This window comes from Paroedura picta, chromosome 10 (assembly GCF_049243985.1).
Source record: "Paroedura picta isolate Pp20150507F chromosome 10, Ppicta_v3.0, whole genome shotgun sequence".
Taxonomy (NCBI): domain Eukaryota; kingdom Metazoa; phylum Chordata; class Lepidosauria; order Squamata; family Gekkonidae; genus Paroedura; species Paroedura picta.
Genome location: NC_135378.1, coordinates 66,976,004 through 67,080,371, shown reverse-complemented (window position 1 = coordinate 67,080,371; position 104,368 = coordinate 66,976,004). Strand labels below are relative to the sequence as shown.

At 42.8% G+C, this 104,368-nt stretch overlaps 4 protein-coding genes across 9 annotated transcripts; all 4 read left to right on the top strand.

The window, feature by feature from the left end:
* The first annotated feature begins 365 nt into the window (after positions 1–365).
* On the top strand, positions 366–7,628 carry GAR1 (GAR1 ribonucleoprotein). Of its 4 annotated transcripts, XM_077300624.1 has the most exons (8): positions 449–582; positions 866–974; positions 3,008–3,167; positions 3,251–3,405; positions 5,056–5,115; positions 5,856–5,994; positions 6,182–6,253; positions 7,327–7,628. In XM_077300624.1, exons 3-8 carry the CDS (start codon positions 3,011–3,013, stop codon positions 7,338–7,340), a joined length of 597 nt encoding a protein of 198 aa, XP_077156739.1. In that variant the 5' UTR covers positions 449–582; positions 866–974; positions 3,008–3,010; the 3' UTR covers positions 7,341–7,628. The 4 variants fall into 4 exon arrangements, with proteins under 4 accessions (XP_077156738.1, XP_077156739.1, XP_077156741.1 ...); XM_077300623.1 differs by lacking the exon at positions 866–974 and having other exon boundaries at positions 366–582; XM_077300626.1 differs by lacking the exons at positions 449–582; positions 866–974 and adding an exon at positions 621–744.
* A 227-nt stretch (positions 7,629–7,855) lies between these two features.
* On the top strand, positions 7,856–20,807 carry RRH (retinal pigment epithelium-derived rhodopsin homolog). The gene is made up of 7 exons (XM_077300622.1): positions 7,856–9,647; positions 11,556–11,746; positions 12,859–12,958; positions 15,015–15,168; positions 17,087–17,255; positions 18,898–19,076; positions 19,982–20,807. The coding sequence occupies exons 1-7, from the start codon at positions 9,542–9,544 to the stop codon at positions 20,082–20,084; spliced, it is 1,002 nt and encodes a 333-aa protein (XP_077156737.1). The 5' UTR covers positions 7,856–9,541; the 3' UTR covers positions 20,085–20,807.
* Positions 20,808–20,846: 39 nt separating this feature from the next.
* Positions 20,847–30,549, top strand: LRIT3 (leucine rich repeat, Ig-like and transmembrane domains 3). Its single transcript, XM_077300620.1, has 4 exons — positions 20,847–22,117; positions 24,438–24,913; positions 27,272–27,577; positions 29,330–30,549. Exons 1-4 carry the CDS (start codon positions 22,002–22,004, stop codon positions 30,394–30,396), a joined length of 1,965 nt encoding a protein of 654 aa, XP_077156735.1. The 5' UTR covers positions 20,847–22,001; the 3' UTR covers positions 30,397–30,549.
* Positions 30,550–37,508: 6,959 nt separating this feature from the next.
* On the top strand, positions 37,509–84,254 carry EGF (epidermal growth factor). Of its 3 annotated transcripts, none has more exons than XM_077300619.1 (21): positions 37,513–38,284; positions 45,654–45,853; positions 47,295–47,476; positions 48,180–48,407; positions 48,898–49,097; positions 49,808–49,915; positions 51,087–51,209; positions 54,376–54,498; positions 54,894–55,033; positions 56,063–56,211; positions 57,817–57,921; positions 60,650–60,873; positions 63,615–63,782; positions 64,026–64,166; positions 64,896–65,012; positions 65,738–65,863; positions 69,402–69,543; positions 71,241–71,405; positions 75,162–75,273; positions 79,457–79,559; positions 80,060–84,254. In XM_077300619.1, exons 1-21 carry the CDS (start codon positions 38,164–38,166, stop codon positions 80,062–80,064), a joined length of 2,982 nt encoding a protein of 993 aa, XP_077156734.1. In that variant the 5' UTR covers positions 37,513–38,163; the 3' UTR covers positions 80,065–84,254. The 3 variants fall into 3 exon arrangements, 2 of the variants coding, with proteins under 2 accessions (XP_077156734.1, XP_077156733.1); XM_077300618.1 differs by having other exon boundaries at positions 37,515–38,284; positions 49,805–49,915; XR_013224870.1 differs by lacking the exons at positions 75,162–75,273; positions 79,457–79,559; positions 80,060–84,254 and having other exon boundaries at positions 37,509–38,284; positions 49,805–49,915; positions 65,738–65,871; positions 71,241–71,388.
* Positions 84,255–104,368: the final 20,114 nt, after the last annotated feature.

Here is a 104,368-nt window from a genome sequence, read left to right as displayed (position 1 = left end):
ATTTAAACTTGAGCCGTTAGAGCTCAGTATTTTAACCACCAAGCCCCATGGATACGTGGAGGCCGTCCTCATTCATATTTAAATTGCCCTGGACGAGCCGGCAGTCGTCATGAGGGCCAATATGGGGCACAGAAACGCAAAGCTAGAGCGGCCGCACCCCGTCCTCCCGTAAAACCAAGGCCAACAACAGCTTCCGGAGTAATACCGGAAGTTCAGCTGCATGCCCTCATAAAATCAGAGGAAATAATAAGCCCCAACGTGCGGCAATAATTTAAAACCGCTATTGGAATCTCTGTGACTTGGCGTCGGACACAAGAGCCAAAAACCAATTCGGTGCGACGCCTTTCTTTTACCACATAGCTTGATTTTTATGATCCCTCTCAAACTGTCGTGAAACCGGAGCCGCGCACTTTACGGCACGCTCCTGACCGCTGAGTTTGGGCTTCCCAGAATTTCGAGGGAAGTTGTCCGCGTGGCGCATGCGCCAGGCAGAGAGCGGGTGCGGCGCCGGTGGTTGACGTCATCAGAGGTTGCCGGCTTGGGCTCCTTCGGAGAGCCACGTGGGGAGGAGGGTTGTTTTCGGTGAGTGCAGTTGTTGGGGGGGATTTTGATTTCTTTCTTTGGGGGGGGGGTGCGGATGTGATGGGCTTCTTTGGCGTCAGGCTGGCGGCTTTCTTCTGCCGAGCCTGCTTATGAATGGCGTGGACGCTCAGATGAAACACAGACATCTGGGCGAAGGATGGAGTTGAGTAGAGTTTATTTCTGAGTTTAAAATACAGGGCTATTACTTTGAGATCAGTAAGGTTTCGTGGGTCCCACTTTCAATTAAGTGGGCGCATGATCGTTGTTTTTTCTATTTTTGCAGCCCTTGGGTGACGACGCCTCTCTCTAGGGAAAAGAAGCCGTAGTTGAATCTGACAGGGTCATTTTGAGAAATCAGCTGAGACAAAACACTGGATCTTTCTAATCTGCCCGTACGTTTAGGACTTTTATTACGGGTGGCTTTCTGTGCATGATTTAAACTTGTTTGTGTTAGATGTACAAACCACGTACCAGATAGTTTCAGGTGAGTGGTCGTGTCGTTGGGAAGCAATAGAACAGAGTTTGAGTCCTAAGTCACCTTTAAAACTGACAAAAGTTTAATTTTCAGTGTAAGCTTTGGTTTGTGTGTGGTATCTGAAGAAGTGTGCATGTACATGAAAGCTAATACCCAGAATTAAACTTAGTTGGCTTGAAAGGTGCCCCTGTACTCAAACTTCGTTCTACATGTTTGTGTTAGAGTAATACCCTAGGCCTAAGGATAGGAAAAGGACAGGAGGAGATGTTTATTTCCAACCTTTAAAAGAAATTGCCCAATATGTACTGCTATTAGAGCCTCTCATAAGAAGAAGAGTTGGTTTTCTATACCAGGAGTCTGAAAGCAGCTTACAATCGCCTTCCCTTTCTTCTCCCAATGACCCATTATGCACAGGGGTTTTAGCGCACATTCGGGGTGGAATGGCAGCGACTAAAATCACCGATAACACACGGTGCCGGCTGCAACCGGCCGCAGCTTCGGTGCATGCCGCCAAAAAAGCCGCGTTAGCGAAATGCGGAAGAAAGCGCAGCTTCCGGGTGACCGGGGCGCAACCAGAAGCGCCCCCCGGATCGCCGAGTGCATAATGGGTTACTCTGGGTTTTGCCGCCGTCGCGCCCCGCCCCGTGCATAACCGGTGTGCGTCGCGTCTTCCCCCTCCGCGTTTTCCATGTGACCCGAAATTGCCGTTTCGGCGGCCGTGCATAATGGGCCATAAACAGACACCCTGTGAGGTAGGTGAGGCTGAGAGATCCCTGATATTATTGCTCACTCAGAACAGCTTTTTCACTGCTGTGGTGAGCCCAAGGTCACCCAGCTGGCTGCATGTGGGAGAGCAGGGAATCAAACTTGGCTTGCCAGATTAGAAGTCTGCGCTCCAAACCACTACACCGAGCCTGACATTTCAGGCACTATGGATGATATTAAATGTTTTAAAGTACTCTTGGGGATAAGGTTTTAATCTCTGTATTGTCAGCTGTTTTTGATACTCTGCTTTTCTCTACCTGAAGGAATATCAAAGTGGCTTACAGACAAATTTCCATTCTTTTCCCAAAGCACACCCTGTGGTGTTGGTGGACGTGAGAGAGCACTGAGATAATGGCTCTGTGAGAACAATTGTAAGAGAACTGTGACTAGTCAAAGGTGACCCAGCTGGCTGTATGTGGAGGAATGCGGAATCAAACCCAGTTCTCCGAATTAAAGTCTGCTGCTCTTAACCACTATACCACGCTCTCTCTTAGACAGTGTTATGCTCTATAATTGAATAGAAAAGCAGGAAGATTTTTTTTCTTGCATTCTTTGTCTCATGGTAGCCTTTGTAAGTAGACAGTATTATTTATTTGTTAGAATAGTATGCTGCTTTTCCAGGAAATCTGCCCGAGGTGGTTTAGAAAAAAATAATAACATTTAAATCTATGCAATACTCTAAAAATGTTTTTCTGTGTTTGAAATTGTATTGATGGACATCTTGATGGAATTTTAAAGGATAAATACCTTTTTGACAAGCCAAATTTTAAATTTGCCCAATATTAAAGGGAATGGAAAATGAAGTGCAGATTTCTACTTTTTATGCTGTTTTAATCCATTTTACACATTGTGGGACAGGCAGGTTTCTAGGATATTATTTTTTTCAGCACTCCCCAAATGGTTTTGTCCTGGAGGGGTGGGTAGAACCATTCAGATCTCTCAATGCTGTACGTTTTGTATGAATAAAACCATGCATTAAAAACTATTTCACTTATAGGCAGTTTTTTCAGTGCTGCCTAGAACTTCTCACTTTTTCCATGAAAAAAAGGATATCAACTGGCTTTCACATCTCTCTATTTAATAACTGTGTCACTCGTTTAATGTATTGACTGTCACTAATATATGGGGTGATGCAATCTGGACAGTTGCTGAGAAGGCCTGTTAATTCCAATTTGTGTTGAACAGGAGATGTCATTTCGGGGAAGAGGCGGTGGTAATCGGGGCAGAGGCTTCAATCGTGGTGGTGGTGGTGGCTTCAACAGAGGAGGACGTGGTGGTGGAAGAGGTGGATTTGGCCGAGGAGGCTTCAATAGATATGATCAAGGACCCCCAGAAAGTGTTGTCAGTAAGTTACATTAATTCTGGATTTTTAAAACTCATATTCTGTTTGAATGCATGATATCAATACATTTTTCTACTTATTTACAGTCCTGGGAGAGTTTATGCACCCGTGCGAAGATGACCTTGTTTGCAAATGTACAACTCAGGAAAACAAAGTACCGTATTTCAATGCACCAGTCTACTTAGAAAATAAAGAGCAGATTGGGAAAGTGGATGAAATATTTGGGCAGCTCAGAGACTTTGTATCCTTTAATAGTGTACTTTTGATTTTTTACCGATGAACATCCTTTACGGTGTCTATATCTATGTTCTGCATTTGCTTTTAAAAAAGGAAAATCCAGAGTGGTTAACACTATAGTAACATCTAAAAGGAGCCGAGCTCTGTAGATGTTAAACAGACCTTGCAGTTTCTCTCTTCTTCTATAGTTTATAAAAGGATAAGCTAATTGGTGGTTGATATTTCACCCTACCAAGGCTGGACCCTACTAATGTTTTGAATTTCTAAGCTTTACTTGGTGTGAAAGAATTGCACTGATTGTCCTTACTTGAACAGTGATGTAGATGAGATGAAGGGTATCTTGGGCCTTTCCTGAAAGTTATAAGATTCTTACCCCAGGGGATGCATATTTAGGGACCAATATTCAGTACTTGCCCTACAGAAGCTGAGCTGGTACCTGGGCATATGGAGAATAGGAAAGAGGATTTTCGATTCCAAAGGTCATACTCTGGTGACAATGTTAGGGAAAAGAAAAGGTGAACTGTGTAAGTAGAGGTTGAGACCACAGCATTTAATTCTGATAATCACATTTGGTTGTGACTTCAGTACACTGTGATACTATCTCACCCTTTCTAAGCTAATGCAGTCACACAAGCAGTTATTGTCATCAATGGCAGGTAGAGTAACTTATCAGCTGAAATGTGAGATTGGATCCTCCTGTTTTTTGTAATGGTGGAGACCAAAATATCATTTCTGATTCCTTGCTCCTGCAACCCCCTGCTGTGTGGCTTTTGACCACTGCATAGTTAGCCCTTTCAGAAGACCAAAGGGTCTTCTCTCACATCAGCAGGAAAAACCTGTATGAGACAGTCCTGGATCAGTGCAGGTCATTCTCAGTGCAGTAAAAGTCAAGGTTGATCAGAAGCAAACAAACAGACGTCTAATAACAAAATCTTTCCTATGTTCAAGTTTTAAAGTGATGTCCTGTTTGAATGGCTGCAGCTCAGTTTTCTGACAGTACTTCTAGGACATTTAGTGCAGGAACTCCTTAATCTTATTGTCGGTGAGGATTTTGGCTTAAAGCCTTTGTAGGTTTTCTGGGAACCTTCATGAAAGGGCAGCTTAACATGGTCTCTTGACTGCAGTCTAGCTCTTCCTCTCCGAGCTGCGAGGGATTTTGTTTGAATGACTTTGCAGAGAAATCGATTGGCTCCAGTTGGATTTGGAAAGTCTCTTAAGGATTAGGTGAGAAGTATTTCCAACCTAGTGGAATATAATTACCAAATAAAAATCCAAGTTAAGTGGGTTCTGAGGCTTAGTGTTTTCGTAGATAGGGTTTCTCAAGTACAACTGTGTTTTGTTACACTAAATGCTTCTAAAGGGCAGCTGTTCCCAGGGTAGTGATTTTTACCATCATATTTTATGATACAGCTGCACCTTTTTTGTATTAATCTTTAAGAACAGGGACTACTGGCTGAGGATACTAATCCTGCCTGAAATGTAAACTGGAAAAGGATTATGGAATACACATCGCTCTACAGAAACACTGGGATTTTCTAACATAAATACTAAAAAGACAATCACGTGACTCACACATTGCCTTAACAAAGCTACTGTTATTGTTTAACAAAGGGAGTTATAAATGTTTATCATATGATCCTTAAATTTCTAACAGTATTTTTCAGTCAAATTGTCAGAAAATATGAAAGCGTCATCCTTCAAAAAGCTACAAAAGGTGAGCGCAGTTCATCCTGTGAGAAATTTAGCAAGCAAAATAATCTGCACTAAATACACGTGTATAGCATTAAATACATTGCGCTGCAGCACGGTCCGGTTGAAATCGGGCCCAGACTATGTGCTACAAGGAGATTTGTGATTGAATTTTCCCATGTGCCATTAAATCTTGCAATAGGGTTGGTTTGGGTCATGGCTGTGAAGCAAGACAGGGTGTGAGACTCCCCACTCCCCAACACACAAAAATAGTTTACTTAATAGAAATATCCCCCATTCCCCTAAATAGAGGGAAAAGACAAATACAGAGTAGATGCTAATCTTTTTATTTTTTTTCTAAGAAATGTCCCCATCCAGGGTAAATAGCAACTGGAAAGGGAAGTACGGAGATGACATCTGCCAAGGACCCAGCAAGGGTGTTTGTGTGTGAGAAAGGAAATAGTTAACCTTTTCCCTTAGCCCCTCTGTTGTGCACATATGCATTCTACCTATGTTGCTGTTTTGTTTAAGTCACATGTTGGCAAACCTTGTGGAGGATCTGCAATATAAATTGAGTTTATCGCCTCAGTTTGTTCCACCGGAACTTCATTGTCCTTTCAGTTTGAGCAAGGCAATTGTAGCATTGTGGTGGGCACCTTCATTCCAGACGTGGCTCTGAAATGTGGAGGATGTTGGCAATGTAAGAAAGGGGGAAGGATTAACAAAGCTAAACTCTGGTTTTTTTCCTCGATCTCCCCCCTGCAGTTCTTTATTGATCCAGCAAAATTGCTCCCGTTGCAAAGGTTTTTGCCAAGGCCTCCTGGTGAGAAAGGACCTCCAAGAGGAAGAGGCAGAGGCGGGCGTGGTGGAGGGAGAGGTGGCGGCAGAGGTGGCAGAGGTGGAGGTATGATGTGTTTTTTAATCCGGTGTGTTCAGAGATATATTGTGAAGCAAGGGAAATTCTTTCCAGGAAGGTGAAAGAGCCAGTTCGGAAAGCAAGATACTTTTGGAGGTTGTGAATAGTTCTCTGCATAGTTTTCTTATCTATTTGATGCCCATAAAATCTGTCTACACTGTTTCTGTATCTGCAGGTGGTTTCCGTGGTGCTCGAGGTGGTGGGTTCAGAGGTGGACGAGGTGGAGGTGGCGGCCGTGGATTTAGAGGTAAGGATATTTGTAGCAGATGTTCAAATGACTGATGCCGATTCCAAGGCCAAATTGACTAATGTCACCCTTTAAAATGTTTGGGGCACTGTCCCCTCTGCGGCAGGCCTTCTAAGCAGCCTTTTGGTTTTTGATGCTGTAGAGAAATGGCTTTCTGACTGTGATTGAGGAAGCTTAAGATAGTCTTCTTTAAAGCACCACTTACCAGCTAGCTCTGATCTCGTGCAGACTGCAGCCACAGAACAGGGTTGGGTGCTTTGGCATGTGCTGAGTTCCAGGGGAACAGCAGTGAGCATCAGAGCCTAGCTGGTGCCCTATGCATGAATTTGTACTGGAGAACATTCTTGAGTCCTTTTTTGGCATATATATCAGTATTCCTCAGGTGTCATGTCTATGGAAAAGGTTCCTTGATAGGAGGTGATTTGAAAAACACTTTAGTAGAGCACCCAGCTCAATTCTTTTACAGTTTCAGCATCTCCAGTGGACATAGTAGAAAGACACAGCCTGACCTGGAGATCCCAGGCAAGGCCCCTCCCATCAGCACTTAGAAGCTAAGAAGGGTCTGGTGTTGACTAGTGCTTGGAAGGGTGACCTCCAAGGAATACTGAGACCATGATGCTGGGGTGAGCAATGGCAAACCACCTCCAAGCATCTCTAGCCTGGCAGCCAGACAATCATAGGGTCTTCTGGCTACATTACATACATACGACATGAGTAGTAAATAAGTTGTCTGAAGAGATGGCTGCTGCAGCTCTTTATTATAAGAGCCACTACATTTGATGTGGTCATACATGAGTTACTGGCCCACTGCTTTGCTGGGGCAGGGATTCGTGGAACAGCCCTTTGGTGTCTGTGTTCTTGGCAGTGCGGGAAACATTATTGCACCTTGTGGGCTACCACATGTGGCGGTACTATCTCCCATGCTATTTAGCATCTTCATGGGCAGAATGCAGCCACTAGGGTCCTCACTGGCTCATCTTGGAAGACCCACATCTTCTTAAATAATAATAATACATTGCTTCCAAACTGTGGCTGTAAAATAATTTAATCTGTTCTTTTGTCTTTCCAATCAGGTAGAGGGCGTTAAATGACATCTGGAAAACTCTACACTTCTAGCTTCATTTACTGGATGCTCTGAGATGATCTCTTGTAAATTTGAACATTGTAAGAGATGTGCTTTGCCTGTGGACTAAAGGGACAAAGTGTGGCCTTGCCTCTGGCTCCTGAATAACTATTAAGAGAGGACAGTTTCTGAAGAGCTGTAATGATCTTTCCATTCTTACCGTGAAATATATTCGGACTTCTTGTTTGCATCAGATGTGAAATGGAATGCTATTTTTGTAATAAACAAAAAGATGTTTGTTTTTGATGAAAACCTCAGAAGAGGCAAACGTAATGAAATACCTTGCAGGTTTGAAATATCACGCACAATGCTTTGCCCTTCTGTCCCCCTTTCCCCAAAACTCAGTGTCTTGGTTTTTGGTTTTGACAAGCTTAAAAGAGTAGTTGTCAAGACAACTTGAATGCTATTTTACAATTATATTTCTAACATTCACAAGTGTCATAAGTGAGGTTCCTTTTATACCCATATTATATTTTTAGGGATGTTGTGTACGTTTCTTGGAGGGGCAGTTTTGTAGCCTCCTATGGTGGTATGCAGTCAAGGGACAGAATCTCAATCCTGCACCGATGTTGTAAGAGAGTGTGGACCAAGAAATCATGCTGTGCCTATGTTACGCAGAAACAATTGCAGACTAGATGAGTGCAACATTTTCACTTCTGCATGAGTTCTTGCATAAGTGAATCACAGAAATAGCTGTGAACTGCTTTGGGCTTCACACCTGGGCCCACTTCACACAACTGAAAGTGATTGAACTTTTGTGGCACTCACTTGAGTAAATCTGCTCAAGGTGAGATGGCTGATGTGCTAACATTTCTCTACGTAGTCATCTTCACATTCCTGGGTGTAGAATATAAGATAGGGTTGCATAAGTGGAGCAGACCAGTAGCTAATGAAAATAATACACAATGCATTTGTGTATTTGTCTCTGTGCAAAGTCTGGTAGGCTGCAAACTGCCTGAGAATGGAGGGGGGGATTGTGGTTTGTGTGGAACTTCCTGCATTACATTTTTGGCCCTCCTCCAGTGCAATGGTATGATGACAAACGTGAGAGGTTTCTGATTATCCTCGAGAATGCTCAATAGTACTTCTCAAACAGGTACTTTAAAGATATTTCCAGTTGGATTTCAGATTATGATGCGGATCTGCAAAGCTTTCTGTATAAATAACATTAAGGGGATGACATTTTTAATGAAGCTACATGTAAAACTGAAGATCTGTGATCAACATTGGGACCACTCTATTGATGACTACAATCTTTCCCACTTACCTGATATCTAGTACAAATCCCCCTACCCTCAGGGGGCGGGAATGGATAGGTAGTGTATAGAAGCAGCCTTTCTCAATTTTTTTTTACCAGTGAGAAACCACCGAAACTTTCTTCAGGCTTCGAAAAATCTCAGAAATGATGCAGTCATGCCAAATATGGTTGGGAAGCATAGCTGTGTACAGGGCCCTTCCCTTCCCACCCTCTCCAGCCCCATCATTGGCCATGGGACCGGGGCAACTTGGCCATATATAGTCATATCTCCCAATAAGTGTTTAACATTAAAAATATATTAAAATTCAATTAACACCTATCCATTCAGGAAACCCTGGTTGTGAAAGCCTGGTATAGAGTATGAGTACTTCTTATTCCTTTGCAAGAGAAATACCAGCATCTGTGATCAAGAACTTGTGTCTGAGGGGGAGAGATTGTTTTCTACCCTTTACGCCTGTGTCCTATTTTTTAAAAGAGGGGAGGGGGTTGACCTGATATTGTAAGCATCTTGGGTCATTTTTTACTATTTTGAACCAAGCCCCAATCCATTCCCCTGCCCTTTGCAATATTTTAAGGAAAACAATCGGTAGCAGTAGGAATGGTGGGGACTCAGCAACTGCTAATCTCTTCAGTCATAATGCCATAGCTCATAAGCGTCTTGTTAAAAAACAACAACACAAGGCTGTGTGTTGGTCTTTGTTGAGCTAACGAGCCCTTGCCTTTCATGGGCTGAGAATGTAAACCCCTTTGCACTTTAGCCTAAATCCCGTTGGGAGCCTTTCAGTGTGTAAGATCTGCTCCAGTTTTAACAGGGGAAGGACTTTGTCAGAAAAGCCTTGCGGTGTTCTTTGAATGGCCTCTTGCAAGCTTGGCCTGCAGGGGGATTCCCAACCTGCTTTTCCCTGCAATGGTTCTGAATGGTTCTGCGAACACTTCAGAGAGCGAACACGAACCTCGATCAGTTTTTACTCAGACTGAGCACAACATAGTTGCGGCGTATTTGATAACAGCAGGTATGAACTTCTTAATGGGATTTAGGACTTGGGTTGAGGCATTCTGTGTTAATAACGCGGGGGGGGGGGGAGGGCTCAAAACATCCTCTGTTTTTAATAAGATTTAAGAGAGGTACCAAAATGCAAAATATAAAGCCGTAAACTTTATCATGAATTTGTTAACTGCAGAAAAATCTTGCTTGACATTCAGAAAAATCAAAGGGATTTGTTGGGGATTGTGACACCGTATGAATGGTTGGAACTGGCTTCGGCCCACCTTCTAAAGTTGGGGTTTGTTGGATGAACAAAGATCTCAGCCAGACTCCTTAAAGATCCCTGCTCCCAGACCATTTAGGAATTTAAACACAATAACCAGGATTTTGAGGTTTCCACAATAACAGGTGTATCTCTTGGCAATCTAGTTACAATGTTATGAAGTTCCAGAACAGTCTTTAAAAGAGTGCCCTGTAAAGTGCATCGCAGTAGCTCAGTCTAAATATAACCAAAGCCTTGGGAAATGGATCAAATTATGTTCCAGTTAGAAGAGTTGAAGAAAAATTGGTTCTTATATGCTGCTTTTCTCTACTTGAAGGAGTCTCAAAGCAGCTTACAGTCTCCTTCCCTTTCCTCTCCCCACAACAGACACCCTGTGAGGGAGGTGAGGCTGAGAGAGCCCTGATATTACTGCTCGGTCACAACAGCTTTATCAGAGCCGTGGCGAGCCCAAGGTCACCCAGCTGGCTGCATGTGGGGGAGCGCAGAATCAAACCCGGCTCGCCAGATTAGAAGTCCACACTCCTAACCACTACACCAAACTGGTTACAGTTGCAGCTGCACATATACACACCCGGAGCTGGCCAAAGATGCTATGTATCACAGAAGATGTGAAATTCCATTTATTGGTGTGCTTGGGTTATAAACCACCTTTTAGCTATTAACCCTTTTCAGAACAGCCTGCCTTATTTGGTATAGAATCAGACCCTCTGTTGGATACATACTTATAATTTGAACAATTTGTAAGAAAAAAGAGAGCCAGCAATGTGAAATATAAAGCTTTCAGCTAACTTTGCTTCAATCTTTATTGCAATAGGTATGAAAGCTTCAAAGAAAGTAATGTTTCCCTATGAAAGTGTAGGGCAAGACCCTGCTTGATGTCAACGTACATCAATGATGTGTTTGGTTTCTAATTGCCCGCATATTATCATTGGCCTGTGATACCAATTTCCCAATATTAACTTATAAGGTGTGACATTTTGTTGACTTCTGCAGCTGTTATGTGAGGCTTAGTGATCAAGTAGTTAAGCCATTTGATTTTGTTCATGGAGGTTGGGAGCCCAAGAGATGTTTGGCCTCATGGCGTCCAGATCTTGCTCATCCAGGGCTCTGTTCTCAGAACATTTGCATGTTTATAATTGAAGAAGTTGAGGGAAATCTGGATCCATAAGGAAAACAAAAGGATGCTGTAGAAAATATATGCATATGAATGCTAAATCAGCCTCAGGATAAAACCAAGATTGTGAGTATATGTGGTGTAAACTTCTAATTATACATAGCTTTTTATGAAAAAAGAAAAAGAATGGTCTTTGAGAGCTCGCAGATGGGACTAGGCTTGGAAAGACCAAAGTTCAAGTTTACATGTGCCATGGAATGTAAAGGATGGCCCTAAGCCAATCATTCTGTTTCACCCCAACCTTCTTCATAGGGTGGTTGTGAAGATGAAAGGAAGGGACAGCTGAGCTGCTTAGAAGCCTGGGGGAATAGTAATGCACTAAGTTTGTACTTAAGAGTATTGGTCAATGAATTTGACCACTGTACGAGGGACATCTTCATAAATGGCATGAGACTTCAGACCAGATGGGCACAGTCTTATTTTCTAAATAAAAGTATTCTGTATTAAATGTTCCTCTGCCTTTTGCTTTCTCTTGGCAGGAGTCATAAGCCTCCTCAGCAACATTATCGTATTGGGAATCTTTGTTAAATACAGGGAACTTCGGACAGCAACCAATGCCATCATTATCAACCTGGCTTTTACTGACATTGGAGTGAGTGGGATTGGGTATCCCATGTCAGCAGCTTCAGATTTGCATGGTAGCTGGAAATTTGGCTATGTGGGCTGCCAGGTACTGGAGCTTTAGTCATCCTGGGTCAAAATGTTTTCCTGTTAAGCTGTGCCACTTAGAGGAGACTTTAAGCCGGTTAGTCACTTTCAGTTTGGGCTTCTTCATAGGACTGTGATGAAAATCAAATAAGGTAGGGGAGGGCCATATATACCCTTCTTGGGGGACTGGCAAGAGAAAAATATGAATCATGGTGGGAGGTACACATCAAACCCTTTGAATGATTGTGTAATGTGCCTATTAGCAGCATTACCTTCCTAGAAGCATGCTGTGAAATCACACTGATTAAACCTTTTGCTTCTCTCTGGAAATTGAAAGGTACAGTTAATAATGCCTGGGTCAACATTCTTCCAGAGCATAAGGAATAACACACAAGGGTTTTTCCCCCCCGGTCTGCATTTAGGTATGTTGATTTTGGCACATTTGATTGCTGCAAGGTGTACCATGGACCACATGAGTCTATAGTTTTGGGCACATCTCCATTTTTGTGCTGTGGAGCCCCATGAAGCAGCCGTGAGAAAGTATGTGCCTAAACAGAGTAATTGTCTCTCAGTAAATTAGTTCTCAGAAAGCTAGTCTTGCCACTAGATGGCTGCCTAGGGTAGCATTCTTGCTGCGGGAAACTGCAGAAAGGATCTTTGCTTCTTGCACTAACTTGTACATCCAGCGGTGAGGGTTATTAGGGGTTAAACATTGTCAAAGGCCCCGAGGTGCCAGAAAAGGGGTTAGATGGGAGCTTTTGGATAAGGGGGAGCGGGTGAATCACAAAGAAATCGGGTTTGATGAGAAGTACAGAGTAGGAGGGATACAGAGGTGAAGGGCAAAGATGGGTCTGGGACATTGGAACATTTGACATAGGATGGTAATAGAAGTACCCTGATTATTAATATAATACGGCATTTTGGCAGCTATACTCTTGATGAAATTTGCCTCCTAAGCTCAGGGATGGTAAAGGATTATAGACTAGTTGGAAATATAAACATTCTGATCTTGGAATGCACATCTGGAGACAGCAGTATTTTCTTCATAACAAAAGGTAGCAGGATTCAAAATCTTCAGAAATAATAAATACCACTGATGGCTTAAAATCATATTACTGTCTTATTAATTTTCAGATCTATGCTGCTTTAAATATCTTTTTTGGAATGGCAAGTATCGGTTTGCTTACTGTGGTAGCAGTTGATCGCTACCTGACAATCTGCAAGCCCCATATAGGTACTGTATTCTTTTTCCTTGCACAAAAATGCATTTGTTCTGTTTACAAAATCTAATAGAAATTGAGAAGAAATCATCTAAACTTCAGTCATTACTTGCTTTTGCATATCCTCTGACTTTGCATCTTGCTTATATATGACAGTCATACAAGAATTTGTCTTGTTGATTGCCTTTGTAGTTTGGGATAAATTATACAGCCCGACTCACTGCAGTTAGTGGTTGTCACCAAACAGAATGAATAGCAACATATTGGGATGGGAAGAGATAGGTAACCAGTCAGAGGTCAGATCTGAGAGATGAATGCTATACCGCAATAGCACCTTAGACTTCATTAGGGAGGAAGGAGGGCAGGCTAGGGATCAGATTTGGTGGCTAGCAACAAAATAATAAATAATGCACAATTAAAAAATGCAGTGAAACAAGGCAGCTAAATCTGCGAGAATAGTTTACCCTCTACCAAATGCTCCCTGGCACAAAACTGGAGAAATGGACCTTTGGCAGGAAAATAATATGTAATTTTGGAGATGGGAAGACATAATGTCAGAGTTGTTCACCAAAACATAGCACAGGGGTCTTCAGCTTTTCAGACCAAGGACCCGGCAGGCAGCAAGTAGTATGGGACACACTGTGCTTGTGAATACATGACAGTCGTGTAACATATTAATGTGATATCCTATGATGGGAGAAGAAGCCAGAGTTATGGTCTCATGGAAAGAACTGTGGAAAACAACGTGGAACAGGAAATGTAAGGAGGACCAAGTAGGGTTTCCAGGTCTCCCCGACCACTGGTGAGGGATTGTGAGTAGGGTAGGGTTGCTGAATCCAGGTTGGGAAGCTCCTGGAGATTTGGGGATAGAGCCCGGGGAGCATCCATTGATCTCTGTGGTCTTGAGATGATTATAATTCCAGGGGATGCCCATGTCCCATCTGGAGGCTTGCATCCCTAGGTGTTACTATAGTGAGGAAGAAGCCAGTAAGATTCAGAGAAACCCTCTCCAATCCCTCCCCCCAGATTAACCTCCATGCTGTTACCAGACCAGTACTGCTCACCTGTGCTTAAAGTGTAAAACGCCCACCCACCTATGAAAGGTCACCTATCCTGGGCAGATGGGCTCTGCTGAGAGCATGGGCAGGGGTGTGAGATGACTGGATCAGGTGGGGAGAGGCAGTGAAGGAAAGAGTTTCTGTCATGGCAGAGTTCTCTGAGCCTGCCTGTTCTAAAAAGAATTTTTCCTCCACTGAGTAACTTTAGGCTGGAGGCGGGGTTGCATTTCTCATTAATGGAAGGGGAGGTCTAATTTCTGCCCTTTCCTGCTGCAGACCTCCCTTTTGTCCCTCATGTGATTCCTCAGGATCTTCCAGCTTCCAGGAGCAGCATTGCAGTCTTATCAAGGAGTGTTACATTCCACTGAGGGAAATGTGGTCTAGATCCAGAGCCCTTTGCCTTACTGCCCTTCCGTTCCTCTCAGTCAAGGTCACACACAAGGGGTTTTTGTGGGGGCTTAGCCCCCCCCCGAAAGATTAAATGAAATAATACAAAAAGCTACTCGTTGAATCAACGAAAACCTAATTACAATGGTGCAATATAGAGAAATAATAGAAAACGTTTTAAAATCCACAAAATGGTGAGGAAGAACTAGTTAAGAAGTTTCACAAAAGTTCTTTTAAAAATCCTGCACATGGACCTGTTTTTAGTGGACATGAAAAAAGTCAAATGGGTGGACCCTGCATTCTCAACACATGTGGCTGGGCCTCCTGTTCAGCCCACTGGTGCTCAGGCCTGGAGATCTCTCAGAATTGCAGCTGATTTCTAGGCTACAGAGGTCAGTTCACCTGGAGAAAAAGGCCGCTATGAAGGTGGAATCTATATGGCATTATTCCCAAGCCCCACGTACCCTAGGCTCCTCCAGGAATTCCCCAACCCGTAGAAGGCAACTGTAGGTGGGGGGGGGGGGGGCTGAAGAACACAGGCTTAAGGGAAGACAACCATGTTGATTGCTCTGAAATTTTTTAAAGTATAAAGTTACACATGAATAAATTGTGTATTTCACAATAGGTAGAAACCTCTCGGCTCGCAACTACACCACCCTGATTCTTGCTGCCTGGATTAATGCTGTCTTTTGGGCCTCCATGCCTGTGGTGGGCTGGGCAAGCTATGCCCCTGATCCGACTGGCGCCACCTGTACTGTAAACTGGAGAAAAAATGACACGTATGTTTTGAAGTGTGGGATATTGTCTCCTGAGGACAGCCCTTCATCATTCTTGAAAAGTGCATTGTCTTGGGGAATATCACATTAGTACGGGATGGAAAGGAAGAGATGGGGAAGCAAATGCAAGAAACCTCTGCTTTCCCCTCCAAGAATGTATGGGCCGGTTTCTCAAGCAGATGCTCATGAGATTTCTCTGTCCAAAAGGAATCAGAAAATAACTTAAGTCATCCCTCTGACTTTATCTGTTTGGGAGAGAAGAAAAAGAGTTGGGTTTTATACCCTACTTTTCACTACCTGAAGGAGTCTCAAAGTGGATTACAATTGCCTTCTCTTCCTCTCCCCACAACAGACACCCTGTGAGGTAGGTGGGCTGAAAGAGTTCTGATAGAGCTGTTCTTACAAAGCTCTCTCTTCTAAGAGAACTATGACTGGCTCAAGGTCACCCAGCTGGCTGCATGTGGAGGACTGGAGAATTAAACCCACCTCTCCAGATTAGACGTCACTGCTCTTAACTACTCTACCAAGCTTACCAATAAGACAATGGGAAGGATAGCCATGAATCTATCTCATGTTGCCTCTCCCAAGGTCAAGCTGAAATCAAGTTCAATTAAAGGCCTGCATAGGTTATTTCTATTATCTGTATTCCATTTGGATCAATAATGGTAACTGGAAAGGGAATATGGATAGGGTTGCCACCTCTTGGTTGGGAAAGACCTGGAAATTTGGGGCATGGAACCAGGGAAGGACATGACTTAAGAAGGAGAGGGACCTCGGCATAATGTCATAGTCTACTCTCTAAAGCATCCACTTTCTCCAGGTGAACTGATCTTGGTCATCTGGAGTTCAATTGTAATGATGGGAGATCTCTACGTGTTACCTGGAGGTTGGTAACTCTAAAATGGGTAAGAATGCAATTTTGAAAAGGATGGAAGATAATGTTACTTGTTAGCTGTATTCCCCCTTTCTTGTAGAGGTTCAAGACAGATTCCAGAATTAGAAAATAATGCAGTAAGAACAAGGTAACATAATGTAAACAGGTGCAATAAACCAGGGGTCATCAATCCCTGGTCCGCGGCCCGGTGGCGGGCCGCAAAGGCCACGGTATCGGGCCGCCGCCAGCCACACCTGCCTTCCACCGCCGGCAGCAAGAAGGAAGGGAAGAGGCAGGCGCAGCCGCTGGCATGGCGGTGATGCAAACGCGCATGTGCGCTGTTGCCGTGCATGCGCGTTGGCGCCACCTAGTGGCGAAAACATGCACGCTCAGTTGCTGCACATGCACGTTAGCGCCACCTGGTGGCGAAAACATGCATGCGCGGCAATTGCACGTGCGCGTTTTCGCAGCACCCGGGCCGTTGGCTCTTCCCTCACTCCGGAGGCGGTCCCTGACCTGAGAAAGGTTGGGGACCGCTACAATAAACGACACCCTTATATCTTTTATTTAAAAGGCCCATTCTGTGAAATGCTAGGAGCTTTGGAGCTCTCCTGGCCTCCTCAGACTGCTTATTCTTCCATTTGGGATTCACAACAGAAAATGCTCATCTTAAGAGCAGCTGTCCATCTTACCCATATGTGGTGGCATGCCTTTAAAAGGTATTATTCTGATGGTTGCAGTGGTCACAATGCAGCTGGGCACATAATTCTGACACAAGTGTTAGAGGTCCCCTACATGGAGCCACTGGGTCACAGTTGATCCCTGGATGTGACCTCACATGGGCTGCATAATATCTGATGATTAAATGGAGCTGAATGATTGTCTGAATGAGGCCTTTTAAAAATGTTCGTTCAGTTGCACAATGTGATATTAAAAGGTCAAAATTCTGTCAGAACCTCATTCTCATTGGTTCTAAAGTTACTGTAAAGCCGGATTGGACGGCATTTTCTAGTTATTTCCATCTTGTTTCTATTTTTTAACCTTCAGATCCTTTGTTTCCTTCACAATGTCTGTAATTGCTGTAAATTTTGTCGTCCCCTTATCGGTCATGTTTTACTGCTACTACAATGTTTCACAAACTATGAAGCAGTATGCCAGAAGCAATTCTGTGGAAAGCATCGGCACAGACTGGTCTGATCAAGCTGATGTAACCAAGGTATGGCTATAATTTTGATGGTTCCTTTTTAGAGATGTGGCCCAATTATGATCTTCCTGTATGGATGCACATAGTGGGGATCTCCCTGGCCTTTCCCCTACACCCTGCCTTAATGGACTCAGCCACAAACTACTCCCAGCATTGCCAAGAAAGCAGGGAACTGGCTGCTTCCATTGACCCCCGGGGTTGGCATTCTTGCCTGGGGAAAGGGGGCAAAGCCTGAATGTCTACTCCTGCCTCAAACTGCCTCCTTTCTTCTACCCTCTCAGTCCTCCTTGGGTGTGGCAGGGGAGCATGACCTGCTGACCTAACTTCTGGCTAGGTTCCGGGGTTCCTCAAAGCCTGAAAAATATTTCAGGGGCTCCTCCATGGACAAAAGCTTGAAAAAGGCTGGTATGGAGATCTGTGGTCACCTGACTCATTTTGATCTTCCTCTGGATCTTTCTCCAATCACCCCCTCTTTCAGCTCAATGGTATTTTTGATGAGGTTTACAATCACCTGCCCACTCACAGTGACCCCAATTCCATGTCCAGATGATGCCCCCCCCCAAAAAAAACCCCAGAATCCTTGGACAGTTTTGACTGGAGGAAATTCACCTTCTGACCCCACAGTCCACACAGCAGTCACACTTACATAGCAACAAATGAACTATGTTTAAATATGAATGAAGTCTTTTAAAATATTTCCAGAAAAATTCAAGTAATAAATACATGTACATTCAAGTGTACAAAATAGTATTAATTATAAAACCATTATTTTCATGCTTAACTTTGTAACTATGATTCTATAAGCCCTCCAGGAATGTGACATTTCTGTGATATGTACCATTCCAAGCTGACTAGGTACCATGAGGGACCAGCTTGTTCCATCTTTGGTCCCAAGGTTGCTGCTGACCCTGATGCACCTTAAATAGTCCTTTTTATCTTGACCAAGCTATGTTGTTGTTGTTGTTGTTAGTTGCGAAGTCGTGTCCGACCCATCGCGACCCCATGGACAATGATCCTCCAGGCCTTCCTGTCCTCTATCATTCCCCGGAGTCCATTTAAGTTTGCACCTACTGCTTCCAGCCACCTCATTCTCTGTCGTCCCCTTCTTCTTTTGCCCTCAATTGCTCCCAGCATTAGGCTCTTCTCCAGGGAGTCCTTCCTTCTCATGAGGTGGCCAAAGTACTTGAGTTTCATCTTCATGACCAAGCTATATTCTACATCAAATATATGACTGTTTCTTGTCAACTATATCAATGAGTACAATGCAAAACAGCAAATTTTATATATGTGTTAGAAGATTTTGTCAGCCTTCTAGTCCTTTATAAAAATTCTGAAAGGCTGTTGAAGAGGATAAAATATTAAATGTAATAATGGCCTGTTTGAGCACAGGACCTGGAACTGCCGGGCCTCTTAAATGCATGGCAGAACTTAATAGTGTGACTAATCCCATTGTCTTTTTTAAGCTCAAAGGCTTAAGTGCTTCTATTTCCCAAAATTCTCAAAATACTCCATTTCTAAGTCAGCTTCACTGAAATTTACTAGTTTAAGAGCAAAAAAGGGAATTAGATATAAATGGAATGAGGAACTGATTTAATGAATACAGGTTTAAACAGAAATACTGATATCTGACAAGACAACATTTTCTCTTCTACAGATGTCTGTGGTCATGATTTTAATGTTTCTGCTGGCTTGGTCTCCATATTCTATCGTGTGCTTATGGGCATCTTTTGGAGATCCAAAGAAAATTTCCCCAGCGATGGCGATCATAGCACCACTCTTTGCCAAGTCCTCCACATTCTACAATCCCTGTATTTATGTCATTGCAAACAAAAAGTAAGTGGTCCCTTTGGCCTGGTTGGGAGTATGTGACAGCTGGTGGGAATCCTTCCCCAAAGCCAACATTTATGTGTATTCCTGGTACGTTTGCGAACTCTGGGTTGGGATATTCCTAGAGATTTGAGTAGAACCTGGGGAGGGGAGGCAGCTTAGCTGGGAGGTAATGCTGTAGAGTCTACCCTCTGACCTTGCCATTTTCTTCAGGGAAACTGATATCTATAGTCTGGTGGTCAATTGCAATTCTGAGAGGTTCCCAGGCCCCACACAGAGGTTGGCAACCCTGATTCTAGGGAGAATGATCTGGAATTGGGAATAAGCAGTGTAGTGGCCTTGTTTGCAGATGACACTAAATTAATCATTATGGTGAAAACCACGGCTGACTGTAAACAACTTCAGGAGGACCTCCACAAATTGCACGAGAACTTTAGGTAGGTGTTACTAATGGAGTTTGGACTTCCTGAGACCTTGGGTCATAATGGACAGCTTCATGAAAGTGCCAAACCACTGTGCTGCAGCAGTGAAAATAAAACAGCCAATGCTCCTGTGACAATTTTTAAGGAATTGTTTGGAGATGGTAAGAATGTACATTACATTCTTCTGAACATGTGAAGCGGCTTTATTCAGAGACACAGCATTGTCTCCTGTGATCATCAGTAGCTCTACAGCGTCTCAGGTAGAAGTCTTTCACATCACCTACTCTTGGAGATGCTGGTGACTGAGCTTAATAGCATCTGCATGTCAAGCAGATGTTCTACCACTGAGCCATGGTCCTTCCCTTAAACCTTTGAATGGATTTCTCTTGGTGAAGATCAAAAACATTTCTCCTTGTTGTTGGTTTTGAAGAGCTATCCTTACTAAGGGTTTCCCTTGTCCAACATCAAAAACATTTCTCCTTGCTGTAGGTTTCGAAGGGCCATCCTTGCTATGGTTCGATGTCAGCCTCAACCAGAGATGGCCATCACCAATGCCTTACCAATGAACATGTCTCAAAGTACTGTCGCATGAAGAAACTGCTGGAAAACACTTCCATCACCTTTACTTGCTCATATCTTTCGCATGTAGACTCCCTGAAAAGAAAAGTAGAACCTGTTTCACAGATTGCTTTGCCTCCTGTCAAATGGATGGACTTCTCAACCTGATCAGATTACTGTATGAATGTCTGTCTTATATGGAGTCAGACCACTAGTCCATCTTGCTTCGTGCTCTCACCCCACCACCTCTTCGGCATCTCTGGTGATACAGGCATCCCTCTTCCTATAAAAAGTGGGAGGTCTTGTTGGCATTGTGCCAGCTGCTACCAGCAGTAGCATAACACCAACAAAGGGATCGTTCTTCTTGACCCTTTGTGCAACTGTTTAGAATTAAGCCTTTAGGGGTCACTTCTACTAGGAATAATCCATTAGAACACCATCTTTAAGTGGCTTTAAAAAGTGTTTAGACAAATCTATGGAGGATAAGTTCATTGATGACTATTGGCCATAATGGCTAATAATGAAACCTCCATGTTCGAAGACAGTATGCCTTTGAATATCAGTTTCTGTGGGGCAGTCACTAGTGAAGCTTTGGCCTCTGCATCCTGCTTTTAAGTCTTTTTCTTGGCTACTATAAGAAACAAGATGCTGAACTAGATGGACACTTGGTCTGATTCAGCCCAGCTGCTGTCATGTTACTAGCATCTATAATAAAGCAAAATCTATATTGGTTAGCGCTATTGTTTTACTTTTGTGTCCTCCTTGTAAAAAGGTAAAGGTAAAGGTATCCCCTGTGCAAGCACCGAGTCATGTCTGACCCTTGGGGTGACGCCCTCTAGCGTTTTCTTGGCAGACTCAATACGGGGTGGTTTGCCAGTGCCTTCCCCAGTCATTACCATTTTACCCCCCAGCAAGCTGGGTACTCATTTTACCGACCTCGGAAGGATGGAAGGCTGAGTCCTCCTTGTAGTTATTAATATATAATGGAGTTTGTATCTCTTAGATGCAAGGAATTATGATCCAGGTAGGGAAGAAAAAAATATTGACGTAAGCATGTAAGCTGCACTATGGTAACATAATTTACATTTTTTGATTGCTTTGAATATTCATGTCTCCTTTCTCCAAAGGCGACCAAATTAACAGCATTGATTATTCCGTCTGTTACGAGGTCTTGTTGGTTTCACTGTTACTAACACACTGGTCTTCAATGAAAACAATGCTCAGCAGTTATGTAATTAAATAGCTGGTAGGTAATCTGTCCTCCAAAGCATATGTCTGGTTGTTTTGAAAGAAGAGGTAAGGATGGTCTGTTTAAGATTTCCAACCAATCAAAGGCAGTTTTTCAAGACTATGGTGCTCAGTTGCTTAATGGTGCCATCTGTTGCTAATTTTTGGTGCACTTCATTAAATGCTTATCTCTCCTATTTCATGTGCTAGCATCTGCATATTCATAATGCTAGTTTTGGTCAGCCATTATTTTGAAATAAATAAAAGTGTTTTTTTTTTAATCATGCATGTAAAAATCCTGCAGGTATTTCTATATCCAGGCTGCTGATCTTGGGTTTCTGCAGCTAAATATATGTGGTTTAGCATTTTATAGTTATTCAGCCTACAACCTGTAGAAGAGATGCTCCAAAGATAAAAGGGTTCTGCTTTCACCATCTTACCTGTTGCACACCACACTTGTAAAATACTTTTTCTTTTGGTACTTTGCTGTTTCAAAAATATAAAGGTACAATATTCCCCCTTGGACCGAGTATAGAAGAAACTATGTCAACTGAACCGATGCAGCATACATTCGAAGGTTAAGTAACTGTAGGGCTTGGCTAATCTGGTCTAATCTTCTCTTGCTGAATGGCTGTCTACATTCACCATCATAACCCGCAGTGAGGGTGTTTAGGAACGAAAGATTTCAGAATTTTGGGAATATCCACTGTGCTGGAAGGAAGTCATGTATCTGATTGCTGCTGTCTGCATCATGATGAGTTTTTGGGAAGAAGTGGATAGTTTCTGTCCCTCTCAATGCACTTGCATCTACCACGGCAGAAGTGACGGCACTGGGACAAGGTAGGTTGTTTTTCATGGCAAATGTTAGGGCACTGTCTAACTGATAAGAGTGGAAGAGCAAACTCTGACACTTCATTTGGTTAGCAAATGATTACAATACTGCACTGATTTACCAGGGGAAGCATTTGTATTTTTGCCTTAGCCTTCTTGTGCATGGCATGCATGGACCAGGGTAGGTTGCCATGAAATCTTAATTTACAGTATACACAGTTAGGTGTTTGAAATGACAGGGAGAAGAAATGTGCCTGCAATTGTAGCTGTTGTACGGCATGCGGGCGGTGGATGGGATGGACACTGATGGCCCTCAGCACCTCTTGGCACAGCTCTGGGCAAAAAATAAATGAAAATGATGCCAAAGGAATCCCACTATCTAGCCAATTTTGACACTTTTTCCTGGCTAAATCATCAGTAGGGAAACTTCGCTTGGCAATGGAAACATTTAATACATTCTGAACTCTGTGAAAGTAGTTGTGTGCACGAACTTTGCTGTTTTCCCCTTGGAAACGCATAACTGGCAGGAGGAAGCCTGACATAGCACTAAGTCCCCCGCTGTCAACAAATGAATGGGCCGTTTTTTTTTCAGTTTCTAGGTCAGAGCCAGTTTTTCTAAATTGCTGCCAGGCAAACTGGGAGGTGGGTTTTTTTTGTCCAAACAAGAGTTAGCTGAAGTTGCGATATGGACAGTATGCAGAAACCTGTTTCAGCTTGTGGATTTTCCCGCACCACAGTCAGGCCAAGGACTTCAGATCTTGAAGCAGTTGCATCAAAATGTTGCTGTCATCATTTTTTTATTGCACATTTTACGCTCAGTTGATTGTACCCAGTTTGTGATTGAAAGCATGGCTGGGAGCGGTTGAGGTATAAAACCCCCAAACAGGTTTTCCCACTGTCAAAAAGAGTGCTTTAAAATTGACAATTCGACTCTTGAAGTAAAACTTCCCAGCTTCCGGGAAAATAATGAGAACATTGTCATTTCTAGAGCATGTGAAAACTGTCGCTCTATGGCTTGGCAACATTTCCCCTTTCCCACCCTGTCCAGCTCTAAAACATTATGAAAATTTCGTTATTGCATACTGGGTCTCATCTTTCCAAATGCACTGGCTGGAAAGAGCAAAATATGCATTCCATTCAAAACAGAAGTCTGGCAATCTCCCCTTCATAAAATGTTTGCAAATTCATATGCTGTTGCTCCTCCGGTACATTTTTATAGCATGCATTCACACGGCCATCGTTTTTATAGTGGCTCTTGAGTTTGCCCAGAATGACTGTTAAGGTTTTGTTTTCACCATTTCTTTAAATAATCCGACGGTGACCTCATTAGGATTTCTCTGGAGCAAGTCGGTTGAGGCTCGTGGAATTAGTCGTTGTACCCTGAACCCGCCGTGCATGCAGCTTCCACTGGAAGCCACAATAGCCTCCTAACCTTACAGCCCTGTGTGGAGGCGGACCGCATAATCCTCAACAATATGCTGAGAAGATAAAATTTAATGCCTAGCTCTTGTTTGAATGTGTGCTTTAATGCCCTGACAATAACAGATGTCCTGAGAGTGTGGCATGCCCACAGAAACATTTGTATGAAAACTGGATTTAACTGAGCTGTCTGCTGCCTGTACTCTTAAATTCCATGCTGGAATAGCAATCTCAGAACAGAGTAGCAAAGGAAAGGAACAAGCAGATATGAATACTGTGAGTTGTGTAGATGGACTTGTCCAATTATATGTTTTCTATTCTGCATTTCCTCTAGGAATTTTGGAATGACACATGTATTTCCTTTTGTTCAACCTAAATATACTGCCCACTGACTTAGTTGGGTGCTCCCAAATTCTAGTACTTTCTCCATCCCATGCATACTTTTATAAACCTATGCCACGTTTCCGCTCTTCTGTCTTTTTTCTAAACTAAGAACTCCCAGATTCTTCAGCATGACCTCATAGGAAAGGTGCTACAGCCCCTAATCTTCCTGGTCGCCCTCCTCTGCGCATTTTCCCTCACCGCAGTCAGGCCAAGGACTGTTAGTGCCTTGATCCAAGTGCAAGTCATGAACAAGCATGGGAGGGAACCACAATGGGCCACAAAACACTGTTTGCTGATCATAATAGTTGCCACTGCTGAAGAGAGAAGCCAGTTTTAAAGACTTTAAGGTCCTGTATCACAAACTGTAAACAGCTGTACAACAACTGTATATGTAGCTTTGGTAGATTGATCTGGTTCCTCAGCCACAGAGTGACTTTGCCTACTTAAGGGACAGTGCTAGCTTTGGAATTAGGATTGATGCGGTGGGCAAAATCAACAGATTAACAGTTCTCTTGTTTGTTATTAGGTCTGTTCTGTGTAATGATCCTGATATGTTTGAGATCCCTGTAAATGTTCCCGTGGACACCGTAAAACTACGGATAGAAAAGACAGTGATACGTAAGATTCCAACAGAAGCCTTTTACTACCTGGTGGATCTTAAATACTTGTGGCTCACCTACAACAGTGTGGCCAGCATTGATACCAGCAGTTTTTATAATTTAAAGCTGTTGCACGAGTTGCGTCTTGATGGGAATTTGCTGTCAAGTTTCCCTTGGGAATCTTTGGCTGAAATGCCCAATTTACGAACCCTTGATTTGCACAACAATAAAGTGACCAGCATTCCAGCTGAGGCTGGAAAATATCTGAGAAACCTCACTTACCTAGATGTATCCAGCAACAAATTAACCACCCTGCCATCAGACCTCATGGATATTTGGCCTCCTTTTTCTGAAGCAGCATCACTCAGATATATTGACTCAACAACCCAGAGGGTCATCTTAGGTAAGCCTGTGACTGCTTTGCGTTTCTTCCTTTGAATTTTGTCAGCTGATGAATCCCCAGGGGAATCCCTGGCCTATGGGATGATACAATTGGCCATTTCTTCCTCAGTTGAAAAAAAGTACTGTCCATACTTTTACTATGGTTGCTTAGTTTTATTTTTATGGTTGAGAAACCCCTGAAACATTCTTTAGGCTTTGAGAAACCCTAGAAGTGGTGGATCGTGAAGAATATGGCTGGGAAGCAGCTGGGTACATACTCACCCAGGGCCCCTCCCCCCCATTCAGACCCATCACTGGCCATTTTGGGAGGGTGTGGGTGGCTCAGTGTGAGCATATATGATATAGGTAAAGGTATCCCTTGTGCAAGCACCGAGTCATGTCTGACCCTTGGGGTGACGCCCTCTAGCATTTTCTTGGCAGAGTCAATACAGGGTAGTTTGCCATTCCCTTCCCCAGCCATTATCGTTTTACCCCCCAGCAAGCTGGGTACTCATTTTACCAACCCCAGAAGGATGGAAGGCTGAGTCAACCTTGAGCTGGCTGCTGGGATCGAACTCCCAGCCTCATGGTCAGAGGCTGGGAGCCTCAGGGAGCCTCTTGTGGCTCAGGGTGGTAAGGCAGCCAACATGTTGTCTGAAGCTCTGACCATGAGGCTGGGAGTTCGATCCCAGCAGCCAGCTCAAGGTTGACTCAGCCTTCCATCCTTCCGGGGTTGGTAAAATGAGTACCCAGCTTCTCATTCACTTAGTTTGCTTATTTTGGATTCCTTGAGTTAAACTCAACAAATAAAAATTTCCTCATCACTGATGTTAATACAGAATCAATACTAAGTGCGATCCTTGTACATTTATGGGGCTTTGCATTCACCTTTAGAAATGGTCTTTCCTAGAAAGTTCATTCATTTCTACTTCTCAACTAAAGATCAACAGTAGGGACATAGCCCATTTCCCATGCAGCGTTTCACATCCGAAAGAACCCAGTCATTCCCTTAATTGGAAAAAGCAGGAATTCATGACTAGAGTAGCTTTCCTTATTTATTGCTTTTCTCACTGAGACTCCAGGCAGGTTACAGAATAAAAGCAATGTACTTATACAGCAAGAGATGTCCAAAGAACAATGCAATAACCAGGGGTGGAGAAACTGTGGCTCTCCAGATGTCCATGGACTACATGTTGTTGGCAGGGGCTCATGGGAATTGTAGTCCATGGACATCTGGAGAGCCACAGTTTGGCCACCCCTTCAATAAACAGTGAGGTTGGTGGAATTAAAATGTGCCGAATAATACCTAGAATATCAGTTGCAGTTTTTGTAATCCTATTGCATTAGAATGGCAACCTCCTGAACTCTTTCATTCTGCTCAAATTCTAATTTCCTCTTAAAAATCGCCTTCCCAAGCGCTACTCTTTTGCACATTGCTATGGGTGGCAGGGGTGTGGGAGCCTTCCCTGACCTTGTTAAGTATGGTGGGATCCACCAGTGATAATGTGTGAGAATGGGCAGCGGCCAGTCATGCCCATAGGCAGGTTGGCAGCTTCAGATGGCAGTGCTCAGGTGAGTGTAGACATTACAGGTGTATTTTGCCTTTATCTTCTGATGTAATTCCTGCCTGTGTCAAGTGGATATGCTTAAGATGGATACATGTTGGAAGAAAAGTTATTTTTAGACTCTCCAGTCCAAGCTCCTCAGAATGTTACTAGGTCAGAAGAGAGCATGAGGATGATTAGTAGCAGGCTGCTAACAAAGATCAAAGTCAGATAGACCCACAGTGCATAGAAAATGTAGAATAAAACAGCCCAGTAAAATTACTTCAAATAAGACATAATAAGGATAAACCTTATTCCAAACAACATTGTTGTCAAACAGTTTCAGAATAATAACCAGCAATGGCTAAAGAACACATCAATAAAAGTTATAAATAACTATGATTGAAAAAGCCACTGGGTAGAGCTTGTTTTAGGGCTAAATGCCTTCTTCAAAGAATCATTTATTGAAACCAAAACAGGACAGAGCTCACACTGGCTGCCAAGGCTCAAAACTGGCTCGCAGATGGAGCAAGGTGACCAAATTTAGTGTGCCAATATCAGAACTGCTTTCTTGCGCCTTTCCCAATCATAATTATTTATGACATTATAATTTTGCCATGCACAGTTCCTGCTGGGCTGCTAACAAATGTCAGCAGCATACTCTTTGGCCCTAAAGATTCCGGTAGGAAACCAATTACTGGGCAATTGTTTGCTTCCCCTATCCCAATTATTTCTGACAAGTTGGATCCCAAAAGGTGAAAATATTCTGCTACTGTACTCTAACTGCATATTGGAAGTGTTGGCAAGTCTACAAGTGTGCTATTTTTCTGTTGAAGGTTTGCAGGACAATCCGTGGTACTGTGACTGTCGGATTTCAAAGCTCATTGAGTTTTCCAAAATTATGGATGCCACCGTTGTGCTTTTGGATCCTCTGGTGGCTTGTAATGGACCTGAGAGCCTGGCTGGGATCTTGTTTCAAAGAGCAGAACTGGAACAATGTTTGAAACCATCCGTAATGACTTCAGCCACAACAATCACCTCAACGCTGGGAAGCAACGTCCTGCTACGCTGTGATGCCACAGGATATCCCACTCCTCAGCTTACCTGGGTTAGATCAGACAACGCGCCGGTAAACTACACAGGTATTTAACCGTTCTTAAGGAAAAACTGGGGGTGGATAGAAGTGGTTCAGCTTCATGTATAGAGAAGAGCTGTTGAATAATCAGACCAGCATTGGTAAATCCGAAAGGCCATATCCTCTTAGAATCATATAGTCATAGAGTTGGAAGGGACCTCCAGGGCCATCTAGTCCAGCCCCCTGCACAATGCAGGAACTCACAACTACCTTCCTACCACAGTGACCCCAATTGCATGCCCAAGTGATTCCCCCCCTCTCAAAAAAATCTCCAGAATCTAGCCTGGCCTGGAGGGAATTCATCTATCATTCCTCAGTGGCAATTAGCAATTCCCTGGGTCTGTGAGGAAGGGCCACAAGAGACAAACACTGGTACACCCCTTCCTGCCCACCCACTCATAATAAAATCAGCATTTCTGTCAGATGACTATCTAACTTCTGCTTAAAAACGTCCAAAGAAGGAGAACTCACCACCTCCCAAGGATGCCTGTTCCACTGAGGAACCGCTCTGTCAGGAACTTCTGGATGTTTAGCTGAAAACTCTTTTGAATTAATTTCAACCCTTTGGTTCTGGTCTGACCCTCTGGGGCAACAGAAAACAACTCTGCTCCATCTTCTCTATGACAGCCCTTCAAGCCCTTCTTGCCAGAGATGTTCCAAGTTTAGTCCAAATTTTATATAAACAGATTTATTGCTCTATTCTTCCACCATACAACATAGTTAATTGAATATCCTCTCCCTTTTAAATCAATCGAATGGATTAATTAACTAAATGTTACAATTCTCTTTATTCTAAAGAGTGTCATAACAAAAAAAACATCATCCAAGCAAGTGCACCTCCATACAGATTTGATTTATTTTGCAGATAGTTATTTTGGTGGCAGCTGTCACTGCAATGTTATTATTCCGTCTTTCACTCCTCTTTCCCAAAGTATGTTTATAAACGACTCCTTTTGTCTCCTGTACTTTGGGTTCCTTTATGGATGTAAGTTTTCTTCATGGCCAGTTTGTGGTGGGAAAATGGGGGTGCCAATCCCTGCAAATGGGCAGAGTTCCAACAAAGAACATATAAAGCTTTATGTGTGTGTTCTTTCTTTGCAAGCCCAGCAGCAGTGAGGCTGATTTTGGGGGAAACTGATTTCTTGCCCACGGTGAGGTGAGTCTGGTAGTTGTGTCAGGGAGCTTTGCTGATTTCTGGCAGACTGTGAGTTTTGCCCTGTATTAATTCTGCCCTATTCTCATGATTTTTCGCCTCTTTACTTACTATAACATTTGCTTAATAAACCAAGTCTTGTTCACTTTGCTGGTTTCTTCATGCCTCAAATTTGGCCATGCATCAGGACAAACCCTGACTAAAAAGGAGGCTGCTTGGGAACAGGAAGAGCTCTCTGAACCCTCTCTATTAAAGCTTAGAAATAGAGTAAGGACAGATAGTAAAAGCCCTTACCTTGTTGCAGGCCTGAAGGGAGTAGAGGGCAAAGAGGATGTATGTGAGGAGGTATAGACGTGTGGAAGGGATGTCCTGCCTGCAGCAGCTCACATGGCCCCACATCATTGTTCTACACATTTTACTTTGTCTCTACCAAATGGAGAGTTGGATGCCAAAGTCATAGTTGACTTTGGGTGCCCAAAATCCTTGGGTCAACCTTGCCTAAGAAAACAATGCTTCCTGTCTGATATATTTGTTCAGAGTGCAACACACATGGTTGCTTCTTTGTGTTCAGTTTTTCATTCTGTCATGCATGTCTTTCTTCTCCAGTTATTCAAGAAAGTCCAGGAGAGGGTGTTCGTTGGTCCATTATTAGTCTGACAGCCATTTCCTACAGGGATGCTGGTGACTACAGGTGTAAGGCCAAAAATTTGGCTGGACAGTCGGAAGCTTCTGTTACTGTCACTGTTGTCGGTGTTGTCACTACAACACTGATTCCACAAAAGTATGGGAAGAAGACCGAGACAGAGATTCAAGACACAACACAGGAAGATATCCAAGTAGAATCCTTCAACACAACCACTTTTTGTTCTACAACATCGACGCTTCCTGCAGGGACCACAGCAATGGTTACAACTGAAGGCTTTACCACAGAAAGCACCACTGACCAAAAAATGCCCAAATCTATCCCTGAGGGAAGAAAGAATTCCAAGGCAACTGGAATCAATGGAAACAACAAGCAGGCAGGCGATGTTGATAAGAAAGATGATGGTGCCGTAACAGCCGCTGAGCAAACGATTGCAGTAAAAAACCTAAGAGTGATCCCTGAAACTGATGAAAGAGTAACCTTAATGTGGAAAACGGTCAATGCCACGAGCAGCTCTGCTTTGACTGTATTATACTCCAAATACGGGGAGAAAGACATGCTGCCACTGAGCATCGATCCCAGCAAAAACAAAATCACCATAGATGGCTTGGAGCCCAGTATACAATATATGGCCTGTGTCTGCCCCAAAGGAATTCCACCCACAAAAGACCAATGCATCATTTTCTCCACTAATGGAACTGGCCTTGAAGATGAATCGCAGGTTTCCATTTTGCTGGTGGCTGGTGGTGTGGCCTGTGTGATTATTTTACCATTGATATTTTTCTTACTATATAAAGTCTTAAAGCTTCACAGGAAGCCAAAAACCACCAGGGAAGCTGACCTTGCTAAAGAGACATATGTCAAATTTGAAACCCTTTCCCTTAAACCGCGGTCTGTGGGGGCAGGTGGGGAGCTTTGGGCTCGCAGGAACACTGGGGAATCAGAAAGGCTCCTTCTTTGCTCTCGGGCAAGTATGGACTCTCAGATGACCTTCAAAAGTGAAGGTTCAAGGTCTGAGTACTTCTGCTGACTCTGGATATTCAGTGAACACTCTGAAGGTCCCTGTGGGGGGAAATGTAACTTCAGTTGTGTATGACACAGGACCAGTGTCAGTTGCAGGGGAAACATAAATACTCTTTTGGTGGGACATGGCAAAAGAGAAGAAAAAGATGCCTCTTTCAAAAATGAACATTTTGTGACACTTTGTGATTTCAAAAGAAGTCTGCCTGATTTATATTGTAATGTCTTTTTATTAATTTGCTTTTTTTAAAAAAAAAATTGTGAACTAAATGTACCTTGTACCCGTCCACTACTTCATGTTTCTTTGTATTTTTTAAAATGTAATTAACTTTAGGTAACTTTAGGTAAGGTAGATCTTAACATCCAGTTTTTGTTAAGATTGCTAGACTGCTGTTCTTGAATATATTAAATCACAAATACAGCAATCCTGCATAGTATATTAAAATCCATCATCCCCTCCAATTGCATAGTATATTAAAATCCATTATAACAGATGCAGTTTCATTCATTAATTTTGTTTTGAATGGCGATGTCACATGTTTCATGACTCTTATGATATGTAGTTAACCGAGTCTCAACGTTCTTACCTTAAATTCTTGGATTTTTCAATTGTTTGTGGAAAATGAAATATAAGCAGTGAATTTGGAAGCGGCTTTATTTGCAGCATGGCTTTAAGATAAGCATAGGCTTTAAGAGGTTTTTTTTTTTTTTAACAAATGAGTGTCATTGTGTAGATGTACAAGGCAGCCAAAGCAGGTTTTGCCTTCCACACAATGTTTAGAAATCCAGGATAGAAAAAAGTATATGTAAGAAGAGGGCATGCCTGATCTAAGCCCAGAGTCAATATACAACTTTGGAGTCATCTTAGATAATATTTACACAGATTAAGTTTTTACACGGGATCTAGTCTTTCCTTTTGTTTAGTGCTGTTGAAGGTTTACATGGCTGAGCTGACAACTTTACAGTTCAAAACGATACAACATTGAAATTGTTCTGCTCAGCCATTCTAGAATAGATCACAGCTCTGCAGCCCTGAACGTCCAGTCATAAACTGATGCTTAGTATTGAGTAAATTTCAGCTTTCATAGCTTACATAGGAACCTATTGTTTAAAAAAAGCAATACATCCAGTGAACAAGTGAGCTTGACATAGATAAGATTGCTTGCCTGATGAATGAGAACAATCAAGAACCAGTGCAATATCTACGCTTCCTTTGCTGGCTTCATAAGGTGGGACAGAGGCTAGCATCCTTAACAGTGCCTTCCAGGGCCCATTAGTCCCAACTTTATCCGTTCGGTTATAACACCCGACCTAATTTTATTTTTCTAATATAACTGGCTGGGATTCACCACTTCTGTAAACGAAGCAAGTCCCCAGAAGTTATTTTTGCTGTCTCCCCTTCATCCAGCATACCAGCACTTGAAATGGCACAGCTGAAAATCAATGGGATTCTCCTGACCAATATTAGGCAAGAAGAGGGATACAGAATATATCTTCATCCCTGGAGTGAAGCTTGATTCTGCTTGTGCAAGAATGAAATCCCATGATTTTGGAAGATTTCCCTCATGCTGCAGCCCTCAGTTCCACATGGGCATACCATTCTGTAGAGCCGTTCTCTCTCCAGCTTTTTAGAGAGCTGCTGTTGGAAGAAAAAGCCAGTAAATACAGTTTATAGAAGCATTAGACCCAACAAGACCCATAATCAGGTCTAGGACCTGATTATGTGTGCAGTGAGTATGAGTAATGCATGTGCAATGATTGAGTAATACATTCTGCATCTTATGTGTTTATACCTTAGGAGGAGCATAAAACCTCTGAAGAAAGTAGCATGCACTTGAATGTTACTGACATAGGGCATGCCACTGGATGTGGCACTAAGCTGACTGAAGTCCTATAAAGGCTTACTGGCTCAAGAATTGGCACAGAATATTTTCTTGGGTTGTAGCAGTAGACATGAATATAATACTTTGGTTAGGTTAAATAATGGGTAAAGGCATTATTAAGGCTATTTCTGCATGAGGAAAATGTTCCTGGACGGCCTTGGCATATTGGCGGCATATATAGCCCCCTCCACATGATGTCACTAACATCCTGAGGCTGTCCAGTAGCCAGGTTGTGATTTGGCCATTTTTAAATTGTGATTTGGAGATGAGGAAAACTGGGTTTTCCACCCTAGCAGCTTTGTCCCGCCCTCACTCACACCCTCCCTCCTTCCTGCTTTGAGTAATTTTTTAAGAAAATGGCGCAGTCCGTGTTGCAGCAGGACCACATTATCCAAGGTGAAATAAAATCATCTTTCAAGTGTTCACAGTCCTCTTGGGATCAGGCAGGCAAAACACAGCCCCGTTTCTGTTTTCTGGAGGTGGGAAATGACCTGGGGAAAGGGGGGGGGGTAATCCAGCAGTTTACTCCCGATCATTCAGTCATGTGTGCGCTCTGTTTTTAGCCTACTATTAGCACAAAATGTATTTTAGGGCTTCACTTACCTGTCCAGCCTTCTCACAACTTGGGTAGACAAAAACAGTCCCATTTGCAACTTCTGGAGGTGGGGAATGAGCTGGGAAAGGGGGGGGGGTGATCTTGTTGCCGTCTACTGATCCTACAGCTTGTTTTATAGCTAACCATTAGCACAAAATGTCTTCTTTGGCTCTAGGAACAATGTGCAGCATCTCAGAAATCTACCCAGACAGAAAGTGCAAAACAAATAATCCCCCCCCCCCAAAAAAAGGGGGGGAGGAGATACTGTATAATTCTGGCGTTTCTCCATAGCAATGAGGCAGTGTTGATTTTATTGAAGATGTATCTGCGTTCTGGTAGGCTTGGGTAAACACACAACCCTCTCCATTGACTACTCATTTCTTTTGCTGATTGTCCTAGGAGAAAGTACTTAAAGTTTGAGGCAAATTGTAGAAATCTGTTTAGTACATGTTTCCGAGAGAGGGAAGTGATGAATGGGAAGTAGTCAGCTACTGACTGTCAGTGAAAGGGTTAACTGTTTTATTGACATCAGTTGCTAGTGGAGACAGGCAGAATGTGTCATGTGATTTTATTTATTGGTATGTAAGTGTTGTTTTCTCCATTGACTACATGTCTGCTTACACCTAAGCAATATCCACTGGAAAAGAAGCAATTCCCTTCCTGCCTTTTTCTCTGAACTGCCTTGGAGCAGAGAGGGGAGATCCATTTTGCACTTTCCCCATGACTGATTCTGGATGTTATTCAGGTGAACCTTTCCCCCCCTCCCCAAGTCTCTCAGCCAAGTCCAACCCCCTGCCCCCCACTTCCCATTGAATTCTCCTGGTAGAATTCCTTTTGTTGGTGGAGGAGCTGCCCGGATCACCCATTGAGTATGAGGCACACAAAGATCTGCAGCCCAGTTTTAAAGTGTTTTATTAAAAGACTGCACTCAAATTATCAGAAGTAAAAAGGAACTGCTAATAATTCTTCTTATGAAAAGAAAAGCATTCCAACTGGGAGGTTTTGGACAAAAAGCAAACAAGCAAATAAGTGCTCTCCAAAGTTGCCAGGCAAAGAAAATCAATACATGTTTCCCTAACTCATCAGAATTAAACTTATTTTCTAAAACAGCTTACATGCCCCTTAGGGAAGGCTATACAATACATTTTGTTGGGGGATCCCCAATCTTGCCAGGGCACTGGCATCCCTACTTCCCATGGTTTTGCATTACAGTTATCAAGGCTTGACAATTTTGTTACAGTTGTCTTCCAAAATGGTCCTTGAGATGTCAGAATAGGGTATTGGCCAGGGCATTGTCCAATACCATGCTCCATGGAAAATCCATCACGTGCTCACCTGGGCTATATCACATAGCCCCCACCCCCAAAACATATATAAACAGTGGCTGAACACAGCCACCCTGAGTGCTTCCAACTCAGGACCCATTGGAACCTCCCTTCATGCTGGCTCATGTTGCTGATCTCTGACTTTCTACTCTACAGGAATGGTAATTATATTGAACCCTCTTTTTCCCACCCTGTTCTCTATACGACTGCTTGCTAAGCATGTTAGATACATTTACACTTTTATTATTTTCTTTCTAATAAAAACTGTTACTGTTTTTACAATATGCCTACTGTCTGCCTTGAGTTCTTAAGGGTGCAATTACCTCGTAAAACTTTGGCAAATGATTCATCACATTATCTTACTGACCTCTTGCTAAGTTTATTCCCCACTGCTGAATATACACATGTCACAGGACATGTGTGTAAGTGCATTTCTGTTAGCACTTGGCAATCCTATGGCTCCACTGTCACCATGATTTTTGATCTTGCACTGTTTCTTTTAGTTGTATAATGTTCTGTCCAGTGTCAATTTTGTCATATCTAACCACCGCTTTCTTTGTTGGCCTGGTTTCTCCTTACCTTCTATTATAAAGATGAGTTTTAATCCTCCTATGTACTTTTTGTCATTTTCAGATTTTTCTGCAAACCTGGGACTTTCTTCGGGTAGTTAAAGGAATCCAATTTGTTTTCCCTTGATTCCATTTAGCAGATTTTTGTTGTCCACACACTAAGACCTGATTCTTAATTAGATATATGACATGCAATCATTGTTGGGTGACATTAGAAAGGCAACAGGGTCTAGATCAGTGGTCCCCAACCTTTTTGAGGCTGGGGACTGGCAGGGCAACTGCCCGTCCGCGCATGCCATGCATGCGCGGCAGGGCCAAAATCATGCATGCATGAAAGTGCCGTGCATGCGCGATTTCGGCAGCACATGTGCAATGCGCTGGCGCCGCCCTGATTCCCTCTCCCCCCCTTCCACAGTAAGAAGCTTCCCGGGCAGCAAGCTTGCGGCCTGGGAAGTTTTCTACTGCGGGGAGAGGGAGCCGCAGCCCGGCGCCAAGGCCTTCACGGCCCGGCACCGGGCCACGGCCTGCGGTTTGGGGACCACTGGTCTAGATTAAAGAATCTGGGGAGAGCTGTGCCCAAACCCATGAATTCACAGGTTCTCATCATATATGTAATGAGAAAACTATCTTGCCAGGGGTGCTGCAATTAATTTCTTTTACTGCACTTGCAGTAATGGAACAATCAGATTACGCAAACAGGAGGTTACTATGCATAAATGTAAACAATTTCGTGCCAGTGCTTTTCCAAACCAGGATGATGCACTTAATCAACATTTCATGCTGTTTGTTTTTAAAAGTTCAAGTCTCCTTGCTTTTGTCAGTTTATGTGAATAGAGCCAACATTCTCAGGAATGGCTTCATGTCCAGCTGTGGCATCTTGTGGGTGCTGCCAGGGTCACCAGCTGCCATGAGATTCCAATCTAATTTTCTTAAGGTTAATAATAAACAACATTTGTGGGAAGAATCCTAACTAACAAATACATTAAAACACCTATCTAGGTATATACAATTCAAGCCTGCAGAGACATATAGTGGCGTAATGGTTAAGAGCGGCAGCCTCTAATCTGGAGAACTGGATTCCCCACTTCTCTCCATGCAGCCAGCTAGGTGACCTTGGGCCAGTCACAGTTGTCTCAGAGCTCTCTCAGTTTCACCTACCTCACAGGGTGTCTGTTGTGAGGAGAGCAAGGATAGGCAATTGTAAACCAGTCTGAAACTCCTTCAGGTATTAAAAAGTGGGGTAACGAAAAACAGCTCTTCTCTTCTGGTTTCTAATGTAGAAAGGTGGAAGATATTTCTGGATACTTTTCATGGTAATGATGTTACCGTGCGGTTTTATTTGTGAGCCAGCTCAAGTGAGTCTCTGGAGTGGCAGCATATGTTTCTTCTGAAGAAATACAAGAAGAAGCAGGTGTCAGTCAGGATAAATTTGTGTTAGTAAAGGCACTGATTGGAAATCCATGTTCCAGAACTTCTGAAACTACTTATATGTTCTTCTCTTTTGGATGTGGTATGATCTAACACTTTGGGCTACACTCTCTTCCCACTGTTTTTAATGTGACCTGTAGTCTCAACACACATGTTATATCGCTGCGAATCAATACACCACAGCAAAGCTGCAAGTGAAAAGGGAGGAGATCATAGAATCATAGAGTTGGAAGGGACCTCATGGGTCATCTAGTCCAACCCCCTGCACTATGCAGGACACTCACATCCCAATTGCTCATCTACTATAACCTGCCACCCCTTTGCCTTCACAGAATCAGCCTCTCCGTCAGATAGCCATCTAGCCTCTGTTTAAAAATTTCCAAAGATGGAGAACCCACCACCTCCCGAGGAAGCCTGTTCCACTGAGAAACTGCTCGTACTGTCAGGAATTTCTTCTGGGTGTTTAGATGGAATTTCTTTTGAATTAATTTCATCTCATTCATTCTGGTCTGTCCCTCTGGGGCAAGAGAGAACAATTCTGGTCCATCCTCCATATGGCAGCCTTTTAAATACTTGAAGATGGTTATCAGATCCCCTCTCAGTCTTCTCCTCTCTAGGCACATTATTTAGCATTATGGACAACAAATTTAGCATTTATGCATTGACCTCCACAACCCAGAACTATTGCTTGCTTCAGTGGGGAAATGCACATATTTTCCCCATCCTTTCCAAGGTGTACTTGTGGTCGGGAAAATGGTATGGGGAAGAAAATTTACCTTGCCCAGTAAACCCAGTAAACTGATGGTTGATCAGCTGATATATACAAATAAAATATGCTTTGGGCCACATAGTCACAGATCTTCTGGTGTTTCACCTTATTTAACCTTGTAAATGCTTCAATGTAGCTGGAATACTCCCCCCCCCCCATTCCCTCCCCTCCTAAATCCTTAGTTCTGTATCTGTCATCAAATTCTTTTTCTTGCAACATGTATTTGGGAGTTCAGGTAATGCAGGGCTCACAGGTTTCAATCCCAGCTCATCCAGAGAACTCACTGGGTGGCCATGGATCTATCCGTTATCCTACTGTCTAGCCTACCCCACGTGGTTGATAGGGACTAAAATGCGGCTTTGCATTCATGTGCAGTGTTTCTCCAGTCTTAAGCTGCTAACGCCACCTAACGCCATTGTAAAGTTGCCTGGAAAAAATACAGGATTCCTACAAGACAAATAATAAATTATGCTGCAAAACACAGAACTTAAATGTAGCTTCAGGTGCTCAGAGGTGTCAGAATACATCATGCAGAATACTTATAGATATGAGGATTATTTTTTAAAAGAGCAGGAAATTAACTAGAAGAAGAGCTGCACTCTGGCTGCCTTCCCTGGGAGCCGATAACATTTCTGTCTGCAAACACAAGCTCTGCTCAAGCAGCACTAAAGAGGGGCTGAAGAGGTGGGGCGAGGCAAGCTGGGGAATAGGAAGGAACCCTTCTAATATGTACATAAGGACTCTGTGTTTGGGGGTGAGGAAAGTCCCCACTGCTGAATGCCGAGCATTATTTTCAAATGTTTCCCGAAGGATTATTATTTTATTTAAAACTGGCACTCTCTTGTTTTAAGCATTTAATCTACCACTTTGTTTACTGCATAGGAATTTTGCAGTGAGGCATATGAACTTTGGTTTTAAGCCATGTTAAAATTGTAACAAGAGGGTCAGGCATTTCATACTTGGCTTCCAAAAAAAAAAAACCCACCTTAAAAAGAGGTGTGTAAATGAGCACAGAGGAGACCCTCCTGGAATTTCTTCAGAGGTCAGAGGTGTAGCCATTGATCACCTTGGTGTTTTAGTGGGAAGCAAGAGTGTGCATCATTTGGCTGTTACAGACATACCTTGGAAATTATGTGCACTTGTTTGGATCTGACGATGACTGAAAGCAGGAAAGCCTCTTGGTGACATTGAGAAGAACCATCAAGACAATGTTTTGCTTACTTGTAGCTCTTGTGGTTTTCAAAACCACTTTTGTCAATGTCTCAGCTCAGCAGCATTGGAATTGTCCCAGGGGATCTCAAATGCAGCATGAAAATTCCACTTGTACAGGTAAGGGAATTGGTTTTTCAACGTCGGATCAAATGTTTGACTAGTTAGAACTTCTTAATCTGTATTGCTTTCCCTGAACTGTGCCTTTGTTATATGGATAATGTATTTGTCACTATATGGATAATGTATTTGTCACAATTGATATACATGTTTTCAGAAGTTAAATATGTATGTTTAGCTGTGAACCATTCTTGGTAAGTTTCCAGTGAAATAAAAACAGGTGTTTCAAGCTCTTATCCAAGCATTTTCAACTGGTAAATGGAGAACAACTGTAAATACAATATGTGACTTCTCATTATAACTATAACTATATATATAACTATATATATATAACTATATATATATATATATAACTTATATAACTATAACTTCTCAATATAACTATTACTTGAGAAATTGTTCAGACTTCTGAGGCTATAGCTATGATACAAATTTATGTGGGTTACATATCACTTTAACAGTCATAGTTTCCCCTCCTCCAAGGATCCTGGGAACTACAAAGGAGAACTCTAATCCGGACTCACAGAAACAGTTCCCAGGGACTGCTGTGGTGAAGAAATGCCTGTTAAACTGGTTTAAGTCTTTAAAGCAAATATAGCAGGTGCAGTGCCTGAACTCTCCCTGGAGGCTGAAATGACCAAATGATCGTGTTTTGTTTTATTACATTTTGGTCATACTGTGAGAAGACAAGAGTGGCTGAAAAAGACAATAAAGCTAGGAAATGTTGAAGACAGCAGGAAAAGAAGAAGACCCAACCTTAGATGGATTCATTCAATCAGGGAAGCCACGATCCATAGTTTGCAAGATCTGGCAAGGCTATCAATGAAAGGATGTTTTGGAGGTCATTGATTCATAAGGTTGCTGTAAGTGAAAGTGACTTGATTGCACTTCAGACGTACATGCTGTGCCACCAAGAGTAAGTACATGGACATAAATCAGAGTAGTAAATAATTTGGGGGTAGATTGTTCATTCTTACTTGACACAATTAAGGAGAACAGTTGGTTATGCTAGACTGAGGGGCTTTTTGCACGGCTTCAAAATAGCACAATGGTTGCTAATTGAAAACGCTACTAATTTGCCTTAACGCACGACATCGTAGACAATCTGCAACACTCCTGAAACCAATCAGCAAAAAGCGCTTCGTTGTAGCGCTTTTAGGGGAATCCCAAAAAGTGGATTCACCCTCCGGAAAGCGATACACTCCTGCAACCAATCTGCAACAGTAGCGAAAAAGACCTGTGCGTTCCCATTGTTGCGGTTTCTTCAAAGTCCCTCCTCCTGAGCCTGTCCTCCAAACTTCCGGCGAAGCGATCGCCATTTTTTTCCCCCCGAGCGAGTGGAGATCAACGCACCGGCGAGCCTCCGTTTAGCCAGTGAGGCTTCCCAGGCTGCAGTCCCTCCTCAGAGCTGTTTACAGTCACTAAGCACAAGAAGCCCGCAGAAGCCCGTTTGCTGATGTATTTTCCCTTTATTTTTCACACTGTTTCGGCTGAAAATCGCGCCCGTGAGGGGGGGGAGGGGGGATTTTTTTCCCACTCGGAGGCAGCGTGGCCACGATCAAATGACAGCTCAAACAGAGGCTTCCCGGCTTCAGTCCCTCCCCTTCAGTCACTAAGCACACACATTTCACACATTCCATTCAGCCGAAAATCGGGCCCGTGAAAGGGGGGGGGGGATTTTTTTTTTCACTCTGAGGCAGCGTGTTAACGATCAACCGATCAAACGACAGCTCAAACACCCCAGGCAGCTGGATGGGTCTCTCCGTTGCAACGAATCTACCCAGATTCGTTACAATGGGTCTGTTTTTTTTTTTTTTAAACCTTCCTTAAAGGGAAAGGGGCTGTTTGGGAGCATGCTAACGGCTGCCCATTGGCTGCTTGACGGCCAGGGGCGGGACGAGCTTGGCAATAGCGCTTCCTTTCTAGCGATTTCTGCCGAGACCGGAAGCCTGTGGGAAACGCTAAAAAACGCAACTGATTCCACTACAAAGGCAGGTATGCATAACGACGAATTCCACTATTTTAAATGGCGATTTTTCATTCAGTGACCAATTTGCAACAAAGATCCCCGTGCAAAAAGGCCTTGGGTATCAGGCAGAGCTTTCCTTTGTAGCTGAACAGGAAAAGATTCATCTGCTCCAATTCCACAGTGAAGGACCCTGGACCCTGCAGTTACTGAGGGGTAACTGCAGGGTCCAGGGCCCTGTCTCCACCATGTTACAGAAGCTCTTTTGGCTGTGACATGTTTTATGTACTTGCCTGAGTAAAAAGGTAAAGGTATCCCCTGTGCAAGTACCGGGTCATGTCTGACCCTTGGGGTGACATCCTCTAGTGTTTTCATGGCAGACTCAATACGGGGTGGTTTGCCAGTGCCTTCCCCAGTCATTACCGTTTACCCCCCAGCAAGCTGGGTCCTCATTTTACCGACCTCGGAAGGATGGAAGGCTGAGTCAACCTTGAGCTGGCTGCTGGGATTGAACTCCCAGCCTCATGGGCAGACAGCTTCAGATAGCATGTCACTGCCTTACCACTCTGCACCACAAGAGGTACTTGGCTGAGTGCAACACTCAAAAACTGGATGGTTCTCTGATTCTGATGTAGAAAATGGAGTCTAATATATAAGAGCGAGAAGTTGCTTTATCGTATGAGTTAATGATGGAATTTCCTGCTTCCAACCTGTCTTCCTCTTCCCCCATCTCCATGGTGCTATTTCTGCTGATCACTTTAGTCAACTGATGGCCACCAAGCACTTCTTGATGGAGAAAGCCGTGTTTCCCTTAGGGATTTTGTGTTTGGCCAATGTGACAGAATTAACAAATAAGGAGACACAACAAGAAGAAATAACATTAGATCACAAGTAAGCTAGTTATTTCTAATGTTATTTCTTGCTTGTACCTACCTGGTGTTTTTTTTGGGGGGAGGTCTTTGTTACCAGAAGTCCTTTTGGATTGTCAGTTGAAAGAATTTCCATTTCTACTTTTCTCTGCTGCAATGTTGGCAGCCCAGCTTCATCCGAACACCAGTCTGGGGAACAACACATTCAGTCCGATCCCAGGCCTTTCCTCCAAGTCCTCCCTTTCTACATTTGATGAGCATAATCTTTAAAGAGACAACAAATTGCCATTGGTTTCTTTTAACTCAGATTTGTTTTATGATACTGCCCAATAATGGAACTGTTTTATCCTCACCCTAACCAAAAAATTCCAAGGAACTTCAGTGAGGTGGGAAATATATGAAGGCAGACTCTGGTTCCACAATACACTGCCTTAGTCTCTGCTTGGCTGCCATGCATGCTAATGCTGTGCTTCCTTTAATCAGGACTTTTTTTTTTTCAGACTCTCGGTAAAGGAATCTACTTGTGAGTAATGGCAGTGAGAACTCACTGCCAGCATAGCAATGACATGATTCATCGTTTTACTCACTCTCAAGACAGTCTCTTCTGTGAGGGCATAAAGACGTCTTTGAGCCTTCAGCAGGGCCTCATTCTTCTATTCAGTGCAGCCTGTCAGGGCATTGTAAACAGTCTTTGTGTTCCTTAAGAGGATTTGTTTAATACACGGAAAGTTCTTTCTCATTACAGGGACATAGTTGCCAGGGTATGCAGAACAGCTGCAGCAAGATGGCAGATACCCTTTACTTTAGGTTTAAAGAAGGATGATGACTTAAGACTTGGTTGCACCTGACAAACTACTTGTTTTTTTCAATTATGTTAGGTATTAAGAACATCTTTAATTTCTATGCAAAAAGAAAATATATATATTTAAGTATACTTAAGCAGGTCTACTCTGAAATAAATCCCACAAGGCTAACTCCCAGGGAAATGTCTTTAGGTTTGAGATCTAAAAGGTGCAGTCTTCTTCTGTTGTTTTAAATTTGTTTCTTAAGTTTTGAAATATTTCTGCAGGTGTTGGTAGCTTGAAGAATTACCAGGAGCCCTCTAGGCTGTTTAGCATGGGAAGATGATAAATCAATCCCTATGTTAGATGTTTATTTTTTATTTTATTTATTGGCTTCTATACTGCTCCCCCCAACTGTTGGATTGGGGGAGGAAGGAGAGTCATGTGTCAATAAGGTGAGATTCCTCCCATATCCAAAATGAAGATATCAGACAACTACAAGGATCAAACTATGGTTAATCTCTAATGAAGTTCACTCCTCCCATTGTATGGTTCCCTAAAAGCCTGACCCACTGGATTCCCAAATGTCTGGGTAACCTTGCCATGGCTCCACGCTCAACATGGCCACAGATCACCTTTGCTGTTCCTTGCCTGCAAGAAACATGTGCAAGAAATGCTGTACAACTCCCCCACCATACAGGGTAAAGGTCACTATACAATTGATAATGATAATGTGCTGGGCCAAGGGATTAACTCCAAGTCTCTGGAACCATTCAGCCATAAGTTGCTTGTTTGGGTGCCTCCTTCCATGTGCCAATGCCTCAGGGAGCTCACCCATCTAATTAAATAGCAAGCTCCCAACCTTGACAAATCCTGCCAACCTCAATTACAGCCTCATCAATCTCTCTGGTCTTATTTATATAATTCAATATATATGAAACAGAAGAAAAAGTGTTCCTTTTCCACATCTGGGATACAAGCAATGTCTGAAGGAATGACAAGAAAGCTGGAGGAATAAGGCAGCAGGGAATGGCTCTGTGAGGAGGCCTGAGATGGTCTGAAGCATCAGAGGACAGGTGACTGCATCAAGGCCTGAGAAATACTGGGAGTCTGCAATGACTATAGGTGACTCTAGAGCCCAGACATTGTCAGACATGGTGGTAGAAGAAGAAGAGTTGGTTCTTATATGCCGCTTTTCCCTACCCGAAGGAGGCTCAAAGCGGCTTACAGTCGCCTTCCCTTTCCTCTCCCCACAACAGACACCCTGTGAGGTGGGTGAGGCTGAGAGAGCGCTGATATCACTGCCCAGTCAGAACAGTTTTATCAGTGCCGTGGCGAGCCCAAGGTCACCCAGCTGGCTGCATGTGGGGGAGCGCAGAATCGAACCTGGCATGCCAGATTAGAAGTCCGCACTCCTAACCACTACACCAAACTGGCTCTCAGTATACTCCTCTGTTGTAGGTGGCAGACAAGAGTTGGGGATGCAGGATCCTCTGCATCCCAGCCCTGAGCCACCTCCTGTCCTGCTAGCAAACCTACATTCCTTCATGCACTGGCTTGGAAAGCTCCCTGCCACCCACCATGGGGTAGGTGTGGGGGACAGGCTCAGGTTCTGGGCAAACTCATCAATAGAGGTAAAACCCAGAATGGGAAAAAAAGTGTTCCTGGAGGAGGGAGTATTTCTTCTATACTTGCTGTTCCTACTTCCATATTTATCAACCACATGAAAGGCTTCTCTAGTGTTTCAACATTACCGAACAAGTCATATCACTAGACATAAGCTGCACTTGTAAAAGGCAAGGAAATCTTTAAATGCCCAAGTTTATACACTGATGAAGAGATTAGGATAATGTGGAGTGGGAGGAACAGCATCAGTGTGGGTGGTGGAAGAGTGGCCTCTAAGACGTCAAAAAGGGCAGGAAGAAGGAAATCCAAGAGAATCATTATGCTTTTGAATTGCCTTTGATTTGGGGAGTGAAACAAGGGGAAAAACTGCTACAAAACAACTCTCAGAAAATCCGAGGAAACAGTTGCCAGAAAGTACTGAGTACTGAAGGAAAGGAAATCAATGCAGAACAAAACACTAAAACCTGATAAGGTTTTTCTGTTCTTTTTACATTATAGATCCTCAATAATGAGAGAGATTTCCATTAAATAATTACATGATGGTGTTGAATCAGGCAAAATTAAAGTAGAAACTCAGTGCCTGGGAGTAATTTTCTCAATTGAAGATTGTGTTGGTCTTTGTTGGCAGTGTTTCAATATGCAGTGAGAGTAAAGCACCAGGCTGCTGTTGTGCAGTTCCCTGGTCTGTTGTGCAGCTCACTGGACTTGGTCTTGGACTGGTCAGCCTCACACAGCCTAAATTAACTGGCAGGTCTGTTGTTGAGGGAAAGAGAGATCCCTACCTCCTCAGCTTCTTAGAAGACATGGTAGGATAAAAATGAAACAGATGAAAGAGACAATTAGCACAACCTTTTAAAATACATTTATCCCACTTGTCAAAAAAAAGTCTTCAAAGTGTCTCACCAATCACACATTAAAACACACACATACACCACAAGAGAAAAGCAATAGAATTTTAAAAACACAAACACCACCAGTTCCCTTCTCCCCCAACAACTTACCAGATTTGATTGACCTTGGATCAGACACACACACTCAGTCTAACTGTACTATTATGAGGATGAAATGGAAGAGAGGAGAAAAATGATGCCACTTTTGCTCCTCATGGGGGAGAAAGGCAAGAAGCCCTGATTTCCTACTTGTTATACTAAGGAGGATCCTACCCTCTCTCTGGAGCAGGTGGGAGAACTTGACCAAAGATCAGTACCTCTCATTCAGGCCTTAGAGTAGGTTATCCTAGTGGGAAATTTCTTGCCTGGACATCCTGGTAGGAAAATGTATGCAAGTGTTTGAAGTAACTGGAGGAGGGTGAAACAGCAAGTGGTGCAGCTGTCAGATTCCTGGGACAAACAAACTTTGTTGTAGCTCTTTAATTTTAAAGTACCAAGCCCACATATTTTAAATATTTTCTCATGCAAACAGTGGGAAACAGCTTCTTTATTAATCAGAAGTTGCTCTTATAAACTGAACTTTCTGAATATTTTTCAATGCAATGTAAATCAAAGTAGTAACCATCCTTTCCCCTGTGCTGTAGTGAATCAAGTATTAGTCACAATTTAAACACTGGAAAACACAGAATTTAAACACTGGCATTGATTTACCAGATAAATTAAAACATAAATTAGTCAAGGGTATCGAACTGGGGGCAGAAACACATATGTACAGGTACACCACAAGAATTGCATGCTTTGAGTTCACATATCTTTAGAAAATGGGTCAATACCAATCTGACTTGTGAGACCAAGTTTATCTCCAAATCCCTTAATATTTCATTGTGTACCACTAAAATAATTCCAGGGTTGGATCCAAACAATAGACTTTTATTGGTAGTCTAAGGTGACTAGATTGTCCCACTTTTGGAGGGACATCTGTGGGTCACCTGGCAAATTGTACTTATGAAATTAAAAAATATATATATTACAATACTATTTTTGCGTTCTATGCATTCTATGAAACTTTTTGTTGCTCCATAGACCAATTTTTTAATCAAGAGCCAATGGTGTCCCGCTTTACCAATGTTAAAATCTGGTCACCTTATGGTAGTCAATAACTTGTGCATCTGACAAACTGGATTCTGTCTTATCTGTGAACTCAGTCATGTCTCTCCATCTCTCTCTGTCTTTTAGATCCTGCACCAATCCTAGTTTTCAGCAAAGGAAATGCAGTCTTTAGAATAGATACAGAGGGAACCAATCATAAGAGAGTGGCAACTCACACTGGCTTATCAACACTGATAGATTTCCATTATGAAGATGGACAAGTTTATTGGATAGACACTCAAGAAGGTCTTCTCCAGCGAATACACCTGAATGGCTCAAATCGGGAGGTAATGAAATTCTCAGATTTCTCTGTGGCAAGTAACATTCACAAAACTGGATAAAGATCCACTCTCTCCCTATTGTTCAAAGACGAGAGATTTGTTTTTATCTGTTTTCTTTTGCATCCTTGAGAATGATGTTGAAAGAAGTTTTGGGTTATGACTGCTCACTCTGAAAACACAAACAAGCAGGCAGAGAGCCAGTTTGGTGTAGTGGTTAGGAGTGCGGACTTCTAATCTGGCATGCCAGGTTCGATTCTGCACTCCCCCACATGCAGCCAGCTGGGTGACCTTGGGCTCGCCACGGCACTGATAAAACTGTTCTGACCGGGCAGTGATATCAGGGCTCTCTCAGCCTCACCCACCCCACAGGGTATCTGTTGTGGGGAGAGGAATGGGAAGGCAACTGTAAGCCGCTTTGAGCCTCCTTCGGGTAGGGAAAAGCGGCATATAAGAACCAACTCTTCTTCTTCTTCTTCTTCTTCTTCTTATCAGGACATGGCAAAAGGTCAAAATATTGCTGAAGTTCAGCTTAATAAACACTGCTACCACATGCATAGTTACTAGGAAAAGCCTTAATCAAATGAGCTTACTTATGAAAAAACATTTATATTTTATAGTGTGTGTGTTTCATAGTGCCTGTCAAGGATGGGGACCTATAAGTACTTATATTTAACTGTAAAAGGGAGGAACCAGGGCACATACTTTGTGTGCAGTTAAAGGATATCAGGTACAGGATGATAGGAAAGATGCTTCTCTGTATGAAAGCTTGGTGGTTGTTAAACTACAGTTTGGTACAGTTTCATGTCCTTATAGGTCGTACTCTAAAGAATGAACAAGGCAGCTCAAAAATTAATACTCAGATAAATAAATGGTGTTTTCTAACATGGCAACATAAACTACTGGATTGGATACTATGGATCTGCTTGTCATGTATCCCCCAACCCTGAGCTACATGTCTTTTTCTTCTGGGGACCCTTACTTCAGTTTTTCAGTGGCTGTTAGTCACTCTTTCCTCCCTGTCCCTCGTCTTTTGTTCCCAGGAGGTTTTGCTTTTTTATAGTGTTATCTGCATCCACTTATCTGCTTTGTCTGAAGGCCAAGTGGCCATACCAGCTTATCAGCATTGGGGTGTCAACTTTCTGCTTTGGATTTACATTGAAGATAAGGAACTGTGTTCGGTGGAGAAAGGTTTTTTGATCATAGTCCTTAGACTTCTGAAACTAACTGTGAAGTTGATATGCAAATCAATTTGTGTTTTATGTAGTGACCATTTATATGATTTCTTTTTGTTTCACTGAACATGTAAAGATATGGAGCTCAGAATGTTCCATTATGAGCCATTTGGCTTATGATTTAGTTGAGTACATGTGTTCCAATGCCCTAAAGAGTGATGCAACCTGCAATGCAATATTTTCTTGATATTTTAGTTTATCTTTTTTTGTTGTAGACAATTTGCTATACAGGAAAAGATATCTCTGGATTTGCTGTAGACTGGATAAATCGAGGCATTTATTTGGCTCACTACCAGAAGACCACCATTGAGGCAATCAGCTTGGATGGAAGCGATTCGCAAATCCTTTTCAAAGATGAATATCATCCCACAAGCATTGCAGTTGATCCAGGCAAAAGGTAACTGAGATGGCTCTCAGAGAGATTGCTGTTCAGTGAATGAAGTGTTTCAAGGTAATATTGGAGCGGTTGTGAGACAGTAAAGCAGAATTAATCTTTCCAGATTACAATTTTAGAAGTATCACAGTTTTGCATCAAATTATGACAATGAAATGCACAAGCTGTTTAGAAGGCCTTGAGTAAACTGAGAAAAACATTTAAAGGACTATTAAAAATTACTGTTATTTTTAAAGTTTGGTGGCTGTTGTCTTTTGGCAGTTTCTTTTCAACAGTCCAATCTCAAAGTGACACCCTTTGAGATCTTTGACCTCAGTGAACTTAGAAAATGTGACTGATTAGGACTGTATTGTAAATAGCCTTTAAAAACTGTGCATCATCCAAGTGACAGGCGCAGTTTTTATTTTTGGGGGGGAAGGGGGAGAACCAGTAATTTTTTTAAAAGGTGACTCAACAGAAAAATGTTCCAGAACAAAATAATGACCAATCAATTATATATTTTAAAAGTATTTATTGTGTTATGTATAGCCTGCCTTTGTCATTGAGATTCAAGACAAGTTACCTAATGTAAATCAGTGCTAGGTACCAGGATCTAACATGAGTGTTGCAAATAGATATTTCCATATACTTTATAGACGGCTTATGTGACCTGCTAAATTGCCGTTGAAATTTTCAATAACAAAATTTGATTTTTTCCCTCCTACAGTTTTTTATTTTGGTCTTCCGTTGGTGATGTTGGGTGCATCTACAGAGCAATCTTGAATGGAAAAGAAGTACGGAATATTTTGAGGAGTGTGGGGAATATCAAAGCTGTTGCACTGGATTTTAGTGACGAGAGGGTCTTCTGGATTCAGCAAGTTGATGATGACACTTCCCACATTGGAACCTGTGACTATGATGGCGGCTCTGTCCATTTGCTCAAACAGGCTGTGCGGTATGTTTTAGAAAGCAGGCGTCAAAATTGAAAATCCCATAGTCTAACGGTGTCAAACTGGAAAACTCCATGTAAAAACATGGATGTAAAAACAGATGTGTAAACTGGATAAACTACATGAGAGTAACTCCACTTACTGTTGTGTAAAACACAGTAGCTGAAGCACCTTATATAATTTATTTGCACCCTTATTGGCTTTGGTATTGAAGAGGGGAAAATGTTCCTTGCTCAGGCTGAAGAGATAAGCACAGACCAGACCAGAGTAAGAGAAAGAGGTGTACATTTTTAAGATAGCATGATTTTGTATAAAGTGAATGCAAAACCATTTTCAGAGTATTTGGGTAAGCTGTAAAGTTACATTGACCTGTTTATTCTAATGGATGGAACTGTGAACTGTCTCTGGAGAGAGAGAAATAAAAATAAACAAGTTGTGTGCTTTCATGAACTTAAGTAAATAATGGAGTCATCTATTTGATTTATGTCTCTTTAGAAAACAGCTCTATGACATATATATCTTTGTGGATGATATGTACTATTCAGAATCAAGCGGTACTATCTGGAGAGCCAATAAATACACAGGAAAAGATATCGTTGCGATTAGCCTGCAGCCATCATTCCCCTCACCTACTGAGATCCTGGTATTGCACCCGTTAAAACAGCCCACCTTTAGAACAGACCTGAAAGCGTTTGGTAAGTTTGCTGCCAATGGCAATGTTCCAAATGGATTGTTTATTTCTGCAGTAACAAAACCTCTTCGCTATACACAGTATGTATAAAATCTGTATGATTCAACGGACATATTTAATATCTACTTCCTGGGGGCTACTTCTCCAGGAATTTCTCAGGCCAGAATCGGCACTGGAGTTACAGCAGTGCTAACTGTGGCTTTTTCTGTGGTCCTGACAGGAACTGAGAGGAAGAGATGTGGTGGCAGCAGCACTGCTCACAGTGCTGTATGTTTCTTTGCCTAACATAAACCTGTTCCTGGCAACCTGCTTCCACTTCCCATTGCCACAGACAGCAGTTCTTCCCCACTGCACCTAAGGATGGTGAATAACCTTGATCCAGCCCTAGTAGACTGTTCTTTCAGGACTGCCCTTGGCTACAGTTAAAGCCATAGGAAACAGCACAATTCATATGGGCTTGATAAAGGGGAGATGCAAGTTCTGATGAAGGATTTTTATAAGGGAGAAAGATGCCAGTTGTTGCTCCAGCCCAGATGCGGAGCATGCGGGCTGCTGGGTCTACCATGGCCAGTCCGCAGCACCTGCCGGCAGTCTCCTCTGATGCTTCCAGGCCCAGAGCCTTAGCCAGCATCCTCCAGAGGGAATTGGCAGCAGTGGGGAGGAGGGGGAGAAGTCAGTTCCCACTTGTCCTGACATAATCTTCTTTTCCAGCAGTAAGACCTTGTAGTGCAAACAGAAGACGTTGCAAGCATGGCTCCCGGATCCACCAGTGCAAATGTAGCACAGGATTTACCTTAAGTAAGAACAGGCAACATTGTGAAGGTAATGGAGAACTGACTGGAGGCAGAAGTGAAATAACAGGAGCCAACACTATTGGTTGGGATAATAAGAGCACCTTTATTAATTTTACATGGGATCAATATCTGTAATGGCCAAAGGGCAAAGAACACAGGCCATAGCTGTTTTGCAGGGTGGGTGTTCAAAAGGATGCAGAAGAGTAGTACCATCTCTGTCTGCCTAGTCCAGGCTCCTCCTTGCCAAGCACTGCTAGTACTTGAGGGAGGGGTGGCATATACTTTCCTCCAAGCTGTGAGATCTTTGGAGGAAGGGAAAAAATGGCACCTCTCAAGGAGTTCCTGTTCCACCCCCATGAAGGCTCTATAGTTCCATGTTTGAGGTTTGAGATTTGTCACGTTGCCGCATTGGTGGATGCTACAGGATGCTCACCTAAACTTCATACCTACACATCAACCAGCCTTACCTATACTGCTCCTGCCGTAGGGGCAGATTAATTCACTGCTGGGTCAGCAGGGCAGCTGGATACTTAAGAAGCAGGCTTCTGTCTACTGCCAACAGACCAGGCACATTCTCCATCTTAGAGGCCACCTGGAAACCTTCCTCCTCCCAGAAAAAACTGAAGCACTTTTAAGTTCCATTGGTTTCAACAGCAGGCAAAAGTGAAAATTCAAACATGATGTCTTTAAGCATATGAAAGAGGAGATTCTAGTCTAGGGTCCCCAAGTTTTCTGAGCCTGCAGACACCTCTGGAATTCTGACCAAGGGCCAATGACATATTTAGGATATGGTGATTGGGGATCATGCCTTGGGTGCCATACTCGATGGGCCCCATGAAGCCCCCTTGGGTGGTAGGAACCATGCACCCCAACCAGCCCATGCCCAGTGACACCAACCCTGGCAGGTGGAAAATGGCTTGGCACCATGCAAGCCAATGCTGGCAGGGGCTCATGAAAATGTAGTCCATGGACATCTGGAGGGCCACAGTGTGCCTACCCCTGCTTTAAAGTGTTACACAACTCCTGGCTGTTTGCAATAATAAGAAATAAGCATGTGTTCAGTTATTACATTTCATTAAGTATCTTTAATAGTCAGTATCAGCGATGTCCCTTACTCAAGGCATCCAAGCATAATATATTTAAATGGTTGCTGTTCCTAATAATTTTAGTATGCATGCTATAATTGTTTCTTTCATCAGATGTCAATGAATGTGCATTGCGGAACCATGGATGTACTTTGGGCTGTGTCAACATCCCAGGCTCTTATTATTGTACCTGTCCAAGGAATTTTATTCTATTATCTGACAAGAAAACCTGCCATGGTATGTAGTGGGCAAAAACACTTGAATGCTTGTTTCTACTCTCCGGTGTCCCATACTAGTATTTGGGAGTTTTCCTGCAATATCTCACTTTTCCTACTCCCTTGTTAAGTTTGTACATTCAATGACTGTTATTACATTTTGCACCTTTAGAGTTGCACCATTAGCACTTGACATAGCTGATTTCTGCTGTACCTGGGAAGAACTGGTTGTTCCTCAACTTTGGAAGCTTGTACATCTTGGTTATGTATGATTTTATTTATCTTGGCAGATTGTTGCTCCACAAAGAATAAGAATAAGAGTTGGTTCTTATATGCCACTTTACTCTACTCAAAGGAGGCTCAAAGTGGCTTACAGTCGCCTTCCCTATCCTCTCCCCACAACAGACACCCTGTGAGGTGGGTGAGGCTGAGAGAGCCCTGATACTACTGCTCAGTCACAGCAGTTTTAGCAGCAGCGTGGCAAGCCCAAGGTCACCCAGGCTGCATGTGCGGGAGTGCAGAATTGAACCCGGCATGCCAGATTAGAGGTCCGCACTCCTAACCACTACACCAAACTGGCTCTCAATATCTGTCCATCCATCCATCCATGTATTGTTTCGACTTATTGCTCACCACTCTCATAACTGGCTCGTAGTGGGTTACAGCAGTCTGAGTTAAAAGCCCCATTAAAAGCCCATCGAAACACTTCTGGACATTCATCCAAATGCAGAGCAGACTCCTAGTTTCTGGGAAAAAATACAATTAAAAACATGAAAGGGTACAATGAGGATTGTAAGGACAATAGCAGATTACAATAGACTTCTTGCAGGATTATATGAAAAAAAGAGGGAGAAAAGACCCACTGTGATCTCAAATACATACAGCTGTCTCCCAATCACACAAAAAATGTACATGTCCACTTTAAGAGTTTATTAGTACCGTAATTATGATGCAAATCTCTTTCACCCCAAGTCATAAAGATATCAGCGCAAGCTGATTTTAGATATTTTTATAGGACCCTGAAGTGAACAGACCTGTTGCCTTGGATTAGCAATATTTACCAATTCTTTATGCATTGAGGAAGAAATACCATTCATGGATTCCAGGGAGCATCTGTAGTCAATTCTAATTAGTTCTACATTTATTCCATCAGAGCAGATGTTTCCATGTGGCACTTTGGGTATGGAAGAAAACAGGTGGCAGCATAGAATACAAAGTAGAAGGAGGCCCTCTAAAGCTGCTGGTCTTCCTGACTGCTGAGAAGGAATCCAAATAGATAGTTGTTGTAATATTGAACCAGAAGATAAGAAGTGCAAAACAGGTACAGTGAAATCCATTACCAGAGAACTTCTGCCAATAGAGCACCATGAAAACCTTATAAAATCAGAGGCATCAGGGTCTGACAAAGAATTCTGCACATCCTGAAAGTGGTATTTAATAGAGGTGATTTCACTTGTTAGTTGCTATAATCTCTTTTTAGCATCATTATTAATAAGCACGTGAGCCGTGAAACTTCTCTGTGCAGGTAAAAACCTGAAACGTGATGTGCTAATATACTCATGCCAGAAATCTGATGCTGTCATAGCAACTAGTCGGTGCATCCATTATTCCTATATGTACAAAATTCACAGTTTTTAACAATTTCTCTTTTGTTCTGATTAGGGAGTATAGATATATATTTAGAAAACTTGTGGACTTAAATAAGGCAAGAAATAATCACAATACTCAAAGTTGAAGGTTCTTCTGAAATGTCTGGATTTTGTGGTGTAAAGCAATTGGCTGTTCTTTCTTGAAGTTTTTTTGAATTCCCTTAATCAGCTCCTATATAGCAACTTGGACCGTTTATGCACTGGAGGTTTCATGCCAGGCTGCAGGCTGGAGTTTAAGTCGTGGCAGGTTGCCCCACCTCTTCCTGCACCCACATGGGGGAGCATTTGGCCTGGTACACCTCATCCGCTCCTGATTTGTGCTCCTGCATGGGAACTGGGGAAGTGAATTTTCCAGTGCATAAACGGTCCTGGTTTCCACTCTTCATTCCGGAAGGATGTTGGCCATGCAATTCACACTATAATGCCATCAATGTAATTAATCTTCCTTCAGAAAATCAGTTTTGTTTTTGGTTTTACTATTTACAAAGTATACAATTTGTAGATTAAAAAGTTATAAAATTCACTAACAGAAGAAACTTAGATGTAACAGCTAAGTTATCTGAATCAATAGATAAAAAGGTGAGGCTTCTCCCCCCTTCCCTAACCAGTTTGCTCATTTCTTTCCAGATGGAAGCTGCTTCCATGGTCACATGTAATAATCAGGAAGCAAATCAATCTTTTAGTTTGTACATATTGTTGGCTTTATGTGGAGTTATTTCATTTTGCATGACCAAGAACATTTGTTGCTGGCATGTAAATCAGCACTCCATGGAGAACCATGTGACAAAATGTGCTTATCTGAGATTTGTTTGAGAAGACTTCTATCATGTTTCAAGTACCCTTCATGTGGCTGAATTAACATGGAAATATGTAAATTTCCCATAATTCCTCCCATAATGAATCTAGGGTTATCAAGAGAGCAGTCTTCAGGGCCTTCCCCATATTTTGATCTGGCAAACATATTCCTTCCCAGGTATCCAAGAGACCAGACCAGATTATAGACTGATATTGCAGACATTTCTACCTTGCCTGTAGTCCATCATCCTTAATCTTTTTCAACTTCAGTTCTTGCTCCAGAGACTCAAAGGCAAGATGTGAATCTTGGACCTATAATGGAGTATGAGAAGCTGGTGTGATTTCCTTGATTCCCTGGATGGCCAGTCTGACCCCCTCCAACAAACACTTGTCAAGGCTGTTTTAGGACGATCTTGCACTGAACAGGGGGTTGTACTAGATGGCCTTTGACCCTTCCAACTCTATGATCCTATAATTGTTATGATAGAAATGGCACCAAGATGGTGGTTCCTATTTAAAATCAGAGACGGTAGATATTAGTGGGATCTGGGAACACATTTGCTTATTAATGGGTGAGATTCTATATATGCAAGGAAGGAAGAACTCTCATAATATATGAAGGGGCTATTTGGAATTAATGTGCTCCAATTTTCCTCTTTCTTTGAGTCCCTGTAAGCCATTATTTCTGCTTTTTTTTAAAAAAAATCTTAATCCCTTTTCTACTCATTTTAAAATTTAATTTAGAACTAATTTCCTGTTCAAGCAATTCCCATCACTGCAGTCATGGCTGTGCTGAGACCCCTGATGGACCTGTCTGCACTTGTCCACGAGGATCATTTCTCCAACAAAATGGAAAAACGTGCACAGGTAAGCAAATAAATACTTTAAAATATTTTAACTCTGGGGAAAACATTTCAGTTTGTATCATTGCTAATGGTAAAAGAGGAAAGGAATGATACATAATAATAGCATTTATGTAATGTTTTAAAGTCTTCCAAATTACTTCCCATACGTTATTATTAAAGGATACCAGTTTTACGTGTAACACATAATTGGTAGATCAAAAACCACCTCCTTTATCTTAAGCTATTAGAACTTTTTGGAAATTAATTTAGTGATTCTTAATAATGTTAATTCAAGAGCTAAAGAGTGCAGAAAGGGGAAGAGCCACAGACTGAAAGCTGCCTTTTCCCATGTGGAGCTTTTAAACTTCAGATCAATATGGGGACAGGAAGCACTAACATCCCATGTCTTGCTAACAGGGCCACAGCCATTTCTGTTGTTTGCAAACAGCCGAGACATTCGGTGCATTGATTTTGATGGAACCGATTACTCAAGTTTGCTCAGCTGGCAGCAGATGGGAGTAGTCTTAGCTCTGGACTTTGACCCTGTTGAAAATAAGGTAAGACATTAAAAGAGGATTTTAAAGCACTGCAAGGACACACACAGTTTTTGCTCCTTCGCAATTTGTGGTTCACCATAATATGAATGAGATGTTACCTTTTGCCAAGTGCCCTCAGTACAAGTTGTTTGTTATTTGTAGAATGGTAATGATTCAACCAAATACAGCTCTGTTTTTGTTGTAGCTATTAACATAGTAAGAGCCTCTTGTGGTGCAGGGTGGTAAGGCAGCAGAAATGCTGTCTGAAGCTGTCTGCCCATGAGGCTGGGAGTTCAATCCCAGCAGCCGGCTCAAGGTTGACTCAGCCTTCCATCCTTCCGAGGTCGGTAAAATGAGTACCCAGCTTACTGGGGGGTAAACGGTAATGACTAGGGAAGGCACTGGCAAACCACCCCATATTGAGTCTGCCAAGAAAACGCTAGAGGGCGTCACCCCAAGGGTCAGGCATGACCCGGTGCTTGCACAGGGGATACCTTTACCTTTATTAACATAGTATATATGTCAGCCTTAACGTGTACCAAATTTCTGGTCAACTCTGGTCAGTATTTGGCCATCATAAGTCAGCTGTGACTTGAGGGCAAAAAGAAAAAGCCATGCTTATAGGTTACTTCTCTCAAAAATGCTCCCCCCCCTCCATTTCTCATTAATCAATCGCAGTCTTGTAAAGACAAGATTCAGAGCCAAAATATGTAAATGTGGCCTACCTCATCCTCTTTTTCTTACTGCCCAACCTGTGTTCCATAAGACCATCTGTTCAGCTGACAGGGAGGGAGGATGCTGAGGAGATGGAATATAAGGCACCTGGAATTTACTTGCTACAATTTATTTGCCGAAGACATCAGTCTCCTTGAAAGAAAAGGGCCTGCTTATTTTATCTATAACCTTAGACAACAATTTTAAAAATAAATCCATTATGTTTCTCTGAAAGAAATGTCCTTGCTAGAGGTAAAGCCGACTAGGTAAGGAAATCCTACCCCCAAAATAAGAACTGTAGTAATCACCTACAAACCTTCTGTTTCCTCACCACAGATTTATTTTGCCCACACAACACTGAAGCGGATAGAAAGAGCTAATCTGGATGGCTCAGACTGCGAAAAAGTTATCCATGAGGCCATGGAGAGGCCTGAGGGGCTTGCTGTGGACTGGATTAACCGAAAATTGTATTGGACTGACAAGGGGTATGCATCTCCTGCAGATCCTACTGATGCTTAATGCTGGCATAAGACAGTTTGAGACATAAACAACCCGCAAGAAAGAAGCAATTGAGAAGTTGTTCGATAATGCCAGCATGTTTTGTATGCTTGTGGCCAGTCATCGTTGGGATTCAACAGCTGGATAACCAGTTGCCAAATGTCAAAGTGTCAGAGAGACCTTTCACTTAATAATGTATCGGATGGGTCCCAGAAAGCTAGGCTGAACTGTAAAGCTGCTTCTTTTTGGGAAAATAATAATGGAAATGGAATTAGAAGAATTATTTTGCAACTGCTGCTGTGTTTTGCCGATGTGTTATTCCTGTCCTCCTCAGTCTCTTTATGCTTCTGTTCTCCTCAGCACCTCCTCTGGCACTGTCTGTACCCTTGCTCCCAACTGCCCAGTCAGTAAGAAAGGACTTGTGGATAGTCACAGTGGTGGTGCTCCCTGCTGCATCTAGGACAAATGCACGCCTGCTGTCACAGCATGAGGAAGAAGAAGAGCTGGGGGTTTTGTATTCTGCTTTTTGCTATCCAAAGGAGTCCATTAAATAAAAACTATTAAAAGAAAATAAATATATAGAAACAATACATTTAGAATTAAACAGGAAACACTGAAGTAAGGAAGTTTGGTTTTCTTGGGCCAGAAACAATCCAGTACAACTGGCAGATAACAACTGCAAGAGGGGAAATGTGGACAGGTCATAGGAATTATGCCCACTGGGAAACCACGGCCACTGAAAATTGGCTTGGCGTCCTACACAATAGGTAAAGTCTTACCCAGACATCTTGAAACGTTATAGCAGGGTTCCCCAACATGATGCCTGCCAGTACTTCACTTTCCCTTTTCAGAAAGTAGGAGGGGCCATTCTTAGACAGGGCTTGTTACTGGATGCCTTCATAGAAATGAGAGGAAAAAGAGCTGGGTTTTATACTCCACTTTTCACTACCCAAAGGAGTCTCAGACCAGCCTTCCCTTCCTCTCCTCACAACAAACGTCTTGTGAGGTAGGTAGAGCTGAGAGAACTAAAGAGAACTGTGATTGATCCAAGGTCATGTGCTGTTTTCATATGGAGGAGTATGGAATCAAACCTTTTTTTCCCCAGTTTATAATCCACCTCTTTTAACCACTGGGCTGGGTTTCAAAAAGGGTTTCCACTGGAGGATGGAGAGGACTGGTAAGCAGCTGGGCTTTCCATTTGGCCAACAGCTGGCTCCATTTCCCCTTCAAGTTTTGCTTCTTCCCAGGAGATATGAGGAAGGAGATATTCCAAACAACTCTATCTCCTGTGGCAGCCATTTTGGGTTTGGCTGTGCCTCCTGTGGTAGCCATTTTGGTGCAGGGCTTACTACACCCTCTGAACATTCTAAATGTGATCACAGGCTAAAAAAGTTGGGGACCCCTGTGCTAGAGATATAAGATGGGAACAGGAAGAAAAGGTCAAAAAGACGCTAGTAATAGGGACAGGGCAAGGTAGAAACTAGTAGGAAGGGAGCAGTTAAAATGGACCTGGTTACAATCACTACCTAAAAGACGAGCCATGCATTTGACCGAAGTAAAGGATTGTACCAACTGATCCATTTGTATTGCAGGATGTCCCACATTGAAATGAGTGATCTAAATGGAATGCGGAGGAGAATAATCATCCGAGAGGGTGTGTCCCAGCCTCAAGGGATTGCTGTTCATCCATTTGCCGAGTAAGTATACTTTTGAACGTAATAATAGGTGGTACACATTTTCCAAAGAGTAGCAACTCTTTTTGTAAAAAGTTAGGACCAAGCTAGTTTAGAAGGTTTATTCATTTATTTAGACTATTTTTAGGCAGCCTTTCCAGGGGATCTTCCCCAGGAGGCTTACAAAGTAAATATAATAAAGCATAAAATATTCAATAAAACATAAAACTGTCACAGTTCTACAGGGCCTGCAAGATGGAGCTCTTCCACCAAGTGTTTCATTGGGGCTGGGGCTTGGAGGAGTCCCCCCCCTTCCTTCATTCTTTTGGAGGTCCATCTTTGCTATTATCCTCTTCCTAACTGCAATACAGAGCCTGTCAGAACATCTATTTGGCAACTGCTGAAGTTTTGTCAACTTTTTTGGAGATTATACTGTGGGTTTTTTATGGCCATTATTGTATTTTTATCATGATGTAAGCTGCCACAAATTGGTTCGCCAAGAGTGGCAGCAAATAAATCTTTTTTATTAATTAAAAAATTAATTAAAAATTAAAAAAAAAACCCAGCTGGATCAGAAAACAGGTAAACCAGGACCTTTAAAAAATGGTTTTCAGTCAGAGTATAGAAACAGATGATGGAGTAGCTCAAAATAATGAAAAGGTGAGAAGAAATGTTTTGGCCTGGTGCCTACAAGACAGTAACCTAGGCACCAGCCAAGCTTGTAGGGAAAAGGCATCCCATAAGTGAGGTGCTATTACTGAAAAAGCCCTCTCTCTGGTTGCTCCCTGCCATAGGTTGGGGCATGGAAAGCAGTATTCGAATGGCAGATCTTAACCAGCAGACTGGAGAATCTGGGAGGAGTAGTGCTTCAAATATGCTGGCTCCTAGGCAGGGGTAGTCAAGCTGTGGTCCTCCAGATGTTCATGGACTACAGTTCCCATGGGATCACTAGATCATTAGCAGGAACAAGTAGGAAGTAGGACTGGAGAATTGTACATGGGAATTGTAGTCCATGGACATCTGGAGGACCACAGCTTGACTACCCCTGAGTTAGGGTAAGAACCAACATTTTTGGATTGTGCCCAGAAACAAAAGGGGAACAGTGCAGGTCTTTCAGCACCCAGGTGTTGCAGTCCCTGGATCCTACCATCAACGACAGCCTGATTTTAAGACCAGCTCAGATTCCTAGATCATTTTGAAAGGCTTGCACTGAACTCATTGCCATTAAATTTCTCCAGTCAATCAGCTGGCACTTCCTACTTGTTCCTGCTAATGATCTAGTGAAAGCCAGCATGGGATAGGGAAACTTGGTCCAAATCCCCACTTTGCTATGTGCGGTGACACTCAGCCAGCTGCTTTCCTTTCAGCCTAATTTATCTCACAAAATTGTTGTTAGGGAGAAAATGGAGGAGAGGAGGACCATGTGTGCTTCCTTGAGCAATGTGTATTTCACTGGTTATCACTGCTTGTGAATAGCAGATGACATTGTCTGCTGATGACACCCTGTCCTGTAGGTCGTTATCCAGATAGCCTGTTGATGCTGTAGAGATCCTGAATCAGTATCCCCTCCTGCCGTGGTTAAATGGCTAAGGAGAACAAGTTTAAATGGAATCCTGTTAAGAATGTTGGCTAGAAAGACTGAAGGTAAAGGTCTGGGAGGACATTTGAGGGGGTCCATCTGATACCTGTTGGTTGAGTGAAGAGCCTTGGGACCCAGAATTATTGCTGGGGAGGAAAGTTAATGCAACCCTCATTTAACCCTGCATGATAGCCCCTTACCTTGACTTAACTGATCTGGCCATATTGGTCCATGCAGAATCTGGGGCTAGATTATTGCAATACACTCTAAACAGGTTTACCTTCAAGAAAGCTTGGAAACTCCAGCTCATACAGAATTCCATGCCTGTCAAGTGCTGGGCAGAGTATGCATGCCACACCCACTTTGCAGACTCTTCATTGATTACTAATCAGTTCTTGGGTTCCGTTTAAAGTTCTGGTTATGATCCTTAATGGATTCTTGGATCTACCCACTTGCAGGCCTGCATCTCTTGCTACGCTCTACTGTGACAGATTTGCTGTGTGAGAAAAAACCTTCTGAAGGTGCCAGTAAATGGGTGAGACTGGCAACAGTCTATTCACACACTTTCTCTGCGGCAGCTCCCACCTTGTGGAATGACTTTGCCTGGGGTGATCAGAAAGGTCCCCACCCTATTAACATTTTTCAGAATGTGCAAACAGAAATATTCAGGAGGGCATTTTTATAATGAGAGGCTGTAGTCTAATGGAGCATTGACGGAGGTTGCTTTTATGAAGGATAGTTTTCATAGACTATTGCAATCACCCTCCTTCTACGGCACCATCTCTACTTTTGTTACTCACTTTCTGATTTATAGTATGTCATGCCTGAAACGGTTTTTGTTGTTTGCCTTGTTGTAACCCTGTTCCTACGGCACTTTCCTTTGGAATTCTCTGCTATCTGGTTGCTTTATATTCTATATAATCCATCTTGAGTGTCAGCAAAAAAGTTGAGCCATAAATGAAGGCAATAATCTATACACATATCTATCTATTTAAAATAATTGTCCTGTGATGGTTAGGGCTAGATTTTTATCAGATGCAAAATAGCAATCTGCCTATATTATTCATAGGCACTCTCCCAACTCAGTCCTGCTATCTTTTGTGCATTCCGCTTTGTATTCCAAGGGAACAAAAACCGTAGGCAATTATTTTATCTGTTTTTCTTCACCACCAGGAGACTCTTTTGGACAGAAATAGGGATCCATCCTCAGATTGAAAGTTCTTCCTTGCATGGCCGCAGTCGTCTCATTATAGCCAATTCAGGGTTAGTCTGGCCCAGTGGAATAACAATTGACTACCTGGCTGACAAGTTGTATTGGTGTGATGCAAAACAGTCTGTTATTGAAATGGCAAACCTGGATGGATCGAACCGCCGAATCCTCTCACGGAATGATGTAGGTGAGGCGTTGGGATTGATAGCTTTATGACAGTAGATCAGGGGTAGTCAAACTGCGGCCCTCCAGATGTCCATGGACCACAATTCCCAGAAGCCCCTGCCAGCGAATGCTGGCAGGGGCTTCTGGGAATTGTAGTCCATGGACATCTGGAGGGCTGCAGTTTGACTATCCCTGCTGTAGATGAAAAGGTTTCAATACTCCGTATGTGAGCCAGCTTGCGTGTCAATAACTGCACTGCGAACTCTACAAAGAGACCGAGTAAACTGCAATGAAGTCACAAGGAAAGCAAAAGGAATCTTGCTGTAAAGGCTAAGCGGAATAGTTTTATTCTCTCATATTGCTGTTTCGCTGAGAACGGGGAAGGTTTTATTGGTTTCTGAATTGGAATTTTGAGCCGCCTTGCAAAACTGGGATGAGGCATATAAACAAATATAAAAGGAAGCTGAAATGTAATGAAGAAACTTGAAGGAAAACGGAATGGAATAGGGGTTTCCTCCCCCCCCCCGTTTTTTTAAAGGAGAACCATTTACTAACTTTTATATGAGAGAATGATGAGTGCAAATAGTTTCCGAAAAATAGAAATATTTGTAATGAACTTAAACTATCAATGCAATCCTAAGCAGAGTTAGATCCTTCGAAGAGCATTTACTTCAGAGGATTTAGAAAGGTGTCATGCTGCTTAGGACAGCACTGTATTTGGTTAGTTTTCTTGTCCTGATGTTTGAGTACAACCATTATAAAATGAATGTAATAATATGGTGCCACACAGCAAAGCAGAGTTGGCTCTGTGTTGATGCCACAAAGACTTCTTCTTGTGTTGACTTGGAAGAGTGGGACAGAGATGGTGGAATGCACCCCCAATAGCCACAGGACTGGCACTCTCTGTTTTGCAATACTGTGAGGGTAGACTCAAAGCTTGCCAGTCCTGTTCAAAAGAGTTTTTATCTTAATTTAGATTTAGTTGAGGCATGGTAGAAGGAGAAGAAGAAGGAGAAGAGTTGGTTATTATATGCTGCTTTTCCCTACCTGAAGGAGGCTCAAAGCGTCTTACAGTCGCCTTCCCTTTCCTCTCCCCAGAACAGACACCCTGTGAGGTGGGTGAGGCTGAGAGAGCCCTGATATCCTTGCTCGGTCAGAACAGCTTTATCAGTGTCGTGGCGAGCCCAAGGTCACCCAGCTGGCTGCATGTGGGGGAGCGCAGAATCGAACCCCGCATGCCAGATTAGAAGTCCGCACTCCTAACCTCTACAAGAAACTGGTAGATTAATATATATTTACATCATCTTTATATCATCTTCAGAGAAGAAGATGCTGGGAAGATACCTCCATGCTTGAGAGGAGATGGATGTAGTGTAAGGGCAAGGTCTCTGTTAATTACTCTCACTATTCCACAATTAGGGACAGATCTGGCCATGAAGCTCCAGTTTTGACATATTTATATCCTTTATTATGTCCCCCTCCCTGCCAGGGTTGAAGCCAACCAAATGATAACCTTCAACATTTAGCTTGTAATTCCTGTATGGTCCTTGTATTTGTTAAACATCTTCATTATGCTGTGTGCTGATTTACTGTTTGGCCTCTACCTATATGTGTGGATTAGAAGTTCTCATTTCATTGTGTCCAAAGAAGTGTGCATGCACACAAATGCTGACACCTTGGATAAAACTATGTTGGTCTTAAAGGTGCCCCTGGACTTGGAATTTTTAAAAGTTGAAGGTAGTTACGATTCAACGAGGTAGCAGGTAGATTCCAGTTTATAGAATGCTGTGTGAACAAGATCTTCATAATTGGCATGGATGCAACCTATACTGCATTGTTTAAAGTGGAATATTATTATAATTATTAATTTGATTTATATGTTTTTATATACATATAGATGCACATCCAAATGCACCCACAGTCTGCCCCAGTTAATAAAATAACATGCCTGAAACACTGAAGCAATGCTAATCCATCCCCTTTGTCCCCCAGATGCTCCTCCTCTGTGTACCGTTTTGCACCTTTTTTGAAATGGATGCAAAATCCCTCTAAAGAGGAGATTAAAAGGTTAATTTCAATACCTGCATTTTTGTTCAGGGATAAGACTGTGAATGTGAGCAAAATTTCTTGTTGCACTATTGCTGCCCCCTGGTGTTCCTCTTGCTGCTGATAATCATTTAAGAAAAAGGATTCTCCCGCATCAATTACAAGAAGCAGAACTAAAATACTGCACAGCATGAGAAGCCCAGGATCAAATGAGGACTCTTCAATATCAGTTTGAAATTTGCCTGTAGAACAAGAGTGCAAATACCAGTGCTGATAATTACAGAGGGATAGCCTTGTTAGTCTGTTTTGGGAAAATTGAACCTGAGATTAGTAACTCTTTAAAAATTAGCAAACTTTATTCCAGTATAAATTGTTTTTCATAGGAAAGCTGTTTGGATCCGAGCCATTGCATAAGATATGTTAGGAACAGATGGTTATGTGCATAAACTTGTTTACTTAGTGTGTTCCAAAATGATAGATTCAAATGGGTAGCCGTGTTGGTTTGAAGTAGCACAATAAAGTATCACCAACAAAGATTTATTCAAGGCGTGAGCTTTCGAGTGCAAGCTTAGTCTGATGAAGAGTGCTTGCACTCGAAAGCTCACACCTTGTATAAATCTTTGTTGGTCTTAAAGGTGCTACTGGACTCTGATTTTATTGGGTTCCAAAATATATTTGTGTAAATATATGTCTATGAGAATATATGTATATTTTTAGGACATCCATTTGATATAACAGTATTTGAGGACGACATCTGGTTCTCTGATTGGGCTAAGCATTCATTAATGAGAATGGATAAGAAGACTGGGCAACCCAAGGTGCGTCTTGGAGGCAGCATCCTGAGGCCCTCCTCACTGGTGGTTATCCATCCTTTAGCAAAACCAGGTATGTTTCAAAAGTCATGCCACTTCTTTCTTATTAGATCTCTTTTTTCATTGCTCGTCTGTAAGCTGGTTTTATTTGAACATCTCAAAACCAGAATCACGGGCCAAGCAGCCTGTGGTGGAAACAGAAGGAAACTTGGTGGTATCAGCTCAGGTGAGATAGGAGCTTGATTGCTGCACAGACATTCATTGAACTAAACACTGCAAATGTTATGAGTGTTACGGACATTCCTGATTATTTCAGGCCATATGTTTTCCACTGAGGAGAGAGTGTCAGTGAACAAGACATCAGCATTCCCACACCAGCATCGTTTAAGGAGCAATGTGCATGGAGACAGAAGTGGAAAAGATCTTCAGATGTTGACTGCAGAGATTGTGGTGTCTGGTAAAGACTGCAGGCTCCTATTTCCTGTGGCAGGGGAAGCAGAGAGAAGTGGTGCTGTGTCCCGTAGTACTATTCTCTAGACAAATAACTCTGTTGAGGAGGTAGAGTCTCTTCCTCAGATCACAGAGATCAAAGGCAAAATACATTTTCAAATCCATTAGTATTCCTCCTTCAATGGAGTTTTGCCTTTCTTTGGAAACCCAGATATTAATTCCAAACCTGGACTTTCAAATGAAATATTGTTAGTTCTTTGCTCATAACACAATCCAGCCTGCTTAGACAGTCCAACCCATTGTTTTGGTCCCGGCCATTTTCACATGGGTTCAATGCTGTTGGAGAAATTCCCCCTTCCTTCTTCCCCGCAGAATTGCAGTACATGTCCTGGGGTGTCCCTGGCTTTCCCCCAATCTTTCTCAAACCCGCTTCTTTGCAAAGCCTTGAGAAAGAACATGCTCAAATCTGGATGGCTACTATGTGGGTGGGGAATTAAAAAACAAACCTGAAACAGATGTAGAGAATAGTTCTCAGAAATACCAAAGGCATACACCTGATTTGGGGGCGTGTTCATCTGTTGCAAGAAAGTGAGTGGGTGAACACCATATGCATGTTGACAGCATGTCTAGTGGGGTTTTCTTTGGAACAGTTGACTCTACTTAATTTGCCTGAAGCTATTAACCTGAATGTATGTGTTATGAGACTGGAACAATGTTTCCTTATTTTGCGCCACAGGCCAGGATGATTGTACAGCGCTGCTCTGCGACGTCAATGCTGAGTGCGTTTCAAATGAAGAAGGCACCACTTGTGTGTGTCGGACGGGGTTCAGCAAGGAAGGCAAAATGTGCTATGGTGAATTCCACTGGCCAACTCTCAGAAATGCCATGTCCAGAGCTGCCAGCCCCCACTCCCTCCCCACCACCACCCCAAGAGCCCTGTGCAGTCCTTGGTGGGGCTTTAGGGGGCAGGTGAAGGTGGTGGGCAGTCTCCCATCCCTCCCTGCCACCTGCAAGAACCCTCTGTCCACCCTCCCCCCGAGAGCGCAAAGGCCTGGAGCAGCCTGCTGAAACCTCGGCAGCTGTTTTCGTGCCCTGCTGAGGCTTTGTGAGGCTGCACCAGGCAGCCCCCTGCCACTCTTTCCCCAGGTCGGCAAAGGCTTGGTGCAGCCTGTGGCATAGGCAGGAGGGTGGGTGGGAACTCTTCCCCCCCTGGGAGCCACACCTCCTCTCCTGATGGCAGTCAGGGGCAGACTGGCAGCAGTTGCAGCCAGATTGTCCCTGGCTGGGTTGTTGGTGGTGCTCGCGTTCTGATTGGCCTGGTGGCAGGAAATAACGTCCAGACAGTCTCCGCCCACTAGGGCTTTGCTCAAATATTTTAACAACAAAAGGTGTCACAGATGGCCTGTAAGGGAGGCAAGGCTAATAGAGAATGATGGGAATTTGTTTCTAGTCCAACAGGCTAACCACTACACCACACTGGCTCTCATGGTGCTTTTCCCTCCTGGGTTTCCCCCCATCCACCTTCCCTCCCTCCTTGCCCACCCCTTTCCCCAGTTTTCAACAAAGTTTCTCTTGCAGATATTGATGAGTGTGCCTTTCACCTGGACCAGTGTGATCGAATCGTGTCAAGATGTGTCAATACTGAAGGCAGCTACATTTGCCAGTGTTTTGTGGGCTATCCTGAAAATGGGCTTCATTGTTCTGGTGAGCCAGTGAGTTGGAGGCGGCTCCTGTTTATCTCTTGAAATGATTTCACCCCGTAACATGGAAGGATTCTTTTTTAAATATCCAGTTTCTGCATCATAGGCATACAATTCAGAGGTCCTGTTTTTGCCAGTGCTGTTCTATTCTTCTAGTTGGCCTGCTCGTTACCAGTCTGTTGTTAAAGGATCTTCGAGACCACTGTAGAAAAAGAAAGCAATGGATTTTGCATCTGCAGGACCAATAATCCATTCTGGGTATAGCCTAGGGTTCTAGTGGTAGTGTATCATAGGTCTTTAACATTTGTTTGATGTCTTTGGACCCTGGAAAGATATTGCTGCAATGAGGTGCACCCCAGCATCATCATCTGAGACTTTTGTGTGCCAGGCAACAATTAGAAAACGAATGATGTTTGCAAACCAGTCGTGTTAAAAATGATGATGCAGTTGATTTGCATTTGTTAATAATGGGTTATAAACTGGTCTGAAAGGCCTTGGCTGCTTATACTAAATCCATAAGCTCCAAAAGGCAGTTGACAGCTATCATCATCCCTTCCCTTGTGGCCCTTTTGCACCACTGGCATCTCATCACTATGCAAAGCCTGTAGTTGCCAGTGCATGTATCCCCCCTCCTCCTCTGCTTTGCAGCCCTAACAGGGGCAGGGAGGGATAGATGACCCAACAGAGAGGTATTGGGAATCATTACCATGCATATAAATGAAAGCGAGGACTGAGTCACTTGCGAGACTCACAAAATCATTTTCATTGTTAGTTTAAGAGTCAGGAGATTCAGAGTGCTGACATCAATTAATGAATTAATGAATTGCATTTACATACCACCCTCCCCTAAGGCTCAGGGCGGTTCATATGGAATGAAACCAAACAACAGCATATTGAATTCCATGACTATATCGAATAAAGGTAACAGTCATAATAATAGCAATAAACAGTGAAAATAACAGTCTAAAGTAAACAGTAAACAATCTAACTAACAGACCCCTGGTTGGTCAGCATATGGGTTCGAGGGAGGGAGGTTCAGGGGCCCAGTCGGCGTTGTTTAGCTTCCGTCGACCTCAATCCAAGCGCATTTTAAAGCCATTCTCTAAACCGGATTCTCTGATTCTCATGGACAGGGCTTGAGAGCTGATGTCAAACTAGAAGTATGCTGTGCCGTCCCCCCCCCTCCCCAGAGCCAAGTATTGTCATAGTCACGAAGACCGCTATTTTAAAAGTAATTTCCTATTTTAAGCACTGGTACCAGGTATAGCAGTATTGTTTTGAAAAGTGGAGCTGGCCTTGAGGAGGTTTGCTACGTATCTCTGTCCCTCCTCCACTCTCCCACAAGTGGAACCTCCCCCTTCTCTAGACTTAAGTCCTCCGGCACACTCACAATCTTACAGCCCCCAAAACTGTTGGTGTCTAAGGTGCTACTGGACTCACGGACAGCCTTCATGTAGCGGCTGGATAGATTCTTAACACGGATGCCTTAGGCTGATCCTCCACTGAGCAGGAGGTGGGACTAGACGGCATGGAGGGCCCCTTCCCACTCTACGTTTTTATGAAGCTGGTTGTTGTAAGGCAGACCAACATGGCTACCCTCTGAAACAGTCTGCAGATTACCAATTTAGACGAGCTTACTAGCTGCAGCCCATTCGTTGGAAGGACTGGTGGAGCCTTATACAGCTTAGGCACACTGGATCACCATCCTTCACTCAACATGGGTCTGCCAATGACAGGATGCTTTGAGTTAGGGTTGTCACTTCCAACACCAGGAATTCCTGTGATGCTAAGTGAAAAATGATATTGTTAATTGGGTTTGCCTGAGTACTTTATAAATGTTGGAATAGACAGTGTCTGGTGTACGAAGAAGAGAAGACGACCCTGCAGGGGGCAGCAAGAAGACTGTTAGATGGGATAGTGAGGTCAAGACCTTCTCTCCTGTTAAGTGTCATTTGTTGTCTGTCCCCAGATTGTTACTTTCAGACCATTTACGCGCTGAGAACTTCACTGCCCCAGCTCCCATGCAGGAGCACAAATCGGGGGTGGGTGAGGTGCACCAGGCCAAATGCTCCCCCACATGTGGGTGCAGGAAGAGGTGAGGCAACCTGCCACAACTAAAACTCCAGCCTGCAGCCCAGCATGAAACCTCCAGTGCGTAAACGGCCTCAGAGGCAATTTCTTGCTTCTTCTCAGAAGCCATAGTCTCTCTGTCTCTGTCTGTCTGTCTGTCTGTCTCTCTCTCTGTTACACAGGTAGTCAGCTCCTGTCTCTGTCTCTCCTCTGCACGATCAAGTATGGTAATTCGTTAATAATCCTTTACCTATACTTAAATCAGGGTGTGCAACCTTACTGCCTTATTCATCTGCTCACAAAGTCTATATCTCCTGTACCTGACATTACATTTTATAGCACGCGTGGCCTGGCCCCAGTGGCATTTTTGCCAGACCCAGCTCTTGCAACTAATGAGATCCACGTCTCTGGTCTAGCTCTCCCTTCCTTTCACTCTCACAGTTAGCAAGGAGGCCAGGTCCATCTCCCCTCTTTCCATTCAGTTAGTTTCATAGGTAACGCTACCCACTATCAGTTCAGTATTCTAATTGCTGCATAGGCCCTCTGCCAATGTGTTTTGGCCCAGTTGTTTATGGGGCCAGTTAGAAGAGCTGGGATTGGCTCTTTCAAGCCTTGGATGCTTTCGGACCTGGATGCCTAGAGGATCACTTTCACCCTCATGAACTGGCTTCTGCTCAGAGATCAGTTTCTCTAGAGCAAGGGTAGTCAAACTGTGGCCCTCCAGATGTCCATGGACTACAATTCCCATGAGCCCCTGCCAGCGTTCGCTGGCAGGGGCTCATGGGAATTGCAGTCCATGGACATCTGGAGGGCCGCAGTTTGACTATCCCTGCTCTAGAGCCTTGCTTAGTGTGCCTGCAAGAGGAAGCTGACACCCCAAGGTTGCCAACCTCTGTGTAGTGACTGGAGATCTGAAATTACAACTCCAGACAATAGAGATCAGTGGAGAAAATAGCTCCTTTGGAAGGTGAGCTCTATGGCCATCAACTCTCAAGCCCTGTCCATGAGAATCAGAGAATCCAGTTATGAATATGGCTTTAAAATGCACTGGATTGAGATCGACCAAAGCTAAACAACAATAAAGCTGTTATGATTGAGACGTAATATCAGGGCTCTCTCAGCCTCACCCACCTCACAGGGTGTCTGTTGAAGGGAGAGGAAAGGGAAAATTATTGTAAGCCACTTTGAGACTCCTTCAAGTAGAGAAAAGCGGCATATAAGAACCAACTCTTCTTCTTTTTCATTATACCCTGTTAAGCCCTTTCCCTCCTGAAGCCCCACCCTCTCCAGGTTCTTTCCCCCCCCCAATCTTTTGACCTGGCAACTGCTTGCCACCCTGAGATCATGGACTTCCCTGCCCCATGAAGCTCTGGAATCCCCCTCAGCCTGGCCTTCTGTTCCGTGGCAGCAGCCATTTTAAAAGGGTATGTTTGCCCGACTTGGTTTCTATTTTGATCAGTGCTGTGTTTCAGAATCTGCCATCCAGCCTACTATAACAGCCAGTGAGGAGTCCACTTTGTCTGCCCAAGATGGTCCAGCTGGCTGCCCACCATCATACTGTCTCCATGAGGGAATCTGTGTTTATTTTCCCAGTCTGCAAGTTCATGCATGCAAGTAAGTCCTGAACTCCCTGAGCAACAAAAAGATAATTTTTAACTCAACCTAATCACATACGTGTGACCTTCCATTTCCGAAATATTCTGGTTTCTCTTCAGATTGCATAAATCTTTTGACTTTTACTAAAACAAGTACAGTGTATAGGTTTAAAGTGTCAGACTCAGATCTGGGGGTGATCCAGTTCCGAATTCTCACTCTGCCATGGAGGTCTGCAGGGTGATTTTTGGCCTGTCACTCACTCTCAGATGCACCTACCTCACAGGGTTGTTGTGAGGATAACATGGCAGTGAGGGGAACATTGTAAGACACTTGGGGTCCCCCACTGGGGACAAAGGTGGTGTATACATGAAGGTAATAAATAAATATATAGGATCTAAAGTCATGCCAGCAGGTTTGTAGAGAGGGTAAAAGTAACTGGGTTCATTTCTCCCATCTCGTGCACTGGTTTGCCCAATCAAAGATTTTTAAAAATGTGGGCTTTAAATTTATTTATTTAAAATTATGCCTGCCTTATTAAGCCAGTTAACAGTTCTAGACCCTAGCCCTACGCTAACCATGACACCTGGTTGGCTCTGTGTGATGGGGGATCTGTGTATTTCCCCTTTGTTATGTAACACTTTAATAGTATCCTCTTTGCTGTATGCTGTAGATATAGCCCACTCCATGTGCTGGCCCAGATACACAGGCAGGATAAAAAGCGTGGTTTCCCCTTTATTCTTATTGTTTTTACAGTGGTACACTAGAGGGCAGTGTTTCATCATCCACCAACAAAGCATACTCATTCGACTCCAGGTTCAAGATACAATTACTATGCTTTATGCAGCATCAGCAGTATATGTCAAAATATAAGACCTGCATTTAGTTTTCGGCATATAAGTTTATTAAAGCATACCAGGAGATTAAAATATGTATGCAGTTGTACTTCAGAGTTAAATGTGTGATAGTTCTGCAGAGTTTGCTGAAACTTACCCTTGTCTATTGTCCACAAAAGTAAATTTAAAATGCTTCTAGCTGCATTTTTAAATCATTGTTTGTGGTTGACTGTAGCCTTTTCTATGTAGCATGGTGAAAACTGGTCACACAATAACCCTAATCAAAAGAGAGACACAAGCAGAGCAAAAGAAGGCTGAATTGAATTCTTTAATTCACTTCCATTCTATTCCATATGAGCTAGAATGACATATTTTCCATTAAAATAATTTAAATAACTATAGAAATAGCTTAGAAATTTATTAGATAAATGATCTTTATTAAATACATTTAAACATTGTAATGTTTACATTGTAATAAAATATGATGGTTTCCTACAAATACTTACAGACGATTTATTTATTATTAAATTCTGAGTCTAACACAGAATGCTGAATTAAGAACCTTTCTATATTGTAGGCAAGTTGTGCACAAAAAAACTGGACATGTTTCTATAATGTTTTTTAATCCACCCCAAGATCAAAATTTCAGCCTAATCAAAAGTGATATTTGAAAAATCCAAATTATTGAACCTCCCCCATAACTTGCACAGCTTCAGCCCTGTAAGTTTTCACTTCCTCTTGAAGCCAGGGGTCTTTGTGGTGCTGGATGCTCCCAAATATGACAGTTTCCGAAGGATTACATTGGATAAAGTCATGTCAACATGGTGACATTTGTTCCCTCCGTTATTGGCTACTGTATTTGTTTCATTTGTCTGTTGACAGCTGTGCAAAAGGCTATTTGGGAGAGCGCTGTCAGTTCAGCGACTTGGAGTGGTGGGAACAGCAACATGTGAAGCAAACCAAGAAGTGGAATCTCAGCACTGCTGTTGGCTTGGCTCTGTCACTCCTGGCCCTTCTCCTTGGAGCTGCATCTGTCTACTGCTACAGGTAGAGCTGCCTGAAAAGCATCTCTGAATGTCTGTGTCTGAGATTTTTGTCATTCCTGTGGCTGCTTTTTATTGCTTGTCATTTACTATAGTCAGGCTGGGAGGTTGGGTGGGTGGCATTGTATGTTTCTCTGATTGCCTGCCTCCCTAATTTTCTACAAATAATCTGTCTGGTGAATGGTGAATTCCAGCATGTTCTCCATGGTCCCCTCCTCTATGAACAGTCATGATGGATTTCACATTAACTCGTGAAACTGCCTCATGCAGAACCCTGTTCCATCAGAGCTGGTATTGTCTCCTCAAACCAGCATCAGCTCTCCCGGGTTTCAGACAGAGATCTATCACATCACCTACTGTCACATCTTTTAACTAGACATGCTGGGGATTGAACTTGGAACTTTCTGCCCCTGAAGCAGATGCTCTGCCACCCAGCTACAGCCCCTCCCTTTTGACTGCAAATAATTGTGACCTCCCCGGCATGTTATTAATAATGCAAAAAGCATCTGTACGAATGCTGGCATCCTCACAGCATTTCAGATGGACCCTTGGATCTCTGGATCGGCATATACTGTTCTAGGAATGTGTGGCACAAAATGAACAAAAGAGCATGTGTCCCTTGGAATACAGATGTACTAGTCTGCGTTTCCAAATTAAAACCCAAACCTTTGGAAGTCAGACTTATAGTACTCAGTTTGAACTGTGAGTTTTTGTTCTGGGCTCAACTACAGACCCACCAGGATCTGCTGGCCTCAGAGGCCAAATCTATCCAAAAAACCACCAAGCTCAGTTCCTTGATCCTTCATCTGCCTGGCTTCACCAGTCTGGGATGTTAACGTCAGGCTGTGCCCAGGTATCCATTTTTTAATATTTTCTTTAAAAAAAATTCCAAGTTGGCAAAACCTACCTTTGCAGATCTCTTTCCTTAAAAAGGATGTCAGCTCTTCATTCCATGTTTCAACTGGCAAAGAGCTCTTAAAAATTGGCTGATGAGAAGGGGGAGGAGGTCCTTGGAAGAAAGGGCTGTGCCAGAGGCCAGATGGAAAACTTCTCGAGGACAGATTGGGCTTCCAGTTGCTCCTTCCCAATTTATGGCAGATGCAGTATTTAGGCTGCATGTTGGGAAATGTTCCGAAATCAACAAGAGGGGAGGGCTGTTAATCAAACCAAAAACATGGTGTTGGGGGAGAAAATGATGTTGCTGGGCATGATAGGAAAATCCAGATCATTGTAGATTTCAGTGGTGCTCAGAAGAAACACTGAATGATGGGTTCTGAGAACTAGCTTGGTGTAGTGGCTAAGAGTGGCAGCTTCTAATCTGGAGAACTGGGTTGATTTCCCACTCCTTCACATGCAGCCAGTCACTGTTCTCTCAGACCTCTCTCAGCCTGACCTGTCTCTCAGAATGTCTGTGTGTTGTGAGGAGAGGAAGGGAAGGCAATTGTAAACCACTTTGGGATTCCTTTGGGTAGTAAAAACCAGGGTACAAGAACTGGCTCTTCTTCTTCTTCTTCTTCTTCTTCTTCTTCTTCTTCTTCTTCTTCTTCTTCTTCTTCTTCTTCTTCTTCTTCTTCTTCGAACTCCTTGATTCATGAACCTCTTGTTGATTTTTGGTGTGGTGACCTGTTCCCATTTACAATCCAAACGTTAAAAAAAGGGTCATAGTTTTGCCCTGATTTACTTTCCTCCTTTTTCCAAATGGTTCTGATCAATAGAGCTGTTTATTGTGAAAGCAAGTTTTCAATTACACACTTGGCTAGGTTTGTGCTACAGCTATTAGTAGCTCCACACCATCTAGATGAAACCACCGATCTAAATCCCTCTTTAACAGGAGCCCAGAAACCAATATTTGGATTAGAGCTGCTATTTCATTTTTACTCCTTCTTGGCTATATTTTAAGACATATTGATTAAGTTCCATGAGCAGGTCAGTAAGCGGCCTTTTCTTCATCCATAAAACATAAACTCATATTGTCCTTTAATATGAGGCTTGCAGGAATTAAAGGAAGAAAAAACATAACAAGAAGTCCTTCACTCCTTCCTCCCCTTAACTGTATTTATTGGCTCAGAATATATATCATGTAGAGTGTGGGAGGGTAACTCTCTGTGTCATTGAGGTTAATAAATATGTTAAAAACCCATAGTTATTATATAATATTTTCTGCTTTTCCACAGTAGTTCCCACACATCACCTTTATCACCCTTACAAGCAACACTATAAAATAAATCAGTCCTATGCTAATTCAGATGGAGCACTTTTGTATATCTAGGCTGATGGACAGGAGCAATGAAATTAAAACAAATGGGGCCGGTCCAGAGGGAACAAATCACACTTAATTTGATGCACAGTTATTTGAGAGTAAGCCTCGCTGGAACAAACACTGTGGCATTCTATAAACATTCATGGGATAAGGCTTCACGTTATGTTGAATTTACCAGCTCACCCTTCTGTAGTCATGACTGAAGATGCTATATATATATGCAAAGTTTTTGATATATTCCGGATTTTTTGTAGGCTGCCTTTCTTAAGAAGTTGAATTATTAATTAATTAAAAACAAGAACAACATCATCCTCATCCTTTGTACCTCCAGACAGACTCTGTTACCTAAAATTGACTTGTCTCCTGAATTTTGGCTGGGAGGGATTAGGAGAGCTTGTCCGTGGGGTAACAAATGGGATCTCTACCTGTATTTATGTGGGTGTTCCCTTCCGAAAACTTGCAGACACCAAATTTGAAATGAAACAAAAAGGATCTTTATTATCAAACAGGTTTATAGCCCAAAACAATCTGCTGTGACTTTGGTAACTAGGCATAGATATGCAAGAAGTATGACTAATGTGCAACTGTGAGTCTGAGCATGGTGCATTTGAAAAGTATGTACTTTCCTAACTGTGCTGTCCTGGGCAGAGTTTATCCCCTTCTAAGCCCATTCTGCTCAGGCTTGCCTTGCCAGCTGTTCTGAGAGCCAGCTTGGTGTAGTGGTTAGGAGCGCGGACTTCTAATCTGGTGAGCTGAGTTTGATTCCCCGCTCCCCCACATGCAGCCAGCTGGGTGACCTTGGGCTCGCCACAGCACTGAGAAAGCTGTTCTGACCGAGCAGTAATATCAGGGCTCATCTACCTTACAGGGTGCCTGTTGTAGAAGGGGAGAAGAAAGACTGTAAGCTGCTTTGAGACTCCTTCGGGTAGGGAAAAGTGGCATATAAGAACCAACTCTTCTTCTTCTGTTCTACTAGTGGTGTCTTTCACTGTACCATGGCAAAGTGTCCACCATCTTGTGACCTCATCTGAATCCTTGCTACTCCTTCATGTATGGCTCAGCACATCTTGACCGGACTGCTTGGGCGCTGCTGCCTGGAACCTCCTCTGAGATTTCCATTTTGTAACGGTGAAGCGCAGCTCAGCTATCAAAACAAATGAAGCCTTTGAACCAAATTGCCCGGGCAGTGTCCCTTCCTCCTGAGGGTATAGGCTAGATATCAGGAAAAAGTTTTTCACAGTCAGAGTAGTTCAGCAGTGGAATAGACTGCCTAAGGAGGTGGTGAGCTCCCCCTCACTGGAAGTCTTCAAGCAAAGGTTGGATACACACTTTTCTTGGATGCTTAGGGCTGATCCTGCGTTGAGCAGGGGACTAGATGGCCTGTATGGCCCCTTCCAACTCTATGATTCTATGATTCTATGATTCTATGATTCTATGATTCTATGATTCTATGATTCTATGATTCTATGATTTTATGTCTATGAACTCTTTGTTTCACAGGAGACAGCAGAGGTTTTGCAAGAAGGTTCCCTGCGCAGAAGCAACTAAAGGTACCAGAGGTGGCAGCGGCGCTGACAGGGAGAACACGAAGCCCACAAGCAATGACCCATTGGTAATTGCACAGACATGCAGAGTGGGGGGAGAAGTAGGACAGATCAAAGGACATTAGGGATCCACTTGAGATTATCAGGCACATAATTCGCATCTTCAGTATATTAAATAACTGCTGGGGTCGTCAAGCCCTTTGCTCGGAGGCCCGGTTCCTCTTACCTCACTGCTATGCTATCCTTCCGAGTTCACAGCTGCCGACCATGCAGCAAGCAGCAGACGGTGTTATTGTTAGCTCCAAACACAACAGTTGGAGGGAGGTGTTCTAAATTAAGGAATGCCAACATAGTGACACGGGATATCGGTGACTGATTCCCCCAGCAGAGATGGAAACGGGACTTCGTTTCCTAGAGATCCAAGCTGCAGTCCTGCAGCCAAACATGCCTGCTTGCTCCCATCCTGGTCAGAAAGCTTCTGTGTGCATAACAAGCCCAAATGTTCTGCCTGCTACCCAGGGATCCCAGGCAGTGGGAATGCCTTTGTATCAGACATAGCTTTGTTTATTTGGGCGGCTAAGGAGTGTAGCCCAGGGAATGAGACAGGCCCCAGCTGAGATTGCCTGATGATACTCATTATCTTTCACGTGGGACCCAACTGTGTACCTTTCTCTGTCAGGGTACAGTTGTCTTCACATTACAGTTTTGCATTGCTTGCAGTCTGCCATCTCTCTGCTGGGCAAGAGGCGGAAAGGAGAAGGGAGTGTTAGAAGAGCAGTCACCTTGTGCATCCAAACCTGATTGGAACTGATAAGGCTGCATCAGCTGTTGCTACCGTTAATCCCAGCTGCTAACGTAATTTTGGTTGAGTGCAGAGGTTAATTAAATGTCTAAATAGTGGGCTGAGACAATAAGTCAGATTTAGCCTGATCTGTTGTGGCATGCTTGTTCGTTGTTGGCTCGGTCATCTGCATTTGCTTTGCAGGAAGCTTTGGGAAGTGATTAGCTGCAGCTGATAGAATCCCAAACTGTGAAATTCTAAGGTGAAAGAAAGGCGGGGATGTTAATTTGTTTAGAAAATGCATCTCTCACCTCTCCAGAGACCTGTTCGAGATAACTCTTAGCTAAAATAATACAACCAAATCAAACAAGTTATTATTTTATTCTTGAAAGTCAATATCATGCATGAACTTTTATACAAAAATTAAAAGTTAATGTGCAAAGGTACAAAATATTATTCTTGAATTTAAAAGAAAGGATATGCACAAATTTTAACACAGGCTAGATGAAAATGTATTGAAAAGTCAACAGACTTGCTTCTGGAATAGACAATCACTGCTGAAATATATTTGGCAATAGCCAAAATGGTGCAAATTTCATTCCCAGACAGGAGATACAGTATGTGATAATTGTCTGAATAATTGGAGACCATAAAAGAAATTGGGTTATTGGGACAGCTCTTGAACTACCATAGAAATTGATTGAGAAGTAACAGCGTATTATGGCTTCAGGGGCCTGAAGCCCACATGGACAAATTCTTTGGCCATATGGGATGTTGGAAAACCTAAAATTGAAAAGACTTAGACGATAGAAAATTCTAAGATTGGTAGCATATTAAAACAGGCCAAGTAGAAAAAAGAGCAATTTGAGGGAACACTAAGAAAATGAAGATGCTTATTTTTGGCAAAGGTGTTAGGGCCATAAAGCTCAAATGCAATAGACAGTGAATTTGTCTGGCATTAGTTAGAAGATATTCCCCTTTAAGTAATTCAAGCTTTTCTTTCTTTTCTTTTTAAAAAATCTAAATACAAGCTTTATTAAGTCATAGCTCATTTAAGCCTTGAATAGAAAAACCTAGTTCTGCAATTCTGGAGTCCAACAGCTGGCTCCAAGCACTAGCAAAAGAATCAGAGCATGACCAGAACATAAGAGGCAGAAGAGATTTTGAGAGATGTAAAACTCATCTGAATTTAATGGCAGCAAACCGAGCAGAAGTGGTGAACTTGTATGGGCTTCTAGTCAAGGAACTGTTGAGGACACAGATCTGAATAATGCTTGATGAAAAGATGGTTTGATATCTTCCATATTGGGCCCCGATGCTTAGATCCAGATGGGGAGCCCCATGAAAGGAGGGTTGTAATTTTTTACTAGAACATCTGTAAAGCTGATGGAAGGTGTTGTCCACCAAGAATGATGGCACATCTTCGGACAGTTGCCGCGTTGGACCTAGTCTTTGGTAAGATATGGGAGATGAGGAATCCATTAGAGAGAGACACGGAATAGTAAACAGATCATAAAATGAATATTCCTACTTGTGGTAATGATTATCAAGGGACCAGGACAATGGGTAATGCCGTTTAGATTTAGAACAAAAATAATTACTTTGGAAATTGTTGCTTTATGAGGATTTATTGGAGAAATTTGGCAGGGCAGTGGAGTGAAAAGCTTGTTGAGGCCTGCCACGTACCCACAGCTGAGAGAGAAAGTAGGGCAGCATTGTGGACATGTAGAACTGGAACTGGATGGCCTACCAGTTCAGGAATATGCAAGTCCTCCAGGGATTTTTTTGTGGTGGCACTCCCTGGCATTGAGTACTAGCTCCTGTTTGAGGTGGTTTTCCCAAGTCCTCAGGGAAGAATTGGTGGAAACTGGTGCATCCGATATGGCAACACCATTTTTAAAATATAGCAAAAAACACTGAAACCACCCAAGAAGCCATTGAAAAGCATAAAAATGATATGAAGTTAACACTGAACAGCCTACAGTTATCAAACAGTCCTTAGGATAGAGGCATAGCTAAAAGTGATTGAGAGAAGGCTGGGTAAAACAAAATGCTTGGCCTAAAGGAAAAGTGATGCCAGGTGAACCTCAATGGTGAGGGCCTTCCGAAGACCAGGTGTCACCACTGAAAAGCCCTGTCTTTAGTCACCAGCCTCCAACCGCCTCCCTTCTGCAGTTTGGGACATAGAGACCAGGGCTTGAGAAGATCTTTGAATGTACAAGAAACTCAAGTGGAAACAGGAAAACGTTTGTACAGTGCTTTCCATATGAGTTTTATGAATAAACCTGAAGCAAACAAACTTTATGGACCTTCTGAAATTGGCAGTGTTGGAGGGCGTGCTCTAAATCAGTATAGCTAGATTAGAGTTCTATTGTGCAAATCTCATTTAAACAGTTGCTAGTAGGATTCTAAGGCGATCTAAGACTATTAAGTTCAGTAGACTTAAAAGAACAAAACTCTGGCCCATTCCGCACAAGTTAAATGTAGCAGGAGTGTGGCAAATTGTAAACACTACTAATTAGCAGTTACGCATGACGTCACACACAATCTGCCGCACTCCTGAAACAGATCCGCGGAAAGTGCTTCGTTGTAGCGCATCCAGGGAAATCGCCAAAAGTGGATTCACCCTCTGGAAAGCACTACACTCTTGCAAATAATCTGCAACAGTTTCGAAAAAGTTCTGTGCGTTCCCATTGTTGCGGTTTCAGCAAAGTCCCTCCCCCTGGCTCTCTCCTCTGAACTTTCGGCGAAGCGATCGCCATTTTTTTTTCTCAGAGCAAGCGGAGAGCAACGAGCCGGCGAGCCTTCATTCACCCAGCGAGGCTTCTCTGGCTGCAGTCCCTCCACAGAGCTGCTTTAAAGCTCCCCTAAGTCACCAAGCACAATACAGCTCCGTTTGCAAGTTCCCTTAATTTTCGGCCGAAAATCGCGCCTGTGCACGGGGGGGGGGGATTTTTTTTCCCATTTGGGGGAGCACGGCAACGATGAATTGGCAGCTCACATGCCAGTTGCCAGCTAGATGGGTCTCTACGAAGCAAGGAATCAAGGCATATTCGTTGCAACGTGTGTTTTTCTTTTTTTTAAAAAACCTGTTCTTAAAGGAAAAGGGCCTTTTCTGGAGCATGATAATAACCGCCCATTGGCTGTTCGTTTGATTGACGAACAGGGGCGGGACAAAGCACGGAAAAAATCACTTCCTTTCTAGTGGGGAACCTATGGGAAACTATTGAAACGCTACTGGATTCCACTACAAAGGCAGGTATGTGTTACACCGAATTCCGCTATTTTAAATTCCGTTATTTCTTTCTGCAAGCAATTTGCCACATTGATCCTTGTGCGGAATAGGCCTCTGTGTAGGATTAGTCTGTTAGTTATGCAACTCCTATACATTTCAGTAAAGCCTGCATATGTAACCTTTAAGTAGATATGACTCTCTCTAACTAGGCCTTTGTATCTTGTCTCTTTTACAGTTAATAGTTGCAGTGGAGTGTGACAGCCATATCAAAGAGAGACCTGTTGAACCAAGAGACCACGAGACTGAAGATCTTGGCTATTTCTGCCTCTCAGAACCATGTAAGTGGGATGTTCTTTATCAGTAGTGGAATTCCTTCCTGGTAAACTGAGCAGCAAGAAGAACAGGGTGACCCTTTCTCATCTCACCAATAAACTATTATGAGGTAGCTGACTAGTAGAACCACAAAATCCCAACCCGTATGGAGAAAGGATGACAGGTGAAGAGGAATGTCTTACAGGGGACATTGGAGGAGATGTGTAGTTGGCATATTTAGATCAGGAACTTTCTGCTGTTATTCAAAGATTCTTCTCCTGTATCCTGATTGGCTCATTGGAGATGTCCTGCTCCTTTGAACGTACATCCTCTCTGCTTCCCTCTGCAAGAGACAGACTGAGTGGGCAATAGAACAGTTAGACAAGACTCTCTTCTCTCCCCTTTCTGTTATGGGGAGAGGAAGGGAAAGATGCTTATAAGTCCTGCCTTGGGACTCTTCTATGTAGTGAAAAGGGGGGTGTTAAAAAAAAAACTCTCTTCTTTTTCTTTCCACTTTTTTGTCCAGCCTGAGCTGCCAAAACCTGGACTCATGACTGCCTGCAAAGAAGCCACCGGACAGGCCCCCCTCTGTGTCAGACTCAGATAGCCGGAAGATCCAGTCTTGTAAATCAGAGGGTGGCTTTCAGCAGCTTCAAATGGCATGCCTGCCCCTAAGCCTCTTTTGGAAGGCAGCTTCCTCGGTCTCCAATCTCGTGCAGTCAGCAAACACAGGCAACTTAAAGAGTTGGACACTGGGAGGGATCATTAGATAGGGGAAATGTGTAATCTCTGGAAACGGCATTTAAAAGAACATGGAAGAGGCACTCAGACAAATGCTATGCTGCCCACTTGCCCTGGACATGCCGGAAGCCCTGGGAACATTCTTGAGATGATCTCCCGGTGTTAATATGTTCTTCACACTACTTCAAAGGCCAGCTGTACTAACTTCAGCCAGCAGGTAAATTGAACCAGAGAACACTACGCTAGAGGCTATGATGCATTTGAATGATCTTCTGAATTATGGTGTTATAACTAACATCTGTGTGAATATAGTATATATACACTATGGTGGCATCGGGGGGGGGGGATTCTCCAGAGGGGGGGGGCGGTTCTCTGGTTAAGGGCTCCCCAAGCAGTCTGAAATATAATCCAAATAAAACCGCATAGTCTTCCAGAATCTGATGGGATCTAGGCAATCCATTTGATCCCATTAAGAAATGAGCAGAACAGCTTCTTCAGGGGCAGCCAAGCGTGTATTCAGGCAGCGTCTAACTCCTCATTAACAAACCAGGAAGCTCTGAATGAAGCAGTTATCTTGCAATGAAAATTTGAGTTGTTTAAAAAACATAACAAAAAGATCGATCCCTTGACCAGCATTGACTGTTCCCCTCCTGAACCAGGCAGAAGCATGGGGTTTTGTTTTGGTTTTTTCCAAAAGAGGAAATCGTATGCTAATTAAAGTCCATACATTTCGCATGCCCTGAAAAAAATACGTTTCTACATATTTATAGTACCATTTATAGCAACATCCTTTAGCCTGTAGGGATAAGGCCATCCTAGGGTAGTATCCCATCTCCTGCACTAGTCAGGACATATTCAGGACTAAGATGGAAGAAGTCATGTGTCTCGTGGCAAATGCTTGAGGTCAGCTTAGAGAACTTTATACTGTACTCTGCAGAAAAGCAAAAGAAAACGTGGTCCTTTAGGGCTGCCTGAATGGGAAAAGTCTTTAATGAGAGCTCATGCTAGGGAAGAAACCAACAACCCTAGATGAAAGTCAGTTTTGGAACTGATAATTATCCCAGGTTGTTTGCCTAGATTGCCTCCATAAAGTCTGTAAAGTTGCTTATATTTTTAAAAATTAGACTTTTTGGGGGAAGGCGATAATTTCCACATAAGGATTTCCAGTTTACATTTTAATACAAAATTAAAATTAACAGACTTCAGAAACTTAGTATTCTACATAGAGGTTCTTTTTAGTCTTTTGCCAGTGATCGGGATAGAATTATTTTGCAGTGATATTTTTTAAAAAATTACTTTGTACTAGGATCTGAATGTTTAGTCAGCTAACCTTTCCCCATCAACTAAACCAGAGAGCAGATTAAAAAAAAATTTTTTAATTTTTTAATTATGCTTGGCACAAGCACTGGATGGCTGGTACCATCTTAGAAAATGAAAAGATATCAAGCCATGTGTATGGATCATGGCAAAAATCAAACAAACAAGGACATTCCTTTTGTAAATAAAAGATCACTACTATCAAAAATCCCAAAACAGAAGATATAGCAAATTCAAAGGCATATAAGTGCAGTATAAATGGTTGCTTCTCCAGCTTATCATTCCATTTTGATATTTTCTTCAGAACTACTTTGCTACATCAAACATTCAGTCTTTCTAATTTGTAAGAAACAGAAAACCAACAACTACGACCAATTACTCTAGAGACGTTTCCACATTTCTGTCAGCAATAATAGGAGAAAATATGCATAAACACAAATCTGTAACAAAATAAAAATACAAATCAGTCAGTATGATTACATGTACACAAAGTGGAAAAAATATATCTAAAAAATTTGCAAGTTCTTTCATTTCTGAATAAAAATGAGGAACACGATATTCTTTCTTTCCATTGCATCTGAGGAACTGAGCTCTGACTCACGAAGACTGATGCTGGAATTACTGCTGATCATCTTTAAGGCCCCAGTAGGAGAGCTGGGTGATCCTGGGCTAGCCACAGTCCTGCTGGAGCTGTTATGTAGAACAGTTCTGTTGGAGCTCTCTCAGCCCCACCTACCTCACAAGGTATTTTGGGAAGAGGAAAGGAAGGCGCTCATAAGCCACTTTGAGATTCCTTCAGGTAGTGAAAAGTGGGATATAAAACCAACTCTTCTTCTACCCTTCTGAAAAAGCCAAGATTATCAAATTGGTTTCATGTCAGAGTGGGGATTTGAGCCCAGGGCATTCTGGTCATTGTTCAACACTACACGCTCTCTTTTAACCCTCATGCTGGAGAGGCTGCCTGTTTTAAAACAGTGCCTGTTGTGGCACATGCTTGCATCATCTAAAAAGAAAGTATACCTTTTCTTCTGGTACATTTTATTAATATGTAGATGTATATAGATGTAATCCATTGATTTCTTTAAATGCGTGACAGCTCCACTTTTTATTATAGGAAATGACATTGGTCTAAGGAGTTCTACTGAAATAAGTTGGATCACTTAACAAATGACAGTACCATTGTTTACTTAGATGTAAGTTTCGCCGATCTTAGTGTACCTTATTCCTAAGTACATGTTCACCATAGGACTGAACCCTTATTCTAGGTCCTCTCTCTCAAGGCATGTCTCTACTCCTTTCAGATCAGGGCCTGATGATTATCAGAGACACTCCAAAGCCGTTCCCTAGTGGTGAGAGAGTCATCCCTAATGAGGGACTCATTCAGCCATAATCAATGTCTTGTTGGTCACCCAGAAGCATTATGACTTCAGAACAGAAGCTACAGACATTCAAATTGATGTTTAAACTTATATTCCATTTATTTTCTTTATTTAAAAAAAATGAAAAAATTGAGTCAGAAATAAATATGGAAACTAATTGGATATCTCTTCTCATTTTACAAACTTTATCCATAAAGAAAAGACCTATGTGTATATCAAACATGTTAATACATGACCATTGACCAACAAATAAAACAGTTTTGGCCTTCAGATTCCCTTCCAGACACGCTGGACCCCAGTTTCTTCTACTGTTATGACTCAGATACTAATTTTCAGCAAGCCTCACTATAATTCTAACTGAAGCATCCACAAAACCTCAGGTACCAATAGTTTTAATACACCACTTGAAAAAACACTCATTTGGGAATCAAGGTCAAAGAGAGACTGTTATATCCAGGCTCAGCTGAGCACACAGAATGCATTTTTGGACCTGAAACTTTTCTGAAGGCAAGGGAATGGAAGTTATTCTCAAACAATGCTGTTTGCTGAGGGGCCATGGGAACACGCAGCTGGACTGTACATTCTTTCCAGGTTCTCTTTCTGGCATCTCCACTTAGAAGGACCTCCAGTGGTAGGTGTTGGAATGGAAAAGATCTGCTGGTGAACTGCTGGTGGACAGTGTCAAACTACGTAGCACTGAGTTAGATGCACCAGTGGTCTAACAGGAGGAACATCAGTTTCATGTAAGTTCATTGTTGCAGAGAATTCCCTCCCTTCTTGCTCTTCTAATTAAATATGGTTTCTAGTGTGATCTGTTTCTGCATGTAGTATTTTTTAGTGTTTATCCAGTGGGTTCCCCCCTTTCCCCATGGTTAGAACCTTGATATAAGGGCTTCATGGCTTGGACTTTGTATAAAAATCTCTCTTTACGGACATACATGCTGTTAAGTCACAACCGACTTAAGCTGACCCAGACAAGGGGCTTTCAAGGCAAATGAGAAACAGAGTTTGCTGTTTCTTTCTCCTGCAGAGCCTTCCTTGGTTATACCTTTGTTACTCCAAAAAGCCTAAGGTTTCATATAAGGTATTCCTAATACAGTTCATTGTAGAAAGCAGAATAAAATTATTACCTGATCATAATTTTATTTTTTATTTATTGCATTTGTGTACAGCCCTTCCCTAAGGCTGGCCTAAGCTTTCCTAGGCTGCACTTTGTTTTTACTGTTGTCGATCCTGCTGAATTCAGAGCGATTTGAACCTGGGTCTTCCTCCTCCCCCCCCAAATTGAAAGAGAAAGACTACTACACTTGATTGGAGAAGCTCAGAGGGGGGGAGGAAAGTAGTGGTCATGAAGCTGAACTATCTTTCCTGAACTAACGAGGGGTGGGGTCGGGTGAAGTCCAGGCGGCATTAGTGCTTTATTTCTTCTCTTTTGACTCCTGAGCCAGCAGCTGCCTCTCAAAAATTGAGGCAAATCTCTGTTGAGAGAAGTGTGGGCTTCTGGAGCGCAGTCACTTTAAAAGAGGAAGCCTTGTAACTGGGATCCAGGAAGCTTTTGAACTGACACCATGACCAATCAGGCAAGACTGCTTTGCTATGTCAGCATTGCAGGCACAGAGCAGGAAGTTAATTTGCAAAAAGCAGAAATCTACACTTGCACTAGTGGTGGTTTTTCAAATATCGTGGCTTATATCCACTCCTGGATATCACAAGGGACAGGTAGGGTCACTGTGGATCAATATTTCATGTTACAGAAGTAAAATTTAAAGTGCCCAAAATCAAAATGGAAACTGAATTCAGTATAGATGGGATGGATTTATTTGAGCTGGGAGTGGATAAAAAGCCTTGTGGAGACTCAACCCTGGTTAGGGCAACAGGAACATTGTCAACAACAATAAGATTTCTGACTGAACCTAATATAAGCATTTTTAAGGTCAAAAATACTCTCAGATGTTAGAAAGCTGCAAACTCCCCCCCTCCCCGGTGTGTGATGTCAGAACTGCAACTGCAGGTGTGACCACCCTCTAACCACTCCATGCCACCCAGGGTGGTAAAAGCACGGAGAGAAAGGTGCTCATTATGTTCTTGAAACAGTTGTTTCTAGCGAATAATTCATTTCAAAGAATGTATATAACAAAACAGTCACTTTTCGACAAAGGAAAGTGAAAAGATTGTAGTGAAGGGTTGGCAGATCAGTCATTGGAATATAAAGTAGCAAGAAGTAGAGGTTTAGAATTTGTAGAAAACGGGCCAGTGGCAAGTTCTGGCCTTTTCCACTAGGAGCTCTCTTTTTCCCTCCTCCTTCCTGCATGTTCTGATATCACTGCTTCAAAAGGTCATTCAAACCTGGAGGAAGCAAAACCATTTGCTATACTTTGAAAACACTGTTTCAAAATAGGGCATAAGTAGGCTCTGTTCAGTTAGAAATGGTGCACTTTTTCCCATTGCAAATACAGAAACATTCATGGCATTAATGCCTCCTTCTCCCATGCCCACCATTTTCACCACCAGAGTGGTGTTTATTTTTTATTTTTATTTTTTGCTGACTTAAAAAAATCAGTACTAGGTATATTTCTGTACTAATTTAATGCTATCTCATTGTGCCTTCCACCAATATTATTAATCCGAAAAAATCCCACTTCTAGTGATACATAGAAGAAAGGTTGGTATTTTCCCTCACTTTTTACTATCTAAAGGAGTCTCAAAGCAGCTTACAATCACCTTTCCTTTCCTCTCTCCACAACACACACCCTATGAGGTAGGTGAGGCTGAGAGAGCTCTGATATCACTGCTCAGTCAGAAGAGTTTTATCAGTGCTGTGTCGAGCCCAAGGTCACCCAGCTGGCTACATGTGGGAGAGCAGGGAATCAAACTTGGCTTGCCAGATTAGAAGTCTGTGCCCCAAACCACTACACCGAGCTGGGTGTAGGATAGGATACGATCATAGAAAATATGCAATGTTCTCCTCACACCAAGATATTGTGTGTGTTTCCTAACTGCTGCCCAGATCCACAGGAACTTTGTGTTATCTAGAACAAGAAAACAGTCCGTATTTCCCTTCTAAAGTCCATCTTGTAGAAGAGAGTATGAATTCTTTGCACGTGTCGGGGCTGTACCTGGAGCTGATCAATCACAGCCATGGTATTTGTACATGCGGGCTGGTTTCAGTAGGGCCCTGCTAGGAAAAACAAGCAACATGATCTCACCACCAAACCGGGCAGAAAACCAGGATTTCAGCTGCTTTCATTCAAGTTGAAATAACGCTAACTAAACAAAAGCGGCTTAAATCCACAAGCCCCGGTTTAGCGAATCTTTGAAATGGGTTTCTGTCTGATAGGCTACTTGCCATAAAAGGCTTAGGGGCCCACTATCTCAGTTGGCAAAAGCAAACTGGTCATAATGCTCAAAGAATTACATCCCACATTCCCATTTCCCCCCCCCCTGAAAAGATGACTAAATACTGTCACATATTTTTCTAGGGAGGTGTTAGGGTTGTAAACACATTTTTCCATCTTTTCTTCAGCTGAATGAGAACAGTGCTGGGCTATGATGGGAACAGGAAAGGACAAAAATTTTCACTGTGCCTCAGTGAAAACAGATACTCACTACAGTTAGAAGACGCGGGATTTCGTTGGCAATTGGGCCGATATTTTATGACCTAGATGTGTTCCTTTAAACTGGTGGGAGCAGTAAAAGCACACCTCGCAAAATGGATATTTTACTACCCCAAGTTCTATACATTTCAACACCAGGAGCTCTTTGGCCTGCAAGAACAAGCTACATGGTGAATCCTTGTTCTCTGGCAGTCTGCAAATATGGAACAGATGTGATGGAAAGAACACGGACCATGCTCTCTGGATTCCATTCAGGACCCAGATGCAACTTCCAGTGGGACTTTCTCAAGACCAGAAAAATTAAATGTAAACATCCCTACTTTCATCTGTTAGCACATGCACTGCCGCATTATACCTAACTGTTACTCTCTCAGGGCCTGGATAAAATTTGCTATATTCCATTAGACTTTTCCACTCTTATCTATGAGTTACTCCCAGAACTGAGTAATGTGGTGACCTATATGTACTGCAAGGGCAGTGTAACATGTAGTTGGGACTTATTGTCACTAAGTACCTGGTATGGAGCACTGGAAAGTTGGCAGGAGGGGATGGGGATAGAGTTTCACTGTTCTGGTTTACAAAGCGCTAGCATGGAAGGGGAAATCTGCTCCATGGCAGAGCCTCTGTTCACCAATTAGTACATAATGAGAAGTTTACAAAGATATACACTGTTCAGGGAATTTATACACATTCTCTTCCATGTGTGCCGCGTCACCTGCATACCGTCTATAATTGTGTCCCACCCCCACCCCCAATCTATGCATGTTGAAGAAATGCTATTTGCAAGGATCAGGTGTACTGCATGACTTCCTAAGATTAAAAAAAATAAGTCTCATTTTAGATAAAGTGGCTTCTAAGGAGCAAATACCGAAGCCGCACAGACAAATGTGAGAGCATGCTTCAGGAGAGGCTTCAGGAGAGGCAGAGAACATCTGTTTCCCCCTTGGAAGTGGGGAGGGGGAGAAACAACTGAATGGAAGGCAGTCCCTAAGATCAAGGCAGGTAATTTAAGGATACCAGCAGAGCAGACCAGACAAAGGTAGACAGAAAGAGCTGACCCAGCTACCTTGCTAGTTCTCCTCCTATTACAGTCCTGATGTGCTTGCTGCAAATTTTCCTTCACCTCCAACAAGGCCGTGCACAAAGGGGCTTCTTTTTGGTGGGGTAATCCCCCCAAAAGAGCCTCTTGAGGCGCAGAGTGGTAAGGCAACAGACATGCAGTCTGAAGCTCTGCCCTTGAGGCTGGGAGTTCAATCCCGGCAGCTGGCTCAAGATTGACTCAGCCTTCCATCCTCCCGAGGTCGGTAAAATGAGTACCCAGCTTGCTGGGGAGTAAACGGTAATGACTGGGAAAGGCACTGGCAAACCACCCCGTATTGAGTCCACCATGAAAACGCTAGAGGGCGTCACCCCAAGGGTCAGACATGACCCGGTGCTTGCACAGGGGATACCTTTACCTTTTTAATCCCCCCCAAAAAGAGTAAATAAAAGGAATAAAATAAAAATCTACTTATTGAATCAATAAAAACCTATTAACAATGGTACAAGATAGACAAAAAATTCAGGAAAACGTGGGAAAGAGCTCATTAAGAAGTTTCACAGAGGTTCAGTATTTAACAAGGACAGCACTATTGAACAAGGATGGGACACCACCAGGGAAAACCAGGGCTGCTGTGCAGAGGAAGACCTTGGCTTATCTCTTGCCTTGCCCATGAGGGGTTGCCCTAAGTTAAGTCGGGAATTAACAGTGCTGATGCCAGCCTTCAGGTGGAACCTGGGATCCCCTGGAATTGCAGTGTATCTCCAGCCTACAGGGATCAGTTCCCCTGGAGAAAATGGACTGTTTAGGTTGGGGCACTCTATGGTACTCTACTGAGATCCCTGTCTTCCCCAGGGTCATCTCCAAATCTCCAGGAGTTTCCCAGTCTGGATCCACTCTCAGCAGAATGTTTAATTTTTCAAGAACACTGTAATTAAAACATTAAAAAACCTTTCTTCAAGGACATACTTTCCAGACCTTATCTTTTATTACTTAAACATGTTTTCCACCTACCATTTCATATTTTTTTCATCTTAAAACAGTATTTAAGTCTAGTGTACTGTCCCACCAATGTCTTTTAACTCCCTCTAACAACATTGTAAACAGCATTGTAGCACACACTGTAGGACAACCGTTTGGACTGCTTATGTCAAGAGAAGTTCCCTTCCATATTCCTGATCCACCCGATGTGCAGAAAATGGGAAAGTGGCCTATGTATATAAACATAACACATCTGAATAATACAAGACCATTAAGAATGTCGTATGCAGTCAAGGCATTGCAACGGAGGCATTCCCAGCAGAGGGCTTTTATTGCTGGGAAAAAAAGGTAAACAAGTAGAGGGAAAGGAATAAATTGTTATGCAACCCTGTTTCCAGCAGAGGGAGAACACTTTTCACAAATGCCTCTGAGTTGGACCTTTCTCGTCTCACAGCAGCTCAAGGTTAGGTTCAAAGTACGTGCTGCTGGATTTCTGTTTAATTTTGTTGACATGGGCTCATATTGTCCCTCTACAAGATTCTCCTGAGCTCACATGGTTAGTAACCATGAATCCATCTAATCACTGGGTGCCTTCCGACATGCCAAGGGATACAGGTTCAATCCACTTTAGTGAATGGTTGCAAGTGGATATTGCCATTTTGCACAGCAAAATCCAGTTGCGAAATGCACTGGAAGTGGACTGAAGGTAAGGTGACCCAGATTTTAACATTGGTAAAGCAGGACACCATTGACTGGGGGGGTTCTTGATTAAAAATTTGGTCTATATGGAGCAACAAAAAGTTGCATAGAACATATAGAAAGCAAAAATAGTATTGTAATAAATATTTTTTAAAATTTCAACGTATGTACAATTTGCCAGGTGCCCCCAGATGTCCCTCCAAAAGTGGGACAATCTGGTCACCTTAAAAAGGTCCACTTGATTGTGTGTGAAAGTGCCCTCTCTTTGAAACGATCTATTGCTGTGTCCACTGGTGGTGAATCCCAGGATTTACTTCTGCACATGGTGGATAAGGCACTTCCAATGCACTTTAGAAGCAGACTTTTCCTGTTCTGCACAGGGAAATGCAGTTGCAAAAGCACACTGAAAGTGCATTATCCCACCGTCTTGAGCTTTAGGGGAGGGTGGTATACAAATATGATAAATAAATAAAATGTGCGGACTGGGGGTAAAGAATTGTTGTCCTGTTCTTTCTGCCCATCAGTGTCACGGAGTGACCTCATGTTCTAGTGTTATGGCAGAGGAGAAAACCTTCAATTGTTTTCTCCACTTCATGTATATTTTTTTCCAGGCTCTGTCTTCAGCCTTTCCTTGTAAGATATTAAAGGGTCAGTTAGAGAGACCAGTTTAAAAGTTGGCAGCTGGTGTGTTGGGGAGGAGGTTAAATCAAGGCTAGGAACAGACATCTCCCCTACTTTGGCCATCTTTGTCCTTTTCTTTCTTATTGAACAGAATAGTGATAGCAAGTTACAAAGCCCTGAAATGGCTACAAAAACCAGAAAATGAGAATGCATCTTACTCTATACAAGCTGTGTTCTCTCTCTCTCTCTCTCTCTCTCTCTTTGTGTGTGTGTGTGTGTGTTAGTGTGGGGGTGCTTTTGCAGATGTCACAATGATGGAATGGAAGCTCTGCTACAATGTAGTGGCTACATACAGGAAGGAGGGAAGGGCCAGCTTTTAAAAGAGGAGCCTGGAGAACAGAATGGGGGGAACCTAAAACAAAGAACATTTACAACTCCCTGCTCCCCCTCTAAGCATGCTTCTCTGGTGGTGTGATGGCTGTTTAATTATTTACACCTGGGGGGGATTCCTTTGAAGCAGGAGTGGGTGTTGCAAATGCTAGGAGCTCAAGTGAGCTCTCAATTAGCCAAAGTGCTTCTCGGATAACTAGACCAATCCCCTCCCCACCCCCCAATATATTTTCACCAAGAGGGCTTGTAGAAAGATAGGGGAAAGTCCTTCTTGCAATGATAGCTGCAGAAGTTAAATGAAGGGTGGTTCGAGAGTGGGTTCTCAGAGATGCTGCCTTTAGATGCACCCCTAGAGAAGATGGCTAAAAAGGCCTCAGTCAAGGGGGATTTCTAGCGAAGTGATCAAGGAGCCATTGACATACTACTTTTGGGAATGGGCCAAACTTTCCACACTGACTTTGCAAAAGACAAGGACACCTCTGGTCTTTCAGCATGTGTCATTTCATCGGTTGTGTGCCTGTACTGCATCATGGGTTTTTCCCCCAATTCTATTCAGTTCAAAGGATAGCATCTTCAGACAAAAGAAGCAGGTGGGGGGATGTGAAAGACCTCTGGTCTGAGACCCCGGAGAGCACCTACCAGAGAGAGGACATGATATTGACCATAATAGGCCAGCCAGTGGTCTGGTTCAATAGAGGAAATCTACATGTGCACATGTTGATCCATAGAGTGAAGACGGTTTGTATCTTAAATACCTAAAGGCATGCTTATATCAGATGAACTATTCTTCTTACATAAGAGTAGTTGTTCATCATGGTCCTCTGCATCTCTGTCTCTTGTGCTTATGAAAAGATTCAAATGAGTAGCCATGTTGGTCTGAAGTAGCACAATAAAATCAGAGTTCAGTAGGTCCTCGGCGCTGTTGGAATATATGGCCAAATGGCCAGTTAAAGGAAAAGGTGCTAATGTCACATTAGAGCACTGAATAAATGCCACACAGGAGAAAACCATAATGGATTGGGACCAGGGTGTCTAAAGGATTATCTTCCCTTTTATGTTCCAGACCGGGAACCAAGTTAATTGTATTGTTCCCGTTTAATGTAAACCACCCTGAGCCTTCGGGAAGGGCGGTATATAAATAAAATAAAATAATTAAATTAAGTTCACAGGGAGTGGCCTTGCTGAGTGCCCCATCAATCAAAGAAAGTTGTCTGGAGGGACTTTTCAGAGGCAGCCTCACAATTATGGAAGAACCTCTGCAGGGAAGTGCACCCAACCCCCTCATGGGCAATCTTTAGGAGGCGGTTGAAGGATGTTTTATGTAGGACTGCATCGGATTAAGTTGCTAGCAGTCCTAATTTGTGATATTAAATGTTCGGTTTTATGTCATATATTCTTTCATGTATTGTATCTATCTATCTGTTAGGATGCTTAGGGCTGATCCTGCATTGAGCAGGGGGTTGGACTAGATCGCCTGTATGGCCCCTTCCAGCTCTATGATTCTATAATTCTATGATTCTATGATTCAATTCCAGTGGTCCTCAACCTTCCTAATGCTGCGAACCCTTAATACAGTTCCTCATGTTGTCGTGACCCCCAACCAAAAAATTATGCAATTGTTCGTTTACAGCAGTGGTCCCCAACCTGCGGGCCACGGCTCCCTCTCCCCGCCCCCCCCCCCCGCAGTAAAAAACTTCCCAGGCCACAAGCTTGCGGCCCGGGAAGCTTCTTACTTATACATTCCACAGCCCATTATGCTTATACATTCCACAGCCCATTTCCCCCCCGGGTTTTCTCAATTCAGTTCTGCCTCTTGTCCCATCATGCTGATCTCACTTTTTGCCACCTGCAGGAGGATTGTCAACAGTGGTGGTGCCCCCCACCCGGCCAAGCTGCTTGCCCTGCCACAACCCCCGTGAAAGGGTCTTTTGATCCCCAAAGGGATCCTGAGCCCCAGGTTGAGAACCGCTGATCTATTAATTTATTCATTTTAAAAATCTGTAAAAAATCAATTAACTCCCCCCCATTTGGGAAGCCCTTCCAGCATTTTCAAGAAACCCCAGGGTTACACAAAACCCTGGTTGAAAAAGCCTTTTATATGGTCATGTTGGGTCCCCTCCCAAATTGGCCAATGATGGGCCTGAAGGGTGTAAGAAAGGAAGGGACCCGGGGTGGGTGTATATACAGCTTTTTCCCAATCATATTTTGCATGATTGTGATACTTGTGGCATTTCTCAAAGGCTGCATAATATTTCAGGGGTTTCTCAACTGGAAAAAAATTGAAAAAAGCTGAAGTAGAGTATTCTATACTGTTCAGTCTTTATATTTTTGCCTCAAATACCCCCAAGAGGAAAGCAATCATCCTACAACCCCTGCAGAAATGGGAACAAGAGTGGGAAGACCTTTTCAGTTGCTGAAAGGAAGGTAATCTGTATATTATTCTTAGTACAATACTAACACCGGCTGGGAGATAAGACATGCCTTTGGCATTTCCATGGAATGTACTAGATGTCCTATGGAGTACTTATTAGAACAATTAGGGGAGATGTGTTGCTGGAGAAGATGAGTGCACTGATTGCAAATATACACACACGTCCATAAGGAAATGGATTCATATCTTGAACCACCAAGTCATTTGTGGGGTAAATTAGTGGAGGAAAACACTGTGGTTTTGTTCCTGGGGGGGATATGATTTGCTGTGACTGCTTAGCACAACCTAGCCAGTAGAGCCAAAGACAACTGGTGCCCATGTGCAAACTGATAAACCTTCAAGGTGCTTTTCTGGCATAATAAATAAACTGGCTTGTGTTGGAGGCTAGACCAAGAAGATCTTTGAGAATTTTCTAAAAGGAGGTTGCCAGTACAAGATCCACTTACAGATTGACAATAAAAGCCATGGCTGAAAATACCTCCTATCACACTATTAAGTATGCCATCCAGCATCCATTTTTAGGTTTAGCTTGGCTGTTTCCCAGCTTGTACCTGCCATTGCCTGCCATCTACATCCCATTTGCAAAGCACGGAAGGATTTTAGTTTATTTTATTCCATGAAGGACAGATCTACCTGGTGATTGGCCAGGGTTGTTGAAGGGAACCTTTGTATCCCGAGGAAATATGGCCTGATTGCCAGTTGCTGAGGGAAGGACAAACAGTGGGGGATAGCTATGGCCTTCATGACTTACTTTGGTGCTTCCTGGAAGGTCCTGGCAGGACTCTGCTGGCAACAGGATACTGGACTACATGGACTCTCAATCTGCTCCAGCAGGTCTGCTCTTATTTCCCTCTTATTGGAACCTATTAATTCATAGTCACAGTGTATAGCCACATATGCGGATTGGTTATGTTTAGCAAAACAGGACTTGACATAAAACACACCTGTAGCAAGCAATTAATTATATTTAAAAAGTCACACAAGCATGTAGAACTCAGCCGTTCAGCACCCAGGGATTGCTCAGTCGAGTACATAAATTATCACAGAAGCACTCAACGGATGTCAGCGGGGACACTGATCAAGGACAGGCAGCATCAAATGTTTAAAATTAATAATGTTCAGGAAAGTCTGGTCCATTTGGGCAATCATGTCCTTCAAAAACGCTGTCTGCTGAGTGGGCAATAATCTGGCACAATGCAGCACGTCCCTTTAGGGAAAGACTCCTCAATCTTGTCAGCATTGTCATCAGTGATATCCTTTATCCTGCTCACACAGACAACTATTCGTGCCAGCAGAATTTAATTCAGAAATTATAAACATTTGTCTAAGACAGCACTGAGGATACAGGTGTGAGTCCACCTAGTCCAACACACGGCTCCATCAATCAGTATGCATCACGTCCATTTGCGCCTCTCATCTTTGCTTCATGACCTCCAGTGAAGGAACGTCCAGCACAACCCGAGGCTGTCTGTTCTACTGTGAGACAACTCTTGTCAATATGAAATTGATTTCACAATCTAATTCAAAGTTAATTCCTCATCATGTCTGCCTTTAATTCTAGATCTGTCTTCTTCCCCGTTTAATGTTTCAGATGAAACGAGCAATACCTGTTGGGCACTTTTGAGATTTGGTGGTGAAATATGCTGTCAAGGCAAAGCTGATTTATGGCCACCCAAAATGGTTTTCAAGGCAAGAGATGTCCAGATGTAGTTTGCTGTTGCCTAACTCTGTGCATCAATCCTGGATGTTTTTGGCGGTCTCCCATCCAAGTACTAATCAGAACCAATCCTACTTAGTGTCTGAGATCCAAAGGGACTGGGCTAGCCTGAGTCATCCATGGTTTGGTCCTTGATCTGTTTTTGTTTGTTCCGCTCATTAAGACTTATCGTTTTGGGGTTTTCTGTTGGAATTCAGTTGCCAACTTTACCTGTTCTAGACAATGTAGAACAGCTAGTCTGCTGCCTTGTTCTTTAATACGATCAGGTGAATTTTTACACTCTTGAGCATTTACAGTAGATAGGAGGAGAGCATCTTTTTTACAATAGCAGTATACCAAAATAGGGCACCTAGGTGTGAAAAACGTGTACTCCAGGTTGTAAGGAAGTGCACATTTAGAAGGTAATATTTCAAACATTCTTTGGCAGGGCAAGCTCTCGGACCATATGGAAATGGCTCAGTCATTTAACTTGCTTGCTATCAGTCTATAAATTCCTTGTTCACTTAATGCAAAACATACAGGGTGTATCTGTTTTCCTTTGGAGGGCATGCACTTGATATTTTTGCCAAACCAAGATCTTTTCAACATGGTTTTCATTTGGCCTTAATGAATAATATTTAGAAGTATCACATCAATTTTCAGTGCTGTCACAAAGCAGGGAATAGTGAAGGTCTATTCATACTCTTAAAGTCCAGTCCTAATCCCTTTCATCTGGATTTCAATAAAAGTTGTAATAGGCTCTCATTCAGGCTGTGCGGTCCCCAGGTCTATTTTGGACTCGCCTAGTTCAACCCCCTTTTGATAATGGCCACATTCATGGCCAGTGGGGTATAGTGGTTAAAATGTTAGACATGACTTTGGGAGTCCCAGGTTCGAATTCTTACTCTGTTATCGAAACTTGTTGGGTGATCTTGTCCCAGTCACACACTCTTAGCAGGGTTACACAGGGTTATTGAAAGAATAAAATGGAGGAGAGGAGAACAACATTATCTGCTTTTCCACAGTGGGAAAGGCAAATGAGTAATTAGTAAATATTCAGTTACATTCATTACCTGTTGAATTCATTTGAAAATCTTAGGAGGTAGCTTCTTGGGTATCATTTGAAATGAAGGCAAATGAGTAGCTCTAATTTGTCTATCTTCTATGGTTAAAGCAGAAATCCCCATCCCAGTGACCACATGGTGTCTGTCAAGGCCGACAAGACTTATCTAAAGGGGCTATTGCCGCTGCAGGGGAGGAACGCTGACAGGGACCTGGCTGGTGGGAGAGAACTTCCAGCCCTGGCATTCTCTGGGTGGCATGTGCATTGGCACGGCCTGACGTTGCTTAGCCTCTGTCCCCCCTCAGGGCGCCCGAAGATGCATCACTTGGTGGGAGGAGCAGTTTTTCCTGGCCCAACTGCCTCGCAAGTTCAGGTTTTTTTTTTTTTTTTTAAAGGGAAAAGGAACTGTAGACACACTGCTGGGCATTTTTTTAAAACAAACAAACAAAAACAAAGCCGCTCACATGCCATTATGGCAGGAGTGTTTGCCACTTCAAAAAAAAAAAGAAAAAAAAAAAGAGGGGGGAGCAAGTGACCATGGCACCGAAAAAGGATGCTGGGGGGGGGGGGAGGTGGCAGGCCATGGCAGGGCAGGCCACGGCAGTGAAGCCCCATTTGCCCATGAACCATGTTGTGCTGGTGGCAGCTGCAGGGCCTTGGGAGCGAGGGATGGGACAGGCCCATTTTATGATGCAGCAGCAGCAGGCCTCTCTGTGATTCATGGGATGCTGGGGGCATTAAGATGTGTGGCAGTCAGCTCGTCCACCTTAATGGAGGAGAGGGGGGTCTAGGTGGGGGAGATGAGGCTTCCACCCCCCTGCCCCCCTGCGGGTTCTAACAATTATGCAGGAGGGTGATTTTACTCTACAACCTTCAGGCCCATCATTTGGGGATGTGGTGGATCCCAGCCTCAGTCCTACAATTGGGGCAGGACTGGATCAGGTTTTTGCAGGCCCGTCTTGGTGGTAGGGATCATCTTGGACCACCAGCCATGGGGAAGGGAACATCCATGGGCCAAGTTTTTTTCCCCAAGAGGGTAAGCACAACCAAGCCCATCAGAGGTGGTTTTCAGGTTCACATGTGTCCAGCCAGTGTGGGAATGCCAATTCTTCATCTTGGTCACCTGCGGCTCCCGGGGGCCAGGATACCAACAACCCACTCTGTGGCCAGGAACCCATCAGGCTTTGTCTGCAGGGCCTGAGGACCAACGTTTGGCTGACTATCAAGCTTGGCTGACTATCAAGTTATGTTGTGTGACTGTAGGCATGAATGGGGAGCAGGAATTCTGCTGCTACAGAGCTGCAGGTATCCCCCTGGTCGTATGGCCAGGAGGCAATGCCCAGCTGGCAGCAACCTGGCCTTACACTGACTGGATGGTACAGCAGTTGGGGAGGCGGACAGTATTGGCCGTCTCTGCATCAAGGTACGCAGACCATACATGTGGGCATTCCTCCTATGGAAACTGCTATAGCAGCACAACAGGAACAGGCCAGTGCAGGTGCAGTTAGTTTTACAGAGACTTTTCTTGTGTGACGGCACTGAGGACGGTCTTTTTGTGATGTATAAATGTTAGCGTGTTTTTGGTCTCCTCCCCTTTTCTGATTGCAATCCGTCATCCACCAATGGGAGCTTGAGGTGCCTGCTGCTGATTTCTACCCCCTCAGTGTCAGAGATCATGTGAACATGCAATTTGATTCAGTCTCCTTTTACCCTTAATAACCTGGGTGTTTCATGTGGCTTTTTCTTAGGATAGAAGTGGGTTCATCTTAACTCCAGGTGGATCTCTGGTAGCCAGATAGTTTACAGTGATTTCCCCCAGAAATCCGTTCTTTGTCTCTGACATAAAGGTACTGGCTGCTGCTCCAAGTGAAGCTGCAACTGAAATGCTTATTGAGGACAAAACTAGTTGGAATGTGAATGGCATTGGCTAAGCAATGGAATTCCCTCCTTGAATGCTCCCGAGACAACAAAATTAGCTTCTCTGTGGAACTCTATCAAACAAGTAGTTACTTGCAATGGCAGTCTATCATCAGTGACCATGGTGGGGGTGGGGACCTGCTGTTTGATAGTTTATCAGGCTGGTAAAGCAGAAGGGTCTTTCCTGTGCCACCTTGCATTAGCTCAGCAGCTGTCTGAAAGGCAAATGCCTGTGTATCCCCACAGAATTTTCTCATTAGGTCTCTAAGTCCATGCAGTACAATTCCCATGAGAATTTTATGTGCCAGAGTGGTTGTCAGGTGACACTGCAGCACAACGGAGGAAGTGCTCCCTGCCAGAGTTACCATTGGAATGTTTTCAAATGCATAAACATGGCAACGCAGTATCAGAACATATGCATAAATGGGAATATTTTAAAAACATTTTACAAAAATATAAAAAGGTTGGCAAACTGACTGTGGTGAAATCAGCCATTTTGGAGGTTGGATTTTGCATTCTACCTTGCTGAGGCCCTTGCCCACCTCAAGCTCCACCCTACTCAGGCACCACTACCAAATTTCCAGGAATTTAAAATCTGGAGTTGACAACGCTATGGATTTACAGAGAAAAATGACAAAAAATGGAATTGTTTCTACAAAATAAGAACAGTTGTAACATATATATAAATGGCAGGAAAAAGCCCAGCGTGCACACATATAACATGTTGCGGTAATCTTCCCCTATGAATAATTCTATTAAACTGAGCCACTATAGTTTAGCAATGTTTTTGCTGGTATATACCATCAATGGGGTCACTTAAAGCCGTTATGAATCATCAAACAGCATAGAGTTGCCTGCTCTACACCTTGTGCTTTTGAAATGCACGTGACTGAATGGAAGGGCTTGATGGCTGGAGAAGAAATTGAGTTAAATAACACACTCTCTGTTCTCTTCTAATGTGTATGAAGAAAACCTTTAAGTAGAGGGTATTAGTCTTTATTTATTTATCAAATAAGCTGTTCCACTCTAGCAATTAGTCTAATTTCCTTGGTAAATATCCTAGACTGGTGATTTCAGTTTATCAAAGAAGTTGATGGGAGGGAATAGCTGCCAGGGCAATGAGAAATAAAGAGCTTTGGGTGTTCCCTTATGTTTAGTTACTTAAATATATAAGCAGCTCAATATCTAACATCTGGAGCTGCCAACATTCATTAATAAATATGCTATAAATTGCAAAGTTCTAAAATATGGGTTGGATCCAATTAGCTTTTTTGCTAGTAAAAAGTGGGGATTGTGGGACCTGCATGGAGAAAAACCATGTGAGATAAATGGGCAAACTGGCCAATACAGAGGGGAAAAGCTGATGGGATCCAGTCCTACGTATGTATAAAATGCATTTTATAACTATTGTACAAACAGTTGCTGAATATTCAATCAAATTAAGAGGGGTTTTTTTTCAAAAGCTTGTTGGCTGAATATAGGACATAGGACAGATCCATCTATGCCAGGCAGCTCTTTCAACACATTACCCATCATCTCCTCCTCACCAACAGTAGTTACTGTTTAAATGTTTCCAAAGCTTTTGGTGTTAATATCACCACTGTTATGCCTGTTTGATTTAATCTGATTTTTGCACTGTTAGAAAATAATTTCAGTTTATGTTTCCAATGCTATTAATGTACACCGCCCTGAGACATCATAGTGAGGGGTGGTATATAAACAAAGTCACCCAGTCATTATTGAACCTGGATCTCCCATATAGTTCAACACTCTATTTCAGGGGTAGTCAAACTGTGGCCCTCCAGATGTCCATGGACTACAATTCCCATGAGCCCCTGCCAGAGTTCGCTGGCAGGGGCTCCTGGGAATTGTAGTCCATGGACATCTGGAGGGCCACAGTTTGACTACCTATTTACTACTTTCTACAAGCCCCCAATGTTAGTAAACAGGCTAGGAATAGAGTATTTAGGAGAATCATGGTTAAGGTTATTAATTGGCCTTACTACTATCATCTGATGGGCCCAAAGAGATAAATGATCATGCTGACAGGTTTCCATGTAAACTTGATAATGCCCATGAATTAAATAGAGAGGGAGATTAGAAGTTGTTTGATCACTCCATGGATCCCAACATCAACTATATCCATATATACAACTACCTAGTCCCATGGAAGAAAAATCAAACACATACACCACCAAGTGTAAGTAAAGAAAACACAGGCATATTTATTATTTTAAACCAAAAATTATTTTATTTTGAATATTCATATACCAAAAATAAAATAAAATCAAAATTCCTTTTGTGTTGTGAAATATCCATTTGGAAATGGGAAAATAAAGCTATCCCTAATCATTATCTCATAGATCTCATACAGAACGACTTGAATTGGAACATACACCTAGCTCAAGTTTTAAGACACAGAAGAGCCTAAAGCACACCAATGGCTTCAGACCAAGCAGACACAGTTGAATGAGCTGCATGTTTTGGCAAGAAGGCTTGTGTGTTGCTATCCAGCACTGGGGACACAGAGGGCATTGCCAGAAGGATATGATTCCATCTTTGACACCAACATAGACAGAGATTCTAGAAGAAACGAGCCCCTTGGAACATCTATTGCTGAGATGAGACAACGCATCTCTCAGTCCCAGATGATATGCTGAGGCACTTAGACCCTACCCTAGGAGGAAGGCCAGTGCCACCATCTGCAGAATTTGCTAGTACTCCAGCATAGCAAAAATAGACCAAACAATCTGAGCAACAATCCTTTTTGGAGGCACCAAAGGTCCACATAGCGATGGGAATGAATGGCAAACAGGACAGATCATGCCTTCTCCACACTATTGGCCTACGACTTCAACACCCCTGGATGCAGAACAGTGTTTGTCTCACTTGAACCTAAGCTGATTCACAGGACTGCTAAGCAAGGGTTTCTTCCTCAGCAAAGCTGCTCAGAGTAAGCTGACATAAGTGACGGTACTTACTAGGTGGTATTATCTGCTGTAAAAATGTAACGGCACTGTTTGGACACTACAACAAATATATATAATTTCTCTATATACACAAGGATACTCGGACCTATGTAACACTGTCTCAGTCTGTCAAAACAGGGCTCCTAGTTGAGGAGAAAGGAGCTATTGGATCCAGCATAATGCCTACTGAACCCTTCCTTAACTAGAGGCGTAGTAGGGCTCTAAACTGTCTCTAATGGTGATATGTCTCCTGTACATGGATGAGGGAGTGCAGCCCCATCTGCAAGAACTACACCCATCAAGGACAACAGATGTTCATGAGAATTGGGATGCACATCTACAATGGCCACCCGTTGGATGAGGACAACTATGAGAAAGAAACTGAATTGTTATGATACATTGTGCGAACCTAGGCAGACTCCCAGCTATCAAACGGGTGTTTGAAGAGGAGGTGTCCAAAAAACTTCTACACACACACACAGAAAATAATGGGGGTAAATTTACATCATCTGAATTACACCAGTGCTTTTGTGAAATATGAGCCAAAGTAGAATTTGGCTTTGTCTACAAGAAAGCTAACTTAGGGATCTGAATTCATTATATGGCAGAGAATTATAAAGCCTAAACTAGAGACCATAGCAGCAGTTCCATGTGTTTCAATATCAAATTGCCCCAGCCGTAAAAACAGTAGAACTGGAGTGAAAATATTTTATCACCATTAGTGGGCTTCTGAGAATCTGTCTCCTGGGTCTGGTTTAAGTGAGATCCTGGGAGAATGTGCAGGCATCCATGCAACCCAGCACGATTAAAGGATGCCTATCCCATGCACTTGCTGCTACATATGTATCATGTATCAACCAATAAGGCAGGGGTAGTCAAACTGCGGCCCTCCAGATGTCCATGGAGTACAATTCCCAGGAGCCCCTGCCAGCGAACTCTGGCAGGGGCTCATGAGAATTGTAGTCCATGGACATCTGGAGGGCCGCAGTTTGACTACCCCTGCAATAAGGCATTGTTGTGCAGGCCCACAATGTGTAGGAGATGGTGCATTGGTGAAGAACCCTGTTAAATGCAGTGCCAAGCTGTATAGAATCCTTCACAGCTAAATACAGTTTCATTTAAATTAGATGCCAGAGACAGAGAAACATACAGAATCAGAATCACTAGACTTGGCTTCAAGTCACATATCACTTTATAGGATTTGGCTAGAGACAAATCTTTTCACTGATTTTAGTACACTTTGCCTGAGATCCATATTGTTTCTCAATGTTTTCCATCTATTCATTTAGATGTCCCATCAAAGTCATTTTGACTCTATACAGAAACAGAAGTCCCTGATTAGCCCAGTCTAGCCAGACCTCATCAGATCTCGGACGCTAAGCAAGGTTTGTACTGGCTAGGATTTGAATGGGAGACCTCCAGGGAATCCCAGGGTCGTGACAAAGAGGCTGGCAACCATGAGCCAGTTCTAAATGTCTCATGCCTTGAAAACCCTACAGGGTTGCCATAAATCAGCAGTGACTTGAGGATACTGTCTATCACCAGACACAGAGAGTGAAGCAAGTACTTCCTTATGATGCTTCCATCCAACTAAAAATACATGTCTCAGACATAGCGTGAAAATACATACCTACATACATGACATCACGTAAGAAGGCTATTCTATTGACTTTAGCTATCTCTTTTCACTTTGCAATAGCTGCAAATGCAATCTTTCTCAACAGCAATGCAATGATTCTCAAATCCTTCTGAATGGAAAAGAATACCATGGAATGTTGACTTGATCAGCAAATTATCCACACCACCTGATAGAAAAAAGTGCTCCCATAATGCATTGTTCTAATACCCACCACATCACCATTTCTGCAAAACATATACCAGCTGAATGATTTTTCCCAAAACAATTACTGTTTTTTTTAAAAGAAAAAATGCACAATCCCACATTTTACGGCCCATTCAACTCTATTTATGCATTTAGAAGTCAACCATTTTCAAGCACAAGATCATGGATACTGCTGCTTGGTTTCAGAATTGTGAACACATTTGTACAAAAATGAAAAAATGTTATGAGAACAAAAGCAACTCATCCCAGGTGGGATACAGCAGTGAATGAAAGCAAACACACAAGCACACACCATCTTTAAAATGGTAGGAACATGTAATATGCAACTGGATTTTTGTGCAGCCTGTCATTGGACCACCGCCAAACCCTACCCTGGACCTATTCTGCACATATTGGATAATGCACTTTCAAGGTGTTTTTGCAGCTGGATTTTCCTGTGCAGAACAGGATAATCTACTGCTAAAGTGCATTGAAAGTGCATTATCCAACGTGTGCGGAATGGGCCCAGGGGACTGATGGCAACTGCATGCTGAAAAGCCATGAAGACTGGAGACTGTAGAAGGAAGAACTGGGAAAGGGGGTTGGATCTAACCCAATGTGTTATCCCAGATGTAGTGCTGGCACAGTCTTTGTGCTTTTGGCTCATTTTTTGTAATGCAGACATTTCTTTTTTTAAAGCTGTGGCTACAAAGTCTACTAGTTCAAGCAGGAAGCATCTCTGAGCTGAGAGACCAACATATACAGAATTCATTAACAAAGTCTTGCTGCCATAGACCGATTATGTACTGGAGGTTTCATGCTGTGCTGCAGGTTGCCCAACCTCTTCTTGCACCCACATGGGGTAGCAGTTGGCCTGGTGTGCCTCATCCGCCCCCGATTTGTGATCCTGCACAGGAGCTGGGGCAGTGAAGTTCCCAGTGCATAAACGGTCATAAAACAGCTAAACAAGAGGTACTATGCTTGGATAAAACAGCTAAGAAAAACCCATATCAATCTTTAATGGTAGAATCCTTTAAGGTGCTTATCGTCAGAGTCCCACTGGTTTCCAGAAGATTCTTCAATATGAGCAGAATATATGGAATGCCACAAAATCTGTGGGATCAAATCCTGAAATCACATACTAAATGAGTATCCCCACCAAATTTCGTATGATATTTGATAGACAAGAGGGTGCAGGAGCTTGCTGTTGAAGCCCTCCATCACAAAGTTTGAGAAGCAAAATGTGTTTTATAAAAAGCTGCCTGTTTGTCTTGAGGTTTTGAACAAATGAAACTGACAAAACCCAAGCCAAGCATTTAAACTTCCCCCATTGGGTTAGACCAATGGGACTGGAAGAGCATAGCTAAATTCAGTCCTACAATGATTTCTATGGAAAATTGTGCTTAAGTCCTATTATTTAAACCAGTGGGATTCAAAATTTCAGGGTATTGTGCCCTTTTTTAAAGGAAAAAAATATTCACTTGCTAGTATTGTCCTGAAACATTAATTTTGGAGCCTTGCATAAATTGCTGGTTTCAAACTTATAACGTATAATTCAGTGTTCAACAATAATGATAAAACTATCTGAATAACTAAAATTTTAAACACGCATGCTACTCAGGAGGAATTAAGACATCTTCTTCACAAGGGATACTAAGAACACCTTTTGTTTATGTCTCCAGAAGACATATTATTACTGCTATTAATGCAAGTCTCAATGCGGAATATTATTTTACAAAATAAAGGTATGTTCTAATCAATGTAGTTTCTTCCTTTTGCTTACAGAAGCAAGAAATTATAAAGCAGTTCTTAGAGTCCTTTGTGAAAGGTTTCCGTTTATTTTAAGATAGATTTGGTAGAGAGAAGTCTGTCCTTTAGCCTACACCAAAAGTTTAATGAAAAGAAAGATACAGAAATGAACAGCACAACAGGAAAAAGAAGACGCTTGCAGTTGTTTCCCAGTTGCATTACCCTTCTGTATTACTTGATCTTCGTTTATTTCAAGTATGACAGACTAGAAAAATACTTATGAGATCGTTTTAAAAAAGGCTTATTGTGAAATATAATCTACTCCCAAAGCTGTAAAATAACATCATTTACATTTTAATTGATATTTCCACTGATACGGGAGTCCTATAGCTTAAGATCCTATAGTT

Excerpts from the sequence above, each read along its gene's own strand:
- EGF (XM_077300618.1), top strand. The coding sequence starts at position 38,164 with ATGTTTTGCTTACTTGTAGCTCTTGTGGTTTTCAAAACCACTTTTGTC. Across the intron at positions 38,285-45,653 it reads TGAAAATTCCACTTGTACAG|ATCCTGCACCAATCCTAGTT; the intron begins GTAAGGGAATTG and ends TCTGTCTTTTAG. Across the intron at positions 75,274-79,456 it reads CCACAAGCAATGACCCATTG|TTAATAGTTGCAGTGGAGTG; the intron begins GTAATTGCACAG and ends TCTCTTTTACAG.
- GAR1 (XM_077300623.1), top strand. The coding sequence starts at position 3,011 with ATGTCATTTCGGGGAAGAGGCGGTGGTAATCGGGGCAGAGGCTTCAAT. Across the intron at positions 5,116-5,855 it reads CCTTCAAAAAGCTACAAAAG|TTCTTTATTGATCCAGCAAA; the intron begins GTGAGCGCAGTT and ends TCCCCCCTGCAG. Across the intron at positions 5,995-6,181 it reads CAGAGGTGGCAGAGGTGGAG|GTGGTTTCCGTGGTGCTCGA; the intron begins GTATGATGTGTT and ends CTGTATCTGCAG.
- RRH (XM_077300622.1), top strand. The coding sequence starts at position 9,542 with ATGGTTCTGAATGGTTCTGCGAACACTTCAGAGAGCGAACACGAACCT. Across the intron at positions 11,747-12,858 it reads TTGGCTATGTGGGCTGCCAG|ATCTATGCTGCTTTAAATAT; the intron begins GTACTGGAGCTT and ends ATTAATTTTCAG. Across the intron at positions 17,256-18,897 it reads ATCAAGCTGATGTAACCAAG|ATGTCTGTGGTCATGATTTT; the intron begins GTATGGCTATAA and ends TCTCTTCTACAG.
- LRIT3 (XM_077300620.1), top strand. The coding sequence starts at position 22,002 with ATGTATCTGATTGCTGCTGTCTGCATCATGATGAGTTTTTGGGAAGAA. Across the intron at positions 22,118-24,437 it reads AGTGACGGCACTGGGACAAG|GTCTGTTCTGTGTAATGATC; the intron begins GTAGGTTGTTTT and ends GTTTGTTATTAG. Across the intron at positions 27,578-29,329 it reads CGCGCCGGTAAACTACACAG|TTATTCAAGAAAGTCCAGGA; the intron begins GTATTTAACCGT and ends TTTCTTCTCCAG.